The sequence below is a fragment of the Lissotriton vulgaris genome, chromosome 7, assembly GCF_964263255.1.
Source record: "Lissotriton vulgaris chromosome 7, aLisVul1.2, whole genome shotgun sequence".
Lineage (NCBI taxonomy): Eukaryota > Metazoa > Chordata > Amphibia > Caudata > Salamandridae > Lissotriton > Lissotriton vulgaris.
The window spans coordinates 1721698633-1721842811 of NC_141695.1; the positions used below are offsets into that span (position 1 = coordinate 1721698633).

General features: G+C 46.9%; 1 protein-coding gene across 1 annotated transcript; it reads right to left on the reverse strand.

Annotated features, from left to right (window-relative positions):
* Positions 1–1377: 1377 nt before the first annotated feature.
* GNB3 (G protein subunit beta 3) lies at positions 1378–101421 on the reverse strand. Its single transcript, XM_086932927.1, has 10 exons — positions 101270–101421; positions 22966–23099; positions 22596–22634; positions 22093–22199; positions 21393–21456; positions 15666–15828; positions 13213–13279; positions 5570–5771; positions 4413–4629; positions 1378–2881 (listed from the first exon to the last, which is right to left on the reverse strand). Exons 2-10 carry the CDS (start codon positions 23020–23022, stop codon positions 2775–2777), a joined length of 1023 nt encoding a protein of 340 aa, XP_086789053.1. The 5' UTR covers positions 23023–23099; positions 101270–101421; the 3' UTR covers positions 1378–2774.
* Between the last annotated feature and the right edge of the window lie 42758 nt (positions 101422–144179).

Here is a 144179-nt window from a genome sequence, read left to right on the forward strand (position 1 = left end):
GTTTTCGGTGTTTTCATTTGTGGTACCTTATTAAACCTTTAGTTCCATTAGACGTAAGTTGGGTACAATGTAGCACTGGATCTAGTGCTTTTCTCTCCAACACCCCTCCCCCCCTCAGGTTGGTTCCAAATATAGTGCCCTCTGGGGCCAGGTAGAAAGAGTTCCTAGACTGCATTTCCTATATTTGCTCTGTCATGTTATAGCCTTGGTTCATTGCTTTGAACAGGACAGTTTTTGCTAGCCAGGCATCCCTCACTGCAACCAGTCTCCAATTTAGAGGTCAGATTGTTTGTGCTTGGAGAGCCCAGTTCCATTGCACATCAAGGCTTGGCCTGGGTGAATTTTTAATCACGCTGGAGTAATCTGAGCAATTTCGGTAATTTCGCATTACTCTTTTCACATGAAATTTCCAAAAATTACGTGATTGTGGCTGTTTGAGTAATTATGACTAATTAAACACAAAAACAATACCGCAGGAGCGCAAGAAGAATTAATTTAGCGAGCGGCTGCTGCGGTCTGTGTTCTTGCATATAGTGCTGTTTTCTTAGTGCAAAATGCATCCTCGGGCCCTCTGGAATTTTGCTGTAATTTTACATTATGAAGCTACACCCCTAATCAAGTTTCTGGCCTCTCTTCCCCCATAGCGTAGCAATCAATTTCCTACAGTTTGCATTTTGTTATGCCTTCAAGATGCAAGCATTAACGACTAGCCTTCACATTTGGGTGAAAACGTTCTCTTTACTATTCAAGCAGGTACCTTGAGTTATTCCATCATTGTGCTTGGGGCACTACATGAAAAGACGTTGACACAGCCTAATGTGTTCTTGTGTTAGTTTAGTGCATGCATTGTGGCCAGGAGACCCCAGTTTGGGTGCACTTGAGGCCCAACAGTGTGGGGAGCCTGAAATTGCTGATCAGATCATCTCTGACTGATGAGAGGGTGCTGCTGGGGGACTTTGGAAAAAGAGACCATGACCACCTCCCCTCCACACACCCCCCTTGCCCAAAAGAGCAGCGGATGCTGCTGTATTCAATTGTTTAAAATATCCTGATGTTTCCTCCACGCAGAAGACTATTTAATAAAAGCCACCTTAGTTTATTCTCCAGATGCTGTGGAAGTGATGATACTCTTTCCTGCCATGAAAAAGGTTGTGGAGGTTTTACAGTTCTCTCTCCTAGGACAGACTTGTTACATTCTTCCTCCTCTTCCCCTCTCCAAGTGTCCTCTTTCTACTGCAGTGAGAGCCTGGGGGCACTGGAGGTTGAGGGGAGGCTCTAGCCTGCAAGTCCAAGCATGGTGGTCTGAGGAGCCCAACGCCTGCTTGGCATGTCGCGATCGGCCATTTTGCGCTGGGAAGAAATATAAACACTTGACACTTTTTTAAATTTTCTAAATTACATTTATTCATCAGCGACTATAAAACTCTGGCTTATGATACAAAGTTCTTAGTAGCAGGCATCGCCTACAATACGAAGGAAGGAGGTGCACTATGCAGGGATTTATGATTCTATTCATAAGTCAGGTGGGCGGGCGCATAGGAGCTAATGTGGCAACCAGTGTCTCGGGCTGTTTGAGACCTGGGTGGGCTGCGAGGTGCAGGAAGGAGGATTTTAGCAGGTTCTAGGGAAGGTGTGGCAAGGATTAGGTTAACAAATGTCAGTGATGGGTCTATGATGAGTCTATAAGGCTATCATAGGCTCAGCTGCCACCTAGATTTGCAAACTTAGTGGTGGCACAACCATGATCTCACACACAGGATACCCATGCAACAGAGGAATGTCATGGGTCCACTCCTGGCAAGGTGGTAATGTTTATTTCAATACCTTCCACCCTATCCAAAGGATTATGCGTGAACATCTTCAACGGGCAGGAAAAAGCGGATAGATTTATTTTAGTCTGTCTACACACCAGCTTGTTTCCGGGTGATATGTGTGCAGGGGACGTCAAAGGAAGCAGTTGAATAGCCTTGTTTGGTTGGGAAAGATGACCATATTTATTGCCGTCTGTCTACTTTGCTCTTGCCACCTTGATTATGAAGGCAGTGGACTGATTGGGGTGAAGGGACTTTGATTGAAATGATGGGAAACCCTCATTCAGCAGGGCCAAGTGGCCATTTTTATTCCTGCCTGGTGTGCCAGTTCGCCTGTGGTTACTGGGTCACTACAAGATGGAAACAAATTGTAATGCATCCTTGTACAGGGCAAAAATGGTATACCAATAGCTGTGCGTTTCCTGCAGGTGCACCAGCCCACCATTGTACAACAGTCTGCGCCAAGTTTAGACGTAAAAGAGCATCGTCAAACAAGACGGCCATCTTGAATCCAGGAACAAATGCTCTCTACCTTCATCAGTATTAGTCTATAATTGTTTTTCCTGTTCAGACGAACTAGTGTCAACGTTCAAGTGCTTAATTCTATTCTACCATCATATAAGGTCTTGCAAAGCACAAGCCTAGATGAACATTGCAAAATACTTCACCAAAACCGACTATTTGTTCGGAATAGATTGGAGAATGAGAGATTTGCTTTTGGCTGTGTTCATGCCCACCACCCATTAATTTCCAACTATATTTAGAAGAAGAGGGCATCCAGCACAACAGCATCTAAGTGGAGTGTGATTAAAGAAGGGCAAATATCTGAGCCAATTTTATCAGCACCTATGTAAATTATATATAAATATTTATAAGTTAAAATAAGAACATTTGTGTGGTCCGCCGCCACAGCGCTGGGGTTCGTTTTCCTTCTGCAAGATATGCCCTCCTGCCATCTGTTCCTCAGTTCCAGATCTTTAGGAAGCTGTCCCAGGAGCCGGTGGCCGCGGCCATGCCATCGGTGGTGACCCCCAAGCAGCTGACCCTGTTGTCGTGGCCGGAGAGAACACCTGTGAGAAGGAGAGAGAGCTAATCAGTAGGTGGCACTTTTAATGTCACACTGGAGGACAATAGCCCAGCAAAAGGGTTTAAGGGCCTGATTTAGTGTTGTGTGGCATCAGAAAATCATCCAGTTTGTGGAGGAAGTACTAAATTCTCAACTGGACCATTCTGCTATGGTGGGGCATCTGCTATATGAATTCCCTACGGCACGGTTAAGTCTGCCGGCAGTGTCTCCACTCTACGAGATTCAGGAGGTTTCCATATTTATGGGAAGATTTTTGTTTGGAATCAATTGTAGTGTAGTCCTCTACTGCATAGCACATTACATCCTGCAAAGAAACAGTAACCTTGAATGACAACAATACAGGAGCCTTCAGGCACAACACGTTCCCAAGTAGCTGTCAGAGCTGAAGGGAACTTTGGCCCTGGTCCTCAAAAATCCAAGATTTTCCTCAAGGTAGCTTAAGAGTAGCCGAGCCTGCTGCTTCACATCTTACAAGCTCTAGGAATGCTCTAAATTGAATGTGCCCCAATGAAACGACTGCTGAGACCATAGGAGCGACAACCATCACAGCAAGGCCTTCGCCAGAGTCATCCGGCTGTTAGGAGGCAGTAGGTCTCTTCCATTTCACAGGGTGAAGGCACTTGTGGCTCACTCCACCAGCAGCCTGTGGCCCTGGAGGGGGAACATTGTTTACGACGCGGTTTTTACACCGCAGTGCCTTTACCCCACAGTTATTACAACGCAAGTCGTTACTACGACTTGCGCTGGATGGCGCTGTGGGATAAGGAATCTTGCAATTTTATATTCCAACACCTTCCCTACTGTTACGGGGACTGGTGTTGGAATATAAAATTATAAGGTTCCTAAATTCGCGCCCTACAACGCAAGTCGTTGTAACGACTTGCGTTGTAAGACTTGCGTGGTAAAGGCATGCGTTGTTACAACATGCGTTGTAACAACGTACATCCGCTCTGGAGATCAGCAAGGCGGGCACACGGGTCACCACCCGCACCACTACATATCTCTGCGGTCATGCATGACAGCCTTGTTTGGAAGTCCTATTTGACTGTTTAACAATACAGAACATTTTTAGTTGAACTGTTGCTAGTTCTACCACCTACACATTTTAAGGAGCTTCTTTAATACATGTTTGGAGGTGCACTGCATTCATCACATTACATATGTGATGGCTTGTCGCAGATTCTGTAAATCTGTCCTCCTACCTCTCCCACTTCTTTGTCCTCTGTGTAAAAGAACACCTTGGATTGAGGGCAAGGCAGAAGGCTGGCAACAGGTTGTCTTTGGTAAAGACATCTAGTGATGTCAATGATTTCTCTAAGTTTCTTTGCTACCAAAACAAGACTCAACTCCTAGGCTCTCCCCTTCTAAGGGCTCTGAGGTGCCCGCGTAGTACTATGCATCGCTTTATAAACACGCATGATGTGATAAATACAGTTTATTGTAGAGTCTCCCTTTCCTCACTCCTCAACCCCTATCTTGGGTCTGATCGTCGCATGGACTGGGCCATCACTCACCCACGCGCTCGGCCTTCATGGAGTCCCACATGTTGCAGTTGAAGTCATCGTAGCCGGCAAGCAGTAGGCGGCCACTGCGAGAGAACGCCACCGATGTGATCCCACAGATGATGCTCTCATGAGAGTAGACAGTCAGTTCCTGGTCAGCTCGCAGGTCGAAGAGGCGACATGTTGCGTCGTCGGAGCCAGTGCAGATCGCCTCACCGTTGGGGAAGAACTAGCGTGAGAGAGAAAGGAAGTGTGAGTCTTTTGGCACCCTGAGAGTCACTCCCCCCACTTCCATTGCACCAAAGGCTGTCCCTCTCTGTACAGTAAACTAACTTCTTTTGATTCCAGATGAAATAGAAGGCAGCTTAAACTTATTTAGGTACACCCAAAACCATCCTACGGAAAATCTTCATGGATCAAAAGGACCGTACAAAAGACTGGATCTGCCCCTCAACCCCCACACAAGGACAAATCATGGATTTCACCCTCCACCTCACCAACTCTAATGAAATACCTGTGAACATGGGGGTGATGGGGACAGGGTGAAGAGGGGAAGGGATCCAATTTGGATATGTGCTTTTCTTTGCGGACTATGTCTCACAAGTCTAAAAGTACGACTGCGTTTTCTGCTATAAGCACGCTTCACACTTTCGCTATAGAATTTATGGATCACAGATAACATACAATGAATGGCTATCCAGCTGTCTTTGTATACGGACCATTGAGACACCCTAACAAATTTACGTTTGCCGTGGATAGTCGCTCCTTCAGAATTCCTACCTCTAAACCCTCATGGGATGTACAACCATCCTAGTAACATCAATACATCTTCCCAAGATCTATCTCTTCAAAGAGGCCTTTCGCTCTCTCTGTCAGTGGTCATGCTAAGTCCATAACGATGCACCACCCGTATAACTTCTTGTTTAGCAATAATCCTGTGAATTGCTTCCTACATATCAGTCCTGTATCTACTTACATCTATAATGGTCCTCTTGTAGAACTGTTACTGTACCATCTGCCTGTTACACATTTCCCAAGGTGGTCTTACATTTGTGTTGTAACTAAAACTGACCTTTCTATATCCTGACTTAGTTATCTTCCAACACTGGGACTCGCGTTACCCTACATTCATTGCCTGACTATCTTTGGAACTGATGCCTGGTACTTACACAGATGGCGTTAATGTCAGATTCATGCCCAGTGAAGGTCTGGCGGCAGGTGCCCTCACGAATGTCCCATAGCTTGGCGGTGGCATCACAGGCCCCCGACACAAAGATCCGGAAGTCGGGGGACACAGCCAGACTCATACAGTCCCCCATGTGGCCCAAGAAGACCGTCTTCTGCGTGCCAGTCTCAATATCCCAGAGGGCGCTGATGGGGTGGGTGAGAGAAAGAGATGAATGGTTAGTGCGCAATGGGCTCTGTTACCACCCACCCCCTCTTAACCTTCCATCGGTTGATAGCATAGGTGTGAGAATACCTGCCCTTTAATTAAGAACCGGGAGGTATGTCCTATTCTCTCTTGGGGTTGTCCTCTGAATTACTGCCATAGCCCTATTGCCCGGCGGCTGGGTTGTGTAGGGAAACCTCTTCTTCAGCAGGTATCTTCTCATGAGTTGCCTGTAGGGCCACCTTTCCCTGCTAGTATGTGGGTGATCATTATGAGAACCTGAGCATTGCAGAAGGTGCCTTGTTTTCTAAGATACATGTTTGGTGACCTTGGGGGAAGCAAACAAAGTATCTCTTCCTGGAAGGGAGGGTGATGCAAGAGCTGCTTAGATAACGGGTTCTTGTATGAATGGTGGCTGTGATTGGCAGATCACAGATGAAGGTGGGTGTATAAGTAGACAATGTGAGTAGACGAGTTGTTCTAATCTGGTCTCCCAAGGAAGTGAAACTAAACTCACAGGTGCTGCCTATAGTGCAAGCCCACGTGACCTCTGCCTTTCCATTTCTGCCAAAGGTGGCAGAGAACTGCCAGTAACCTTGAATGGAGAGTTGACCCAGTGCTTAGTTTGTACAAAAGTGTTCGGACTCTCGCCAGGAAGACCCTGCAGCTTGCACCTCCAGAGCCATTTTAAGGCATGGGCACAGTGGGCTCTGGCCCAGGGACTTTATGGGGGCCCCCTGATAGAGCCAGCTCTGTTCTGCAGAGAGTCTTGCACATATGACCTTGAATAATTGTTAAACAGACTGTTTTAAATATCGTTTTCCGTTCATGTATTTTGAATGTGAGTGGTGTGTGAGAGTTTATTAAGAAATTTTTCAGAAAAATGTTGTCTTTATGTTGCATGCAACATCCATAAAAAGTTTCTTTTAGATAAATACAGGAGCTCACATATGATAAATGGCAGGCAGTCACAGAGATTATTTGCAGTAATATCAGTGAGCTGCTGCTGTGTTACAATAATGAGAACATGTCTCTATCCCTGAATATTAGATGTAAACACATTTGGTATCTGGACAAGTGTATCCATGCACTGTGACCTGACCAAAGAGGGCATGAAGGAGCAGAAATTGTATCATAAGTTCAAAGCTGTTCCAAACAGGGACCACCACAATTCCTTTGGCCAAGGGCCCCAAAAATCCATAAGATGTCCCTGTGCACCACACATTTCCCCTGCCAGTGCTGCCAATGATAGTAATAACACAACTACTAACCATCAATCTCCTAAAAAATTTGACAATTTTTCAAACAATTCTATGCCCCTAAAGCTGTAAGAATGGCTTGGGCTCAGGTGATAGTAATTTTTAATTTATATTGAATTAATAATTAACTGCTGTTCTGCTCATCTCTAAATTAGCCAAATAGCGCCACCATGTGACAGTCTGTCACAAGCGCAGTGTTGACCATTAAGTGCCGGCATTGAGGAACAGGAACCACCGGCTCAAATTAAGCACTGACCGTGTTAGTTCACGAAATCGAGTTTGACAAGATGGAACAGGACAGAGTAGCCCAAAAAGAACTGGACAACTATATATCCGGTCTTGTTACTACCTTGCGTAGAACGTCTAAATAATGATAAGCTGGGAATAATTTAAAAATTCAAACTGTTTCTATCCAACTGTGAATCGACAACAGGCCAAAAAAAGATATGCCCCAAAGAGGAAAAAGAGCGAATATAGAGGCAAAATAGTTCAACTGCTTTCAAATGAACTGAATGGCATGGTTCGCTGATGGTTTCAGAATTTTGTTTTAGCGAGTCGGGCCATTTAGAGGAGGCTTTTAAAAAAGAAGCAAGATTAGACATTGGATTTCACTGAAAAGAAGAAAAGCAGACTGGTCCTGGAACGATTTGCATAATGCAACTCAGGAAAACAAGGCTAGGCAGTTCTGCTGCATTATTGCCGGGTCTTGTGCTATCAGAGTTAAAGGCTCTTGAACCACCATCCGCAGCAGGAGTAGAGGGTTTTCAATATATGGGCTCCACTTACTGCTTCCAGGGTCTGAACTCCACTTCAGATTGTCCTTTGGTATCTACACCAACAGCAAAGAGACAGCAATGTTCATCAAAGGAGCTATACATTAAGAGGCGATGGGTCATGATGAGATCCCAACAGCGGTGCCTAAAAAGGACCCCGATTAACGGCGTAATCGATAAGCCGTTCTGTTTCAACATGGATAACAGGAGGGAGGGAAGAGGCAACACAGACAAGAGGAGGGACGGTGGAAAGGGCAACGGGATGGGGGAAAGCACTATGATGCTGTATATGTTGTCTGCGACATAGCTCTATTTATTTGGGCGTGTTGGGTCAGGAACAACACAGACAACAGGAGGGAGTGGAGGTGGGAGAGAAGAAGTTAGACAAACAACGGGAGGGTGGAGTGCGGGCGGGAAGAAGCAACATGGGCAACTAGCAGGGTGCGAGGGAAAAAGCTACACAGACAAGGGGTGGAAAGGAAGAGGGAACACGAATATTAAGATGAAAAATAGTACCTCAATCACAGTGAGAGCAGTGGAAGGATGCTAATCAAGAGGAGGGAATCAGTATTTGGTCCATGCTCCACTTGAAAGAAGAGGAAGTGAGACCAGCATGTGCTGGGCAATTGCGACATAGCAAGTAAAAGTTACAATAAAGCTTACGAATGGTAAGCAGTGGGCGGGCTCCTAGCAGAAATCAATACCTCTTGCAAGTGAGAACACATGTGCTGTCGCAGGCGAGACCTACAAAGGGTTTCCAGAAGTTAACACTAAACTATCAACACATGGTACTTTTGATTCAGTGGGGAGATGCTGGCTACATCCATTTAGGAGTATCATCATAGCTATGGCTACTAAGAAAGCCTTAATTAGTGTGAACAGTCTGGATTTAAATCAAATTGCTCAACACTTGATAACATACATGGTGGCGCTGTCCACCCAGTTTTTAAACAGAACATTATCAACGTGAGGACGGTACTTTTTCACGCTATTTTAAAAATTTACTTGTATTTCTTGTGTGTATTTTAAACCTCACCTGCACTTAAAGCGCCTCTCCCACGCGCTAAGCAGACCCCTTGAGGCACTCCTGAGACAGCGGCAACCAGCGCTGAGACAGGAGCAACAACACACCGCCATCGCGGTTCGAAGGCCAGCCACGCCCCCTGCGAGGCCACGCCCACCCGGAAGCATATATAAACGCTGAACGAGCGCACCAAACATTGCATTGAACCCTCTGAGGCGGAAGCCGGAGGACGGTACTTTTTCACGCTATTTTAAAAATTTACTTGTATTTCTTGTGTGTATTTTAAACCTCACCTGCACTTAAAGCGCCTCTCCCACGCGCTAAGCAGACCCCTTGAGGCACTCCTGAGACAGCGGCAACCAGCGCTGAGACAGGAGCAACAACACACCGCCATCGCGGTTCGAAGGCCAGCCACGCCCCCTGCGAGGCCACGCCCCCTACACTACCATAAATGTGCCGCCCCCACCAGCGCAGCGGACGAGCGCAGCGGGAGCGCCGTTTGCGCGCCGAAGGCGCGCCTAAGGCAAGCCCGTCTGCGCCCGTCCGCGCACGCCCGGGCCCAGGGCCAGAACCCCTGCCCGACTCCGTCCACTCAATCATAAGGTACTCCCGCAGAGACCTATTGAGCCTCAGACCCCCCCCTTCGCCCTGTGACTACATCCACAATCTCAAGGGACCCTTCACTGGCTGCTCCTTGTGCAAACCAACGCAGCTCACGCTACCTACCAGACCCAGCAAACCCGCCACCCTTAACTTTGCCTCCCTGAACTGCCGATCACTCCCCAAACACGCCACCCAGATCGCCGACATTATAGAAGACCATGGAATTGATATATTCTTCCTCACGGAAACGTGGCTCGGCCCGCACTCACAATTCGACATGGTCCTAGCAACCCCACAGGGCTATTGTATTCAATCCCTACCCCGTCCGCTAGGTAGAGGAGGCGGGATAGCCATTATCCATCGAGAACACCTTCACTTCAAAACCTACGATGCACAGATTACCGACGCAGAAAGCCTGCACTTTTCCGTCACACTCAACTCAACCACCTCCCTTACAGGACTCCTCATTTACCGCCCCCCTGGCACTCCGGGTCCCTTCACCTGCTCGCTTCTGGACCTAGTCACAACCCAAGCCCACTCCTCCTCAAACTTCATGATAGTTGGAGACTTGAATATCCACCTTGATGACCCGGCCAATTTAGTAGCCCTCGATCTGATTCAAGATCTAGCGGCACTCGATATCCGTCTACTTAACTCCGGAGCCACTCACACCAAGGGCCACCTCTTAGACCCCATACTTACCAACTCGTTCTCAATGTTAGCTAAGGAGGCTTTGCCCCTCCCCTGGACAGACCATTTTCTGGTCTCTTTTCAATTACCTGGATCCTCCACGAAAAACCGGACACTCCCTACCTTCAGCAAGGATAGGACCTGGCCCAGACTCTCTACGGACGAATGGGCTCAGGCCCTGGAAAAAAACATCCCCGCTCAGGCCGAAGACCCAAACACAGCCGACAGAAAATTCAGAGATTGGATTACCGTCTCCTTAGACCTTATACTTCCACTCAGAAATAGGGAAAATAAAAACGGCAAACGTGGCTCAGCACCATGGTACTCCACAGAGCTAAGAACACTGCGCAAAAATTGCAAAAAGGCCGAACGTCTCTGGAGAAAGACCTGGCAACATACCAACAAAGAAGCCTACCAGTCTGCGGTCAAAATTTACAAAGAGGCCATCATATCAGCCAAAGCTTCCTATTACAATACACGTATACAAGAAGCATCCAATTCTGCCCGAGAATCTTTTCTGATCGTCAAAGAGCTGACCAAGGTCCCCACCACCTCCTCCCACAACACACCCAAAGTTGACAGAAGTAATGAGTTAGCAAACTTCTTCAACGAGAAAATTACTCATATCCTGGCCTCCCTTCCTCCCCCCAGCCTTCCCAGACTCACGGAAAGTAGTACTACCTCCGAACCGACTGTAAGCATCGGTCGTCCTTCACTCGGGACTTTTCGACCTGTCACCCCCGCAGAGGTTGAGCGAACCCTAGTTAAAATGAAAAGTGGATCCCCCCTGGACCCAGCTCCGATCAGGTTCCTCAAGACAGTAGCCTCAGTAATTGTTCCTACCATTACGGACCTTATCAACTGTTCGTTCTCCCATGGAATCGTCCCCGACAGCTGGAAGAGTGCTGTGGTTAAAGCACTCTTAAAAAAACCCCAACTGGATCCATCGGACCTGTCCAACTATAGGCCAATATCCCTACTCCCCTGCATCAGTAAAGTCACCGAGAAACTAGTAAACACCCAATTATCCCAGTTCCTTGAAACGAACAAACTGCTCAGGCAATCCCAAACCGGATTTCGCCCAGGCCACGGAACGGACACAGCACTGCTTGCGGTGATTGAAGAGGCAAGGGGCTTACTAGATTCAGGAGGATCAGTGGCAGTGATCCTCCTGGATCTAAGTGCAGCCTTCGATACGGTCAACCACCGTGTCCTTCTGAGCAGACTGGCAAACGCAGGACTTACCGGGACAGCCATCAAATGGATCGAATCCTATCTTACAGGACGCACCTTTCAAGTTTGGGATGACAGCCATCATTCATCCACCCTCCCACTTACTAGCGGCGTTCCCCAGGGCTCCTCCCTAAGCCCCACGCTTTTTAATGTCTATATGGCCCCCCTCGAGGACGTGGTAACACCATTTAACATCAAAATGGTGAGTTACGCCGACGACACCCAACTAGTCGTCTCCCTGTCCCAGCTGACTGACCATCCTGAAAACCTGACTAACTGCCTCACAAACATCCACAACTGGATGAACGAATCATCATTGAAATTGAATGGGACTAAGACGGAGGTAATGTTACTCGGTAAGCAGTGGACAACTATCCCTCCCGCGATATGGCCCGATGTGTTCGGTGAAATTCCCCCCCCCAAATCTGAAATCAAGACACTCTGGGTGTGGCTAGAGCCACAACTTACGATGAAGACCCAGGCAACCAAAACCTCGGGCACATGTTTTGGGCTCATGCGTACGACTCGTAAAATCCTGCCCCTACTCCCCCCCATGTCCAGAAAGCTCCTTATCCAGGGCCTAGTACTGTCCCGTTTAGACTACAGCAATCTGGTTTATTTGGGAGCACCCGAGGCTACCATCACAAAACTCCAGCGGACGCAGAATGCGGCAGCACGCCTGATCACCAACACTCCCTCCAGAACATCCGCCAAGCCAGCTCTTAAAACCCTGCACTGGCTCCCTGTTCGCCAAAGAGTGCACTTTAAAGCTATGTGTACCACTCACAAGCTCTATAACGGCTCAGGCCCAGCGATCCTTAGCAAAATGATTACACCCTATATAGCTTCTAGATCGCTACGATCTCAAAACGAGAATCTAGTCCTCATTCCTAGATTCAAAAAAGTTCGCACAGGAGGCCGTCAATTCTCCGTTCAGGCGGCTAAAGGCTGGAACGCACTCCCTCGCACCCTCAGACTGGAATCCAACTTCCTTGCGTTCCGAAAAAAACTCAAGACCCATCTGTTTCCCAAATAACACCCCTCAGCCAGCTCCCCTCTCATTAGGTTCAAGTTACATAGCGCGGGGATACCCACGGGTCACCAGGCGCTGTAGAAATCGCTAAATAAATAAATAAATAAATTTAACAGTTCAAATATACATTAAAAAAAAAATAACACCACTGCGCCCATGCCCTTAACTCTTCCAGCTTTGGGTGACCTACAATATCCCAAATTGTCTCATTTGTCGGCGCGTGATGGACAGCAGGTGGCATCGGGACTGGCATTTGCCCGAACTCACATGGACACCGGATGGTGAAAGCTGCTGTGGCTTTCTGAGGTATATATTCAGCCCTGGCAGTAACTTATTTATTTATTTTTAAATTAAGCACTTCGGACTGCGTCACCAGGCTACTAATAGAATATTTTATTTGGGAGATACACGCTGGGCTGTTTTCAAATCCAGAATAGAGACTCCTAGATTTCAACTGAAGTGGAAAGTGTCCCCATATTAGGTTTAACACATGGATCAGGCAGTGCGCCCACTATTACAGAATAGTACCAGCCTGCTCACGCAGGAGGCGGTGCCACTTGGGGTTCATTGCAGAGAGAAATGTTACCTATCTAACCAGAAACCCAGCTCCTGGCCTATTCTGCATCCTTACTAGGGAGTATCTGCAGAGTTACTCTACCTGTCACCGTGCTCCTGGTGGTACATACCCACTTACCAACATCCCCCCCCCCACATTGAGTTCAGAGTGCACTGACTGGAGTTACCACACCTGTCCCCAGGGCCCCCCTGGCTGCTGCTGGCATCTTTGCAGTTTCCCAGACTCCTTACCAGGTGGTATCTCCTGAGCTGGTCACTATCTGGTTATCGTCCAAGAATCTGCAACAGGATAAATAACCTGTCGAAGGAGAGAGTCAACAATATTTGCATTAATTTAGCATCTGTTTATTTATTGTTTTTAGTACAGCAAAGTGGCACTCTTCGTTTGATGTTAAAGTTGGTAAAATAGTTCACAGGGTATTCCGCACAGACCTGTTTGTACTCTGCAGTTCAGCTTTTCATCCTTCCGAGCACGATGAAGTGCAGGCCATTGCCTTTGCCCATATGGCCTTCTTTGTTATTTGTTATAATAGCGTTATTTGAAATTTCCACTCTTTGTACCATGTTTACTTTGTACATGTTCTGCTTCATTGAGTCAGCCTTATTAAAGGATACAGTGACGTCACTGAGCACCCAACATAAATGGGTTGCTTGCACCTGTACAGGCAATCTTACATAGCTCACTGCAACTGCAAACAATTCGATTTTTGACAGGTAAATATTCTCTCTAAATCATCGCTTTCTCGGTTTCACAGGTTCCCAAATTTGCAAAAACCCATCTTTAGCATTTGAACAGGCAGAGTCATCCCACTGCTCGCGGAGCAGCGCAAAGGAAAAATTACATTATAATAACAGAACATTGGTATTATTTTATTTTTAGTGGACCTTGGAGGCAGGTTAGAGCAGGGTAGGGCTGGGCTCGCCTCGTCAGTGGGAGAGGAGGAAAGGTTGGTGTACCTTAAATGCGCGTGACAGTTTGGTCTGCTTGTCTCGGACCGGCCATACCTCATGCGCACTCTGCATGTTCTCCACTGGCTGTAATGCACAGCCTGGGTGGAGAACATGCACTGGCTCCCAGTCCCTGTCTGAGCGCTGAACCATGGCGCTCAGACCAATCACGATGCTGCTGTCATGCAGGTGACAGCAGCGTTGTGATTGGCTAGAGGAGTCTGGGAGTGGAAGCCTGGGGGCTTCCAGCAGCCAGGATAACAGTGAGGACAGAGGAAAGGCGGAGGCTGGTGACCGGCCACAAGCAGGTAAGACTTTTTTTTTTATTCCATTTTTCTTAGTGAAAATTAAACTGCTTTACAGCTTTGTATCTTAACATAATACAAAATAATGAAGATGTTTGTATCAGAAACACAAAATCAAACTTAAATGAAGGAATGAAGAGATTGCTTAGAGAAGCTGTTACCTCATGCAGTTATCATTTATGTATGAAACTTAACAGGTTTATGTCAAGCGCACAATTAAAAAGGCGTGTGACTTGTACCTGAGCAAAGTGATTGTTATGTTATTAATAGCGCTCTGAAGCTGTCTCTTGGGTGCTTGAGCACTACATGAAAGCAACAATCCAGTGACTGTTGCCTTAGAGGTGGTTCGAAAGAATTGTTTTGTAAATCACCTCTCCTTCTTTAGACATATAAAGGTTTAAGTGAGCTTACAAATGGCTCATAGCAGAAGGGAAGTTTACTTTGTTAGCTCATTTAAGAGACATACCTTTGGCAGACTATGAGTCAATACATCATGGTTTCCGTAATGTTTTAAAGAGATAACAGCGTGGTGCTTCATCACAGCCTGATGCCAATAGGGTAAATTCTATTTAGGCACATACAGATTAAGGACCTCATTTATGAAAAGTCTTGCATCGCTGCGTGAAAGCAGCGATGCAACACTTCGACTTTTCAGTGTGCCCTCCTTGCAACACGATGGATGCACTGTATTCATTATACGTCGCACTATGTCGCAAGGAATGACAGATACGTCAGGAATCGTGAGGTATCTGTCAGTGCAAAACCCATGAAATGCTGGAGTTGTGTCGTAAGCATGACTCATCTCCAGCAATGCATGGGGAGTCCTATTCCCATTGCACTGTGTCACCCCCTATGCCTGCTGTGAGGCAGGTGTAAGGTTGTGACTCAGTAGCGTCTTAGAAGTGGCGCAGTGAAATCTGATGATGATGCTTTTTCTCGTGGGAATGCCCCCCTGTATACATTATACCTGACACAGGTATAATACACTGCAGAAATTTGCAAAGTAATGCATCTGCTTAGATATGTCACTTTGTAAATATGGCGCAACGTGGAGCATTATTTATGCCGCCACTGTTTAAAAAAAAGTGACGCACCTGCGGTGTAAAAGTGTCGCAAGCCATCATAAATAGGGCCCTAAGTGATTTGCTCAAAAACACACAATTTTTAGTCAAGTGCAGGAGCAGGGTTTAGAACTCAGGTCAGTTCTTGGTCCTCAGGTACCAAATTGGGGGTCTCGGCCGCCAGGCAACACCTATCGATTAGCCTGGCCCTGATTATTGTGAGCCGTCTTAGAATCAGGTTCGATGTGGTTATAGGCAGCAGTCTTAAGTTTGGTGAAGCCATGGACATAGGGGACACCTTGCATTTCATCACACTGGGGTCATGTGGGACTCACCATGCATTCAGCATCACTACCACCAAGGTCCTCACCTGTGTGCGCCGCCAGCTCTCTGCTGACTTTGACGTTGCCCTCTCGCGTCTTGAGGTTGTAGATGGAGCACATGTTGTCTAATCCGCCACACGCGACGAAGTTTCCAGAGGGCGCGTAGGAACAGGTCATGACCCAGGAGGAACGCAGTGGGATGGCGTGCACCTGCAAGCAATATCTACATCAGAGCTATGTTATGAAACCTCTTGATGCGGATGGGGTAGGGTTGCCAAATGTAGGAAGGATGGAGTAGTGTAAGAGACATGCAGATGATATAACAGTGTTCTAAGAATATACAAAAGAGCTCTCTTTAGAGTGGACAGCAAAGAAAGTCTCCCCCTAAAACAGTCTCTCTGGAATATAGTTTAGGTGAGGTCTTTGGTGGATGGTGGGAGAGTGTCTCTCTTACAGATGGAGTGGGTCTCAGGAGTTAAGGAAGGGCTTTCTCTTTAGCTTTGTGCCAGGATTACTGATGGTTTGTGTGGTGAAAGAGCCCTAGCTTTGGGGGATGGCGTAGGATCACTGGATACAGAGGAGGGTGTGGAAGTGATGCTGACGTCATTCGATAATACAGAATAGCGTGGTACTGCAGATGATGAAGGTGTGGATGGTGTAGGGGTACAGTCTGCATGGATGATGTAAGGATGCTCCGTCGTCGCAGGATGGTGTAAGACTGCTCCATATTGTAGATGGTGGAGGCACCCTGGCTGTACAGATAGAGCAAGGGTGCCCTCTACCTCTGGGGGATGGTGTTGCAGCATGGGCATTCTTGAGGGAACAGCATTAGAGCGCACTCCCTGAGGTGTTTTTTTAATTTTGGTGTAAGAGTGCTATAGTTGCCAACCCTATCAGTTTAGGTGATTTAGGTAGTGTAGGTGGTTGGTTGGTTACCGCTTTTTCGGCAGCACTACCACTTACTTATTTGTGCGTGCCATCCTGCTCATTTTCATTAAGCCAGGCCATGCCTTGGCCATTGTGTTTCCCTCAGTAAACAAGCACTTATAATGCAATCGATCTAGCCTTTGGGACCTTATATGTATTTAGCTATGCAGCACATTAGCCTGGGTGCTGAAACATCTACTGTTCTTTAACAAGGAGGTAAAGTGAGCGCCAAACTGTGTAACACACCAGAAATGGGAACACATGGAGAGAAATATTGCCTTTCAGCAGGAAATGGTATAGTCCAAAGCTTTGTTTTTGATATACAATCAGGGCCTTCAGTGGTCATACCACTGAAAATAAAAGATTTGAAAAAAATATTATTGTCTGCGGGTGCTTGTGGAAGACCATTTCTTTAGACTGGAATCTAGAGAATTCTAAAGTGATTCTGGTATTTTACTGACCTCTGCTGGTCGTTTTCTATCAAGAAAGTTAAATAGAGACAGTTGCCAGAAAATTTTTAAAAGAAGAAACTCCCTCAGCAGAAAGCAATTCTGGTATTTTACAGACTTCTGCTTGTCGTTTTCTATCAACACAGTTAAATAGAGGCAGTTGAACAAGCAGAAAGCAATTCTGGTATTTTACTGACCTCTACTGGTTGTTTTCTATCAAGACAGTTAAATAGAGGCAGTTGAGAAGAAAAAAGTCCCTAAGCGGAAGCAGACAAGTCCTAGGGCTGATCTCCAGAGCCTACAAAGTACATATATATATATATATACACGTATTTACTAAAGTATATAAAAGAGGTCTTGAATGCTTGACCTAAAATGGGAAAAAACAAGCAAACTCAAGCACATCCTCAGGCAGTTAGGGGTTAAGCGACCATAAAGTCCTTCCATAGAAGTGAGTCTAAAGAGAAATTAAGAGGGACTAGTTAACTTGCTGGCTTTTCTTTCCTGCACACTTCTAAATATACCAACTTGAAAGAGGAAATGAAAATCAAACGTGCAGGGGACAGCAGGGCCCTGTCTACTTTACTTTTCTTTCAAGCTCCTCTTCAGAGGGCAAGCTGCTCCCATCGGAAGTGACGTGGTGCCTCGGCAGCCGGTGAGGTGCTCACTACTGCTTGCAATGTTCAACACTCCGTCCATCATCCCCTTTGGTTTTGCTTTGCTCGCCTTAAGTTGGCAGGGTATGCCCAGACGTGGGTCCCTTGCTCACTTTGCCACTGGATTCAAGCTTGCCTGGCTGATGACGGCTGATTAGCCAGAAACCAGTCCCAGGATGCTTGTTTCCGGTCCAGGGAAGACATAGCCTTGCAGTTCAGGCTGAACTGTTCCCATGAGGCACAGGGTCAGACTGATTTGCATATGGCCATGTCTGGACTGGGGTGGCAGAGTGAGCTAAAGAATGATGATGGATTAAAGCCAGATCAGTTGACAGGGGGTGAGTGCTTGCAATGTTCAACACTCCGTTCATCATCCCCTTTGGTTTTGCTTTGTTCACCCTAAGCTGGCAGGGTGTACCTAGACGTGGGTCCCTTGCTCACGCTACTAATGTATTCAAGCTAGCCTGGCTGATGACGGTTGATTAGCCAGAAACCGGTCCCAGGATGCTTGTTTACGGTCCAGGGAAGACGTGGCTTGGCAGTTCGGACTCGACTGTTCCCATGAGGCACAGGGTCAGACTGATTTGCATATGGCCATGTCTGGACTGGGGTGGCAGAGTGAGCTAAAGAATGATGATGGATTAAAGCCAGATCAGTTGACAGGGGGTGAGTGCTTGCAATGTTCAACACTCCGTTCATCATCCCCTTTGGTTTTGCTTTGTTCGCCCTAAGCTGGCAGGGTGTACCTAGACGTGGGTCCCTTGCTCACGCTACTAATGTATTCAAGCTAGCCTGGCTGATGACGGTTGATTAGCCAGAAACCGGTCCCAGGATGCTTGTTTACGGTCCAGGGAAGACGTGGCTTGGCAGTTCGGACTCGACTGTTCCCATGAGGCACAGGGTTTGACTGATTCGCATATGGCCATGTCTGAACTGGGGTGGCAAAGTGAGCTAAAGAATGATGATGGATTAAACCCAGATCAGTTGACTGGTGGTGACTGCTTGCAATGTTCATCCCCTTTGGTTTTAATACTGCCGACCGACACCTGATGGATAGAGGAGGGCGGGCCCACGGGTCCTACTGTCCAAATAAATGACTGTCGGGAGGGGGTTATGGAGAATCTTCTCTTAGCACAGTTAGGTTTGTGCTTTAACTGACAGTTTTATGATGCAGATTACTAGTCACACACCAGAGAGTAAGAAGTGTACGCATGTTGCGTGACATCACGCACCCACTGTCAAACCAGCTTTAAATTCTATTGTTTGTGCCAACAATTGTATTTATTTTTGTCCTTTTCCAAGGTACGTTAAAGTATTAATTCTGTGAGTCCAGCTGTTTGCTTCTGGCTCTCTCGTTTCCAGACTCTCTGTTGAAGTCAGAGAGCAGGGTCTTTAATCAGTGCCTAATTTGTAAAAAAAATATCAGTGCCAGGGCTCTCGTGAAGAGGCCACCGCAGCTTGCTCCACACGTTGCCCCTGCCAGCTGCCAATGATAATATATATAGAGTATTAGGGGGTGCACTCCTATTCAGTACCCCTTTCTATTCCTTATTTTATTTTAAGGCGCTGCAACAAGCAGGAGCTGTCAACCTGTGCTATCTGAAATGCCTGGTTATTAGAAGTACTAGAACTTGACTTTGCTGCGCACAATTCACTTGGTGAATACACCACAATATAAACATACAACTTTATCAAATTATAACAGTTTTATTCCTGTTATTGAAAACATTCTTAACTCAAAAATGTCATTGCCATTATGTGGGGGTAACTCTATTTGATGATGTTGTCGTGCTCCCTCTTGTTGATAATGTTGTCGTGCTCGATCTCCTCGTGTTGCTGCTCATGATGGTGTTTATTTTGGTGATTCAGGATGGTAGTGTGTTGTTTGTGTGTGTGGACACTTCAATACCTTGACTCTCATTCACACCCCCTCATATTTCTCCAGGCGCTGAAGAAGGCACAACCCGTGCCGAAATGCATTCACCACCCCTAAGAGAATTGCTTCAATAAAGATGCTTCCTGAACTCCCCCTTGGGCCCCTGCTCTCTTCTTTCTGCAGGGAGTTGTCCTTTCATATTACGCGCGCACGCCAGTATCGCGCTACAGGGGTCCACGCATCTCCAAGTCGGCCTGGGCACTGCTGGCTGCTGCTACGGCGGACTTTTTGCTCATCAGGTTACTGATACTTACCCAGGTCCACCTCCAGGTTTCGGGACGAAGAGACAGCGGTGTTGCAGCCACGGCGCTGCACGTTGGGCGAAGCTGGATTTCCGGACTTGTCCCCGCCATTTGGAATCCCCTTCCCTTGAGGGTTGATGCGGTCCAGGGGGCGCAAGGAGACATTTTCGTTGCTGGCAAACATTGGGACACTATTGTGAGTGGAAGAAGGAAACCCACAAGACCGCACCTACATCCAATTGTCCCCGCAGCACTCACCACGCCACCACACGGCATGCTGGGTCCTGTAGTCCACTTGGCAGGCCTCCAGTTGTCAGGTGAGCTGTATCATCAGCAGCGGGGGCGGAGTTGGATGTTACCCTATCGGTGGGCGGCTGGACACTTCAATACCTTGACTCTCATTCACACCCCCTCATATTTCTCCAGGCGCTGAAGAAGGCACAACCCGTGCCGAAATGCATTCACCACCCCTAAGAGAATTGCTTCAATAAAGATGCTTCCTGAACTCCCCCTTGGGCCCCTGCTCTCTTCTTTCTGCAGGGAGTTGTCCTTTCATATTACGCGCGCACGCCAGTATCGCGCTACAGGGGTCCACGCATCTCCAAGTCGGCCTGGGCACTGCTGGCTGCTGCTACGGCGGACTTTTTGCTCATCAGGTTACTGATACTTACCCAGGTCCACCTCCAGGTTTCGGGACGAAGAGACAGCGGTGTTGCAGCCACGGCGCTGCACGTTGGGCGAAGCTGGATTTCCGGACTTGTCCCCGCCATTTGGAATCCCCTTCCCTTGAGGGTTGATGCGGTCCAGGGGGCGCAAGGAGACATTTTCGTTGCTGGCAAACATTGGGACACTATTGTGAGTGGAAGAAGGAAACCCACAAGACCGCACCTACATCCAATTGTCCCCGCAGCACTCACCACGCCACCACACGGCATGCTGGGTCCTGTAGTCCACTTGGCAGACCTCCAGTTGTCAGGTGAGCTGTATCATCAGCAGCGGGGGCGGAGTTGGATGTTACCCTATCGGTGGGCGGCTGGACACTTCAATACCTTGACTCTCATTCACACCCCCTCATATTTCTCCAGGCGCTGAAGAAGGCACAACCCGTGCCGAAATGCATTTGCCACCCCTAAGAGAATTGCTTCAATAAAGATGCTTCCTGAACTCCCCCTTGGGCCCCTGCTCTCTTCTTTCTGCAGGGAGTTGTCCTTATATATATATATATATATATATATATATATATATATATATATATATATACATATACATATACATATACTTCGTTTTGGGCTCTCTCATTGGTTACAAAGCTACCTTCATCGTGAGGGTTGCATATGGTCTCCCAACCTCCCTATGTCCATTTGGTGTGCTCTCTCTGGTTAATGCTGTTGGTGTTAATTCTCTAATTGATTGTGTTGGTGTAGTATCTCAGAGAGATGTTGTCTTGTTCTTACTGAGTATTTTTGATGAAAAAGAGTGCTTTCTTCGACAGATCGCACTTGAGAGATGGGAGTGGGGATGGTGAAGGAGCTCTGGCAGGGTTTGTAAAAGAACAAAGAAGTACCTTGTTGGTGGAGTAGGTGTCCCACACAATCAGCTTTCCGTCCTGGGAGGCGCTGACGAGTAACCTGGAAGAAAAAAATGTCCATTAGCCTGGTGAGGCTAGCCTAGAACGATTGCCCTATGTCAAGTACAGATTTCCCAAAGCTGGTAAAGAAGCCCCCAGCCTGGTAGAGATGCCCTCATCCAGCTGCAGATAACCCCAGAGCAGAAGAAATTCCCCAATGTAGGCACAGATGTCCTAATTCTGGTAGGGATCCCTCTCCCTCATACAGATCTACCACATAAGCCCATATTCTCTAACAGATTCCCCGAAGGTAGGTGCATATGCCCGTATCCTAGTACAGATGCCCTCAGACTAGCCCAGATGTTCTCAACCTGGTGCAGATGCGGCTAGCCAGGTAGAGAGTGGTTTAGAAACCCCCATAAGGAAAATGTATGTCTCTAGTTTGAAAGAGATTCCATCTCCATCTTGGCACAGAGGACCCTTATCCTGGTATTTGGCCATCACCAAGTGTAGATGACACCATCAAGGTACAGATGCCCTCAAACCGCATGCATGCTTCCAGCCTAAGGTAGATCCCCTCAGCCATGTACATATTCCAACAGCCAAGTATAGATGACCCAGGCAGACTACAGATGCCCACAGGCTGGCACTCGTGCCCCTGACTGATGCAGAACAGATGCCCCCCTCAGGATCTTACTTGGAGTCTGTGGACCAGTGCATGGCATAAATCTTGGCCAAGTGTCCGCGGAGGGTCCGCCGGGTTCTCATCTGTATTCGGCCAATCACCTCCATACCGCTTGTGAGCTGCAGAATGTGGAAAAAGAGAAGTCTCAATAGGTGCAGCGATGGTGGTTGGCAATCCCAAATGGTAGTGGGGCAGAGGCACTAAGGAGGGGGTGGGAGGAACATTCTCAGCGACAGGCACCAGAGGTAAAAGAGAAACTGATTCTGTAGTGGTATGAACTCATAATGAGGCTGGTACTTAGAGTGAGATGCAGAAAATACGCTTAGTAGAGGGTGGGAGAGATTTACAGCAAGTGGATAGAAGATGTCCCTAGAAATAGATGGAGGAGAGAATCTCAAAAAGGGTAGTATAAATGCTCATCCGTAGGCAGTAGGGACTCAGAGGACTTGGGAGAAACACTGTCCGCAGGGTTCAGATTGACACTTTTTGGGTTTCTCCATTACTCATCTGCTTACCTGGGCCAGCGTTGTGTCGGCAACTGCCTTCCGAGCATCCTGCAATCGGTGAGAGAGAACAGTGATCAGAGATTGTTTTGCACATTGAGTTCATCTAACCCTACTTGTGATCCAAGGGCAGCTGAATGTTGGTGGTGGGGTGACAGCATCAGGGAATCTATTAAGGGTTGGGGAAATATCATCCATATCTGATCACAACAAAGAGCTGAGTATCCCAGCCTGTACCTGTGTTGATCTGCACCCAGAAGATGCAGCTGCTAGGTAGACCTAGCAGACCTGTGTCAGCCTCATCATGTGCCTGGACAGCCCACCTCCCAAATCACACCATGGTTCATGCGAGGGACATCAGAGTACGCTCCGGCCAACTCACCGCGATCTGCTTCTTCAGCTGCTCTGCCTCCTGCCGGAGCTGCTCCATCTCACCCATGTTTGCGGCTGGTCACCGGAGAGTCCAGCCACCGTCTGCTGCTTGAGTCACCTGCGGTGGAGTTCACACCGCTGCACCTGAGTGGGCAAGAAAAGGAGAAGTAACAATCTCAGGTCTTAGGTGAAGCACACTGCCACAAAAACGGTGACGTCCTAACTGAGACCCTCCATCGCTCCTCTTAAGAGGGGCTCGGAGTATGATACCATGGCCTATGTTTACCACTGTCCATGGCTACCCCTATTCCCGTCCACCACTGACCTCAAACACGACGGATCAGTCCACAGACCTATCTATACAGCCAAAGACAGTCTTCTTTCTAAGAGACGGCCAATGGTCAACTTTTGAGGGTGGTTGACCAATCTGGATTCACCATCATTATGATCATTTTTCTAGAACGCGGAAATAGACCGTAAAAACTGGCTTATGGTTTCAATAGATTTGCTCATCCTGTGGTCAATTCAGGTGAGTGTCTCCATCCCAATATCGCAAATCTGGGCACGACTATATCACAGGGTAAAATCCCGCCTCATAGGATTGGGATGCTGGACATCCTGAGTGCCCTCCATGGTAGCAACACTCCTTTCTTCTCTTGACCTAGAGTGTATTTCAACGGAAGAACTCCGTAAGTGATGTTTTCTGGTTCGCCCGCACTCCGTACTAGCGTGTATATGCCGATTATCAACATACAGCTAGGATCTGACCCTCCAGGCAGCTCATGATCCCTGACATAGCCTTGAAAGGCACTGACATTTGCAGCTTCATGAAGCTCTTACACACACAACCCTCATTCTGTTGGCAGATCAAACTGCTTTCTGCTGGGGCTTATCACCCTTCTGAAAGTTGGGTAAACCATCAAAGGGGATGCTGAGGCCCTCTGCTGTCATATCGGCAGAGGCTTATCACCCATCTGAAAGTTGGGTACATCATTGAAGGCGATGCTGGGGCCATCGGCTGTCATCAATCTTGTTTTCTTCAAACAAAGTTCCCAACAGGACATCACCACTTTCCCTAATTGTGGGAGCTGACACTTGCTGTGCATGGGTCTAATCAGTCAATCGGATAGCTGCTAGCTAGCAGACCACCCACATGGTCTCTGAATCTGTTCCCTGAGTTTCTCCAAGCCATCTGCCTATCCATTTGCAGCTGTGAAGTCAAATATATATAACTCAAATCTGGGGACACCCCTACCTCCTCCAGGGCTTGGAGTCTCAGTTTATCCACCCCACCATGTGCTTATATGAATTCCACACCAGGTCGAGTTAAAAACCAGGCGGGAAAATTTATGAAAAAAGTGGTGAAGTGCAACAGCAGTAAATCACCTTGCTGTGCTGCACTGCGGCACTGGGAAAGGGCAGGAATGTGTCGTAATTAATGGAGATGGTGCATTCCTGACTTTTCCCTCACAATGTGCTGCCTAGCATCAACGCAGGCACCCGTGCACCAGGGTGTAAGGGTGCCTGCGCTGCATGCAGGTTTGTTTCTGTGCAGGAAGGGGCACCTTCCTGCGCAAATACAATCCTGAGCTGCATTTTCCTTTTTCTATGTGTGCAGAATGCGGAAGTAACGAGGAGAAATAATGATATTTCCCCTCGTTATGCCTCTCCTGAGGAGGCGTATCTTTTTGGCACATTCCCAGATTTACAAGGTCTTGTAAATATGGGGATGCGTACAAACCCATTGGAGTTGTGTGGGAACACCCCCACAACGCCCATGGAATGCCTCCCTAGCGCAGAGTATTGCAACGCAGTCATTTGCGCTGTGCTGCTTTACCCCAGATTTTTGTAGCCAAGCTCTGCGTGACTGCATTAATCTGATGTAGAGGTTTGCATCACGCATGTATCATGTTGCGTGGTGCAAATGTGAGGCAACCCTACATAAATATGCCCCCCTGCCTAAAATAACCATCCAAAGTAAGTGTGGAGTGGGACCATGTTTGCTAGGGCTCTCTTCCCAATCAGCAACAATGGTAAAGTTTTCCAGAATTCTACACTGCTTCGTAGAGCCACAAGCGTGGATATGATATTACTATCAATGGCTTTGTTGTCTGTGTAGTAGATACTCACCTCTAAATATTGAAATGTAATTGGTTCCCCCTTGAGAGCTCAGCTGGATTGGGGTATATATAGGCTTTCCTGTTTTCAGTTACTATTTTAGGTAAATTCTGGTGGGGTTTTTTCAATACCTCAAAAAAACTGCAGCTATCGGTGGTTACACATTTTTTTTCGCCATTAAAAACAACAGAAACAGTGTTTTTCCGGTGTTTATGGAATTTTAATTTAATTTAAATTATTGCTTGCTTGTGTCTAGATAGCATGTGCACCGGGTATATGAGGTCCAAATACATTTTACTGCAACCAGAATGGACTACCAAGTCAATAGCATTCTTCATTAAGTCTGAAGATTGTAAAGATGCTTTCAGCATTCCATCTAGCAAGTGACAAGGATCTCTTACAGGGAAGCACTTCAGCTCAGGTATCGATTTTGACAGACCATCATACAACTTTTTCACATACGTAGCTGAACCACTGCAAATACAAACAATATCACTCCAATCTTTATTGAACTTGGTAGGAATGTTTTCAGCAGCATTCCAAGTGACACTGCGTTCCGTGTTTACCAAACGTCTGGTGTCATGTTTTCACCACTATCTCAGATGCTCGGTGACAACATTCTTTTCACATATACCTGTCACTCCATCTTGCATTGAATGTTTAAAATGTGGGGTGTTTGGCAATTCACTCACAATCAATACTGACTCACTAGAAAAGGATGCTGATGTATCAAAGGGGTTTACCCATTCTCTGTCTGTGGGTATATGTGGTGGTATATATTAGGAAAGATTCTTATGAAACCAGCCATTTTACTTATCAGTGAAATCAAATGTAGCTAAAATATCAAATATGATTTTGATATTTCCAGATTCTCTGCAGTTTATAAAATAACTAAATAAGACCTAAAACATGCTTCTAAACACTGCATCTTTAGACCAAATACCACACAACTAAAAAAAGCAGAAGAAAGAAGAGACAATGTTTTAGTGACATCCCTAAACAACAAAACGCAAGCAGAATAATGTAAGCCCAGCCTTGTATAACAAAGTTACATTGTATTGGCTCCTTCAGGAAGAAATAAAAATGTCTCTTTCACTCACCTTTTCCTTTCTTTGAATGGCACTTAGTTTGTGGTTGCAAAGGTGTTTTTTCAGTGTCTATACGTTTACACCAGTGATGGCTATTTTCCTTTTGGTGGGGTTTTATCAGTTATTATAGGTTTAAACCTAAAACCAGATAGCCTAGGTATAATGGACTCATGGGCTATTGGATGTGATGGGAAAGCACAAGAGTTAACCCCTTTAACTTGTAGGCCCCACAGTCCCCCAAACTCCTGCTTTGCAAGGCCAGGTGTGTCTTCGAGAGGGTGAGGACTGAGCCACATCTATTCACAGCACAAAGCTTGGGGAATTGGGCATCATTTTACTAATTCCAGGACATCATTCTGCATCACAATCAATAGCTTCCCTGCAGTTTGAATACAGTGTTGAATCTGTACTTACCAGCTTAGGTGTTTTCTGCCTTCTATTTATTTGATTTGATTTAATGTTTTTATGAAGTGCTTGTTGCTTCTGGAAGCCACTTCCTAGCGCTTTGGTTAGTGGTAGAGTCAAGTGCAGGACAGTATTGGTTGGTTTTAGACTCCAGTGATGGATGGGGTTCCATCTGTGGTGAGCCTTAGTAAGACCCTCAGTGTTATGTTGACGATCCTTGTTCAAGGGATGCCTTCCACAATCGGGACATGTAGTGGTAGCTGATCCAGTAGTAGGCATTTAATTGATGGAGAGGGTCTTGGAGATTATTGTAACTTTGTACCTAGGTGTTTTGTACATACGTTGCAGCATCTTACTAAGTGTTTGTGGTTATCAGTGGCATAAGGAGGTGTAAAGCAACATTCAGGTGAACACAAACCAGCTAAATACATAAATAAATGAATACCTGCAGCCCTGATGTGACATCTGACTTTACACCAGCCCTTCCCACTGGGCACCTTTAATCAATGATGATCCTGACATGCTTGCTCCCTCTGGCCACAAATTACCATGTAAGCTATCTTATTCTGAAATCTGTGGCCTTGCTCTGGTTACAGGGCCCTTCGTGATATCTAAGGTGGATATAACATTCTTGAGCCGCCGGCCAAGGACCACAAGCCAGCCTATGACTGGTTCAGATTTGCGTTGAAAAGATGTTACTCAAAGGCATGACCCCACTTTTCTACACTTCCTCAGACATGACTATGTCTTGACTGATACAATAATAGGCGTTGGAAGTCTCTAGGTAGACAAAGCAAATATTAACTCATGATTTGGTTCCCCTTACCTAGCTCCAGAAACTGAAGCCCAGTTAGTGTCCCTTATTGGAAAATTGTACTCTTAGCATATGGACTGGTTAATGAAAAGACTGTTCCATCACACTGCAGGTCCCCAACAAACATCATACATAAAACACTGGCCAAGTGTTGTTCCCTAAGACCGTCTGACCCTACTTGGCCCTTCAGGACATTCTTGCTCCAAATCACCTGACATACACTTCCTATTCCACGCTCACTGGTGCATTATGGATGTACCAGTCTCTAAATTTCAGGTGCATTGTTGATGTTACACATTGCTCCCGGAGACATATGTCTCTGATGATATTATATTAAGGAACTTTTGAAGAAAAAAAATCCAGTACCATATTCTTCATTTCTTGTCTCCTGTCTGCCAGTGACTGCCCTCTTATTTTTGTTGCATATACCCGAAGGTATTGGAGCTCTTTTCATGAGCACCGTATTTACATTACACATTCAGGCAGGGTGAGATTTGGGGCCATATGTATGAAGGTACCCATTTGCGAATCTCAAATAGCGATTTTTAAGAAATCGCTATTTGAGATTCGCAAATTGGTATGTATGTAGAAAATCGATTTTTTTTGCGAGTTCTTAAAATTCCATAATTGCGATTAGCAAATTGCGAATCGCAATTATGGAATACTTTCCCATTCATTTCTATGGGCCAGGAGGCCCATAGGAATGAATGGGAAGTTATTCTCAATTTGCGATTCGCAATTTGAGAATCGCAAATTGAGAATAATTTCAAGGGTGCAGGGGTGTCCCAAGGACACCCTGTTGCACCCCTGAAATTACCATGGGTGCACATGTGGTGCACATACATGCCCTGAGGGCATGTTTGTGCTTCACATAGCACTTCAAAAAATGCAAAAAAGTGCATTTTTCAAGGAATTTGCAAATTAGCATCAACTCGAAGTTGGTGGTAATTTGTGATTCCTTAATGTCAATTAGCAATTTTTTTTGCTTCATACATAAGGAATTGCAAAATGTGCGATTCCTTAAATGCAATCGCAAAATAAGGAATCGCAAATTTTGGGATTCTTTATTTTGCACCCAAATTCGTTCATACATACCATTTAGCAAAAATGAGTTTGCAAATGCTGAAATTCTGCATATTTCGGCATTTGCGAACCCATTAGAGCTTCATACATATGGCCCTAAGTGATTTGGCCAGAATCACAGGCTGTGGACACGACCCGAGGCTCGAACCCTGGTCTCCAGCAGCAAAGTCGGCAGTCTAGCAGACGGAACACATCCTTAGAGGTTCTCGACAAATAAGGTTTACCTTTGATTGCCGCAAATGTGTTTGCATTATTCAGCCTTCAAGGCAGGTCAGTGTCACTGTTCTTCCAATGCTCTTGTTCTGTGGTTATTCATCAAGAAGGGTTCCAATAGTGGAACATTGTAAAATTATAACTGTTTTGCTAATAATGCGGGACTTTCTTGGTGCTTCCATGTACCCTGTAGAGATGAATGACTGAGCGGAAGCAGTGCTTAATTTGTAAAAATATAAGTCAGGGGCCTGAACTTAGGAGTTTTTCTTAGCATTATGCTTTTGAAGACTAAGGAAATCAAGATTGCCACCATATGCTTTTTTCTTCACAACCCCACGTTTCCTGACTCCTTATCTTATTCTTTCAGTTTCTGTTTCATCCCTGCTTTCTCTCTTTCTCACTCTTTTTCTATATTTCTGGTCCTCCTTCTATCTGTCTTTTATGCCTTTCTCTCTCTCTTGCTTTGGGTCAAATCTGATGAAGAAAAATGATCCCTCCATTAAATGATTTCCAGTGACCACAACCACCAGCACAAACTGTAAATCACCCATCAACCCAGAGACAGGACATCATGGTACTCAACCCATAAGTGAGTGAACCAATGTTACAGGCGATGACGGAACTAAGAACGGTCAGCTGTGAAGAGCCTAGTTCAGTGTTTCTTGAGTAGCTTCTATTGACAAGAAATAGATCGCAAGGCAGAAGGGAGGGTGTTCAAGTGTTAGGAAGTACGAAGTCGCATCCACCAAGGCACAACCTGGGGAAGCGTTGAACGAGAAGTAGATTGGATGACGAGTGAAGAGCTGTAGTTGGGGTGTAAGCGGCAAACCGAATGCATGTTGAGTACACGCTTGCCTCAATGCTTTAAGTAAGAAAAGATAGAATAACCTTGTTGATACCAGTGGTGAAAGCTGGAATAGAATCAAAGAGGCAGCCTGGATGAGGCCTGAAACCAGTAAGATGGACAGGCAAGATTCATTTTTAGGTCTAGCCTGGGCAGCACATGAGATGCTCTGCGGCATGCTGTATTGGAGTATGGAATAGAAGCCCCACCCACTCTCCGCCCCTATTTGTCATTGGCTTGTGTCATTGTCCTTTGTGAATGCTGGCTTCTGATTCGTTAATAGGCTTGTTAGACCCTCCTTAGTACTGCCTTGTCTTCACTTGTAACCTCTCATGAGGACTGGCCCTTTTACTTCGGTTGTTACACGGTATGTCTTATTTAGTCTGTAAGCACTATTTTCTTTAATGAGTTTCATCTACTGCAGGCACAAGATGCTTTCCTGCAGCATTCAGCGCACCATGCGTGCTTTCACTTTCCAAGCAGCCCAGTACAATGGCGGACGCTTCTTTGAAAAGGTCTCGCATTTACAAGAGTTTGAGCTGTTGACATTATAAATGACAATGCCCTTTATTTTTGTGTTAATTAGCAAAACAGATAAATAAAAGTCATTGGGCCCGATTCACAGAATAAACTTAAGACTAAATCCTAAACTTACTACTATTTGGTATTCACAGAGTGAACTTACTACTTTCGGGATTCACAGAATGAACTTACTACTTTCGGTATTCACAGAATAGATTTAAGACTACTAACTTTACGTCTGCACTCGGGCCGGAGTTTCCGGCCCGGAGGCAGAGTTTTCGGCTTGGGGCGGAGCTTGCAGCTTGGAGGCGGAGCTCCCGGCTCGGAGGTGGGGATTTAGCCATGGCTGAAATATCCACCTCTGGGCCGCAAGCTCCGCCTCCGGGCCGAAAGCTCTGCCCCCAAGCCAGAAGCTCTGCCTCCGGGCCGGAAGCTCCGCCTCCAGGCCGGAAACACCGCCTCTGGGCTGGAATTTCCGGCCCGAGTGCGGACGTAAAGTTAGTAGTCTTAAATCTATTCTGTGAATACCGAAAGTAGTAAGTTCATTCTGTGAATACCGAAAGTAGTAAGTTCACTCTGTGAATCCCGAAAGTAGTAAGTGCATTCTGTGAATACCAAATTGTAGTAAGTTTAGGATTTAGTCTTAAGTTCATTCTGTGAATCGGGCCCATTGTTATTTACAATTCCAATAGCTTAAACTCTCTCAAATGCAAGACCTATTGCATTGCAAATGCTTATTAATATTTCTGACCTGTGCAGAGGGTTTTTGATCGAGACACGAGAAAGAAACGACCTCAGCTGAGCATCCTAGTTGATGGACTTTTGTTTGTGAACCTGCCTTTTGAGACAATTGCTTTCTCTTGTGTGGAGGGTGGAGCAAGGCGCCTAGAATTGTACCCAGGACAGTCACACGGCCAAGACTTGATGTCTCAGTTACCAGATTTAACTGTTTCACCGGCTCTGTGATTTTGACATTTACCCTTGTTAACTCTGTCTCTAAATTCTCACTTGATTGCTGGTGCGATCTACATCCTTTTCAGAAATGATGGCTTGTTTATAAAGGGGCCATAGTGAAGTCCACCCAAGAAGTCCTCTGTGTGCGTCATCTGTAGTGTGTGCACCTGCGCCAGGTGAGGGAAGCGACCAGTGTGGTCTCTGAAGAGCCACACTGGATGGTTTCCTAGCTTTGCCCTCAGAATTCCTGCAATTTCACCAGTCCTGGAAAACTAGAACAATCAATGCCAGTTCTTCGATTAGGTAAATGAGTCCGGTGCCAATATGTTGACCTACTGTACGCGTTTACAAATGTTTGCAGATTATATTTGTTGCCATCATTTCGAAGATTGGACATTCAAGTTCGCTGAGACACTGCTCTGTTTTGTATTCTACTAGGAAGTAGATTTACTAAATTCATAAAGGTCATCCAAGAGGCTATATGGTAAAAAAAATAAAAAATATATATATATATATATATATATACATATATATATATATATATATATATATATATTAATTCAGTTGTGAGTAACACACTTCGCACGAGGCCACAGGAAGACTGTTCAGTAACACTTCTTATTCTGCCATCCAATGCTCCGCTTTCCTGCCATGCCTGCCATGCAGGAAAGCGGAGCATTGGATGGCAGAATTTCATTTCCAACCCACTTGGGAAAAACAACATTTAAATAATGACACGATGTGCAGACCCACTCGGGGAAAATCAGCAAAGCACTACAGCACCCAGAAGGCCCTGTGACAGGGCCACGCCCATGAGGCAGGTGAAAATCATTTTAGTGCGAATGCAGAGAAACTGACATTGATGCCAGAAGAAAATGCGCCTTTGAGAAAGGGAGAGGGAACTCCTGAAACGCGTCAGGCGGAACATTGAAAGGAATTGAGGTGCTGTGAATTCCTTTGTTTGCATGCTGGTAATAAAAGAAGTGTTACTGAACAGTCTTCCTGTGGCCTTGTGCGAAGTGTGTTACTCACAACTGAATTAATATATATATATATATATTAGTTGTATTTAAACTGTATTTTTTATAGACCCCGTGATTATTATTTTTTTGTTTTTTTTTAGCATGTTGAGGTTTTTTGGACGTTTAACTATTGTAGTGTAATGTTCCATTGATATGGTTTTACTTAACTAAATCAATTATAAAATAATGTATTTATTCCTGCAAGGTGGGCATGTTATCTCTTGCCTTTGTTCTTTTCAAGCTGGGTCCCTTGCCAAGTTTTTTTGGCCAACCTGGGTTTTGTTAGTGCTTTGCTTTGTTGCTCACTTTTCTGGCTGCTTCTTTTGATGCTTTTTAGGTCTCGTTGACTAGCAAGCTCATGCACTGTCTCCTGCGAGGCGTATTGTTAGCTTACTGCGCGCTTAGGGTCAGCCCATTGCTTACCACTGGTTGACTTTATTGTCACTCTTATTTGCTTGCTTCTTGTTAGGATGCGTGGGCTTTACTTTCTCTTCTTACATTTTCCCTCCCCTGGAGCATGGATACATTACTGTTTCCTTACACTTCTTGCTTTTACTTTTTTCTTTTAATTTAAGCTCTTTACGAGAGTGCATGTTTTTCCAGCTGCCTCCATAATGTGTCTCTTTCCCTCTCGGTGCTGCTCTCTCTCGTTATCCCCTGACCCACTTTGTAATGTATTTGTCCTAGTGTGCTCCCCTGCTCATGTTGCTTTCTCACCCGTGTGCTTCTATCCCTCCCAGCTGAAAATGTCCTCTCGCCTGCATGGGTTTATCCCCGTCCGCCATGCTCCACATTGTTCTCGTTCTCACCCGTTTGCTCCCCCCCCCACACCCTATGTGTTGCTTCCAGACACCACTGTTGCTTCGGCTCCCGCTGACCCCTGTGCTGACATGATAGGCCTCTGTTTATTTAGCCATGCTGCATAGCATCTCTAAAAATCTTTGACAAAGTCAATAGGTCCCAATTGACTTTGCTAATGCTTGTTGGATATTATCTCAAGTAATTCCAGCACGTGCAGTTCCAATGGCTTCAATTTTGTGCGTAAGAGACCGATGCACACTTCTCAGCATGATAATTCAGTGGAAGAACTGCAGCTCAAGGAAAGGCTAGGAGAAGATCCAGGTAGGCCTCGCCTGCAGCTGTGCCTCGACAGAGCAGCTCCGGCGCGCTCCATCAAAAAACTTCAGGTCACTCGGAACTCTGCAGCACGCCTATTGCTGGGACTGCCTCGGAGACACTCAGGGTCAGCCGCCTTGAAAAAACTCCATTGGCTGCCTATACTGGCCAGGATCCAATTCAAGGCGATGTGCATAGCCCATAAAGCTTTGTGGCACACAGGCCCTGCATTGATCTGCTCCCTAGTCACCCCCTACCACCCCCCAAGAATTCTACGCTCCAGTACCACCTTCCTGGCAGTAACTCGTAAAATTAAACAAGCTAGATGGGGGGCTGTTCGTTCTCATGGAACGCCACCGGCGCCTCCTGTTGGAACTCTATGCCCCTTACCCTACGTAGCGAACCAGACCTACTCAAGTTTCGCAAACTTCTGAAAACCTTCCTCTTCCACTAACTGCACAGTCTGATGGCTGCCTCCACCCACCCGTCCTAAGCGCTACGAGGCCTCAGGGTAGAAGTGCGCTCTATAAAATCCCATTTAATTAATTTCATTTCATTTCATTTCAGAAGGACTGGCTGCTTGTGTTGGATTGGTCTCTGGAGAAAGGCGACTTGGTGACCTCATAGAATTTGTACACAACACAAGAGGATCTCCACAGCCTGATGACCTTACTGTAATCTGGAAAGGAGGAGAACCCCTACATCTCCACCACATTGTGAGTCATCCGCACTCCCTCACCGTACACCATCTCAGTAGAGTTGCGCTGCTGCGAATAAGATGGTTCTGATTTCCTATTTGCCACCAGGAAGGGCCCAGAGGGACTCTACAACTACGTACCGCAGTCCACGGAGGTACGCGATACAGCTGGAAGAGGTTTACAGATACATTTAGACTCCGCCACATAGACTTTCCAAGCTACTCCTCCGTCCTTAAGACCGACTCCGCAGCACGCAATGACAACTCCCGGGACCGCAGCGCTGGCATTCCGCTGCTCTTGATCTCAGACTGGTTATGACTGTGGCCAAATCAGACCGCAGCATCTCAAAGGGTAGGCTTATTGGATGGCGAGGTCATATTGATTGTCGGATGACCCTGAGTTCTTGTTGAAAGGCAGAACATCTTTTGTTTTTGAGAGTCCAGCATCTCTTTGGTTGTCCGAATCCATTTATTGACCATTTGCCCTTGACAGATTTCTTACTGAGACTCCAGAATGTCTTTGCTTGTTGGGCTCAATCTATTCCCTGTTAGAAGACCACTACGTGCTTCCCAGAGTCCAAACTTTCTGTGTTGAGGGTGTGGGCCTCTACTTTCCCTCCTAAATGACATCAGAGCGAAGTTCTAGAACAGTGATACTGAAAGTACGGCCCGGGGGCTGCATGCGACCCTCCTGACCTTTACATGCGACCCTCCTGACCTTTACATGCGACCCTCCTGACCTTTACATGCGACCCGCCTGACCGTTACATGCGACCCTCCTGACCGTTACATGCGACCCTCCTGACCGTTACATGCGACCCTCCTGACCGTTACATGCGACCCTCCTGACCGTTACATGCGACCCTCCTGACCTTTACATGCGACCCTCCTGACCTTTACATGCGACCCCTGGTTGAACAATAGCACTAGGTTTCTGCCTACTTTACAAAGCACTAATATTCATAAAGATATTAAATAAACAGCAAGCATTCATTTACACTCGAACTGAAGTAAAAAAAACGAAGCACAGAAGCCGTTCTGCACTACTTTACTTTAGGGGCTCTTTAATTTTGAAAGGCGTCTTGCAAAAAGCCTGTAAAAATATGAAAAAGTCCCTTCGAAATGAAAAAAGTATATCTCCTTTCCCTGCATAAGCGTTTCACCATAGTACAACAGATTATAAAAGTGCAATGCGAAATTTATTTTTAATTGACAGTTTTCAAACATAAATTTAAAAACATTCATGCCTCCCTTGGCTACAATGCCAATAGCAAAGTGAAATTAAACACTTGCCTAGGATCACACAGTTTGGTCAAGTGCGGAAGCTGGGATTGATCTCAGGTGCAATTCAACCACCAGATTTACATGTGTTGCTTCTCCTAAGCCCATCTAACACCTCCCACGCCCCGACCGCCATGTTGCTCGCAGAAGTGCTGCCATCGGTCACGCCACAGGGGACCCTTTGGCCCCAGAGTAAATGTTTGCGAGTACCCATGTTCTAGAAAGTCTTTCTTTGTTGGGATCATGTCTATCGTCTGGTGGATGACAAGAGGAATATTGCTAAAAGTTCTACCAAATGCTTGTGTTTTTGGGGACTGACTTTTTCCTTATAGATGTTCTTACAAATATTGTAAGTCTTTAGTTGTCCAAGCTGCCTCAGTTTGACTGACCATAGAGTTTTACTAGGAGTCTCTTGTTGCCTGTGGACTGCCCACAGAGGTGAGTGGAGAATCAGAGACTGTTTTGGTCAGTAAAGCTGGGTTGTATGTCACAATATCGATGTTAATAATATCAAACTGCACTTATCTCGACTTGTATCATTGAGGTAAGCACATATGGCAAGAATGGATTTAATATTCTATTTCCACATTTACTTACCTTGATGATATAGAGGGGATCAATATTGTGGGATCAATATATTGCAGGCTGATATTAAACGTTTGCATTCAATACTGTGTCCCCCCACAGCTGATACAAGACCTCTTGCGATAGTCCAAGAGGAGGCCTGTGACCACCCCTGACTCAAGCTTTTTCAGGGAGTGCAAAGGGTTGTTTGGTTTTATGAGCTCTGGTGGCCCCTTTTGGTTTATAATAATGCTCCTGAAAGAGTACAGGAAGAGGCTGGTGGACCCACAGGCCTAAGGTTTCTGAGTGAGTTTAACCAGCCTTTAGGTTTCTGATAGATACATCTGCCAGTGGATTCCTCACCTTGTGAATATCCCCTGCGCAGCAGCCAATCGGAAACTTTTGTAGCTCTCCACGCCGGGGAGGTCATGGACGACGTCACAGAGGGTACGACTCCGCTCGCGACCCCACTGACGTCACTGGATCCATAATAGGGCTTCGTCGGCGTGATGACGTCATTTCCCTTTTTTCCGCGCCGTCGACGCCAACCGTTTCTTGGGACTCTCCGTAGTAACATTGTTATTATAGTTGTTCTTGTCTGTTCTTCTCGTTTCCTTTCGAAGATGTTTGGGAGAAAATCTGGTTTCAAGCCCTGCAGGGAGTGCGGTAAGCAGATGTCCATCACTGACCCGCACGAGGATTTCGTATGGTGCTTGTCTTCCGATCACGACATCGATGGATGTGCGTGTTGCAGCAAGATGACCTCTAAGGCATTGAAGGAAAGGGAAGCAAAGTTATTTATGGCCAAGATGAAGAAGAATAAGAAGGCCAGTAAAAGAAGATCGAGGTCGAGGTTGAGGTCTCGTTCCGAATCCAGATCGGGTTCGAAGTCGGCGTCGGGACATTCAAAGTCGAAGAGACATAAGAGAAAGAAGCACTCTTCGAGGCGTCACTCTGATAAGGATCCGGCGCTGAAGTCATCTTCTCCTCGACGTCACAGAGGTGAGGTTGATCCTTCTCATTCAAATCCGGGCTCGCTAGAGCAGTAAGTGTCTCCTGAAGTCGAAGTCTCTCGATCACCGACGCCGGCTCCTTCGGATTCGGTCCATTCTTCGGATCCGGGTGAAGCCAAGCCAGAGCAAGAATATCTGGAGCAGCCTGAAGAGGTTCCTTTGTCGGCGCCGATGGGCCGACTCCAGGTACACCGGCTTCAGAGGCGGCGGCGGGAAATTATCCTCCTTTCCCGGCTCCAGGTCAAGACCCATCACACTATCTTAACGCTATGTATGGTGTCTTCGCAAGGGCCATGTACCCCTCTGGTGCGCCTCCGGGCCCCACGGGTCCTTTTGCCTACAATTTGGGTGTTCCTCAGGCATATGCCCAGGCTCCGTTTATGCCCTTTCGTCTAGTGACGCCGTCCTGGAATTTTCTGGCGCCGAGGGCTCCGGCGCCGTATCGAGAATCTCCGGCGCCGTACCGAGAATCTCCGGTGCCGTCTGTTCGCCCTCGTTTGGCGCAAGCGGCGCCGTTGGATCCGTGTTCGACATTGGTCCCTGATGCGATGGAGTCGGTTGTGGATCCATTGACTCCAGTCCCGAGGATCCACTCCAGGAGGGAGGCCCAAAGAGCTGTGGAAGAGGCACGCTATCGGCAGGAAATGGAGGAAGGTGAACTTCCTGATTCTGAGGACTATTTTGTGGAATTAAAAGATGCAAGTGGTCTTGATGTTTCCCCTGAGTGGGATTTTTCTCCTAGGTCAGATGCTCCTTCGAAGGAGGTAGCCCCGTATCATACAGTTGTGAGAAAGGCTGCTGAATTATTGGACATTAATCTTCCTTCCACCGAGTTTAAGTCCAATTTATTGACTGAAGTGTTGCATTCTCCGTCCTCTGCGACTGAGCCTTTGTTACCATTTAATGAGGCAATTCTGGAGCCAGTGTTGGAGGTTTGGAAGAAGCCTTTGTCTGCACCTGCAGTCTCCAGGACTGTGGCACGGAGATATAGGGTGGCACCTGAGGATCCAGAATTCTTGTCAGCTCACCCTTCGCCTGAGAGCCTTGTAGTTCAGGCGGCTTGCTCGAAGAGGTCTTCAGGGGCTTTCCCACAAGTTCCAGCTGACAGGGAGTCAAAACGTATTGACCAGTCTGCTAAGAAGGTGTTTTCATCCGCGAGCATGGCACTGAAATCTACAAATGCAACTTGCTTGAATGGAAGGTATATCCATGCCCTGATGGATTCCTCTAAACAGTTGCTCCCAAAACTGTCTGATGAAGACAGGAAGAACTTTCAGGAGGTTTTGGATGATACCCAAGCTGCTGCGCGCCAGGTCATTCAAAGTGGCCTGGATACGGCTGACTAGGTGGCTAGAATTATGGGCTCTGGAGTGGCTACGAGAAGGGGAGCTTGGTTGAAGACTTCAGACTTTTCTCAGGATGTGCAGGCTTCTTTGTTGGACTTACCATTTGATGGTACAGGTCTGTTTGGTAAGAAGGCTGATGCCGCACTTGAAAGATTTAAGGATAGTAAGGCCACGGCGAGATCACTTGGCTTACAGACTCAATCCAGAGGTTCCTTTCGTAGATACAGAGGATTTAGGAAGTCATCCTTTAGCTCGCAAGGGCAGCCTCGTCAGCAGCAGCAGCAACAAAATACGCTGTATAAATCTTATAGAGGAAGAAACAGAGGTCGTCCACGAGGTTGTCAACCCTCCTCCTCCTCTTCCTCTACCTCTCCTCCTATCGCCGCAGCAAAGCAGCCCTAGATTCCCCATTCCCAGTCATGTTGGTCCTGTGAGGGTCGGCTTACCCAATTTCATGCAGGATTGGGAATCGTTCACTACAGACCAATGGGTTCTAAATCTTGTGGCAAGTGGGTATGCTGTTCCCTTCAGGGAATTACCTCCAAATTACCCACCTTGTCAAGGGGCTTGCTCAGAGGAACATCTCCGTCCCCTTCAGGAGGAAGTTCTGACCTTGTTAAAGAAAGGCGCGATAGAGGTGGTTCCAGAGCAGGAAAGGGGTCAGGGATGCTACTCCCGGTATTTCCTGATTCCCAAGAAGGATGGCAGGCTTCGCCCAATCCTGGATCTCAGGATCTTGAATCTTTATCTGAAACAAGAGAAGTTCAAGATGCTGACCCTTGTGCAGGTTCTTCAGGCACTGCTGGAAGAAGACTGGATGGTGTCGCTCGACTTGCAGGATGCGTATTTTCATATCCCGATCCTGGAGTCGCACAGGAAGTATCTCCGTTTCACGGTGGGCGCGCAACATTATCAGTTTGCGGTCCTTCCGTTTGGAATTACTACTGTACCTCAAGTTTTTACCAAGGTGATGGCAGTGGTGGCAGCCCATCTCAGGAGGGCGGGGATTCCTGTATTCCCCTATCTGGACGACTGGCTGATCAAAGCAGAGTCTCCAGGGAAGGTGCTCCATCATCTGCAAGAGACAACTCAGTTGTTGTACAGGTTGGGTTTTTCAATAAATGTACCCAAGTCTCACCTGGTGCCCTCACAGCACAACCTGTTTATAGGGGCGGTACTGGACACTACTGTTTGTCGAGCATTCCCTCCACCTCAAAGGATTCTCGACATTCAGGAAATGATTCCTTTGTTTTACAATGGAGCGGTCGTTCCAGTCCTGAAGGTCCTTCGCCTGCTCGGTCTGTTTGCTTCCTGCATTCTGCTGGTCAACCATGCACGCTGGCACATGAGGGCGCTCCAGTGGTGCCTCCGCAGGCAGTGGTATCAGCACAACGGAGATCTAAGGGAGTCTGTGAGGATCTCCAGAGACACTGCAGCGGATCTATCTTGGTGGAGCGTGGAGGGCACTCTGTCTCAAGGAAAGCCCTTTCATCTGCCTCCATCGGTTGCCACAGTGATAACGGATGCCTCCACTCTAGGGTGGGGTGCTCATCTGGGGGATCTGGAGATCAAGGGTCTTTGGTCTCCAGAGGAAAGGTTGCTTCACATCAACCTTCTGGAATTGAGGGCGATTCGTTTGGCACGCAAGGCCTTCCTCCCTTCCCTTCGCGGTCAGTCGGTTCAGGTCCTTACGGACAACACGACTGCGGTGTGGTATGTCAACAAGCGGGGAGGAGTGGGGTCGCATCTTCTCTGCAGAGAAGCTCTGCGTCTCTAGTCCTGGGTTCAGGACCACCAGATTTGTCTGATGCCAAATCATCTGGCCGGAGTTCTGAACGTTCGCGCAGAGAGTCTCAGTCGGCAGTTCTCAGCCGACCACGAGTGGAGGCTTCACCCAGAGGTTGTTCGTCATGTCTTCTGGACGCGGGGAACTCCTCAGGTGGACCTGTTCGCCACTCACGAGAACGCTCACTGCCTGTCATTCTGCAGTCTCCAGTATCCATCGCAGGGAGCTTTGGGGGACGCGTTTCAGTTGAGTTGGGACTCGAAACTCCTTTACGCGTTTCCTCCCATAACCTTGATTCCTCGGGTTCTGAGGAAGATTCTCCAAGACCGGGCACAAGTTATATTGGTCGCCCCGGATTGGCCAAGAAGGGTGTGGTACACAGATCTTATACACCTCTGCTCATGCCCGCCGCTCCGCCTCCCTCTCAGGGCAGAATTCCTCTCTCAGATGGAGGGGCAGGTTCTACACCCCCACCTCCAGACCTTACACCTTCATGCCTGGAGATTGAACGGGGCAACCTGAATTCTTTTTCTCTCCTGCCTGATGTGGTGGGCGTAATTCTTTCGGCCAGGCGTCTTTCCACCAAGTCAATCTATTCCTACAGGTGGTCCAAATTTGTTTCCTGGTGTGGAGAGAAATCTATTGACCCCTTGAGAGCTCGTAGTTCGAAACCCCCATTCCTGACCATTTATGCTGAGAGAATGGTACTTAGGACCAGGGCTGCTTTTCTGCCTAAGGTGGTAACTCCTTTCCATCTTGGGCAGTCTATTACCCTTCCTACCTTCTATCCTCCCCCTCACCCTTCCAAGGAGGAGGAGCGGCTTCCCTGTCTAGACCCTAAGAGGGTGGTGAGTTTCTACTTCGATAGGACTAAAGACTATTGTGTGTATGACCAACTTTTTGTTGGATTTGCTGGCTGTAAAAAAGGAAAAGCTGTGCACAAGCGCAAGCTGTCGAGATGGATTATCCTGTGTATAAAGATCTGCTCTCGCCCTGGTTGGTAAGGAACCTCCAGAGGGTATAACTGCTCATTCTACTAGAGCAAAGTCTTCAACATCTGCTATGGCTAGAGGTGTGCCTGTAGAGGATATTTGCGACTTGGGCCTCCCTCCACAGTTTTGCGAAGCATTACTGCTTGGATACTGAGGTGAGGATGGACGGCCACTTTGCGCGCTCTGTTTTCCAGGATTTCTTGGTATAGCAGAGTGGACACCCTCCTCCGGAAGTGGGGACTGCTGTGGGACTCTATTCACAAGGTGAGGAATCCACTGGCAGATGTATCTATCAGAAGAACAAGTTACTTACCTCCGGTAACGCTTTTTCTGGTAGATACAGGATTTGCCTGTGGATTCCTCACTGACCCTCCCGCCTCCCCATTGTCCATTCTTCTATACCTGCTAAGTGTATATTTGAAAAAAAAATTAATGGTTGTATTTATATGTTCATGCATCTTGCATTGATTTCACACTAGGTGTGTTGTTCTGAATGCTGTGTACTATGTATACTATTACTGTTCATGTCGGTCCGTCCGTGTGCCTCGGGGGCACGGAAAAAAGGGCGGAACTGATGTCATCACGCCGACGAGGCCCTATTATGGATCCAGTGACGTCAGTGGGGTCGCGAGCGGAGTCGTACCCTCTGTGACGTCGTCCATGACCTCGCCGGCGTGGAGAGCTACAAAAGTTTCCGATTGGCTGCTGCGCAGGGAATATTCACAAGGTGAGGTATTCACAGGCAGATACTGTATCTATCAGAAAAAGCGTTACCGAAGGTAAGTAACTTGTTCTTCAGGCTCACTGGAATGTCACCTGTGGACTGACCATAGAGTTCCCCGAACAGCCCAGAGTGATTGTATGAGCTCCGGCTCACTCCTGTCGTACCTTTGGTTTTAAGATATCTGGCTGACTCATGCTGGGTGACCATAGAGATCCCGGAATAGTCCAGAGTGATTGTATGACCTCTGGTTCATCCCTGCCGTACCTTTGGTTGTAACATATCTGGCTGGCTGATGCTTTTTGACCATAGAGTTCACAGAACAGTCAGTGATTGTATGACTTCTGGTTCATTCCTGCTGTACCTTTTGTTTTAGGATATTGTTGGACTTGGCCCTTTATGCAGGGTCATCCCAGAACTTTTTGCCTTCCTCCTGTATTTTTTCTGACCTGTTGTTGGTCGTTTTATGACTGTGGGCACTTTACCACTGCTGATCAGTGCTAAAGTGCACGTGCTGTCTCTGGTAAACTTGGTAAGATTGGTCTACACTTGTTTGGCATATTTAATTTACCTGTAAGTCCCTTGTACAGTGGTATCCCATATACCCAGGGCCGGTAAATGGTGGGCTCACAGGGCTGCTTGTGCCACCCACCGAAGTAACCTTTCAAATCTGTCTCAGGGCTGCGCGCAGAGTTCACTGCCACAATAACATGGCACATAAAATGGTTGCCATGTCCAAACTCCCCTTTTACTATATATAAGTCACCCCTAAGGTAGGCCGTAGCTAGCCCTATGGGCAGGTTGCTGTGTAGGTAAAAGGTACGACATGTACCTTTACTGTGTGGCATGCCCTGGTAGTGAAGAACAGCCTCTTTGGTTTCTCACTGCTGTGAGGCTGACCTCTCATAGGGATGCATTGTGGATTCCCCGATATGTGCTTCAGTGCTAATTTCAGATCTGAGAGGGGTAGCGTGGCCATGTTTGGTATGTTTGGAATAGTAGTGATAAATCCTGCTTATTAGTGAAAGTGGATTTATAATTTTAGAAATGCCCTTGTTTTTAGAAATGCCCTTGTAGAAGCAGGCATTTCTGTGTGCTTATGAGTGTTTGTGCCCTGCCTGGATGTGTATTGACTGACAGGGGAGATGGGATGTGCATTCACTCTAGACAGTCACAGTCAGACAGTCACAGTTAAGGTGTGACCTGCCTTTCCTGGGTGACTCAGCGCTAGGCTGAATAGGCCTGGTCTGCACTTGGAGTGGTGGGAGGAGTTGCACCAGTTGGGGGGTGTTGTGCACTTCTACAATGTGTATGAAGTGCCCCCAGAACAAAGACTTTGGCACCATAAATACAGGGGCTGTGCCCCTATGAAATAAGAAGACACTGCGTGGACTGTAACCGGAGGACTGCTGTGTGCCAGGAGGAACCACAGTTGGGACTACCTGCTTGTGGGACGAACCTGCTGCCTGCTGGGTGGCTGAAGGGACTGCCACTCTGCCAAGTTACCCTGTGTGCTGGCCTGCCTGGGCCCTGTTATCTGTCCCAGTGTCTTCATGGATGAGGTAGTGCTGCCCTCCCTGTGTGCTAAAAGCTCGTGGAGAACACTTTGGAATTTGCACTTTCAAGTCTGTTGCCCAACGAGTGGGCTCACTTTGTGCTAACCCCTGAGAGGTGCGCTTTTTACCCTGCAGCGTGGGCAGCGGCGCACTCTCCTTGGGGGCTTAAACAACGGGAGGGGGGAGCTGAGCGGAACAAAGTGCTCTCTCTCTCCCTGCCGTATTGCCTGCAATTGTTTATGTGGGCCTGCAGCCGGGGCTCTGCTACGTGGCCATGGGCTGCGAGACAGCACCCAAGCGGCAGGGAATCCCAGCTCGGGACTTCCTGGCTACATCAGAAGAGGACGGGTCCCTGCACCCGAGGAGGAAATGAGGAGCTCTGTCCCGTGGTTGGCAAGGACAGAATTCGCCTCCAGTGTGGTGACGTCGGTAGCCCATTGAGAGCTCCGGGCCCAGAAACGCCCCGGCAGCAGGAGGAGCTGAGCCGCAAAGATTACAGCGTCGGAACTGTTCAACCCCCCGTGGGTCCAGGACAACCAGGAATAGTCCGACTTGCCCGGAGTGCGGGTCAGTCTGTTTACTGCAGGTCACGACTAAGGGGGAACCCGGCAAGGTCTCCTTACCAGCATAGGTCATGTTTTCAGTCAGCAGCTGCCCCTCAGTGCACTCGGGCTGCACCCTACAAGTTCACGACAAAAGTATGGTGATTTATGTATTTACATGTTTTTTCCCAAAGTGCGGCAGTTTGAGGCCCAGGTGTTATAAGTATTGCCTTATTGTGCACTAAATGTTTATGACAAATGTGCTCTATGTACTACAAAGCGAGTTATAGTCTATGGGTGTTATATGCATTCTTAGGACAAGTGCCTAGCGATATATGTGATTGTGATCTAATGTGTTTTATGAATAATACTAAGGATATTTTTATATAACCTCGTGTGGCGTCTCGTTTTGTGGTGTGCCTAGTGTGTCGCTGCTGTGTGAGTCTGTAGTGCAAACGCTTTACACACTGCCTCTGGGATCAGCCTGACTGCTCTGCCAAGCTACCAAGGGGGTGAGCAGGGGTTATCTTCAGTGTGTAACTCCCTTGCGCTGACTAGAGTGGTGGGTTCTGCCTGGCTTAGCGCTTGCCCTAGCCAACCATGAACCCCATTTCTACCAAATATCTGACTGGCTCAGCCTGGGACGACTCCTGGTGGCCTACCAAACTGGGAACAGCACCAACCCCCACCGACCATGCACGCAACCTGGGATTCATCCTCAACTCTTCCCTCTCCATGTCCAAGCAAGTCAATGCCGTCTCCTCCTCCTGCTAAAACACTCTCCGCAGGATCTACAAGTGGATCCCGACTGAAAGCAGAAGAACAGAGACACAGGCCCTCGTCAGCAGCAGACTGGACTACGGCAACACACTCTACACAAGAATGCCAGCCAAGCACCTACGACGACTACAACGCATCCAAAACGCCTCCGCCCGACTGATCGTCAACGCCCCCCGCCGCAGCCACATCACCCCCCATCTGAGAGTTCTACACTGGCTCCCCGTCGACAAGAGGATCACCCTCAAGCTCCTCACCCACGCACACAAAGCACTCCACAACGCCAGACCAGCCTACCTAAACAGCAGTCTCAGCTTCTACACCCCCACCCGCCAGCTCCGCTCCGCCAGCCTCACCCTCGCCGCTGTCCCCCGCATCCAACGAACCACCTCCGGCGGCAGATCCTTCTCCTACCTCGCCGCCAAAACCTGGAACACCCTCCCCACCCACCTGCGACAGACCCAAGACCTACTCGCCTTCAGAAGACTCCTCAAGACCTGGCTCTTCGAGCAGTAGCAGCCCCCTCCCCGAAGCGCCTTGAGACCCATGTAAATGTAAATGTAAATGTAAATGTGCTGGACTTGTAAAGTGCACAGCTGCCCGTAAGCGTCCCGGCGCTTGCTTAGGGAACCCGTCCTGGTATTCCCCTGTGAGAAACCACGGCAGGGTGTCCACAAGGTGAAAGCCAGGCATCCCGCCGCGAGGGGCCGTAGTGGAGATTAAGCAAGCTATTGCCCAGAGTCGCAGAGTGTGACCCCGTGAGTTGAGTAGGCACCAGAGCGAGAATTGTCGAGTCCGTGGAATTTTGAGCCCGAGACCCGCCGAGGCGGGGAATCGAACCCTGGTCCACGGTCGATCTCAGCTTCCGGGTCTGCCGCCTCTAACCACTGAGCCACGCTTCTCCACGGGGGTAAGTAGCGCGCTTTACAAATCCTATGATTGATTGATTGATTGATTGTGTGATCATTGAGTTCCCAGAACAGTCCAGTGATTGTATGACCTCTGGCTTAGTCCCGCTGCACCTTTCATTTTAAGATATCTGGCTGGCTTATGCTGCCTGGTAATCGAGTTCCTAATAAACGTTCTTTGGGTGTGGAGGCTCTGATTGTTGGGACGTTTGAAGCCAATGTTTCTCACCAAGCTACGTCAATGGCTGAATTTATTTTTTTTGTTGAAATTGTTATTAACTATAAGACAGTAAAAACAATAAAATATAGAAATGTGCAATATGATAGCATAAATTACATTGGAAGTAATGCATAAAGTTAAATATATATGAATTCATGAGGATGAAGACTGTATCTTATTTAAATGCAAGTAATACAATAATAAGATGGAAGGAGGATAAAATAATTCAGAGTCGAGGCACATATGGTCGACTGTGCATGGACATCCATGTTGACTGGTAGTATGCTTATTTTTAGTTTGGCAGGAATAAGAAGTGTTGTGATATTTAAACCTTTGATGTTTCAAATGTGAGGTGGGCCCTAACGCGAACAAGGAACATTAAAATTAGGCCCCCTCCTCCATGCATAAGTTGTAAAAAACAGTCATAACTGGGATGCGTTAGCCCACTCAAAATACCGAACCCCGGTGCGACTGTACCTGCTGCACTGATGATAGCTATGCCCTCGATTTAGACTGGAAGAGTGCAGTCGCAGCCGGCATGACTCGCGGGTGGGGGGTTTGTGTCAGTGTTCGCGCGGGGGGAAAGGGATGGTTTAAATAATATAAAAAAAAGAAACTTACCTTCCCGGGTCCCGCGACGTTGCAGCTCCTCGCCGGGTCCAGTTTTTCTGCTCTCCTGCTGACCAGGAAGCAAGCAGCCTCCCTCCCCTCCCCTAAGCCAATCGCAACACTGCAATGGCAGCGTTGTGATTGGTAGGGACAGCGCCCAGCCGGGCGCCTACGGGGAGACCATTTTCTTTAAGTGGGCTGCATGCAGCCTTCATAGAGGACAGGGGAGTGTCCAAAATGATGAAGTGTTGCACTACCCAGGTGTACACAGGTTAATAATGAAGCTCAATCAGTTCCTTTGTAGAAAAAGAAGCTTTATTCAAATAAATCCAAATGCATGAATATAAAACAACAGGCAACGCGTTTCGTTCATAGAAGAACTTCGTCATGGCGAGTATATGTGTCGGGTGAATATCATGCTATTTCGGTAGCTTAAATATGCGCATATTGGCAGAATATATAGGGGGCCTTCTTTTCCCACTCGCTCTCAGCATCCGGTGCCGTTACGACACGATCGCCACCCAGTGATCGTTCCCAGGCCCTTATCATGGTGGCCGGTGTGGTATTTGGAATGACAACTCCAGGAACTATTTAAGCTACCGAAATAGCGTGATATTCACCCGACACATATACTCGCCCTGACGAAGTTCTTCTATGAACAAAACGAGTTGCCTGTTGTTTTATACTCATGCATTTGGATTTATTTGAATAAAGCTTCTTTTTCTACGAAGGAACTGATTGAGCTTCATTATTAACCTGTGAACACCTGGGTAGTGCCACACTCCATCATTTTGGATTTCTGCTTCCCGATTACGGGTTGTGCCCCGCAACGGTGGGCACAGGAGTTGTGGATGCACACCATATAAATACTAATAGCTCAAGATACTTTGGGGAATATCCAGGGGTTGTGCGGCATTTGGAGTCCACCGTTGGCCTTCTGCATTCAGCATAATGAAAGGGGGAGTGCGCATGACTGGTTTGGTCAGTCCCTGAGGGCCAACCAAACGGTCAGGCCTGCAACATTGGGCAAGCCACTCCTCCCCAACCCACCCACCCACCCACCCGCCCGCCCCCAACCAGGCAAACCCTTCTACTTTTTCACAATGTGAGAAGCAGAAACGTAAAAATGGTAGTTTTACCATTTTATGTTTCTGTTTCTCGCACTGCGAGAAAGGAGTGGGGCGACGCTCCTCCGCCCTAATGGAGGAGCCGGCCCTGAGAGAGAATAGTTTACTCCAGTGCGAAAGGCTGTCTCCCGGTTGGTGAGACCTGATGTTTCTGGGCCCACCTTCTGGCAAAGCTCGCGCACCAGCCCCCACCTGTGACCAGGGTTCCCGGCATCCGCGCGCACGCAGGCCTCGTGAACATTTGTTTCCTCATTTGGTTTTTAGGAACCGCCTGCCAGCTGACTTGCTGAGGATTTGTCTACTCAATTTGCATGAGTATTTATTGTCGCCTGTGGACCAGCAGTGCTTTGGGCCTCCACATACTGAGACTGACCTGCCTGCGCATGCGCCCTGCGCCCTGGACACGGTGTCACATCCCAGCAGGAAATAAGGGCCAAGGAATGAATGGGCGCAAAGACCTTCACCATTATTTGCACGTTTTTTTCAACTCCAGTGCGGAAAGGGTGGCCTTTTATCTTTCGATCTCCAAGAAAAGAAGGAAGAGGCAGACATTTTTTCACGAACTGGAAGATTTGCAAACAGGCTTTATTAATTTGCCTAAAATATATTTCTTCCTACAGAGGATTGTCTGAAGTTTGGTCAAAACAGAGGGTGCGACGCGTGGACGTGCAGACAGCATTGCGTGGCCCATAGACCAGAGAATGCCTTTCAAATCTAGAGACATGAAATTGGAAGCACTTAAGCATAAATGGCACTTTTTATGCACATTAAATACCTTGAATTTCTTGTGGCACACTGTTAGCCCCAGCTTTCACTTGGCACCAGAAGGTGATTGGGTTCTAAATATAAAAGCAGGAATATCAAGTAGTCACAATATTGTGACCAGAATACCGTAACACAAAATATCAAAAGGCAAATATGTATTGCTTTTCTATGCATAACTCCATATATATGCACCTCCACTATATGTACATTCTGAAGGCCTCATTTATGAAAAGTGTGGCATCGCTTTGGTAAAACAGTGATGCAACACTTTTCAGAGCTCCCTCCTTGCGACACCATGAATGCTCCGTATTTACTGGACGGCAAAACTTGTCGCAAGGATTGACAGATACATCAGAAATCCTGACATATCTGTCGGTGCAAAAATGGTGCATGGCTGCAGTGTGTCTGAAAATAGACGCAACTCCAGCAATGTGTCATTTCGTATGGGGCAAGCCCCATGTCAAAAGGCCTGAGCCACCCCTTACGCCTGTTTCAAGCAGACGTAAAGATTTTACGCAGTGACAACGTAGAAGTGAAATCTCATAGATTTCACAGCGACAATTCTACAAGCCTTTTCTGCGTCGGACAGCCCACCCTGCATACATTATACCTGTCGCAGGTATAATGTAGCACAGGGATTTACAAAGTGACGTATTTGCCTAGATGCGTCACTTTGCAAACATGGAGCAGTTGCACATTTTTGTTCGCTCATAAATAAAGTCCAAAGTACATAGATGTAGAGTGAAGAATAGTAAATCGACACTTCCCTCGATGCTTAAATCACGATATTGTGAACACTCAATATTTCTGCTTTGATTTTCCAGACTGGAATCCCAAATGACATAACAAAGGCAGGATCAGATAGGTTGCATCAAATCCTAGGGGAGTTTATGCCATTCTCACCTAGCAACGCACCCTTTTCCATATATTAACCAACTTGGAGCTACGTTAAGTAATGCTGCCTTGAATTATGCTTGAGAGAGGGAATGAATATAGACTCTAAATCAGTACTATATTAAGGCTGTCCAGCCTGACAGGGTTATTTTAACCCATTTAGAGCGTCGAACGTTCAGCACCCAGTGCTGAACGTTCGAATAACGGGTGGGGCCGCGTCGCCCAACGGACGTGTGCAGCACTACCAAGGTAGTGCACGCAACGACCGTTGGCCGACGGCAGCGCTTAAGGGGTTAATATTATTTCAATTCAACGCACAAATAAAGTCGGACACAATCCTGCGTCCAACGCAATACATATAACACAAAAACAAAGGCTCAGGCAGTACAAAAGCTTGTATGCTATACAGGAGATAAAACTATCAAAAATGAACAGCGACACCGTTACACATAAAAAGCAAATTGAGTTTTGTTTATGGTGTACAATAAGTCGACGACGTTTCGATCCCGTAAGAACAATACTTGCATCATCATCAGGACATAGTATTACATGCCTGAGAAAGAATTGCCTTGCTGTGTGCACATGGGCAAGCGGTCCAAGGAATAAGCGTTGAAATCCCTTAAACGCGGGTTCGCCGGGAGGGCAGAACCGAGCGTGGTAAAATGCAGTTGTTAACTGTGTGTTCAAGCACACATTAGTAGATAGAAAAATGGCTGGACTGCAATGACTGCAAATCTCAGAAACAAACAAGCCAAGGATCCTTAACATGTTGATTTATTAAGCGTGTGTTTCAACTTTCTTCAACAAATGCTATAGCTTGCGTGTTTCAAAGTATTTTAATTTGCTCTGCCTGTAATCACATACAGCCTGATTCATCATTGGGAGGATTTGCGAGTCTGAAATAGCGAATCATAAGGAATCGCTATGCCAGACTCGCAAAACGGGATTCATGTAGGAATAGCAACATTTTTTGCGATTCCTACATATTCCTTATTTGCGATTAGCAAATTGCTAATCGCAAATAAGGAATAACTCCCCATTCATTCCTATAGGCCTAAAGGCCCATAGGAATGAATGGGGAGTATTCCTTATTTGCGATTAGCAATTAGCTAATCGCAAATAAGATAGCGATTTAAAGGGTGCCAGGGGTGTCCAGAGGACACCCTGTAGCACCCCTTAAATGCTAATTGAAACAGGTGTTGCGCACACACATGTCCAAAGGACATGTGTGTGTGCAACATGCAACCTAGAAAAATGCTTTTAAAAGCATTTTTCTGAGTTTTCGCTATTTACCACGAGGTTTAACCTCTTGGTAAATAGCGGGCCGAAATTGCGAATTCGCAAATTTAAAATGGATGATGAATTGCATTTAAGGAATCTCAAATAGAGATTCCTTAAATGTAATTCCTCTCAAAATAGCGAAATCGCTATTACCGATTTTTGCATTTGGGATGATGAATCCCAAATGCAAAAATAGCGCTCGCAAAGGGCCAGATTCTCAGAATCTGGCCCTTTGCGAGCAGATTTCGGCTTGATGAATCAGGCTGATAGTTTATGACCCAGTTATCAATAATAATACACATGCATTCATATCGCACGTTTCTGCTCGTCTCTGATGCAGTGTGTGATATTGGCAGGATATGGTTTTCCACGTGCAGTCTCGATTGCAAATGAAGACGTATCTGCCTCTGTGCAGTTATAGTAAGGCCAGAGTCTCCATAGGAAGAGCGTTTTTTGTTTTACTGATAACTTTGGCACCATCTGATGAATCTTCACAAAACTTTCAAAACAAAGGTTCATCCATCTCAGCTCCTTCCTAGAAAGTTTGTCAAGTGGGGGGCAAGAAAAAGGGGGGGGTCAAGGCAAGGGGGTCCCATGGAATTTCCCATTGGAATTCTGGGAAGAGATACAGAAAAAAAGGTTGAATAGAATTACACAAAATGTGGCAGAAAGCTAGGTCTTTAATCCTAAAGCGTGCTTTTTCCTGATTTTTGTGTAAACCTGTTCAGTTGTTTTTGAGAATTTAAAGGTCAAGATGTAGTGTTATCTGAATGGTTGTTATTGCAGGAGTACCCCTGAGTGCAAATTAAAAAACAAAAAACTCTCTGATTGGCCGAGTTCTTTTTTTTTTTACCCATCAGCCTGTTTGCTCGCAAGGGACATACACCGATCCCTGGGAGCAAGCTATCTGATTGGCTGCCCATCACTTCAACAGCTATGTTGTGGCCACCATTTCAGGACTCAATGACTCGGTCTTTGTGTCCTGAGTTAAACAAAATAAAACATACAAGAGGGCAGTGTAGGGTCAATAAGAGAGCTGGGTGAATAACATTTTTTTTAAACAGAAATTTACTGCAAAAAACGAAGAAACCAAGGTTAAGTGATAATTTGGCATGATAATAAGATCTTACTTTATGTGGAAAAAAACTGTCAGAAATTCACTATAAGAAATTAAGATTTAAGTGATGTTATAGTTAGGTCTTCAAATAACACATGTATTTTTCAAAAACCAAAAGAAAAACACTGACATTTTTCAATTATAGATTACTGAGCTATTTATAACTTGCACCCCCGCCATGTACTGCTTTTGACCTCACATATTACATTACTTTTGACATGGTGAATGACGTCATTGATAACATCTCAGCTGAGACCTTTGTTTTTTTTGTATTATGTATATGTATGTATGTGTGTGTGCTTGTCTTCCTGTCAGAAAGTGAATAAAGAGCAGTATGATGTGTCCAGCATGTCATACGTGCTTTTTTTTTTTACTTTCAACCATGCTGCACAGCAGCTTTGTTGCTGTGCAACATGGCTAAAAACACTGACAAAGGCAATAACTCGGATAAGTGGTACCTATTAGCTTTGCCAATGCTTGTTTTCACCTATCTCCCTCTTGTGGTTCTTCCCCACAACCCCCACCCTGCACCCCGTTTCTCTGTTTCCCTTCTATTCTTCGAGCTCTGTCCTGTGTGCTTCTCCCTGTTTCCTGTGTTGCTTTCTCTTTCGTGTGCTTCTCTCCCCAAACACTGCCCCACCTGCAGATCAGGTTGCTGTCTCCCTTGTGTTGAAAGCTCTTGGTGTCAGGGCCAGACTGGAATAGAGGGCAGCAGGCAGTTTTCTTGGGAGGCTGGAAGGGCGGGGGCCGGTTTTGCATCAGTGGGGGCTGTTTTGTAAATGTACATGTATTTATATAGCGCAAATCACCGACCCGGTATCTAAGCGCTTGCTTAGGGAACCCGTCCTGGTATTCCCCTGTGAGATAACCCCGGCAGGGTATCCACAAGGTAAAAGCCAGGCATCCCACCGCGAGGGGCCGTTGTGGAGATTAAGCAAGCTATTGCCCAGAGTCGCAGAGTGTGAACCCATGAGTCGAGTAGGCACCGGAGCGAGAATTGTCGATTCCGTGGACATTTTCGGACTCAAGACCCGCCGAGCCGGGAATTGAACCCTGGTCCCGGGCTGACCTCTGCTTCCAGGTCTGCCTCCTCTAACCAGTGAGCCACACTTCTCCAGTGCTGCAATATCGCCCCCCCCCCCCCCCCCCCCAGTACCGAAAGCAGCAGTGCTTTACACTTGCACCCCCCACCCCTGCCCCGAGGCTGGTCCTACAAAATTACCTGGGCTGCTTTGAGTACCCAGGCCAGCCCTGCTAGTTGTCGTGCTTCTAACCCCTACTCCCCTCCACCCCCACCCAAAGCCCCAGCTCGTGCTGCTCTCCCTCGGGTGCTGCTTTAATATTTAGGAAGCAATAGTAAATGGGCAATTAAAAGATCACACAAAATGGAAAATACATCTGTTTGACCACATGTATTGCGTACAAAAAATTAGGCGAAAGATGTCTTCAAAGAGGTGTGGCTCACTGGTTAGGTGGAGTGGTGTGGCTCACTGGTTAGAGGCGGCAGACCTCCGGGACCAGGGTTCAATCCCCAACGTGACAGGGTTGTGGAGCAGGGTCAGCGGACTTGATAATTCTTGCTTCAGTGCCTACTCTAACCTGGGAACACACTTGGTAACTCTGGGTATTAAGCTTGCCTCATCTCTACAACGGCCCCCCACAGACGCCGGGGATGCCTGGTTTCACCCTGGAGATACCCAGTAAGGGACCATCTCACAGGGAAAACCAGGATGGGTTCCCCAGCGGTCTGCAGCGCCAGGACACTCGGTTAGAGTAACAGTGCGCTTTACAAATATCCCACATTTACATTTACAAATAAAATAGTGAGTAGTTTACGTCAATACTAGTAATGGCCAGAAACCACTTTCCTTATGCTCTTACTACCCCTTTGGATAATAGAATGTAAACCGTCAATATTCTTGAAAAAAAGTTGTTAACAAATGTGTTGGTCGGAAAGACATTATTTTGGCTGCAAAAGAGAACTGGGTCAGGGGCAAATCTAGGGTTTTGCCCGGGATCATTTATTTTACGTGGAATTGGAAACGCCGAGATTGGAGGCAGAGTTTCTCGGTTCCACAATCCAAGTCAGCATTCCATACAGCTCCAGGAGCCGGACAGAAGCGCTTTAAAGAAAGAACCTTTGTTCATATTCCCTTGAGGAACTTACATTTTCCTCATTAGCAAATCTTTTTAATAATCACTCTTACGCAGGGCCACTGGAATTATGTGGCAGGGCCCTCCAAGTTATCCTGCTGGGTTGACTAAATTATGCTGCAAGAAAAAGACAATTATGCAGCATAATGCAGCAAATTCTTTGATTGTATTACTTCATTATTTTGTAATGTTTACATATGGAAATACTGTCGGGGCGAATCTTTCACCTCATTAGCACACATTGAACAATCAAATACAGATATAAGCAACTGAAAAATGGCCTTCCACTGCACACAAACATATGTTGCTTCACTTTTAGTAACTTTTGATCCTTTTGAGCTAGAAATTTTTTGTTGGATTCTAGGCCTTTTGCCTTGATTTACTAGCTATTGCCATCTACAATAAAGACTTCCATAGAGACGATTATATTCTGAAGGAGGTGTCATTTGGAGGTGTCATTTGGAGGTGTCATTGTAAGCTCTGTTAGCGTTGTATCTGTATCAGTGTGCCAGCATGTTGTCAACGTAGGCACATTCATGGCCAAGAAGGAGTTCTTGTCAGCTTGGTTTAATTTATGCCAGTATCTAATCAAATCAAATGTTTCTTTATTCGTTTTTTTCCATGTACAAAACCATAAAAGCACATTTAGATAAAAATAATATACATTTTCCAGGTTTAGTTTGATAAAATTCATAAAACTTTTATATTAAAAACCATAGAGAAAGAACAGGCTGGGAAACGGTTTATAATTATACTGTATGTACAGTGTATATATAGAGACATTTTAAGTTTAACACATACATAAAAAGGTTAACACGGGTAGATATTTTATTTATTCATTCATTCTAAGTTGGGTCTATGACGAACAATGCACTTCAAAAATGTAATATTAGTCTTTGCTAGCCATTCCTCATCCAGGAACTGTAGAGACAGCAAGGCTGGTCGACATCTTCTAATACCCATTTGTTTTAATAACGGTGTAAGCCATATCTTTCTGTGTTCGCTATAAAATTTACAGAATAGAATGGTGTGTATAGTTGACTGGTTAGAGATGTCTTCACATGGGCAAGCTGGTAATGTATTTGCCCAATTGTTTCTCGTTGGAAACGCAACCAGTCGATTACATTTTTTTGCATAAACAGAATCAAAAGAAAACGCTCAAAGGTGGTAAACTCATAAGTTAGATAGGGCTGAATGCTAAAGGTTGTTTGTACACCCAAAACATGTTTAGTGGACGGTTTAGTGACCTCTTTGGAAAGACGCAATTCTTCAAGATGGGTAAGACAATGCGCCTCAAAAGCTTTCCTAGATAGCTCCTGAATTGAGGGAGGATCGTGATAGTATTTTTCCAACCCTAGGTCACATAAAAACCTTTTTATATATAATAACCATCCAGATATATGTACGTTCTCCAGGGCAATACAGTCTAAAATGATGGCCTGAGAAAAGGCGGTTTTGTCTGAAGACCAGATTCGATGCCACAGGAGAAGTGGCTGTATTTTCACTATGTCTGCCAAATAGGAAAGACCCAATTCCATGTAACAGGAAAAGGTAGCCATACTCCGAGGTACAGCGAGAAGATACCTCAGAAAAGTATTCTCTACCACTTGTAACACATCCGTACTGACGTGCCCCCACACACCCGCCCCATACAGTGCAACCGTTAAGCATTTAGCTTTGTAAATTTGTACGAGCTCCAAGGGAGGCCTTTTCTTTATTTTTCTAGAGAAATTTACAAGGGCAGTAGTGGTTCTCATAAAGAGGAGTTTTCTCGCCTCAATTGCCAGTTTCCAGGTGAGTTTTTGGTCGACCAAAATTCCAAGATAGGGGTATTTATCAGTGGTCGCTAATTTTTCATTTTTCAGGTAGATGTCCTTTATTTTTCGTTTATTGCCAGACCCTGCTTTCATAACAAAACTTTTTCCGATGTTGATATTTAGGTCCAGCTTAGCCATAAAGAAAGAGTATCTGTTTAGCGCCTTCTGTAGTTCAATGGGAGTACGGGCCAGTATTACCGCGTAGGGTAATACCTGAATCGGGCGGTTGTTTATTATCGGCAGGTCCTGGCACCCCTTGATCATATCCCTCTCCAAACCATTGGTGTAAAGTGTGAGAGTATCTATTCAAAGCTGTGCTTACTGGAAGTGTTTGATCAGTTACATTGAATTCTGGCTGAATTTGGTCTTGGCTAATTGAATTTGGCAGGCTAAATATTCATTTGTAAAGTTTAATTTGGGCCTGATTAAGCTCCTTATTACTTTGATTAGTGGCTCCATTGATGGTCCATCTTGATTTTTAGATAGCTTTAGAAAAGTGTATTTTAGCAATGCTGCTTTGCTTAGATGAGCCTGTATATGATGTATGCATTTACCTATTTATTGAAATTCCACACCTAAATATTTATAAAATGTAGAGGAGATAACCAGATTAAGACCCAATTTCCAAGTGCAGGTAATGCTGCTCCATTTCTAAAAGGTCAACACTTTAGCCTTCTCATCCTTTTTTGACCACACAGTATATATTCAGTTTATTTGAGGTGAGCTGGAGGGCTAGGGAGATTTAATCTAAAATTACTGTGCCACCAGAAAATTTAATTAGACGTATTGGGTGCCAATTCAACTTCGGATGAAATGCTCTTGGATTAATTACAGTCTCCTCTATGTCAGCCCTAAATGGGTTAAATAGAACCGGGCACATCCTTGTTTTGATACTTTGTTTGTGAACATTTTGTTTGTCAAGGACCAGTTGATCCCCATTTTTAATCAGATCCAGTTGGAGTACAGTGATAGTAATACCTTTGTCATTTTATTTGGGATTCCTTACTTAAAGATAAACCACAGGATGGTGCACCCAACCATGAAAAAACCCACAGTACTTTTAGTATGTTAGTTGTCTCCTTTATTGAAATGTTTCATGCCTTTTCATAAAAACAGCCAAGGTTACAGCCAACGCGTTTCGTTTTGCTAAACTGAACTTCATCAGGGCTTAATTTGTATATGAAAAACGAATCTCTCCCTCTATAAATGGTTTCACAAGAAGTCCATTCGGATTTCAAACTTGTTTAATTGGGCACAGAGTAATCTTCTATCAATGCAATCAAATGATATCTTGAAACGATAAAGCATGCATACAGATTTATGCCTTTTTCTATTGTTTTATGACCAGCTACAGACCATTCCTCGTTGTAATAGGTAGTTCCACTCTCTTCCATGAAACAGTTTGGAAGCCGGAAGGCCGATGTTCGAGCACCGAATATTATAGTTCTCCGAATATCAGTAAGGTATAGTATTTAGGGTCCACATCTAAGAGGGATATAAGCCTGTTTGATGGAACTAGTTTATTCACTTTTTCATAAATTTGATACATATGAGATCCTTGCCACAATGCCGGGGCCATGTAGGTGGACTAGCAATTATCAAATATCCTTCCCGTTGACTCCTACCAATGTGATGGAATAATTTTGAAAATGGCTGCCAGCATCCCATCTGGTCCTAGTGCTGCATCCTTTATGCTTTTATTATTGTAAGCAATCGTTCCTGTTGGTTCTAGACTAGCGCCTGTATGAATTCGTGTTTGGATTTCTCATTGCTGTGGTTTCACCAGATGAAGTTGGAGTGGGGGCTGGTGGGGTATCTTTTCTTAATGTTGCCTCTTCTGTTAACATATACGTATTTTACATCGGCCTCCCCTTCCATAGCATTTATATAGCGACTTGCTGAAGTGCTGGTGGTGTTGGGAATTCTATTTAATTTCAAAGCAAGAAATACCTCTGACACCATAGATCACAAAAATTACTTTTTCCACAGTAGTCCCTTTTATTGACTCTGCGCTATTTCACATTTATCTTTTCTTTGTGTTTCTTATTATATATTGGTATCTACATTCATTTCAAAGGCTCTCCTTATTGCAAATCTTATATTGTTGTCAAAACACAAAATATGTTTTTACATCACAAAACATTCAACTATACACAAAACATATATACACTTTACATGCAGCTGATTAAATCATTATGTACATTTACATTTGATTGATTAAGTCAAACCGTTCAAAGAAGCATTAATGTCATCCAATAGGTCCTACTATGTACATTCAAGAGTTCGCTAACTGGGGAGTTAAGTTTTTTTGTCCCTCAGTTTAGAACTATATCTCTAGTCCTAAATAGTGTAGGAGGGGATTACTATATACAATTATGCTCTCTCAAAAAGTCTATTGTTCCTCATATATAACTGTATGTATATGTAGTCAGAGAGCATAAATATCTCCAATCCACTGTTCGTGCCAACGCGTTTCGACCGTCTTTGGTTAGGACAGGGTAAACTTTTGGTGTGCGGTCTTCATCAGGGCTGTTTACTTGGCTGTAGGACATCACCCTTGGTTTTCTTTTTCATGGATTATTTCTGTCTTGCTTCCGGAAGCCGGAAGCAAGACAGAAATAATCCATGATACCGGAGAAGCCAAGCAGAAGATAAAGACAAGATAGCGACCAAAGACAACCCCGGAACCCAAAAGTGGGAGAATCGAATCCACCGCAATGGAAAAAGAAAACCAAGGGTGATGTCCTACAGCCAAGTAAACAGCCCAGATGAAGACCGCACACCAAAAGTTTACCCTGTCCTAACCAAAGACGGTCGAAACGCGTTGGCACGAACAGTGGATTGGAGATATTTATGCTCTCTGACTACATATACATACAGTTATATATGAGGAACAATAGAATTTTTGAGAGAGCATAATTGTATATAGTAATCCCCTCCTACACTATTTAGGACTAGAGATATAGTTCTAAACTGAGGGACAAAAAAACGTAACTCCCCAGTGATGTAAAAACATATTTTGTGTTTTGACAACAATATAAGATTTGCAATAAGGAGAGCCTTTGAAATGAATGTAGATACCAATATATAATAAGAAACACAAAGAAAAGATGAATGTGAAATAGCGCAGAGTCAATAAAAGGGACTACTGTGGAAAAAGTAATTTGTGTGATCTATGGTGTCAGAGGTATTTCTTGCTTTGAAATTATGTTATAGATTCCAGCCTCTGAGTTCCTCAACTGAATCAATCCCCCCATTTACATAAAAAAAAAAGGGAATTCTATTTACTCACCTCCAAAATTCACTTGTGTTTCAAGAAGAACTCGCTTTATGGACCAGCGCACATTGTTTTTCTTTGACAATTCGTTTATCCTCTCAAATCAGGTTTACTACATCAATATCATTGTTGCTTAATTTCGTGCTTCATCTCCTCATTTTTATTTATTTTTGAAGCCGCCTTTATTTTGGTGAGTAATTCCCATTTTTCCTGTCGTCGGTCATACACCATGAGTGAAAGATGGCTGTATTATCAATCGATGACACTGTTACATGGCTGCAGATTGAAACATATTTTCTCTATGATCCTTCTCCAAGCAGTTGCATTAGAGGCATTTTGTTTTTGCCAGTGAGCTGGAAAGATCTGGAGCATTGGTCGTGCCCCATTCTTGCAGTGGTTCTTCCAAATTCCCACATTAGTTTATTTATTTTGCTTTTTTGTGTGGCAACATCTCTCTGTATTTTCTCATGGATGATATCATGAATTCTTCTATGGTAATATTATTATTTGCGGTACTCGATCAATTCCTCAGCGAGTGTGCAATTTTAAATGATGATAACAGGTTTTACTTGCTCAATGAATACGATAGTCTAATCCAACATGGCTACTACGTTTCTTAGCGGAATGTATAAAGCAGGCAGGTTTATCCATTGGCAGGCATCCATTACGAACTCCCATACCCCTAGATTGCACCGAAGGGTATTAAGACCTCCTGTGCCCCTATAGTGCACCAAAGGGTGCCAAGTGGGGGATTCTTTGAGCTCAGGGATTTTCCATATTTCATCCTCCTCCCTTATTGATGACTTGTTTAGGCTGAAAAGCACTAAATTCAAGTTAAGTTATTAGGTTTACAATATATTTTATGGGCTTGTTAAGGATTCCCTGAATCCAGGATGGAGGTATTAGGTTCACTTTAGCAGTTTTGAGAGGTGTAGTAGTTTCTTTGGAAGGTGCAGCTTAAAGTCCAATGTCCAAGGAATCCCTGTATCAGTTTTTCCGGTTTCATATTTGTATTGTTTTTCACAAAGTCGCCAGTCCCCCTGCTCGCCCACCCATTGGCGAAAGCTTTGCTGCTGGGCTGTGGAATGTTTAGTATCAAACTTGGGGTATCAACTTTCCATGTCTCTTGCAGGCACATGATGTCAAAAGTGGAGTTGATGCATCATTTTGGATAGACCCTGAATCTCAGGCTTACAACTCATCTCGATAGGGACAACGCCTGGTTAAATCGTTAGTTTGTATATTTGTCATACACCCATGAGCAGCGACTGCATCCTGTAGGTGGGAGAGGACTTCCGCTTGCTTGGTTTAGACGCAGTTGAAAATAGACATGTACGTGCTACCACTGCAACGAAGAACCGCTGATCATAGAATTATTGTAAAGCTTGGGGCACTAAAATGTTTGCACATATTGCAAAACCTCCCAAAACATTTTTAATGCATCGGTTTGTGTATGCAACTGGGTCCATCCTGATACATTCCACAAGCAGATTTTTAATGTGCCAATCTTGCGACGCCTACTAGACTGTCGTTCCATGTCTTTCCATTTCAGGAGTTATAGGTTATATTTCTGTTGGAGCTAGACATGGCATCTTTTTTCCAAGGTCTAGCCTTGTTGGAAACGTTTTGCATTTGTAGGTTGGAAAGTCGGTTGCCTAGATCGCCCAAGTTAATCAAAATGTTGGTATTTTCATAATTGGGTGATTTAGTGCTTAGTGCTGCTTGGAAAACCCTTATAGTTATTGTTCTATTCTTGAAGTTGCCGCTTGGTGGCTCAACATTCGGCTATTGATGCCTGGATGGATGGTCATGATTCTGGATAAAAATCGTATGGTAACGCTCCAGTTGAGCCTAAAATCCCGTCGGTAAAAGTTTGTTTTTTAGTCATTATATGTTCCAGTTCTTCTTTGTATCTTAAAGTCATTCTTGTAGATTTCTGAAGAAGCTTCATTAGTTACAAATAGATCAAGGAACATATGCTGAGTGGGAAGTGCATCTATTAGAGGATTTTGCACAGTCTTAGATAGTCTTTGGCGTATAATGCGGAGAAGAAATAGCATACATCAAATTCTCTTCTTCCTTTGCATCCAGTTGTGTTTGATCTCCCTCTGCGGTCGGTCTCATCTTGTGTCTCTGGGAAATGTTCCCCTATGTCCATTTGTGTAGTTGTTTTGTGGGTTGTCTCCATTATGTTTGCATTTGTAACCAGAATATGTGAGGAATCATGGGGATTGTAGTTTTTGTTATTTGCCCTGTTTGCGAGTGGGTGGCTTTCGCTTTTGCTCGACATGGTGCTCAAATGTTAGTTTGGTAGGCTGTTCTACCGGGGAAGGTTGCTTTGTTTCGTGCCCGGCATGCTGAATTGACACTTCTGCTCTGATTTAGGATTGACTAACATATTCTTTGTTTATTGGTTTTGGGAAACTAGTGGTGCCTCCCGGGGAGGTAGATGAAATTGGTGCAGCCTTTTTTTCGAATTGGGTTCTACGTTGGACAACATATATTCAGACCTTTCAACACGGTGCACACGATATTGGCTCACAGGAGATAGGGATTATGGGGCAGGCTCTCAAGTGGTTCAAAGCTTTCCTTTCAGGCAGATCCTTCTGAGTTTCTACCCCTCCTTTTCTTTCTAAAGAGTACCCTATTGAGCAGGGTGTGCCCCAGGGGTCAGCTTTGAGCCCTACCCTGTTCAATGTCTACGTCCAACCCCTGGCAGAAGTAGCTAGAAAACACGGTCTCTCACTTGTGACCTACGCCGACGACACCCAGCTGGTGGTGGCCTGGACAACGAAAATGGTCTTAGTGCACGAAATTTCAAACAGACACTTTTTGACATCACCAGCTGGATGACGGCGAACTATCTCCAACTAATCGCTGGTAAAACGGAGGTGTTACTAGTGGGTAAAGAAATAACTGCCTGGGGAACAACTGGTGGCCAGAGACTCTCGGCCAACCCCCTGAGTGCAAAGACCATGTAAGAAACCTGGGAATCTGGGTGGACGCTGCCCTGAACTTTACTCATCATACCAAAAAGGTGGCGGCTACCTGTTTTGGTATTTTACGCAATCTTAGACCGATTTTAAAGTTTTTCGACCACCAAACCCACCAACTAGTGGTGCAGTCAGCAATCCTGTCAAGGCTGGACTACGCCAGCTTCCTCTTGTTAGGGGCAAACATAGCAGAGAAATCCAGACTCCAGCGAGTCCAGAACGCTGCCGCCAGAGCGCTGACCGGTCTTCTGTCCTCACTAAACTCCACTGGCTCCCCGTGGAAAAAAGGATCCACTATAAAACCCTTTGTCTTGCATTTAAAATCCTTAAAACTGCCTCCCCCCCCTGCTATGTCCACTGCTTACATCCTACGTTCCCCGACGCAGGCTGCGATCAGAGGGACAAAACTTGGCAGTAGTGCCCCGTTTCAAATTAGCATGAATGGGCGGTTGTTCATTCAGATATTTTGCTGCAAAACTCTGCACTGAACTTCCTATTCAAATCAGAAAAATTGAGGATCTACTACCCTTCAGGAAAGCCATAAAGACTTACCTCTTCTGTCTATGACAACACAAACACCCCCCACCTGTACATCTTCATGCAGCTAGCGCCAGGACGCCCCTTGGCTGGGGCAGCCGTGCGCGTTACAAATTCATTTAACATTAACATTAACATCACACGGTGACCCGGTGAGGAGCAGATATCCCAAGGCATGTTCTTAATTATTTGAACACCCCTGCATAGAGCAGGTTTCCAGCTAATTGTTTCCAGGCTCTGCTCAGTCAAGGTCCATTGTGAGGTTTCAACCCTATCCAGGACATCGGAGATAACCTCAAAAGATTTTTTGTTGTTGTTGAGTCTGAGTGGGGGGGATTGCGTGAGGAAGTGGTAGGTGGCGAATTTAAAAGTGCCTCGGGCTGTGTTCGGCACAAAAAACCATCCCTTACTCACAGGGTAAAAATGTTCCACAAGTTGGCAGGTGTGTATGTTAAAATTGGTCCATTTGCAATTCCACAAAGGATTTTCTGAGGTTTCCCCCTGTTCTGTCTGTCCTTATATCTTCTGGTGGTGTGTTGCTTCGATGTTACTCAATCTCAGTTTTCTACTTCTGCAGTCATTTGTTCATTATTTGATTGCGGTTGTTATCTCGATTGTTCTTTTTCCACCAGGTCAGTGGTCTGTAAAACAGTTTCCAGTGTCTTTAAGCCCTGAGTGGCCTGTGCGTGGACCTCAGCGGTGACTGTGATTTCATTTATCTGTGTTATATAAGATAAAGTTGCTTTGGTCAGTTCATGGTTGACATTTAGACTGTAAATGCTCAGGCTGGGCTCATACTTGAGATCATCTATTGACCATTGATTGCAAAGTGTTTGGTACGTTTGCGAGCTTGTTGAGTATCGATGAACGTGGACCCACTTTGTTGGCTATTCTGGCCTCCTTCTGTATACAATTGATTAGTGAATTTTATTTTGTCAATCTTCCATCAACTGCAGCAAATGAGCTTGCATCTTGTGCCAGGGAGTTTTAGCTGTTTTTCAAAAATGCATGTTTGGATAAAGCAGATAATATCACATTTGATGCTGCCAACAACATCTCATACCAGCTAATTGATTTGTCTTTATTTTCGTGGGTGGTAGGGTTTCCAAGCATTCCATACACCTCCATTGATTGCAAATACTGGATTCAAGTAAATCCTCATGAGGTCTTTAATATACATTCAAGTTAGGGGCCTGATTAAAAGTCCTTAAGGTAATCAGCGTACTCGGCTCGTTTTGAGGTACTTGTTACCCTTTTATTAGGGACGGTAGAGGTGCTGGCTTGAGAGACACGTTTCTAACCCTTTGATTGGTGATAGAGTATAGATGGATTGCTGTTTTGATTGAGCAGTTATAGCGCCTTTGTTTAGGCACGAGGGTTTGACCCTATATAAGCTATATAAACTGTATTGCTTGAGCATAGGACGTGCAAAACTGTTGCACTGTTTTTTCTTTGTCTTGTTTTCTTTTTCCTTTGTTTTGTACACAATGTCTTATCCCCTCTTTTTACTTTGCCTTCTTTGTCATCTTTGTCAGCAGATCTTCTTTCACCCTCACCAGAAAGCGCCGGAAAGCCAATAGTGGGCCGCTGCATCGGCAAACCCCTGCAGCGGCAGGAAGGAGGCAGTGCTTAATTTGTGAAAAATAAGTGCCTGTCCCATTGCAACTTGCACTACCCATTGCCCCTGCCAATGACAGCACCAACACAACTACAAAGCATTACACTTCTACAAGAGTGACAATTCAGACTATTCCAGGCCCTCAAAGCTGTAAGAGTGGCTTGGACAGCAGGTATTAGCCATTTTTAATGTATATTGAATAAATATGCAACTGCTGCTGCGCTCATCTTTAAATTAGACAGGCAGTGCCACCATGTGGCAGGCGGTCATATGTGCAGGTGTTTATAATTAAGTGCCTGTGCCGAGCACCGGAAACCACAGGCTCAAATTAAGCACTGGGAGGAGACAAAGGATCAGCTACACCACCTGCCGAAATGATGCAGGGCCACTAATCGAAGAGGTGGCTAAGTAGAGTCACAATTGAGAGGAGGAGTGACAATAGGGTATTGGGGTTAGAGTCTTTACTAGGGCTTTCAGTCGGATGAAAAATGTGTGGGGTCGCTAAGAGGGGCGAGGCCTATGCAATTAAAGGTGTGGCTTAAACAGGTAAACTACATTTCTGTGGTTCCCATAGTGTGTCACCTGACTAGTATTTTAATTTCTGTTTTATCTCTCTGTTATTACATCCAGATATATAACACGATGACTGACATGCACCAAAACCAGCCAGGCCTAGGAGTGTTGTCAATGGTTGTTAGCTGTTTAGGATAAATGAGCAATATTGAGAAAGTTTCAATTCTGAAATTGACGGACTGAATTAAACTTTACTGGGGTCATTGTGCCCCGCAGAGAGGCCAAGGATTGGATGGCCACATGTATTCTGAACCCTTTATGACCCACTGATGGGCACTGTGAGAAACTTGCTCTGCCTTCAGCCTCAACTCCAGAGCTCTCAATTGTGACCTGTTATAAGCACCTGGAGGTGACAGAGTTCAAAGTATGCCCTTTGCAGGCATAATATGCAACATGGAATAAAGTACAGAAGCAGTTAACACTCTAAGATGACATAAGATTAAGTAAAGTGTGAAATATAAACAAGAAGTAAATTGCTGAAATGGATTACCTTAGCACTTTTTACATTCATTGTTCAGAAATCGATTATTGTTTATGACATTAAAGTTAAGGGCATGAAATTAGAGCACGATAAAGACCCGCTTCAATGTCTGTTTTTAATTACTACCGGCTCTGAGACTCGGAGGGACCCAGCCCACTTAAAGCCCCGGTCATGACCCAAACAGGAGCGAACAGCAATGATGAAAAGGGACCATCTCGGCCTCCTGCTCAACTCCCCACTATAAGGTGCACCAGCACTGCCCTCTGGCTACACATAGACAAGGCCCTGCACCCCAGCACTGGCCTGCTGAAAGAAGAATCCTTCCACCAGTTGGCTCCCTAAGAGGGTGGTAAAGGGTGCGCAACACAGTGGCAGGACCGGCTTTAGCGCTGGTGGCACCTGGTGGGACAGTCTTTTTTGCCCCCCCCCCCCCCACGATCTCCTCGGAATCCTTCACTACCACCTGGCAAAAGTCCTCTCATCTCCCCCTAGCCCCTCACTCACATACTTTTCGTTTGTTTTAAAGCGCTGGCAAAAGGCTGGCTTTACTAATCCACTCACCTTTCCACATACAATTGCGATGCGTTCTTCGCAGCAGGAATATTAACCCTTTGTGTTTCTGTATGCTGAGTCGAAACTGTCTCTAGACAAAGCTCTGATCTCTGTCTCTAGCAGGAACATTAATCACAAGAGTTATCTTGACATTTTTATTGCTGCCTGAAAGTTGGACACAAGCAGCTCTCCGGCCGGTGCTTCCGAATTGCTATTGCTACACTGTGCGGCCTCCACTGTGGTCAGTGCTCCCCCTCCTGGTCAGGGCTCAGTGCGGCCGCACCGCCCTAAAGCCAGTCAATGTCGGTTCTCTAGGGCACTGGTACTGTGGTGTGGTGGACGTGGACATCCACGCAGGCAATGCAGAGGGCACAAATGCAGCTCGCCGCTTCCGCAGTTGGGGTGGCAGGAGCTAGCTCCGATGAGGCGCTCACCCTCGGTCGGGCTCCATTGAGTGTCCCAAGTCCTGCATGTCTATTTATGAGTTGAGTGAGTGACAGAAGGCCATCCAATGGAATATCCAAGCATAGGAAATACTAGCCTGGATAATATGTCCAGAAATAAAGGTATGCTATCTACTTAATATCTAATAAAACACCAGCATGCCAGCCTGTCGCACGTTTCCAGGATCCCAGGAATGCTGCTGTACAGAATATCTCTGGGAACCAAAGAACGTGAGCCTATAAAACATCAGAAGGACACTCATTAATGGTGGATTGCAGAAAATCACTGTAAACACAGAAATGATAGTCTGTTGATTATCCCAGGAAGTATGGGTGTTGTGGCAATTCCAGGAAACCAAGGAATTGCTGTCTCTGGAATTTTCCAGGAAGCCCAGGAATACTAGCCTAATCTAGGTGGTGTAGGACACTGGATCATTAAATTATGAGAAATAGAAGCCAAGATTTGTATGTGTTTGACTAAGATCCCACTAGGCCAGAATAATCATACCCTTAAAAGATTAATTGTTTTATTAGTGGAGTGACTGGTTTATTCTTAGTAGCTTGGATCAAACAACTATTCTTTCCTTAGAGAAATACATTTGGGAGACGTGCAAGACCCAACCAAAACAACAATAAACAGGTACACGTCCTCCCACCAAATACTCAGATTTTTGGTGAAAGTGGTAATTCTTAAGGTGAATATGACGTGGAAATGTTCTACAAAAGACAAATAGTACGATGAACAGATTAACACTAACATATTGTTTTCTGGATTTAGCAACTCCTCCTCAAATCAAAGGAATTCTATAGAAACAATCTACTCTATGTCAGGACATAGGATGCTAGCCTCTGGAAAAGCTCAGGAAACCCAGGAATGCTGGCCACAGAACCTCAACAGATTTACAACGCATTGTATTGTTTGTCTAGATCTATGATTTACAGTGTATTTGTTTAATCATTTGGAACACTCAGTCACCAGTCACAACTCACTCACTTTATGTATTCTTAGTCCATGTTTTGTTTGTTTTGGACAGCTTGCCTAAGGCATTTTGAATGTAATCTGTTAAAAGGCTGGATACTAAAGATTTACCTTTTCTTCCATTGTGGTCAGTGTCCGTTTTTTTCTGACATATCCTTCATTGGATATATTGTTTCCTTTTATGTATTCAATACGTTTTTTAATGTAATTGTGTCCCCAACAGAACCATTTTGTTGTTTAATTACCCACCCAGGTTCTGAGGGTTACTGAGTTACCCCATTTTTTGTAAATGTACTATAGCAACAGCAGAAGTGTTCAAAGCGTTAATCCACTGTGTATCGAAAGAAACATGGAGACAATAGCCTACAGCTGTCTTAGAAAACACGGGCATGCTAGCATGTAAACATAACATGAAACATTGGAGCGTTAGCATGTAGAATATTTCAGCAAACATAGGAAGGCTAGCATGAAAAATACTCCGAGACACATGTAATTACTAATCTATAGAATGATTCTATATGAACAGTAGTGCTGGACCAAAAAATATCCCAGGAAATGGGATGTTAGACTATTGAAACTACCAGCCTATAGAAAATAAAGAATATCACAGGAAATATTAGGGATGCTAGACTATTGAAACTACCAGCCTATAGAATTTAAATATTATCACAGGAAATAGGAGGGATGCTAGACTATTGAAACTTCCAGCCTGTAGAATATAAAGAATATCACAGGAAATAGGAGGGATGTTAGACTATTGAAACTACAAGCCTGTGGAATATAAAGAATATCACAGGAAATAGTAGGGTTGCTAGACTATTAAAACTACCAGCCTATAGAATTTAAAAAATATCACAGGAAACAAGAGGGATGTTAGACTGTTGAAATTTCTAGCCTATAGAATATAAAGAATATCACAGCAAATATTAAGCTACAGAAAATCCAAAGAAACACATTTTCCTGAGATACTGAATATAGTGGATTTCATATATTTGCTGAGATATATTAGGTTACAATACTAGAGCTTCTCGAGATTTTGTGTGAGAGGCATCCACATGTTTGCATTTTCTATAGGTGAACGGCCATGTGGATCATGGGCCAATCCAAGCTAGTTTTCCTGTGTTTCACGTTATATTCTGCAGGCTACTTTTCTAGTATTTGATGACATGTTATATAGACTAACCTTCCTTGATTTCCTAAGATAGACCTAAGGAACATTAGTTCATTCTGATGGCTGTTCAATTCTTGGCGCAATTTGCACACCATTCTTAGAATCAAACGGAATCAGGGATAACACTCATTCTGCATGTTTTCCCACATTTTAAGGTATTTGATTCGAAAGTTTATGTAGATAAGCAATGGCTCCCTGTTCATATTCTAGTTGCAAGTTTTTTCCATGTTTGCTTTTGTGGTGAGATTATGCTCTTCTTTCCCACTTGAATCCATCAGATTTTTGGTGGCGCTAAATTTTCTGCTGACAGCATGGAAGAGGGAGGGACATTTTGGCTCTTTCCAGGGTTGAGGTGTAGCATTGGCCAGCAGGTAAATCTTTCCTAAAAATAATGCTTTTTGGGTATCCAATCCATACAAAAAAGAGATCTGTCTAGAAATACAAGAAAGGCTAGAGGTGGATACCAAAAGAAACCACTTGCTCTCTACATTAAGCTGACAATATCTGTCAACCAGAAGCGAGACCTATTTGAGGCCTTCTAAGACATCTTAGAAGTAATTTTCCTGAACGGGTGCGGCAAGCTTCACCTGTATGTCCATGATGCAGTCGCCCCAGTGATTCATGTACCCATGTCTTACTTTTATGTAAGACATACTCTACAATCCAGAAAAGGACAATCTGGACCAGCGTCCCACAATCAGGCAATAGGCAGACCAAAGACATGATGTTCTACTCAAGTATAATGATGCAGAAACAGTGGAAAGAACAATCTCCTACCAGGAGGAATCCTGGCTTCTGTAAGCCAAAATGAAGAGGTCACCTTTAGGAATCCATGTACAACAAGGAGAAACCACCCTTGCACATGTATAAGAGGAATAACGTGATTCAAAGTAGACAGCATGGAACTAAGGCAACGGACAGCCTACCCACAGCACATCAAACAAAGCTAGCATCTGCCAATCAAAGAGCAGGTCATGCTGACTTAGCATAATCAGGGACCTATCAAATCCTTACTCATAGGCTTCTACTCCTGTGCCTTGAGGACTAACGCATGAACTTTGCACAGGCCAATCTGACAAGTTTGAGTTGAATTCTGATTTTCTTCTTTCCCCTTTCTTGCATATCCTTCCTCTTGAAAATCCCAAATCCTGCTCGCTTATCCTACCCGTCCCACCTGCTGCACTCCAGGTCAATGCCGCATATGTGAAATGAGTGATGATAAACTTCCCAGTGTGTCTTGCATCACTTGGAATAAGCTTTCCTCTCCCGCAAATATAGAATTCTAGTCCTTTCGAAGCGGTGATATTCTCACTGCGTTAAGGTGTGTTTATAAATGTTTGCGTGCTTGTGCGGGTGTGTGTGTGTGTACCTGTAAGTCTTTGCAGTTTGTTTAAGCTTTAGACTAGACATATTTTTAAAAACCTGTCAAGGATCTTTCCCTCCTTCTATCCCATCACTTTTCCCCTTTTTGCACATGTTAATAGATATGGTTCATGTATTTTGTATTTTGCCACCTAAGTAAAGAAATGCAATACTGTTCAGAATTGGATTGTATCCCCTCATTGGGCTCCAAGATGTTCTTCAAATCAATATTCTTCTGCATAGGACATAGGTCCTAATTACAAGCTTGGCGGTCTTGGAGCGGGCCGCCATGCCAGCACCCGCTCCAAGACCGCCAAACCCGTAGTCTGGACACCCATTGTATTCCGACTGGAATACAGGGTGGTAGGTCCTGTGACGGCGGTCCCACGGTGGTGCCTTTCAAAGGCTCATATCTGAGCCTTAGAAAGGCACCACAATGGGAGCGCCACAACATGTCCCTGCATGGCATGGACCTTTAAGTCCATGCCATGCAGGAACTAGGGGTGCATGCATATGGGGCATAACATGTGCCCGCTTGGATGCATCCCCTGGCCCTGAGGCAACAGTGGGTCCTGTAGGCCTTCTTAGTTTCCTCACTGCTCCCCTTTTCATGGCAGGTTCACTGCCCTGAAAACTGTGGCAGTGAGGCAACTCGTAATATGCCTGGTGGTGCCACAGCGGCACCACCAGCCAGCATATTGTGAGCATCAGACCGCTGCAAGACCACCAGGGATAGCGGATCATTGATGGTGGCACTGGTCCTATGGTAGTCCAACCACCCAGCTTGTAATAGTGGTAGCCGCACTGCCACTGCGGGCTTGGTGGTCCATCGGACTGCCAAACTTGTAACTGGCCCCTAAATGTTTATGCCCAGTTTGTTTCACTCCAGGAACTGCAAATCCCCTCTATATCATCTCGTGAAAAACACCACTCATCGGTGGTACAACTTTGTCATCTCTTCTCATATTACGAGAGCAAGATTAATGAGGCAGCCTCTAAACCGAAGGAAATCTATAAAATTGCAAAATCCCTTCTTAAACTCCCTGAAAAAGTCCACACTCCCCCCAATCCCCAATCCCGTTGTAATGACCCGGCAGATTTCTTTCACACCAAAATACAAACCATATACACTTCCTTCCCCCTTACCCACGCAATAGCCTCAGCATACATCCCTCCTGAGACAAGAATCTCCACTCCGGCAACACTTGCAAACCTTCCCCTACTTGATTCCCTCACACTAAACTCCATTATGCTTCAAGTAAAATCCGGATCTCCCAACGACCCAGCTCCACCACGGTCTCTGCTAACAGTTACCACACACATCCTCCCTACCATCCTAGAACTGCTCAATTCCTCTGCTCAGTAAGATCTTGGAGAAACACGTCAATAATGCTCTGACGGAGTTTCTCGAAACCCACCATCTACTCGATTCCACCCAAACAGGTTTCCGTCCAATACATGGAACCGAGACCGCCCTCATCAATGTCACAGAAGAGGCAAGGAAGATTACGGATCAGGGAGGGATGGCAGCCATCATCCTGCTAGACCTAAGTGCCGCGTTCAACACTGTAAATCACAGGATTTTACTACAGCGGCTGATCAATCTAGGAATCTCATCAACAGCACTCTCATGGGTCGAATCATTCCTGAAGGATCGATCCTTCCAAGTGTTTGAGGGCGACACCGCTTCCACCAATAAACCTCTCGATTGCGGGGTACCGCAGGGATCCTCCTTAAATCCCACACTTTTTAATATATACATGAGCCCCCTCGTGAGATTGTCCGCCCCTTTGGGATAAAGATAGTCACCTATGCGGACAATACTCAGCTAGTGGTGGCTCTCAGCCACTGTCACAACACCCCCAATAGTCTGAAAGACTGTTTGGAGGCAGTAACCTCCTGGATGACATCCTCTTGTCTCAAGCTAAACGGAGACGAAACTGAGCTGATGCTCCTAGGCCACCCCCTCACCCTCAACATCGATCACCTCTGGCCCACTTGACTCGGACCCCCCTCCTGTGCCCAAAGACACCATCAAGAGCCTTGGCTTTTGGTTGGACAAGTCCCTCAATTTCAATTACCAAGCTGCAAAGCTATCAGCCACCTGCTTTGGCCTACTCAGGATCATCCGAAAAATCATGCCCCTTCTCCAATTCAACGCCAGACAGATAATGATCCAAGGTCTAATTCTCTCACACCTGGACTATGGCAACGCCCTCTATTTAGGGGCCCCACAATCCACCCTGAATAAACTACAGGTTATTCAGAATTGTGCCGCTCGCACACTACTCCAGATCCCCCGTCGCACATCAGTTCATTCAGAACTTAGAAAGCTTCATTGGCTCCCGGTTAAAGATAGAATTATATTCAAGGGCCTGTGCATTTCGCACAGAGCATTCTGGAAATCAGGTACCATAATCAATCACACCCTAGTCACACCTTACCAACCAAACAGACAGCTAAGGTCCACCTCCTCTCATCTGCTTACAATTCCCAGAATCAAGAAAGCTAGATGTGGTGGTCGTTCCTTTTCTCACACCACGACTAAACTCTGGAACTCCCTCTCCCCTCACTTGCGTGCAGAACAAACTTGCTATCCTTCAGAAAAAAGCTAAAAACTCAGCTGTTTAAGAACTAGAACAGGCTCCCCATGTTCTCTCACGTGCGTTTTGTCTGCAGCGCTAGGACGCCTCAGGGTAGCTACCGCGCTTTATAAATGTTCTTTTCATTTCATTTCATTCATTTCTATGAGAGGGTTCACTGACAGAATATCGAACAAACATGTATTGTGTGGACAGAATATTGTGTCAAAAATATCGATGACAAGAACATCGAGTAGGTTAGTGCAAATACATAGGTATACATTTACTATTTTTAACTCCAGATCTACGTACCTGGAAGATATATATATCGTCAAAGTACATGTATGTGGAGTTATATATAGTAAAACTTTACTTACCCATAAGACTTGACCTTCACGATATTCTTTGTTTGACACAATATTCTGTGCCACGATATTTGTGTTTTCGATATTTTGTCCGCATACCCTCTATCGACCTTCCTAACTGACTGCTTCCTCAGTATTTCAGGCTTAGGTAATAAAAGAGATCGAAACAAGAAAGAGTTGATGTAAAAGAGAGACTAACAGCCCTGTGCAAAGGCACCTGTGAGGGGAGGGGTCTGCTTACAATAGAAGTGAACATGTTTTTACATTTAGAGGTGCTAGCAGGGAGAGACAGCATCTTTTAGATTTCACTTACTTTCATTTGTTCATCCTTCCCCTTCCAAGCAGGTTCTCAGTAATATGTTCTGCTTGAGAATCTATTAGGGAGGGGATTCGTTTAAAACATACCTGCTTCCATTAGCTGATAACCTGTGTCAGTTTCATTAGAGTCACTTTGATCTGTCCCCTTCTGTTGGTTTTCAGTAGACTCACACACAAGTAACCTAGAATGGACATACCCACCGGAAAGCTCTTGAAACCTCGCCAGCAGTTAATTAAGTTGTTGAGAGCCCTGTCAGGCCTTGATGTGGATGGTACATGTTAAGTATGTAGATTTGTTATGCTTTGACTTGAAGGTTTTTGTAGGTGGAAATAAACTCTTTCACCTCCATGTGCTGCTCATCACAGGACCTGTTTAACCTGAGGGGTCAACAGAGTCATTGACCTGCTAATAAGGTCCTTCAATCAAACCTTTTCTCCTCTTTTTTCAAAGCATACTGTGGTGTAATGCAAGGTGTCTGTGCTCCATGTCTGTGGAGGTTAAATTACAGGGAACCATTTCCTGCTCCTCTCATAGCCCCTACAAAAGAAGACAACATGGACGTCGTTCTCCTTCGGGTGTGCACATACCAGGCAAGTTTCTGAAGAGGAGCGAGAAGACCAGGATGCTGTAAATGATGCTAGGGGAAGAGTTCCATATCTCCATTGGAGAAATTATTTCCTAGTCAATTGTGGGGTAATGGCATCTAAGACACTTTCGAGTTGGTTGGAGTCTTTTGTTTTTATGAACTGGTTGGCCAATGATCCGTCCCGGGTACCTTCTGTAGCTCTGAAGAGCATGTGTTCGTAATAAGCTCTCGCCAGTACCTTTTTCGGGATCTTTGGACAGATGGTTAGTGGATCCAGCCATAGTTCAGGGAGTCCAATTGCCTCTAGCGTTCCCTTGATGTAGATGAGCCATGGAATTCTTTTGGCATTGGGTAACTCTAAAAATTCCTGCAACTCAGCTCTATGTAATAACATATCAGATTTCTTCTATAAAAAAATAGATGATATCTACATAGCTCTACAATCACAGAGGAACTCTCTGAGTTCTGAAGGCACCTCCCGTATCAAACTGCTGGAGGCTTGGAGCAGAGAAACTCCCCTGTCCTTCGAACAGTTTCCTGCTCTTTCTTTGGAGGGACTTAATAGCCTGTTAGACAAAACGAAATCATCTTCCCCATTGGACCCAGTTCCTTTGAAACAACTAAAAAACTGTAGGGAAATCATTCTTCCTCCGATGTTGGAAGTAATGAATGGAGCCTTGGAACAAGGCATTTTTCCATCACCTTGGAAGAAAGCCATTGTAAAGCCGCTGCTGAAAAAGACCACCTTAGACCCAGGAGTGCTGAAGAACTTTAGACCCATTTCTCTTCTGCCGGCCCCTGCCAAGATGTTGGAGACCCACTTGAACTTCCACCTCTCTAACTTCCTCGATGCCTCAGGTTTCTTGGATGGGTCCCAACACGGCTTTAGAAAGCTGCATAGCACGGAGTCTGCCTTGACTATGGTCATGGATAACATCCGCAGGAAAGTTGACTTAGGTCAAACTACCGTGCTGGTGCTGCTGGACCTTACAGCAGCTTTCGACACCCTGTCTCCCCTTACCTTAACATCCAGGTTAAGGGAGGCAGGGGTAGAAGGACCGGCCCTCAGTCTCCTGAGCTCCTTCTTACATCAACGAGAGCAGCGTGTCATGCTAGGTGAGTACCTCTCCCCTGCTAAGTCTTTGCAATGTGGGGTGCCACAGGGGTCGGCATTGAGCCCGACCCTGTTCAATATCTACGTGGCCCCCCTTGCAAGACTAGTAAGATCTCAGGGGATGGAGGTAGTGTCGTATGCCGACGACACGCAGATTATGGTATCCCTGACCCACGCTGTGAATGAAGCCGCGTCAAACTTTAGGGCCTGCATGCAACTAGTTGCAGAGTGGATGATTTCCAACTCCCTAAAGCTGAACGGGGACAAGACAGAGGTCCTGGTCTTTGGCAAAGACCAGGACATGTGGTCCGGTGAATGGTGGCCTCCTTCTCTGGGCATCTGCCCCACACCTACTCAATCTGCCAGGAACCTTGGTGTCATCTTTGACACTCAGCTCTCTATGGAGCTTCAGGTCAACCGAACGGTTGCTACCTGTTGGGGCGTCATCAGGACCCTGAAAAGGATTGTCCATTATCTTTCCCCACAGGCACGGAAACAGGTGGTGATCGCCCTTGTTGGCTCAAGGCTTGATTATTGTAATTCACTCTACGCCGGGGCCAACAAGGGCCTTCTGCAGCGCCTACAGGTCATACAAAATGCGGCAGCACGTTTCGCCCTTGCCCTGCCTTGGCTGTCATCTATGACCTTGGCGAGGAAGAATCTCCATTGGCTCCCCATTCCCGCAAGGATCACGTTCAAGCTTCTTTGTCTAACTTTTAAGGCTTTAAGTGCAGGCTCGGCGGATGCCCTCGGATCACTACTTACCAGATATGTCCCGAATAGATGCCTTCGCTCCAGCGAGCTCAATCAACTGGTAATTCCTCGAGCCAAGAAGGCTAGATGGGGGAGCAAAGCTTTTTCCATTCTGGCACCCCAGATGTGGAATTCACTCCCCCTTGAGATTAAGTCACTCCAATCTCTTGACCTTTTCAGGAAGTCACTGAAAACTTGGCTCTTTATTAAGGCATACCAGTAAGCTCTATTTCTGACTTTTGACAGCTAGCTATTTTTTTTTAGGCGCCTTGACGCCCATTGGGCATAGCTGCGCATTACAAATGCCATTTCATTCATTCATTCATTATAGTTTGAAAGGTCTGGGCTACTCCATAGACGCCGCCAGAATGTCAAAGGCTTAAGACCCAGCTCCTCCGTTATTGGTCGAATGTCCAAGTCCAGTCTGAGCGGGAGTAATGGAGTACTCTGCGGAAGAGCAACAATCTGTCTCAGGAATTTATTCTCAGTTGTTAATAATTTGGATGATGGAATATGACCCCACAACTCACCCCCATATGTAACACCCCCTCGGGCTTGGGCTTTATAAATATGGATAATGGGGCTAAGTGGCCGGTAAGGGGATTTGTTCACCAGTCTCATAGTGCCACCCGCCAACTGTACCAGTTTGATGCTCACTTTCGACTGGTGAGACGACCACGTTAAGTTTTCGTTGAGGGTGATCCCCAAGTATTCAATTATGTGTACCCGTTCCAATCGGACTGTTCCCAACCTAGGTGGTGCACGGTTATGGGGCTTGGGATTGAAAATCATATATTTAGTCTTTTGTGGGTTGATTTCAAGTCCCCGGTCTAAACAGAACTGTAAGAACCCGTCCAGAACACGTTGAATGCCCATAGGGGATTTGGACAGCAGCAGGGTGTCATCTGCAAACATGATTGCAGGCACCCTGCTGCCAGTCAGTTTTGGGGCGTCAGTGTTGGGGATCCTGGTCAGGTGGGCAACTACCCCGTTCACAAAGAGGCAGAACAGGGTCGGTGCGAGCACGCAACCCTGTCTTACCCCTCTGCGAACGGGGAACCTTTTGGTTAGCTTGCCACCTCTGCCACACCTAACACGGGCATAGTTGTTGTGATGCAATCTCATCAGGATAGCCAAGATATCTCCAGGGACATTCAACTCCTCCATAACTTTCCATAGTTTTGCTCTCGGTACCAAATCAAAGGCGGCACGCAAGTCTACAAAGACTGTATACAAGGTACCGCCCTCGATTACAGCTGTTCTCCAGTATAGGAGGTTCAGCCTAAAAATTTGGTCTATTGTGGACACCCCCTGTCTGAATCCCGCCTGATAGGGGGTCAGGACACCCGTCTCCTCTACCCATTCCTGTAACCGGTTCAAAATCAGTCTCCCAAAGAGCTTTTGGGATATGTCAATAAGACTGATTGGACGATAGTTGGCTGGGAGCAGAGGGGACCCCTTTTTGTAAATTGGAACCACCTCTGCACCCAGCCAAGTATCCGGGACCTCCATACCCCCCAGAATAGCATTAAATATCAATGTGAGGTATGGGGCCCATATCCCTGGTTCCTGCTTAAATAGGTCCCCAGGTACCCCATCAAGACCAGGCGCTTTCCCTGCGGACAGCCCAGCTATGGCCACCCTCACCTCTTTGTCTGTGAAACGGTCGCCAGTTGGACCTGGGACTATCATACTGTTTGGAGTGTTGGGAGACCCTTCTTCTGCTGAGTACAGTGCCTGAAAATGACTCTGCCATAAACTAGGAGCTATATTAGGCTCAATTGCTGGGGATAAGTCCTCTGTACCATTGGAGACTAAACGCCAGAATTTGCGCGAGTCTTTGATGGTTAGTGATTTTGAGAGGTTTTCCCAATATTCTTGGTCCCATTCGGCCCTCGCATCCACCAGGAGCTTTCTATAGGATCTTCTCCTGTCTTGAATATCCTCCCTGCTTTTACCTCCCTTGATAGCAAGTAGCAGTTTGGCCTTAGATTCCCTGCAGGTAGCATTATACCAGGTCGTCTTGGCTGAGGGTCCTATTCTTTTCCCAGGCTTTGAAACAAATCTAACTCCAGGGTACTAATTAGATCTACGTGTGTCTGAGCAAGCTTTTCTCTATTGGCTGCACCTTCCACCTCCTTCCCTATCTGAAACGCCTTCTCCAAGAGCGGGATGATCCTTGCGTATAGTTTTGGTATTCTGTCTCCGCTAGTGGCCAATTTCTCCCACCTGACTTTTCTCCGGTTGTTTTCCGTTAGGAGTCCTGACTTGTCTTTGTCCGTGCCAAGCATGTTAGCCTCATTCCCTGGTGTGATGTAAGAAAGTTCCAGGGCATTGTGGTCACTGTCCCTTCTCTCAATGACTTTAAAATCAACTACTTGTGACCACATTGCTAATTTGACAAGGCTGTAATCTAGTCTCGATTCTCTACCGGTTTTATTGTAAGTACAGATACTTGGTGTGTCTGATTTACAACGACCATTTCAGGCCCTTAAACCTTGGTTTAGAGTGAGGGCAGTTATCTGCAAGGCCAGGGGGGTCCAGGCCCTGGGGGGAGGCGCCACCGTCGCAGGAACCAGCCAACGTGAGTCTTCCTCGAGGGAGGGGCAATCACATAGGCCTGATAGTGGTTCATACTGTGAGTTTAAATCACCTCCCACCAGGCATGCAAGTTCCCAGGGAATACCATCAAGGAACACAGAGAGTTGCTCTATAGTACTAGATTCTTTTGACATGGTACCGGCCTTGAGTATGTGTTTACGACCACCAATTTCGAGGAATTTGGCCACTCTAGTAGGATCGCCAGAATATCGTCGGAATCTGTTTCCAAACAGGTAGCCTGGCAGCCTAGGTCCATTGCTACCCATGTCGCGAGTCCTCCCGATGACCTGCCCCTTCCCCCCCACTTAGCGGGTTTAGAAAAGACTGCATATCCCTGGAATAAGAGTTCCTCACGCGCCCAGGTCTCCTGAAAAAGTAAAATATTTTTGGAGCCAATAAAGGAACCCCACTCTGTGGAGTCAATTTTACTGGCTAATCCTGCGACATTCCATGAAATCAGAGTTAAGGGGAGTGGATTGGTAGTAGGTGGGCCTTTGGTGATGGTATTAGCAACACTAGTCTCCGAGGTGTCCATCTGAATTGGGGGTGAATGGGCCGGAGCCGATCTTTGATTTGTATGGATCACGATTGGGTCCTCTAAGATAGGCTCTGGGGCTAGATTTGGTTCCAATACATTTTGTGCCCTTGTGTGTGATATGGGTACTGGGAGCGAACTATTCCCCATCCATTCTGATGCGGGCAATTCACACCCCTCATTATCCGAGTGTCAATCCACCATTTCTAAGCTACTGTATCTATTGTAGGTAGGGAAATGGGCTGGATAATGCATTCTGTAGGGCCCTGGAATTCCTCTAATAAATCCTCCCCCGCCTCCCCTCCTCCTTGTGATAGTTTCCCAGCCTGCCTCCTCCCCATACGGTAGAAAGTGGTCTATAGGTCTTCCCCTGTGATGAAGTGGAGCGCTTCTCTCCCTGCGACAACTTTCCCAGTCGTCCAGCAACTCTTGGTGGTGCCCCCATCTCTGATCCTCCAAGTTGTATAGACTTGATGGATAGAAGAATGAGAGAGGAAGGGGTTGGATGTTGCTGCCCTGGTCGTCAGGGGCCCAGGCACAGATGTAAGCAGCAGTGCCCGGCTCTCTGAAGGTGACCAAAACGCAGTCTCCCCTTAATGATTTTCTAGAATATCCCACCCACGTAGCCCGCCTGACCATAGAAATGTCACTGGTTATTCCTCTCGGGAGCGGTCTATATGTGGATAACCAGCTAATAACCTTGTTCCTGAGTGAGGATGTTGATTCAGATGTCATGGGTTTTAATTCCAGAACCCCTGTCAAGACTAAGGTATAAGGGGCAGAAATGGAGGAAGGTTGACAGGTTTTGGTTTACGGGTGTGGTTGGATTTCTCTCCCATAAGTGTTGAATCGCCCTTGGTGTTAGTCTGGGTAGGAGCAGTGTCTTTAGGCGGGGGGATGGTAATGGGAGTGGCAGTTAGTGTTTGTGGAGTTAATGGAGGGGCGTTGTTTGTATTGAGGTGGTATTGAGGGGGTTGGAGTGTCTTGTTGGGGATGGCTAGTGGGTTGTGGGAGTCAGTGGAGGGTAACTTATTCTTTACAACTGTAGTGGATTAGTTACCCTTTATAGACTTTGGATCGGGGCCCCCTTTCACTACTTTAGCTCCATTAAGATCAAGTTTCTTTGAATCAGCTAGTTGCACAGTGGGTTTTTCGATATTAACTAGCCTTGCTTCGATCTTGATCAATCGAGCTTCAAGGGGGCTCAATAGCGACCTGAGAAGTGTACCAATGTCCTCCAGTGTGATGTCATCGCTGGAGTTATCCACTAGGGTCATATTTGTGGCCGGTGGTGGTACCGTTGTACTATGGATTATGGGGGTAGTTGTTGTACCCTGCTTCTCTAAGTTGATAACTGTAGTGCCTCCCTTCGCCCCTTTTCCCCTTGGTGGTTTAGATTTTGGGGACTTTAGCCTGTTAACTTCTTTAATTTCTTTATTTTGACCCCCCCTCTTTTTTTGTATGGCACCTTCCCTGACCCCCCCTATCTCTATCGGGGCTAGACTCTTTGTCGTTGACTACCACTGTTTTCGGATCGAGTGTTGGGAGAGAAGTTCCTGGCGAGGTATGAGGCAATTGGGAGTTTGGGAGGGCCATTAGACTCATGTCCTCAAATTCACTGGGAGCCTCGATTGTAAAATCGGGGTCATTGGTTGTTGCATTAGGTGATTGATGTGTTACCTGGTCGGTCATCTCGTTAAATATAAGATCGGACCTCCCCTCCGGAGTTCTGGCTTGAGCCATTGGCCCCATTGAAGATCTTCTAACCCAGTCAATTTCCTGGGAAATTCTTCTTTCCAAAACCTCAATTTCCTCAATCAGAAGAGATCCGGCTTTGACGAAATAATTGTCAATGGGGCCCTTTGCGGCTACGGCCGCAGCTAGTGTAGATTTGCTTCTGGTTTCTCTAGTGCTCATTGCTCCGTGGATTGGGAAACCAGATATGGCAATAAAAGGGGGGGGGGCCCGGACCGGACTCTCCCGTACTCGAACAGCCTCAAACGGCCCGCTCTTTGCCCGGTCTTCGCCCCGAGCTCCATCCCGCGCGCGTCCCGCGTCCCGGTGGCGAGTGCGCCTGTAAAGTACGAGGAGGCTGGGGGCGTGGCCGCCGGGGGAAGAGGCACCAGCTGTGTAGAATGGAGGATGCTGGTCCTCGCAGTCCCCCGGTAGGCTCCACGCGCTGTGTTCCCAACAAGGACCTCAACCTGGGCTGTTCTCTACTGGGAGCGAGTGTGCGCTCCGCCGACTGCGGAGCCGCTCACACCAGGTTAAAACAGCCTCAGGGAGCAGATGAGCGGCACCCGCGGAGCGGGTGTCGCGAAAGGCGGCGGAAGAACTAGCAGCCTCAAAGTGCAGGCAGAAGTTTGGTTCAATCCTCGTGGCAGAAGGTGATTTCTTCAGTAAGGCACCCTAGCAGCCGGTGTTCCCAAAGGTAGTTATTGCTGGAGGCTGGGGGCGTGGCCGCCGGGGGAGGAGGCACCAGCTGTGTAGAATGGAGGATGCTGGTCCTCGCAGTCCCCCGGTAGGCTCCACGCGCTGTGTTCCCAACAAGGACCTCAACCTGGGCCGTTCTCTACTGGGAGCGAGTGTGCTCTCCGCCGACTGCGGAGCCGTTCACACCAGGTTAAAACAGCCTCAGGGAGCAGATGAGCGGCACCCGCGGAGCGGGTGTCGCGAAAGGCGGCGGAAGAACTAGCAGCCTCAAAGTGCAGGCAGAAGTTTGGTTCAATCCTCGTGGCAGAAGGTGATTTCTTCAGTAAGGCACCCTAGCAGCCGGTGTTCCCAAAGGTAGTTATTGCTGGAGGCTGGGGGCGTGGCCGCCGGGGGAGGAGGCACCAGCTGTGTAGAATGGAGGATGCTGGTCCTCGCAGTCCCCCGGTAGGCTCCACGCGCTGTGTTCCCAACAAGGACCTCAACCTGGGCCGTTCTCTACTGGGAGCGAGTGTGCTCTCCGCCGACTGCGGAGCCACTCACACCAGGTTAAAACAGCCTCAGGGAGCAGATGAGCGGCACCCGCGGAGCGGGTGTTGCGAAAGGTGGCGGAAGAACTAGCAGCCTCAAAGTGCAGGCAGAAGTTTGGTTCAATCCTCGTGGCAGAAGGTGATTTCTTCAGTAAGGCACCCTAGCAGCCGGTGTTCCCAAAGGTAGTTATTGCTGGAGGCTGGGGGCGTGGCCGCCGGGGGAGGAGGCACCAGCTGTGTAGAATGGAGGATGCTGGTCCTCGCAGTCCCCCGGTAGGCTCCACGCGCTGTGTTCCCAACAAGGACCTCAACCTGGGCCGTTCTCTACTGGGAGCGAGTGTGCTCTCCGCCGACTGCGGAGCCACTCACACCAGGTTAAAACAGCCTCAGGGAGCAGATGAGCGGCACCCGCGGAGCGGGTGTTGCGAAAGGTGGCGGAAGAACTAGCAGCCTCAAAGTGCAGGCAGAAGTTTGGTTCAATCCTCGTGGCAGAAGGTGATTTCTTCAGTAAGGCACCCTAGCAGGCGGTGTTCCCAAAGGTAGTTATTGCTGGAGGCTGGGGGCGTGGCCGCCGGGGGAGGAGGCACCAGCTGTGTAGAATGGAGGATGCTGGTCCTCGCAGTCCCCCGGTAGGCTCCACGCGCTGTGTTCCCAACAAGGACCTCAACCTGGGCCGTTCTCTACTGGGAGCGAGTGTGCTCTCCGCCGACTGCGGAGCCGCTCACACCAGGTTAAAACAGCCTCAGGGAGCAAATGAGCGGCACCCGCGGAGCGGGTGTTGCGAAAGGTGGCGGAAGAACTAGCAGCCTCAAAGTGCAGGCAGAAGTTTGGTTCAATCCTCGTGGCAGAAGGTGATTTCTTCAGTAAGGCACCCTAGCAGCCGGTGTTCCCAAAGGTAGTTATTGCTGGAGGCTGGGGGCGTGGCCGCCGGGGGAGGAGGCACCAGCTGTGTAGAATGGAGGATGCTGGTCCTCGCAGTCCCCCGGTAGGCTCCACGCGCTGTGTTCCCAACAAGGACCTCAACCTGGGCCGTTCTCTACTGGGAGCGAGTGTGCTCTCCGCCGACTGCGGAGCCACTCACACCAGGTTAAAACAGCCTCAGGGAGCAGATGAGCGGCACCCGCGGAGCGGGTGTTGCGAAAGGTGGCGGAAGAACTAGCAGCCTCAAAGTGCAGGCAGAAGTTTGGTTCAATCCTCGTGGCAGAAGGTGATTTCTTCAGTAAGGCACCAGTGCTATCTCCATCCTGCCCAGTTGAATGGACAGCAATACTCACCAAAAATTGCCTACTTTCGTTTTATAGTTTTTTTTTATTTCCCAAAAATGGCAATTGAGACAACTCTTGCCTTATTGCATTAATGGATGCTGCAGGCAGCAGCTTGCTATGTAATAACTGAAATACTTGCAAGACTGGGTCAGTTCAACAATTAACAACCCCTGAATTGGGGAGGTGTCAGAGTAGGGAATTATACTATTCGTAAGATGCAAAACATGGCATTGTGTGCTTTTCATTTGCTGGTGACCATGACCACCAGTTAATGCTGACAATACTAGTTATTGCTTTAATAGAAACAGGCGTCACCATCAATGAGGGAGGCGGACTCATGACAGCCAGGGTTCCATTAGACAAACATAGGTTCCCCCTCTCAGCCTTATGCCTCTTACACGGTGCATTAGAGGATACAGTACACAACCCCTTCGGTGTGGGTTTCCCCCCCCCCCAGACTGGTGCAGACCTCTACACAGTGATCTCACAGCATGACCTGAACTCACTTAAAAATGAATTTTTAGTCCTACAGTCTATTAGATTTACCAGTCATGGTGAGCAGCACCTGGGTGACCTCACTAACCCTTTCTCAGAATCCAACTCTCTAAAATCTTCTCCATTAATTCTAGGTGGTCCCTAGTGATTTGCTCTGGAACAAAGCAACTCTGGAGAGCCCTGATATACAACGTGGTTTGTGGTCGCAAACCTTGCAGTTTGTAAACTTGCAGACTTTGCTCATCCAAAACCCAGAATCGCAATGTACGAAGCATACTTTATAAGTCAGAAATCTCTTCCGACTCGCCACGTACAATATGGCTACTTGCGAACTATGATATTAATGAGATAGAATTATGTGGTTCCTAGTGAACAATTGTTTCATGCTTCAGTGGTCTGGAACCTCCATCACAGTGAAAATGTTGGTTGATTCTCAAAGCAGTCGGATAAAAACAATGTAAAAACACTGGATAACTTGTGAACCGACCAATAGTTCTTCGTGCCACGCTTTTTTAATTATCACATCTTGGTGGCTCTCACAAAAATTTGCCTAGAAATAAAGTCAATCTCTGGTTACTTAGAATTAACTTCTGTCCAGAGCACAAAATGATCTTCTGTGGAACAAAGTAATTCTCAATTTTCTTACAATTTTCACATCTTGTTGAATATACAAAAATGTTGTAGGAAACGAAAAGCTCTTCGTTCCTGACTGCAGCACTTAAGAGGATCTTACGGATATTCTTCTTTGGAACTGAGTACTTAAGTTCATTAGGCATCTCTGTTTGGTGGCCTTCACAATCAATTTCCCAGGGAAATGATTTCCTCTCTAAGTTCATGATGGTCTCGCAGGAGCTCAGTTACGGTCTGTCTGGAACAAAGTAACTGAGATTTAAATTTTCTGTTGAATTTCATAAACCCGCAGTGGGAGCTGAACTGTCTAAATCCCTAATGATCTTCTAGGTGGTCAGCATATACAGTTTTCTTTAAAACAGAGTTACTTTCAAAATTCTTTCTATCACACCCGAGGTAAAACTCAGAAGTAATCTCTAGGACAGGTGTCTCCAACCAGTTGATTGCGAGCTACCGCTGGATCCCAGACAGATTCAAAGTAGCTTACAGCCTTGAGTTAATTTTTAAACAAGCGCAGGGTCACTTCTTTCTTTTAAAGTTAAGGGAAGGCTGTGTTTAGTTTACATTATTATCATCAGGCTGCAGATAGCAGGGCCTGTTGAGCAGTGCTGGAATCAGATTTACTTATTTCTAGAGACAGTGGTCCCTAGACAACACTTAATTAAGTCAGTGAATATAGACCTAATCAGTGCTATAATGTAACGCTGTCCAGCCGGACAGGTATTTAATATTCTATCAGGTAATTATACATAAAATAAGACAGGAACAATTTAAGTGGGACACAAGCCTGCATCCAACTTTAGTGAAGAAGACGTACAACATAAAGCAGAAGGCGCAAGCAAAGCAAATTGTTTGTTTAACCCCTTCGATGCTCATGACGGAACCGTTCCGTCATGAGCATCGGTTGAGCTGTGCTCATGACGGAACCGTTCCGTCATGACCACGCCCGTTTTCGTTAGGGCTCAGCACCGGCGGTAAATCTTACCCGCACGGATGTGGTTAAAACACGTTTTGATAGAACAAACAAATTATGAAAAAGATACCGTTACACAAAAATAATAAAATAAGGATGTGTATAAGGTGTACAAGTTGTCGACTGCGTTTCGATCCTTAGTGAACATACTAGGATCATCTTCAGGACATTTGAAATAGCATGCCTGTGTTCATATGCCTGCAATGACTATGCAGCTGTCGCAATGACTTAAGGGAGGAACATCCTAGGCAGAGTAAGTGGCAAGATAAGGGTGGAGCTGCAAAAGCAGTCTCTGAGGCGAACAGTGGCCCTTCAAAAGATGACCAAGAAATAAGAGTGCTGCAAGGCAAAGGTCAGTAGGGAGCTGAAGTGCACGGTGGTGCTGTGAGAGTTGCCCAAAATAATTGCAGTGCTGTGACAGATGATATAATTAGGCAAATAACATCAGTGGGAGGAATTGATTGTTTGGAGCCTTGTTGGTGGTCTCACAGATGTACCGCAAGGGCCGGAGGGAGATCTGCTGATAATGGAGCAGTCAGAGAACCTGCAATGGCAGTGTTACACGAGGCGCGTGTGCGGATTCATATGCGGGGCAATTACCAAAGCCGTTCTGGTGACAATGAAGCTGCAGTGTTTCACGAGCCGTGTCTGCGGACTTATATGTGGGGTAATAACCAAAGCCGATCTGGTGTCTGGTGTGGTCTGTCACAGCGGGAAACTTCCTGACAATCACAGTCAGATTTAAGACCCAGGGCACAGAGGCGAAGAACTGAAGCAATGAGGTATTTAAATCTTAAATAAAAAATCCTTTTGACTCAATATTGGAGATGATTTTCTGAATGCTTTATATTGGGAGAAAATTTAAATGAAAAGTTAACTTAATGATCAAGGGCCGTATGTATCAAGATCTCGTTTTACGATTCCTAAATAGCGATTTTTTGCGAATCGCTATTTAGAAATCGCAAAACGGTATGTATGTACAAAATCGCTATTTTTTAGCGATTCCTTATCATTCTTTATTTGCAAATTCGCAATTTGCGAAATCGCAAATAAAGAATGATTTTCAATGCATTCCTATGGGCCAGGAGGCCCATAGGAATGATGGTGCAATAATTCTCAAATTGCGAATTCGCAATTTGCTAATCGCAATTTGAGAATTATTACAAGGGTGCAGGGGTGTCTCAAAGACACCCTGATGCACCCCTCAAATCTACATGTGTGTGCATGTGGCACACATACATGCCCTATGGGCATGTATGTGTGTCACATACCACCCTCACGAATGCCAAATAGGGCATTATTATGAGAAATCGCAAATTACCACCAACTACAAGTTGGTGGTAAATCGTGATTCCTTAACACAAATTTGCACTTCAAAAATGTATCATACATATCATTTAAGGAATCGCAAAATTTGCGATTCCTTAAATGCTATGGCAAAATAAGGAATCGCAAATTATTGCGATTCCTTAAATTGCGATTGTATGATACATTGGAAATAATGCAAAAAGGCTGTTTGCGAATCGCAAAGGCCGAAATTCTGCGAATTTCGGCCTTTGCGATTCAAAAACGGCTTCATACATATGGCCCTAACTCCCCATTTTAATGTTCTCTCATTTCAAACTGTTGCGTTTACATGCAGCACTGTGCCATATTTATGACTGACAAATAGTAATTTTTAGGTTTCGGCCTGCGCATGCGCAGTCTCGATTGCGAGATTTAATGTTTCTGAGTACGTTTCACTAGTGAGGTTAAGCCCCGCCCCTCTTTTCCATTGGCTGGTGTCACCGATCATGCTAAACGGTGGCCAGCCATTGGAAAAGAGTTTCCAGTGACGTACTCTTTTCTCTTTTAGAGCCGTCCCTCTTGGACTGGCTTCCTTGACTTACGTGTGTGGTAAAAGGTTTCTTATCATCTTTATGGGGCGAAACAGATGGCCCCATAAAGAAGATAATAAACCTTTTACCACACACGTAAGTCAGGCCAAGCTTGTCCAAGTGGGACGGCTCTAAAACAGAAAACTCGACGTCATGGCGGAGCGCTTGTCCTTTAGAAATGGACGACGGACTACAATAATGTCACTATTGTATCGCCGTGTCTGACAAAAATGAGCACCTCGAACATCTTCGGCAACTGAAATTTTGCAGATCTTTGGGATATTTATCCTCGTGAATAGTCCTACTTGTTTGCTTTTCCCTCAATGATTAAACTATCATCTTGGTGATAATTATATTCATCATTAGGTTTGTTAAAGTTGCCGTGTAAAAGAACATATTGTGTTTATATTTATATTCCTGTCACATAGTATCGTAAAAAAAAACATGATCCGAGAAACTCGTAATTTTCCTTGAAAAGACGGAGTTGTCATCAAATGTACACGGGTAATGTCCAATACAAGATGGTTGTCTTTTCATATTGTCCCATGTCATCTCAATCCTTCCGCCGTGTTTATGTCCAACTGACCCTTCCATTGCTGTAGACACGCACAGATCCGCACCTGAACCCCGCCCCAGGTGAGGGCCAGGCAGGGGATTTACGTCACCCAGAGCTAAACTGGGCTCTGTCTGATCTTTGCCCCGTCACTTCCAGGGGAAGAAGGGTCTCACCCTCCTCACTGCCATCCTTGGGGGATGCACCCCCCCCCCCTTTGGAGCCAGAGAGGGGCTCCTAAGGGCCCTCCCAATGCCCACTGATCACCAGTGTATTTGGTTTCTGTGTGTGCTTGTGTGTGTCTACTGGTACACTGCACTGTGCTGTACCTAAGCCCGTATGCCCACTTAGCACTAGTGTATTTTTGTAATGGTTTGTGTGTGCACTCGTGTGTGTGTGTGTGTATGTGTGTGCGTGTGCACGTGCGTGTGAGTGCGTTTGTGCACGTGTGCATGCGTGTGTGCATGTCTGTTTCAATCCTCCATTCAGCGGCTTGTGCTAAAGCGTTTCACTCCCACAGCTGGCTTTTCAGTGCCTTGTGGTTTTACGGCTCACCCTTGATTTATCATGATGTCATTGAATGCGTTAAATGATCTCACTGCACGATCGTTGCATACCATTCTTTGAGAGTTGTGCGTGCATGCACTGGTGCACTGGTGTAATCTGAGGTCTTCGAATTGCGATGTGTGCTCTGAGGCAGCCAAACAGTGCGCAAATTCATGTGTGTGTCTACTGGTGCATTGCACAGCGCTGCACATAAGCTCGTATGCCCACTGATCACCAGTGTATTTGGTTACTGTGTGTCTACTGGTACACTGCACTGGCTGTACCTAAGCCCGTATGCCCACTTATCACTAGTGTATTTTTGTAATGGTCGTGTGTGCGCTTGTGTGTGCATATGTGTGTGTGTGTGTACACATGTGTGCTTATGAGGGTGGGTGCCCATGTGTGTGTGTGTGTGTGTGTGCACGTGCATGTGAGTGCGTTTGTGCATGTGTGCGTGCATGTGCTTGTGAGGGTGGGTGCCCATGTGTGTTTGTGTGTGCACGTGAGTGCGTTTGTGCACGCGTGCGTGCACGTGTGCATGTCTGTTCTTGTGGGTGTGCCTGAGGGTGTGAGTGCACGTGTGTGTATATGCACATTTGTGTGTGCGCATGTGTGTGCTTGTGCGTGTGTGCTTGTGCATGTGAGAGTATGTGTTTGTGCGCATGTCTGTGCGCATGTGTGTGTGCGCTTGTGTGTCTACTCTGCATGTGTGTGTGTTCTCACTGGTGCACTGCACAGATAGGCACCTGAGCCCTGCCCCAGGTGAGGGCCTGGCAGGGGATTGCTGTCACCCAGAGCTAAACTGAGCTCTGTCTACTCACTACTACACACTCACTACTCTCTACTATTCTCTACTACTCACTCTCTACTACACACTCTCTACTACACACTCTCTACTACTCACTCTCTACTATTCCCTCTACTACACACTCTCTACTACTCACTCTCTACTACTCATTCTCTACTACTCTCTACCACACACTCTACTACACACTCTCTCCTACTCACTCTCTACTACTCACTCTCTACTACACATGCTACACTACACACTCTACACTACACACTCTACACTACACACTCTCTACTACTCACTCTCTACTCTCTACCTGTCTCTCTACCATTCTCTCTACTATTCTCTACCTCTACACCTCTACCCCTCTACTTCTCTACCTCTCTCTACGCACACACACACACACACATATATATATATATATATATATATATATATATATATATATATATATATATATATATATATATATATATATATATATATATATATATATATATATATGCATTTATAGATATGTATATGTGTATATATACATATACATATGTATATATATATGTATATACATCTGCATATCTATATAAATACATACATACATATACATATATGCATACATACGCATGTTATGTACATGAAAGTTTGAAAAACACTAATAAAAGCAAAGCTAAAAAAAACCTAATTACAAACAGAATTGCTTTAACTTAAACGAGGGTGAGATATTACATTTTCAATGCTTGCTTTCAAATGGGAAAAATTTAAAGTGTAGAAAACTTTTTTTCATAAAACATCAAGTATTAATGTCTTTCTCCACTTTTCCGTTAAGCCAAATATCTCTAAATGTTGTATGAAGCATGTTTATTCACTTAAAATCCCTTCCATTTAAGCAAATGTACTTTTTGTAATAAATATGACACCTTATCTAACAGGCCACTGGGAGCAAGATGCTTGGTGTTTGTAAATGTGACACTTGTGAATGGGGACAATTTAAATGATTTGTTTTATGGATTTCATATAAACAAAGTTAACTCTTCAGGTTAATTTTCTCACTACAGTGCCATATTTGTAAGTACGAAATACAGCCATTATTTTAAGTTGGAGAAATTTTACGTGCAGAAATGTTTTCCATATTCTGACCATTTGTGTAGAACATTTTTCTGCATCTTAAATTTCTCCCCTATGTGTTAAACATGTAACAGTGCCACTGGTGAAATTGGTGAAATGTATGTCATGTGCCACAAGTACCTACGACACAGTCTCTTAGTCACCCATACACAACATGTATCCCATTTATACGCACACATGTTCATACATCCCCAAAGACCACATTCTCACTGACACACATGGCAATCCTGCCATGGTGACCCTAGTCAAAGTATTTTGTCCAAAACAAAGTATCTGGCTCTATAGATATCAGGCTTAAAGTCATTGAAGCTGGTTGTGGGGCGTCTGATAACAATGCATGAGTTGTTTGACCTTCAGTAGCTCACAATGATTTTCATTGATCAGAAGTAGCTCTCACTACAGAAAAGGTTGCAGACCCCAGCTCTGTGTTCTCCATTTGTTCTTATAATCTGCTTAGATGAAATTGTCTTTAGTAGCATCTCCCACTCGCGCATTTCATCGCAGTGACCGTACTTGGACTAAAATTCGACTGCACTTTTATGTTAATGGTGAATATCTCTACGCCTTGTAACAAGAAAGCGTTATCTCCTGTGGGAGAAATGTCACCAAATCCGCACACCTTCTCAAAATTTCAAAAATGTTCTTATGAGTCGTTTGAAAGATTTTGTCAATGGTTGATTTTATTTTGTTAGCTTCTCATACTATTGCGTTCATAGTACATACATGTTGACTTTTGTTCAATCACTTTGTTCTGCCCATTGCATTTCGAACTTGTTAGGGTGTTGGTTCCTCCGTTAGTAATAGGAAAGTTGCCAATGATGAAAAGTGAGCAAATTGGTGAGAGCCTGCCAATCACTCCCTGGTCTTGAATAGAAACAATGGTTCCTGTGGTGTAATATCACAAATTCTGATAATGTATGTGCAATCGCAATAGATCGAGTTACGTGGATGCAAAAGGAGATAACCAGTGTAGACGGACAGACGCTGTTCTACAAGTGCGCGTAGCGGCCGCACGCGCCATGATCTCTGATACACATTGGAAAATAGACATGCGGATCCTTCACTTGGCTTGATTCTTTCCACTGGCCAATTAGTCACCACATATCGAAGCCTTTACACTTCGTGCTATTATTTGCAATCCGGAGATCATTTTGGAGTGCACGGATCGTTGTGCATTCACACAATACACAAGCAACTTATCCTCAGTACTACACTCTGTGCCAGTATTCTCCTTGTCAGCCTCCTTCCCCTCACATTGGGTACCCGATAGGGAGCCCCATGTGAAAATATCTTTTCTTCCTCTCATTTCCTGGGTTTCATGCCAAACACGCGCTGTACAACTTAAACCCTCAGATGTCCCTACATCACTAGGTCCTGAAGAGGCCCTATACTGCACACAGGGTCGAAACGCCGTCACGCTGTACAACTGAAACCCTCAGATGCCCTTACATCACTAGGTCCTGAAGAGACTCTTTACTGCACACAGGGTCGAAACGCCGTCACGCTGTACAACTGCAACCCTCAGATGTCCCTACATCACTAGGTCCTGAAGAGACTCTTTACTGCACACAGGGTCGAAACGCCGTCAACAGAAATTAAAGCGAACCATCCACAGCGCTCAATATTTTACACTATTCCTAATTTGTTATGATTGTGTTGGTCAACCTTAGACAAAATTGGAAACCAATTGTATATAACACCAATATGTCACCAATGTTTTAGGTTCCATGTTCACTGCGGACACGATGCACTATTGTCTAATTTTTGTAAGATACTATATACGTTACATTTTCATTTAAAAATAACGATTGTGTTTATCACTTATTCTGGGTTTCATGTTTTGGTTTATACTGAGTATCCAAAAAGGGGGAGGGTTGGACGTGTTATTAACTAGAATTTCTTTAGAAAGAACCCTTCTTTTAGTCAAATAAGCAGGGTTTGGTGTTTTTATTTCACCTTTTTACTTTCACGTTAGTTTTTTGACAAGCAAAAAGACATTGAATTCATGCAACAGGAAAAGGACAGACATGTGCATTCAACAATACATCAAAGAATGAATAAAAAATACTTAACATTTAATGGTTACATGACAAAGAACATTAATAACGACAAATAAACAAAAATGACCAGTCCTTAAGTTGAAAAAAGAAAAAATTTAACGGTGTAGACTAGTTTACAATTTGAAATACTGCCACCTGCTACACACAGCTAGTCGATAATGAGAATACAACAGGCATGGGTGAAAGTAGACTGAGTGTATTGGGCGTGGCGCACAACTTTGAATGCCAAGATTAGGTTGAGTGTAAGTTTGAAGAGGGTAATCAATTTAAGGTGCTCCTACAGGTGACGTAACTGTTCAGGTGCGTCCTAGAGGATTGAGGGGTTGAGTGCGCTACTGGGCTGTAGGCGCATCCCTGTGATGGGCACACTTATGTGGTACTGCGTGTGGAAGACAACGCAGTAAATTCCAACTGTGGTTCAAATAAAGTTCATATAGTTTGAAGTTTCAAGATTTATTTCCATTGGGATGTCTTTCATATTTTCTTCATATGAGTCATCAGACAATCGATTTTAGTAACATCAAAAACTGAAACGGCTCCAATGCATTTCGGACTGGAAGTCCTTTCTCAAGGAGCAGTAAACATCTTCAGTGTTCAAGGAGGTCTTGGTCTGGCGGTTGAGCGGGAATGTAAAGGTCAGGTTCCTAGTTTGAAACTTCAAACTATATGAACTTTATTTGAACCACAGTTGGAATTTACTGCGTTGTCTTCCACACACAGTACCACATAAGTGTGCCCATCACAGGGATGCGCCTACAGCCCAGTAGCGCACTCAACCCCTCAATACAACAGGCATGCCACCTTGTTTGACCACTGTGTCAATCGGTGCAATACTAATTATTTCGTCAGGCTGTGAAGGCGTTTCGGAACCCTATTGTCATTGGAGGGTTCTCATCAGGACCAGGACTCGGTCGAACTCTTTTGTTTCTACTGAAACACAGGGCCTGTCTTTTAAAACACAAGCACACACACTGAGGGTGTGACTAGGTAAATACTAGAACTGTTCTCACCCTTAATATAAAATAGGCGGATCCCATGTACAGAGTAACAAATGTGTGACATGTATCAAGGGCTTTGGCTTTAAGTGTAGTTTTGGGTGGAGGACGCCCTTGTCGTTGTTTACTTTAATGCTCTGTGTTGTATGTAGGATGGACAAAGTGGGGCCTGGCTTTTTGCACTGCCCTGTTATCTGCATCTTCTGGGTGAGTGACTAAAGTGTGCTCTTTGTTACCACCACATATCTCAATGTCTCAGATACTAAATATAGGTTTGTCTCGGCCTTTGTGTTCCAGTAGATCTGGCCTTCTTAAGCCTGCAATTTATTTTGCAAATATACATAGTAATCATTAAACATGTAACAGAAATAAAAACAAAAATGCAGTTGTCTAAAAGTGGTTTGCATTTGTTTGCGAGAAAAATGACCCATCATAAAAATAAAGACAGAAAACCATGAAATGAAAGCAGAAATAAAATGAGGGATTTGCATACCAGCCTATAAACTAAAGTGGACTACTTTCTCGGTGGATGTGCACATGTGCTAGAGAAAAATGCCTTCACTGACAGTCAAGAACACCAATGGCTGAAGTGGGCTGACCCATTGTCCCGGCTGTAATAGGCGGTGGTGGGTGGAATCCAAATGTGAATGAGAATTAAGCGGCCAATGGTAGAAGAGGGCTGACCAAAAGCATCACTGCGCGTATATAGTGGCATGTATTTGTACTATGATTTTTTTGTTTTTTTTAGAAAATGTGAAACTGGCACCACATCTGAAGCTGTCTCTAGGCAAGATCTAAAAAAGTCTAGCAGTACTGACGTGTTCTGATCAGTCAGAATAGGTCCTTAAGTCACATAATGTCCATGCTGAATGCCAAGGCCGCAAAGCCTTGATTCCACCTCATGCCTCTGTAATCCACCATCAGTCACTCCCTGACCTTTGATCTCACTCTTACAATGCCCTGCTTTTCCCTTTGGTACCATTTTTGCGTTTTTCTCTTCCTTCTTTTCCCTTTGTGTGTGTTCCCTCTCTTGCTCTTTATCAAAGTCTGATGAAGAAAACCAGTGCCAGTCCCCAAAAGTAAGTGGCAGCAGCCCCCATCTGCAATCACCGGCTCAAATTAAGCACTGGTGAAATCAAAGGATAGCTTTACTTTTTACATTCAGGCCTGTAAGATCTTTGTAACTTGAAATAAATGATGTCAGATACCTCTGTCCGTAAGACCTTTCTAAATCAAGTAATAGCTATTTTGCCAGTGTCTGGAAGTTCTCTGTGGGTCAGGGTTAAATCTGCTGCCTGAATTTTACAGACAGAAGATAGAAAGTGCTTCATATCTAAAACAGTAATTGCCAGAACCTACGTTTTGCTCAGAAACCTGTGGCCAGTGCTACAAATATCGAGAGTGCCGAATACCAAGGCTGCCTAGTCTTGATTCCATCTATTAACTCTTTGATCCACCACCAGACATTCCCTGCCTCTTTATCCAACTCTTTCAAGTTCCTTTTCAACCCTGCTTTCTCCCTTTGTCACTGTGTGTTTCCCCTCAACCTTCTTTCCCCGTGTGTGTTTTTCTGTCCTTTGATCTCGGTGAAAGTGTGATGAGGCAAAATGATTGTCGGTTCCCAAAATCAAGTGCCGGTTCCCAAAATCAAGTGTTGGAGGGCCCCACCTGCCACCACCGGCTCAAATTAAGCACTGAGGACAGATCCCTGTGCCCGAAGGATAGCTCTGCTGGGAGCAGCTTGAACCTATAAGATCTCTCTAGTTTGAAGAAAAGATTTCCTCTGATATGTTTGAATCTGTGTGATCGACGTAACCTGAGCAGTTAGCCCACTTCTTATATGTGTGACCTTGGGCACATGTGGGCCAGAAGCTCCCCCTGCATGTCACTACAGTGCTGGCCAGTTTTAATACTCCACCCGGATAATGCTCCATGAAACTTGTTTGCTAGGCAGCCTCTGAGGTAAAACTGGAGTGCCTGCCTATGTTGGCAAAAAATGTTTGTGGGAGAACACAGATGTTGAATTCCTCCACGAAATCCAAACTTGATGCTCTTGTGTGCTGTGAAGCTGGTTTTACTCCCATTTTCATGGCTGCACTGTCCATCCCTTCTGAAGCCTGATCGTGTACAACATGTATAACTAAGAGGACCAATGTCTGGACCAGCAAGATATTTGTAACCTGATGGATATGTTTTCTGTAGGACAACTTCGCCTGCAAGATCTTTGAACCCTGGTCAACCTGAAGGATGGCATTGCTCTAAGGTGCTGTGTCTTTAAGATGTATCATAGTCTGAGCGACAACTCTGCTGTAAAACCCAAGCTTGTGAATTCTGTGTGACCTTAGGCACTGCTTTGGTGCTTTGGTGCTGGGGAATGAGTCTGAAAGAACTCAGAAACCTAAAGCAGAGACCTGCTGTGAGAAGCCTGACCTTGCCTGGTCTGGGTACCCAAGGGATGGAATTGCTGTCACTGCCTGAGCCAGTAAGATTGTTGTAACCTGAGGGATAGCTCTGCTGTTGTAAGCCCAAGCCTGTTACGAGTGTTTAACAAGAGAGCTTTCAGTGTTTAATTTGAACCAGTGCTTTCTGGTGCTGGGCACCAGAACTTAATTGTAAACTCCAGTGCTTGTGACTGTCTACCACAAGATGGCGCTGTCTGGTTAATTTAAAGAAAACCACAACAACAGTTAATTATTCATTTAATATACATTTAAAATTACTTTTACCTGCGGCCCGAGCCATTATTATTGCTTTAGGGGCCTTGAACAGTCTGAATTGTTACACCTGTAGGAAAGTGATCGTTAGTAGCTCTGTTTTTACTATCATTGGCAGCATGGCAGGGGCACTGCGTGGTACAAGCCGCAGTGGCCTCCTGGCGAAAGCCCTGGCACTTAATTATTTTTTACAAATTAAGCACTGGGAGCTTTCCTCTCAGATGTCTGGGCCTATAAGACTTTTGTAAGCTGCTACAGGATAACTCTGCTGCTGGAAGCCCAAGTCTGTAAGATGTGTTTAACAAGAGAGCTGAGTTTTGCTCTCATATGTCTGGGCCTATAGGACCTCTGTATGCCACAGGATAGCTCTGCTGTCAGGTGTCAGAGCTCTGCATCCTCAGAGTAACTTTTCTGCTGTTTCCAGAGTCTGTAAGAGATCTGGAGGCCGAGGGACAGGTCAGATGGAGGAGTCTATGAGACCTAAGTTATCTGATGTAGGGATATTCATTCTGAGAGCGTACCCTGCAGGGCTGCCCCGGGCCTACGAAGGGGGCCCTCTTAAGAGGGTGGCCCCCCTTAGGCAGGGATCACCCCTAAAATAACCCACCATGTTGGCATATTTGTTATGCAAATAAACTTGCAGCAATTTTCTCCACAAAGAAGGTGTCTTGTCTGTTTATTTCTCCAGGATATTGCTGTATGGGGGGGATGGGGAGTGTTGCCGTCGATATTGGCACAACGTGTGATCTCTTTTCTCAGAGGGGTGGGATTGCTACTAAGAGCTGGGCCTGTCTGTGCAGTACCAAGGGCTGCTCTTCTGTGAGAGATCTGAGCCCTTAAAATCCCTTCACCCTGAGAGGCAGCTCTGAGCCCTGAGGAAGTAAGTCCCTGATCACTGACGCGTTGCTGCCTGATCCTGAGAGAGATATGCAACAGGTCGATATCTTGTAAATTACTGGAGCCTAGTCCACATAACAATCTGTTTGAGCTGAGATATTGCTTTCCTGTCTGATGGATAAAACACTATATTTTGTGGTAAATGGGTGATACATCTGTTATCCAAAGTTGGAGCTTCTGATATTTGCATTGATAAGTGCTTGATTTTTTTTTTTTAAAGTTTTTTTCAAAATCCCACAGCCAGCACTACAGAATTTCAGGTGTGTTTACTATCAAGACTGCATGGTCTTTATTCCACCTCATACCTCCTTCGCCCACCAACAGATAGTCCCTGCCTAGGTTAACCAGGTTTTGAAAAACAAAAACCGAGACATTTAGCAAACCTAGAAGACAGACTAAACGTTTACATCTGCTGAGGATCACAAAATGCTTAAATGACATCGTACATCAACAAAGAAACAAACACAGCAAAAGAGGTACCAAGAAACTAAATGAAAAGCTACTTTTAAATTCAACGTCATGTGGGTTAATTAAATTGTGTTCTGGGGCTGTGAACTCGTCTTGCCATTGAGAACATAAAAACCTGCCTCCCTCTGTTTTCCGTCCAGCTTCTCTGAAAACTGGGACATGAGCTATATTTGGCTAAATCTGCCCGGACAGCTGGTGAAAAACTGGAACTGGCCCAGAAAATGTGGGACGCCTGGCCAACCTGTCCCTGCCCCTTCCCTCACTCTCCCATGTTATTTTTCTGATGAGAAAAAAATAAAAGTGCTGGTCCTCACAAGTAAGTGCCGGTGGGACCCCACCTGCATCAACTGGCTTAAGTTAAGCACTTGTGTTGACCCCAGCCTAACATTAAAACTAAAACACTCCCACTCACAAGTGCGAACCACAGACCAACAGTAAACAAGACAGTACTATAACTTCTATTACAGACCGCCCAACTTCACAATATACAGGTGTAAAACAATCTGTGTTGTAACAAGTGCCTTGTGTGTCTATGTGCAATTACCAGGACCACTGGAATTATGCGATTGTGTGGTTGCGTGATTTTTGCATTATTGTTGATTTTCCACATTTGCCAAATAACCCATCATCTGCCGCCTAATCTGCAGATTTTAACAACAACAAAAATAGGTTCGAACTGAAACGGTTCAAAAGTTACCAAAAATGCAGTGGTGTGGCGTTGCGCACTACAATGCCCTTTTCAAAGCTGGACTGGTCACTTTTTTGTTGCTTATTGGTATATGTGGGTAAAAAAAAGGTACTAATGAGGTGCAATCACTGCCCAGACAGTGTTACAAAGTTACAAAATGACAAAATGCTGAATTAATACTATTACAAAATGTACTGCATTATGTTGCAGCATTTTCCTTTTCTTGTCTCAGAATTTACTAAACCCTGCCACATAATTTGTCCCTCTTCTGCCGCATAATTCCAGTGGCCCTGGCAATATCAAACTACATACCACCTCGGTGCAACGGTACACTGTCGCTATGCATCACTATAACCACAAGGGTGCCCCCTGCTGTGGCGTACAGGAGTAAAGTTTTGCTGGGCTTACTCAAAACACCCAACAGCATGGGTGTGGCATCTCCTCTGCTTGGGTAACCCTAACGTACCTCTGTGAACCATCTAAGCAGAGTAATGACGTCCATCTCTCACGTCACATGGAATAGGGGAGTTCATTTTTAGCACCACTAATCACTCGCCAGTGCTTAATTTGTTTAAAAAAATAATAATAATAATAAGTCAGTGCCAGAGCTTTCGTCAGGAGGCCACTGCAGCTTGCACCACACATTGCACCCCCCCCCCCCCACCACTGCCAATGATAGTAACAAACCAACTAGTAACCATCACACTCCTACAAATGTGACAATTCAAAATCTTTCAGGCCCCCAAAGCCATAAGAAAGGCGTGGGCGGCAGGTAATCGTCATTTTTAATACATATTGAATTAAGTATTAACTGCTGTTTTTGGTCATCTCTAAATTAGCCAAACAACAGCGCTACCTTGCGGCAGACAAGCACCCGTGTTGACAATTAAGTGCAGCTGCCCAGCACCGGAAGCCACCGCCTCAATTTAAGCACTTCCTCGCAATACCACTCAGGGTCACACCTGTGCCTGGCGCGTGCCACACCTACAAATCCAAGGGAATGTTTGCTTGGGCACTGAGAAGGGGGGTGAAGCACTGATTCAACCCCCAATTGGAGGAGTGTGGCTCAATGGTTAGAGCTGCAGACCCTGATGCAGGGGTCTGCCTGAGACCAGGGTTCAATTCCCGCCTCGGCGGCTCTTGGGCTCAATTTCCTCGGACCTGACAATTCTCGCCTGGTGCCTATTCTAATCATGGGCCCCACTCCGCAACCGGCCCCTACAGCGCTAGGATGTCTGGCTTCACCCTGGGGGTGCCCAGGAGTGGACACTTCACAGGGAAAGCCAGGATGGGTTCCACAGCGGTATGAGTAATAGCGCCAGGCCGCCGCTTGGAGGCAGTGCACTCTACAAATACCTTGACATTTACATTTACATTCATTTCATCAGTCTCCCTCCTCACTATCCTGATGCATAACCTGGCTTTCGTACTGCGCGCACCTGCTGCGGCCTCTAGGCGCTTTGGTGCAGAACTTGTCTGCAGCTATGGGTTTGGGCTAAGTGAGTGAGTGCTCAGTCAGAAGTGAGTTGGCTTTATGAGTAGGTGTTGCGTGTAAGCGGTGTAGGGTTTTCCAAACCTCTGGGGTGTTCTATAAATGTTTGGGTTCTCTCTGTGGGGTGTATGTTGCAGAAGGGGGGTGAGTTGGAGCTTTAGACCCTCCCCCTGAGTTAAGCGTTTAAGCGTAGCTGTCACTTTGGTCTCTCTTTACTGCCTCACCTATGTGTTGGTGGGTGACTTTCTGGAGGGGCGTGTGACGTAGAACCCTAGAGCAGGTCTCTTATCTGGCCTAGTTGCACGTGTCTTACCTGAGACAGCCGGAAGAGGGCGCTGGCCCTCTGCTGCAGACCATGAAGCGCTCCATCGAAGAGGCCTCTCTGCGCTAGGACATTCACTTCTAATAACAGCCCGTCCTCTAAGACACCCCGTGAGGCTTTTGTTCCCCACATGTTTAGGCTGGGCAGGCACCCCATTCATTTCTCTGAGAACCAGAGGGCGGGGAACGGGAGGAAGAGGGGCGCTCTAGACACCGAGAGAGGCGTCTTGAGGAAGAAGGGGTCTCTAAGAACAGCGGGGGGCCGAGGAAGAGCAGAGGCGGCGGGGGGGGGGGGGGGGGGGGGCGTCGGTGACAGAGGGGGCTCGTCAGGAGAGGGAGACAACAAAGACGGGACAAGGGTACCGAGAGACAGTCTTATCAAAAAGAATGAGAGAGTCAGCCAGCAGAGGTGGGGGTCCGGAGGCAGGAGGTGTCTCTGCTGGTTGTCTCTCTCTTTGCTCTTGAGACTGTCTCCCTGAGCCCTTTTCCCGCCCTCAGCCTATCTCTTTCTCTCAGAGACTGACGGGGGGCCAGGACACAGGGAGACAGTTACAAGAACAAAGAGAGAGAACCAGCAGAGAGGGGGTGGAGGGGGGGGGGGGGATTAGGGGGGGGGGGGGGATTCAGTGATAGAGAGGGGGACACGGGGGATGGAAGAGAGAGTGAACCTGAGTGTGGGAGGAGGCCGAAAGACAAACTCAAGAAGAATGCCAAAGAGTGAGGAGAGAGATTGGCACTTCCTGACAGAGAGGGGCTGGAGAGAGAGAGAAAGGCTTTAAGTAGGCCGGGTCTTGCCGGTGCTCAGCTCCGGCAGTTCCAAAAAGCTAGTGCTTAGACGGGTCCCTATCGGGCTCTTCCTTTTTGCCCTCACCCTCAGGGTGAAAAAAACTGTCCAGCGGGGCCACCCTTCACTGCCTCTGATGTAACTTCAAAGAGACTCGGTTTCGTTCTTTCACAGTCTCAACATTTCAGAACCAAAGCATCTTCAATGTTATACACAACAAAGACGAGTTGTTGCTTATTTATCTTATGCAATTAACAACCATTGGCAAAGCCAATAGTCCTGACTTGTAGTAGGTATGATGTCATATATCTGGATGCAATGATAGAAACAGCAAAATCCCAGTCGGGTGGCACACTATGCTATGCACAGACTTTTAGTTTACTTTTTAAGACACACCCTAATTGCATCGGACACGCCCCTTTGGGACCCCCCAGTTTGTTCATCACACTCAAAGCCCTGAGAGAGAGACTGGGGGTGTTGCACAGGGAGAGGGGGACACCTAGGACCCGGTAATAAAAAGGGAATACTCGAATAAGAAAGGGGGTGTGCTCAGGGAGTAAAAAGAGGGGGTTTCTGGACTTAGAGGGAGACCCCCAATACCGACGGGGACCCCGGCAGCCTAGACAGAGAGGGAAGCTCGGGTGGGCGGGGAGGGCGGCGAGGAGGACTTTGGGGCAGAGAGTGACACTTGGGGGGGACACAGGGAGGGACTGCATGGGACAGATATGGAGACAGTGACGTAACACAAATGATGCAGCCCCCCCCCCTTAGAATGTATATAAAACTTTGCAAATAAATAAATAATGAGGTAACCCCTGATTCTGCTAGATCTTACAGACATTCATTGTGGCCTTGGGCAGAATGGGCGCCCCCTAAAGGTTTGGGGCGGGCGGGTGGTCCGCAGGGGTTTGCGTTACAGCCCTGGGGGGCAAAAGTGACAGTCCGGGACCTGGGAGAGGGGAGGCGGGGGGGGGATGTAGAGGTGGGGGCAGGTGGTAAACGGAGGGAGAGGCTTTGGGGCAAGGGTGGAAGGTGCGAGAGCGCGGTGGGGCAGACTCGGGGACAGAAAGGGGCCCTGCACTAGAGCCGCCTTTGACTCTGTCCGGGTGGGCGCGTAACTCAGGCTCCTGCAGCCCCAGCAAAAGTTCCCTTCAATGGCCATTGATATACTTTGACCTCACAAGGATTAAAGGGTGAGACAACCCTTCCCGGTTTGAATCTGTAACTTTAAGGTTACATACTTTACGGCATTGGTCCTATTAACCAGCGGAATTACCTTATTATGTTAAACGGGATTGGCCACATATATCTGCAGCAGGCGAATGAACCAGCGGAACTACCTTATTTTGCTAAACTGCACTGACCGCACATATCTGCATCAGGCGAATTAACTTTGGAACATATTTATTTTGTTTACCACCATTGACGACACATATCTCTGCAGCATGCGAATTAACCTCCTGAGCTAGCTCAGCTTGGAGCATTGCCCCGTCTTACCTGAATTCGAGGAGCCCGACTCTTCCCCGTTTATTCCAGGGGCCTCGTGACAGGCGAGGGGTGCAGGACAGCCCCGGAGAGACGCGCTGGGAGCCACCGGAGAGACACTCTGGGGAGATAATGCCTCCCCGGCCGCAGAGTCCCAAAGAGGATTGGAGTTTACAATGCAAAGCAGGTGGTGGAGGGAGGGGGTGGAGGGAGGGCGGGGGCGCCACAGCATCCTCGGCTCACGTGCGCCACAGACACCCGTGGCATTTGACAGCCAGCGCCAGCGCAGAGGCAAAGGAGTGAGTGCACAGAGGGAATGAAATCCCACGTGTGATCCTGTGATGGAGCTGCTGGTGTGTGAGGGAAGCTTGCATTGCTGCTGCCTGTGAACCTGTGATGGAGCTGCCGGTATGTGAGGGAAGCTTGCATGGCTACTGCCTGTGAACCTGTGATGGAGCTGCTGGTGTGTGAGGGACGCTTGCATGGCTGCTGCCTGTGATTCCATAATGGAGCTGCTGGTGTACGAGGGAAGCTTGCATGGCTGCTGCCTGTGATGGAGCTGCTGGTGTGTGAGGGAAGCTTGCAATGCTGCGCATGTGAACCTGTGATGGAGCTGCTGGTGTGTGAGGGAAGCTTGCAAAGCTGCTGCCTGTGAACCTGTGATGGCGCTGCTGGTGTGTGAGGGAAGCTTGCAATGCTACTGCCAGTGAACCTGTGATGGAGCTGCTGGTGTGTGAGGGAAGCTTGCAATGCTGCGCATGTGAACCTGTGATGGAGCTGCTGGTGTGTGAGGGAAGCTTGCAAAGCTGCTGCCTGTGAACCTGTGATGGCGCTGCTGGTGTGTGAGGGAAGCTTGCAATGCTACTGCCAGTGAACCTGTGATGGAGCTGCTGGTGTGTGAGGGAAGCTTGCAAAGCTGCTGCCTGTGAACCTGTGATGGCGCTGCTGGTGTGTGAGGGAAGCTTGCAATGCTGCTGCCTGTGAACCTGTGATGGAGCTGCTGGTGTGTGAGGGAAGCTTGCAATGCTGCTGCCTGTGAACCCATGATGGAGCTGCTGGTGCGCGAGGGAAGCTTGCTCGGCTGCTGCCTGTGATTCCATAATGGAGCTGCTGGTGTACGAGGGAAGCTTGCATGACTGCTGCCTGTGATGGAGCTGCTGGTGTGTGAGGGAAGCTTGCAATGCTGCGCCTGTGAACCTGTGATGGAGCTGCTGGTGTGTGAGGGAAGCTTGCAAAGCTGCTGCCTGTGAACCTGTGATGGCGCTGCTGGTGTGTGAGGGAAGCTTGCAATGCTACTGCCAGTGAACCTGTGATGGAGCTGCTGGTGTGTGAGGGAAGCTTGCAAAGCTGCTGCCTGTGAACCTGTGATGGCGCTGCTGGTGTGTGAGGGAAGCTTGCAATGCTGCTGCCTGTGAACCTGTGATGGAGCTGCTGGTGTGTGAGGGAAGCTTGCAATGCTGCTGCCTGTGAACCCATGATGGAGCTGCTGGTGCGTGAGGGAAGCTTGCTTGGCTGCTGTGTGTGATCTTGTGATGGAGCTACTGGTGTGTGAGGGAAGCTTGCAAAGCTGCTGCCTGTGAACCTGTGATGGCGCTGCTGGTGTGTGAGGGAAGCTTGCAATGCTGCTGCCAGTGAACCTGTGATGGAGCTGCTGGTGTGTAAGGGAAGCTTGCAATGCTGCGCCTGTGAACCTGTGATGGAGCTGCTGGTGTGTGAGGGAAGCTTGCAAAGCTGCTGCCTGTGAACCTGTGATGGAGCTGCTGGTGTGTGAGGGAAGCTTGCTTGGCTGCTGTGTGTGATCTTGTGATGGAGCTACTGGTGTGTGAGGGAAGCTTGCGTGGCTGCTGCCTGTGAACCTGTGATGGAGCTGCTGGTGTGTGAGGGAAGCTTGCGTGGCTGCTGCCTGTGAACCTGTGATGGAGCTGCTGGTGTGTGAGGGAAGCTTGCGATGCTGCTGCCTGTGAACCTGTGATGGAGCTGCTGGTGTGTGAGGGAAGCTTGCGTGGCTGCTGCCTGTGAACCTGTGATGGAGCTGCTGGTGTGTGAGGGAAGCTTGCTTGGCTGCTGTGTGTGATCTTGTGATGGAGCTACTGGTGTGTGAGGGAAGCTTGCGTGGCTGCTGCCTGTGAACCTGTGATGGAGCTGCTGGTGTGTGAGGGAAGCTTGCGATGCTGCTGCCTGTGAACCTGTGATTGAGCTGCTGGTGTGTGAGGGACGCTTGCGTTGCTGCTGCCTGTGAACCTGTGATGGAGCTGCCGGTGTGTGAGGAAAGCTTGCATGGCTGCTGCCTGTGATGGAGTTGCTGGTGTGTGAGGGAAGCTTGCAATGCTGTAGCCTGTGAACCCGTGATGGAGCTACTGGTGTGTGAGGGAAGCTTGCAAAGCTGCTGCCTGTGAACCCGTGATGGAGCTGCTGATGTGTGAGGGAAGATTGCATGGCTGCTGTGTGTGATCCTGTGATGGAGCTGCTGGTGTGTGAGGGAAGCTTGCATGGCTGCTGTGTGTGATCTTGTGATGGAGCTGCTGGTGTGTGAGGGAAGCTTGCATTGCTGCTGCTTGTGAACCAGTGATGGAGCTGCTGGTGTGTGAGGGAAGCTTGCATGGCTGCTGGTCGTGCACCCATGATGGAGGTGCTGGTGTGTGAGGGAAGCTTGCAATGCTGCAGCCTGTGAACCCGTGATGGAGCTGTTGGTGTATGAGGGAAGCTTGCAGTGCTGCTGCCTGTGATGGAGCTGCTGGTGTGCGAGGGGAGCTTGCTTTGCTGCTTCCCATGATCCCGTGATGGAGCTGCCGGTGTGTGAGGGAAGCTTGCATAGCTGCTGCCTGTGATGGAGTTGCTGGTGTGTGAGGGAAACTTGCAATGCTGCAGCCTGTGAACCTGTGATGGAGCTGCTGGTGTGTGAGGGAAGCTTGCGTTGCTGCTGCCCGTGAATCCGTGATGGAGCTACTGGTGTGTGAGGGAAGCTTGCGTGGCTGCTGCCTGTGAACCCGTGATGGCGCTGCTGGTGTGTGAGGGAAGCTTGCAGGGCTGCTGGTCATGCACCGGTGATGGAGGTGCTGGTGTGTGAGGGAAGCTTGCAATGCTGCAGCCTGTGAACCCATGATGGAGTTGTTGGTGTATGAGGGAAGATTGCATTGCTGCTGCCTGTGATGGAGTTGCTGGTGTGTGAGTGAAGCTTGCGTTGCTGCTGCTTGTGAACCAGTGATGGAGCTGCTGGTGTGTGAGGGAAGCTTGCATGGCTGCTGGTCGTGCAACGGTGATGGAGGTGCTGGTGTGTGAGGGAAGCTTGCAATGCTGCAGCCTGTGGACCCGTGATGGAGTTGTTGGTGTGTGAGGGACGCTTGCGTTGCTGCTGCCTGTGATGGAGTTGCTGGTGTGCGAGGGAAGCTAGCGTTGCTGCTGCCCGTGAACCCGTGATGGAGCTACTGGTGTGTGAGGGAATCTTGCGTGGCTGCTGCCTTCCATGAACCCGTGATTAGCTGCTGGTGTGTGAGGGAAGCTTGCGTGGCTGCTGCCACCCATGAACCTGTGATGAGCTGCTGGGGTGTGAGGGAAGCTTGCATTGCTGCTGCCCGTGAACCCGTGATGGAGCTTCTGGTGTGTGAGGGAAGCTTGCGATGCTGCTACCCGTGAACCCGTGATGGAGATGTTGGTGTGTGAGGGAAGCTTGCAATGCTGACACCTGTGAACCTGTGATGGAGCTGCTGGTGTGTGAGGGATGCTTGCATTGCTGCTGCCCGTAAACCCGTGATGGAGATGTTGGTGTGTGAGAGAAAGCTTACATTGCTGCTGCCTGTGGACCCGTGATGGAGCTGCTGGTGTGTAAAGGATGCTTGCGTTGCTGCTGCCTGTGACCCCTTGATGGAGCTGCTGGTGTGTGAGGGAAGCTTGCGTTGCTGCTGCTCGTGCACCCGTGATGGAGCTGCTGGTGGGTGAGGGAAGCTTGCGATGCTGCTGCCTGTGAACTCGTGATAGAGCTGCTGGTGTGAGGAAAGCTTGCGTTGCTGCTGCCTGTGAATCTGTGATGGAGCTGCTGGTGTATGAGGGAAGCTTGCATTGCTGCTGCCTGTGATGAAGCTGCTGGTGTGTGAGGGAAGGTTGAGTGGCTGCTGCCCGTGCATCCGTGATGGAGCTGCTGGTGTGTGAGGGAAACTTGCATGGCTGCTGCCTGTGATGGAGTTGCTGGTGTGTGAGGGAAGCTTCCAATGCTGCAACCTGTGAACCTGTGATGGAGCTGCTGGTGTGCGATGGAAGCTTGCGTTGCTGCTGCCCGTGAATCCATGATGGAGCTATTGGTTTGTGAGGGAAGCTTGCATGGCTGCTGCTTGTGAACCTGTAATGGAGCTGCTGGTGTGTGAGGGGCGCGTGCAATGCTGCTGCCCGTGCACCCGTGATGAAGCTGCTGGTGTGTGAGGGAAGCATGCGATGCTGCTGCCTGTGAACCCGTGATGGCGCTGCTGGTGTGTGAGGGAAGCTTGCAATGCTGCTGCCCGTGCACCCGTGATGGAGCTGCTGGTGTGTGAGGGAAGCTTGCGATGCTGCTGCCTGTGAACCCGTGATGGAGCTGCTGGTGTGTGAGGGAAGCTTGCAATGCTGCTGCCTGTGAACCCGTGATGGAGCTGCTGGTGTGTGAGGGAAGCTTGCAATGCTGCTGCCTGTGAACCTGTGAAGGAGCTGCTGGTGTGTGAGGGACACTTGCAATGCTGCTCACTGTGAACCAGTGATGGAGCTGCTGTGTGTGAGGGAAGCTTGCGTTGTTGCTGCCCATGAACCCGTGATGGAGCTGCTAGTGTGTGAGGGATGCTTGCATGGCTGCTGCGTTTGAACCCGTTATGGAGCTGCTGGTGTGTGAGAGACACTTGCGTTGCTGCTGCCGGTGAACCTGTGATGGAGTTGCTGGTGTGTGAGGGACGTTTGCATGGCTTCTGCGGGTAAACCCGTGATGGAGCTGCTGGTGTTTGAGGGACGCTTGCATTGCTGCTGGCAGTGAGCCTGTGATGGAGCTGATGGTGTGTGAGGGAAGCTTGCATTCCTTCTGCCTGTGAACCTGTGATGGAGTTGCCGGTGTGTGAGGGAAGCTTGCATGGCTGCTGCCTGTGATGGAGTTGCCGGTGTGTGAGCGAAGCTTGCATGGCTGCTGCCTGGGAACCTGCGAAGGAGCTGCTGGTGTGTGAGGGAAGCTTGCAAAGCTGCTGCCAGTGAACCTGTGCTGGAGCTGCTGGGGTGTGAGGGAAGCTTGCGATGCTGCTGCCAGTGAACCTGTGATGGAGCTGCTGGTGTGTGAGGGATGCGTGCAATGCTGCTGCCCGTGAACCTGTGATTGAGCTGCTGGTGTGTGAGGGAAGCTTGCAATGCTGACACCTGTGAACCTGTGATGGAGCTGCTGGTGTGTGAGGGAAGCTTGCATTGCTGCTGCCTGTGAACCCGTGATGGAGCTGCTGGTGTGTGAGGGAAGCTTGCAAAGCTGCTGCCAGTGAACCTGTGATGGAGCTGCTGGTGTGTGAGGGAAGCTTGCAAAGCTGCTGCCAGTGAACCTGTGCTGGAGCTGCTGGTGTGTGAGGGACGCGTGCAATGCTGCTGCCCGTGCACCCGTGATGAAGCTGCTGGTGTGTGAGGGAAGCATGCGATGCTGCTGCCTGTGAACCCGTGATGGCGCTGCTGATGTGTGAGGGAAGCTTGCAATGCTGCTGCCCGTGCACCCGTGATGGAGCTGCTGGTGTGTGAGGGAAGCTTGCGATGCTGCTGCCAGTGAACCTGTGATGGAGCTGCTGGGGTGTGAGGGAAGCTTGCGATGCTGCTGCCCGTGAACCTGTGATTGAGCTGCTGGTGTGTGAGGGAAGCTTGCAATGCTGACACCTGTGAACCTGTGATGGAGCTGCTGGTGTGTGAGCGAAGCTTGCATTGCTGCTGCCTGTGAACCCGTGATGGAGCTGCTGGTGTGTGAGAGGAGCTTGCATGGCTGCTGCCTGTGAACCTGTGATGGAGCTGCTGGTGTGTGAGGGAAGCTTGCATTGCTGCTGCCTGTGAACCCGTGATGGAGCTGCTGGTGTGTGAGAGGAGCTTGCATGGCTGCTGCCTGTGAACCCGCGATGGAGCTGCTGGTGTGTGAGGGAAGCTTGCATGGCTGCTGCCTGTGAACCTGTGATGGAGCTGCTGGTGTGTGAGGGAAGCTTGCAATGCTGCTGCTTGTGCCGTGCATTGAAAGGGCAAAAAACTGCCAGGCAATGGATGGAATGCTCGAACGAATCCACTGCTCATAGGTTGCTTGTGTTCAGTGCTTGAAATGGAAAAACAGAAGTGCAGGTACTCTGTCCCAGAGTCCCTGCTTGTTTCTGAGAAGTGCTGGCACTCTCCAAGTAAAAAAACTACATCTCTCTTGAGAAGTGCCAGTACACTCCCTCTCAAAATAAAAAAGTGGCGGTTCCGCTTATCGGACAGTATCGGCCCATTTAAAACACTGCTTGTGTTGCAGTTGAGGGAGGACCTGACCTGGCAGATCGGGCTGGACGGTTCCCATGAGGCACAGGGTCAAGACTGATTTGCATATGACCATGTCTGAACTGGGGTGGGGTGGTGAGCAAAAAACAATTGCCAGTAGCTGACAATAATTCAAGCATTCCACCCATTACTTTATTTATTTTGTATTTGACGCCCTGAGTGTGCCAGGTATGCCCAGACATGGGTCCCTGGGCACTCTGTGTCACTGGAATCAAGCACTTCCTGGATGAAGAGCCCTAACTAGGGTGAACCTAGTCCTAGGTTGCTTGTGTTCTGGTTCAGGAGGACCTGGCCTGGCAGTTCAGACCAGGGCCGGACTGGCCATAGCGGGCACCAGGCAGTCCCCCGGTGCGCCGCACGGGTGAGGGCCGATTTTGGGCCCCTGGGGGTTGTTTTTGTCATAGCTGCAAAATGGGCCCTGTACCAAAATCGGCCGAAAACCGGCCCTGTTTTGGTTCCCAGTTCGGCCCTGGTTCAGATTGGACTGTGTCCATGAGGGGCAGGGCTGGCTTTAGGCTTCTGTCACAGCCACCCTTTAACATTGCCCTGCAAGCTTCCATAACCACTCTCTCTCAGAAGCGTTTTGGTGTCAGAGCACTTTCCATCAACACACTACATAGAGACATCATGGTTGGGCCTTCTCTTTAATAATCATAATTGATTTCTATGTAAATGAACCCTTTTTTCAACATTAGGATAATGATAGACAGGGAAAGAAACATAACGCTCTAATCTATACCTTGCAATGTGAGTTCAGCCCTTTGGTGATAGTTAATAGCTCACTGTTCTCTGTTAGGATTATAGCGTATAAACTGCAAGTAACAAAAGGATCTCTCTGACAAAAGCAGTAACCCACTGACCTATTTACAGTGTACGCACTTTGTAATCTGCATGGTGCGCGTACTTGGCAGCAGACATATCAACCCTCTGTGCTACCGTACAAAGAGTCCTTCAACCATCTAATCACTTTATTTCACATTTTAATAAAGAATGCATGAAAGTACAGATAAAAAATAAATATCATTACATATGATACTAGAAACCATAAATAGAAAAATGATTATAATACAAAGCAGCCAATGATCAATTAAGCAAAAAATGTCATATTAAAAACTAAAAAATAGCAGTCAGCATCTAGTTTCTAGGTAAACAATCATTATTAAATTCTATCAGAAATGTACTATAGAGCTTTTCGAGATCTTAAAGTTGCCATTAAAAATGAGGAGACAGCAAAACCCACAAACGCGGTTGCTAATTGATAAAATGTGGAAAGTGTAAGTGCGGAAGAACAAAGACATAAGTTAGTTAAAAGTGGCACAATAAAGTTATTTTTCTCTTGTGTATAAAAAGGACAATGAAAGAGAAAATGCTCAGTAGATTGCATTGCCTTATCTTTACAAGGGTAAGGGGGTAAATCATTTATAGAAAAAGCATTATTCGGGTGGCCCAACATTAACGGAATATAATTTAATCTGAATCTAATCAAGATATGGCAATGCTGCCTATTCTATACAAACACAAGGTAACAGCTAAGATCTAGGGGAGTGTAAGGTAGTCTGTCATAGATCCTAATAGATTGTTTGCCTCTATATCTTTTCCACCTTTCTGCTACTGCTTTCTTTATAAAAATATCTTTTAAATTTGCTTTAGGGAATTTTTGGCATACGGACGGCATGTTATATAAGTATGCAAGTCCCAAGGAGGCAAGGGTTTGACGAGCATATGAAAGCCAGGGGATTTTGTGGGCAAGATCTAGGTTCATAATATCTATTAGGGTCTTCTGATTTAAATCAACCAAGCTTCTTTTCCAGACAGAGAGCCATAGAGTGAGTGAGGCCAATTTGACAGCATCAGTGATAAAAGGCAGACTTAATTCCTTGTGAGCAATAAAATTATTGCCTGCTAAAGGGAGTGAGAGCAATCTTTTAACAAATTCCGGCCCGGAGGCGGAGTTTACGGCACGGAGGCGGAGTTTCGGGCTTAGGGGCGGAGGTTGCGGCCCGGAGGCGGAGCTTTTGGCCCAAAGAGGGAGCTTGCAGCCCAGAGGTGGAGATTTCAGCCATGGCTAAATCCCCACCTCCGAGACGGAAGCTCCGCCTCCAAGCCACAAGTTCCGCCTCCGGGCCGGAAGCTCCGCCTCTGGGTTGCAAGCTCCGCCCCCAAGCCAGAAACTCCACCTCCGGGCCAGAATTTCCGGCCCGAGTGCGGACGTAAAGTTAGTAGTCTTAAATCTATTCTGTGAATCCCGAAAGTAGTAAGTTCACTCTGTGAATCCCGAAAGTAGTAAGTTCACTCTGTGAATCCCAAAAGTAGTAAGTGCATTCTGTGAATACCAAATAGTAGTAAGTTTAGGATTTAGTCTTAAGTTTATTCTGTAAATCGGGCCCCTAGAGTTGCTATCCATATGATACTCCTTATGTGTATTTTATCCAGACTAAGTGATTGTTGGCCTCTATGTATGCACACAGTGATTTTATATATGCCCTATGACTGTTTTGTACTTTAATAAAAATGTTTTTTTTAAAAAAGGGGTGTTTCCAAAATGCGCTATTATCGCAAAGTGCAGAAGCTCATTTTAAATTGTCCCAGGCCTCAAATTTAAGCTGCTTCAACCTAGAAACTCTTGCAGATTTATAAGCATCCCTCAAAGTACGGATAAGGCCTCTATCCCTTGGTATAGTTTTAAGAGCTAACCATAGTTTGCTTGAGGCTGTGACACAGGACTTATCAAACCAACGACGCTGTGGGATGGCTCTTGCCGACAATGGGCGTGTCAGTTGTAACTTCATATTAATTAAAAGATTACTAAAAGCCTCAACTACCTGAGTTTGACCTGCCAAGGGGTCCAAGTAGAAATTAAACCCTCTTGATTTGCTGAGAGAAGATCCGCAAAAAACTTGATATAATCGACTCTGTCCCAATTTAGCGCAAAGCCATTTTTCCAGGCTAAAATAGGTTCGGGGACTCTAGATATTGGTTCATGCCAACATAAGGCACAGGGAAGCATAGCATGATGACTGAGGGCTGTGAATTGTGGCTCTAAGTCTATAAAGCGTATTTCAAGGGTGTCTGTGGGGATAATAAAGTCGTTTGTGGAGGAATACTCTGCTCTAAAGAATGTAGGGAACAGCTGCCCCAGAATTGAATCTAAATCATTAGGAACCTCCAGTTGCCACTTTATCACAATGGTATTTATGACATCACCCTGTAAATCATGCTGAAAATGTATAATAGAATCTTCTCTAAAATCCACTATCCCACATGTTTCTTTAGTGTTTTTTGAACACGCCTTTAAATTAAAGTCTCAGAGCTAGATGAATTTCAAAGGATTAGGATGGGACTCCACTGGATCTTCTAGTAGCTTGTCTAAATGCTTAGGGACCACATTGGGGTTACGGAAAGTATTATTATTATAATTGTTTACCAACAAAAAATCACAGGAGTCATAACCTTTAATTATTAAAATATGAAAATAGGGAGATATATTTATAACATTTTAAATATTGAATACAACTGATTTAGAAATCAGTGTGAGCAAACCCCCTCTAAGTCTCCCCCGTGGTGGGTATTGCTAGTGTTTGAAACAAGCGATGCCCATTAATGGAGACTGATTCAGTCTCCCAGGTTTCTTGTACGCAGATAATGTGAAAGTCAGTAATGGTGGAAAGCCATTCTGCGTTTTCTCGCTTGCTATTGTAGCCTGCTATATTCCAGGACAGTAGTGTGTCAAATAAGAAGTTTGTATCTTAATGAATACCCTGGGACACTGGGTGAGGTAAAACTGTGGGATCATGGCTCTAAATAAAGTGTGGATTCAGTACCCCCTGAAGTGACAAATAATCATCATTTACAGCGCCCCCATTTGTGTTGGGCGTCCCCTGTCTGCAAGTACATACCTGTTCTTAAAAACTCACTTATGGGACTCCTCCTACCCGGTAATCGCACACTATAACCCACACCAATGAATTTACACCTCATTTCTTTTCTTTCCTCTCACTCATACCCTTGCACGGTTTCTTGAGGTCTTAGGCGTCTTTTTCTCAATTATGTACACTTACAATTTTTATTGTGATCCAGCGCCTTGAGACCCTACGGGTATGTAGCGCGCTCTATAAGTGTCACTGATTGATTGATTGATTGATTACAGCCTTGAAAAAGCCCTGGCGCAATTCGCCATAGGGGCGAAACACGTGTCGGCTGTCCACGCTTTTATCCACACTAATAAAGCAACTTTTCTACAAAACAAGGACTCCTTTGATTACATTTAAATAATACAGGATTGAGCCTAAGGACACTACGATGTAATGCCTAACACACTCATCATCCCCTTCAAGCGCCCCCATTTGCCCCTAGCTCCAGTGCCATGTGGGATGACTGATTAGCTGGTAAAAGTCAATCACAGGAATCCAAACCTGAGAGGGGGGCAAACATGTTATAAGAGAGACAATCTTGATGATTTATGTGATTCGACAAAAGAGGTATTATCGCGAACAGGGAGAACCATACTGCTAGTAGGGACCGACCCAGATTGCAGGCGGTCTAGACTCATGAAGAACCGGGGGAGAAGGAGCTAGAGGGCGTACAATTCAGATATCTAATCACCTGTGGAACGTCTCTGGCGCTTGTTTTCGTTGAACTGACATTAGTTTGAGGCGTTGTAGTACCGGGCGTTATTGACGCCCCAGAACCAGGTTTGCCCGCAGTTAAATGACTTCCTGCCCGTGAGTGCAGAGGAAGAGCATTAGAAAGAATTTCTGGGTGTTGTAAAACATCATTAACAAGAGCAGTTTTTTGATTAGAAACAGAACCGTGATTCAGAAGCTCTTGTAATTTCTGTTCGATGGAGTCCAAACGGGACAAAATTGGTTGAAACAAAGGGGATAATAAAGCATAAAGATCCTCTGGGTCCGAGATAAGATCGGGTTGACGGAGTCCAAAACTAAAGTTGACGAGGGATTGACTTCCTTGTCTTTTTAGTTTTAGAGGGGCTGACTCGTTATATGGGCCTTTTTTCCTCTTTCCATTTGCGGCGCTAAAATGGTAGGTTTCGTTATAAGAGAGGTAGTAATTGGTATGGAATTAGCCATAGCTTTTTCTGTGGCATTATCCGTTGAAGGCAACGGCACCTCTGAAAGCGAGCTACCAGCTTCCAGAAGTCCCGGGCCCAATATTCCAGAATTAACATTAGACTCAGGATCAAGAATCGCGCCTCAGAGCCCTCCAGTGAAGCACAGGCAGCAGCACCCAATGAGAGCCTTCGCTCTGCAATGGCAATCTCCATAGAAATGGCATTAGTAGCTTTAGTTAGAAATGAATCCAAGGTGGCTATAGTTACCCCAGGGGTACCCGTAGCTGTAAGCTTCTTTTTCACCATCCCAGCTAAACTTTTGCTGGATAACAGGTGTTAGATGAGTGGCCTCCGGGCGCTGCGGGAGGACGGGGGCCTCAAAATATGCCTTTTGGCACATGGGCAGCGTCTCCTGCGTGTGGTGAGTTTGTGGAAAACGTGTAATATTTTACTTGGCATAAGCTGCAGCCATTTTGACTGTGATATCTATTTAGGTTTCCTTCATAATTCTTTCGTCCTTACACTCTGCCTGTGCTATCTGTTTTAGTTTACTTCCTGACTAAAAGCAATGAACGTGCTGAGAGTTTGTAGCTGCCAGTACACCTGCTATCTGTCAATCATTTAATTTACTATCCAAAACCTTCAGTAGTATCCACGGGGACTGCAGTTGGAATAGTAAATTAAACTATTCACTATCCAGCGCCCCCAACGCAAGTCGTTGTAACGACTTGCGTTGTAAAAGTTGCGTGGTAAAGGCATGCGTTGTAAAAGCATGCGTAGTAACGACATACCTCCCTTCCTGAGCGGCGCCTCATTGCCTACTTGCAACTATTCTCTGACCCTCAAAGCAGGGTCATAGAATAGTTACAATTAGGCAACGAGGTGCCTGTCCCAACAATTAAACCTCAGCAGGAAGCACTTACAGATAAAAAAAAAGCAGGTGCCCGAGTTGAAGCTCAAATTCAGTAACGCATTATAATCAGCCCAAGAATCTAGTGAGCACGGTCGATGCTAGGCAGGTGAGCTTTCTCCCCAGATCTACCGTCTACAATTAGGTGTAATCCGTGATGGGGGTCTAGGCATCCACAAGTTTCTCGAGCGCAATCCCCCTGTACTTCCAGTGACCAGCACTTACTGCTTTCTCCTCATTTGCTGCTCTGATCGGTCTCTGACCCTTTATAAACGGGAGGCATGTGAACTCGGACAGAAGCCCCGCCCGTTTGGCCCCTTCCCACACGCACTAGGCTATGCAACCTCTTCCCTCCCTTTCCCCCTTTGTGATTAACAGCTCACTTGAGGGACCTCGGCGCCTATGGGCGCGGTGGCAAAGTTACAGACACACGTGGTCACTGTAGACAACTCTTCTGGGCCTTTACACAGCTGTAGTGCAGAAAAAGCACAATACATTTATCCAACGAGGTAGCACATACTGCTTTCTCCTCATCTGCTGCGCTGATCGGCCTCTGACCTTTATAAAGAAGAGGCATGTGAACTCGCACAGAAGCCCGGCCCCACACACACTAGGCTATGCAACCTCTTCCCGCCCCTTCCCCCACTGTGATGGACAGCTCACTCGAGGGACCTCGGCGCCTATGGGCACAGTGGCAAAGTTACAGACACACGGGCTCACTGGAGCCAACTCTTCTGGGCCTTTACACAGCTGTAGTGCAGAAAAAGCACGAAACATTTACCCAACGAGGTAGCACTTACTGATTAGCCAGTAGAAAGTACTCCAGTTGAGTATAGTGTGCAATTGCAACAAAATCCTTGATTTCGCACGGAAATCGGCGAATTCGCAGATTTTTTTTGCAAATTCGCGTAAATTTGCGACCCGCGAATTTGCAAAATTCGCCCATACTTAGTGCTTACACTGCACAAAACCTGTATAAATGACATGTGTTCTGTGACTTCAATGCACTGCCTCAGGCAGCACTTGAAAGTGCTGTGTGGACGTGGTCCCACTCATGAGTGATTAATAAACTTGTTATTTGAATTCCAGCTTCAGTGCCAATCTCTATTTTGTTGGTCTATGGACCCCTGCACCGGTGTGCTCATTAAAAGGCACATTGCCACAAGTTGGTCAGCCTGCCGGGATATGTAGTTCCCCACTTCTCCTCCTGGAAAGTGCTTAGTGCAAGTCAAGAGTCAAAACTTCTAGTAAACAAACCTCTGATCTCTCTCTAGGAAGAACGTTAATCATCAGAGCTTTCTTGACATTTATATTGTTGTATGAACATTTCTGGAGGCCAGGATCATGGTAGCAGGTGCTTTAAAAACCATAAAATACTTGCAAACACGAACCCATACCCGAAGTCAGCACCCGGTGGGATCACACCGGTCGCACTGTCCTCGAGTTCTGGACAAAGCTGATTTGCATCTGGCTGGAACCCGACTAAGGTGGCATGGTTGGCAAAAAGCACGTGATTGGCAGTGGCTGAGATTAATTCAAGCATTCGATCCATCACCTTGTTGTTTGTTCATTTAAGGGAGTGTGTGTGAGGGAAGCTTGCACTGCTGATATCAGTGCTTTTCCTCTTTGTGCATGTCATAGGGACCTGGCCTGCGCTGCTACTGGTGCTAGGTGGGTGTGTGTGTGTGTGTGGGTGTGAGGGACATTTGCACTGCTGCTCCTCTTGCTGTCTTTGTACATGTCGTAGGTGCCTGCGGCTGCTTGTGCCAGACCAGTGTGTGTGAGGGACGCTTGCATTGCTGCTACCCATGCCATTTCTCTTTGTGCATATCATAGGAACATGGCCTGTGCTGCTGCTGCTGGTGCTAGATGGGTGTGTGTGAGGGATGCTTGCACTGCTCCTACCCATGCTGTTTTTCTTTCAGCATGTCATGGGAGTCTGACCTGCATTGCTGCTGCCGGACCAGTGTGTGTGAGGGGCGCTTGCACTGCTGCTACCCATGCCATTTCTCTTTGTGCAGGCGTAGGAGTCTGGCCTACTCTGCTGTTGCTGGTGCCAGACCGGTGTGCCTGAGGGACGCTTGCACTGCTGCTACCCTGCTGTCTCTGTGCATGTCATAGTACCAAGCCTGCACAATGGCTGCTGGGCCTGCTATGAGTGCGAGAGGAGCTTCAGAGTAAGTTGTTTGTGACTTCCCTCCTATGAGTGACACTTGGCCTGCTGTGAGTGATGCATGCTCTCCTACCACAGGGGGCATAGAAGAGGACACTAACAACCGTACATCCACCTACAAAAAGCTCCACTAACACAATGGGTACGATGTGCAGGAAAAGGGGGGATGGGTTTTATTTACACATCTTGTGTGAAGCCTAGGATCACTCTGTTCGTCCAGCTCTTCTAGACGACAAAGGCTCACACCCAGAGAAAACAAAAAGAACTTATTGATGGACGGAGTGCTGAACAATGCAGACATTCACCCGAGAACAGAGATTTGAGTTAAATTCATTGGGCCTCATTTATGAGGCTGTGCGTCACTTTTACGCCACCGGTGCGTCACTTTTTGTGACGCACCAGTAGCGTAAAAAATGCGCCCTGTTGCGCCATATTTACAAAGTGAGGCATCTAGGTAGATGCGTCACTTTGTAAACCCCTGTGCCCCATTATACCTGTGCCAGGTATAATGTATGCAAGGGGGGCGTTTTGACGCAAGAAAGGGTCATGGAAGTGACGCAGTGACTGCGCCACTTCTAGGACACAAATGCGTCAATTTCTTATTCCTGCCTCACAGCAGGTGTAAGACTGACACAGGCCCTTTCACATGGGGCTTACCCCATGTGAAAGGACACATTGCTGGGGTTGCGTCACTTTTGTGACACACTCCAGCAATGCGTCACTTTTGCGCCTACAGATACGGCAGAAATACTGACGTATCTGTAACTCCTTGCGCCATGATGCGTCATACTGTAACTATGACGCATCATTGGTGTCGCAAGGAGGGCGCAGTGAAAAGTGACCCTGTTTTCACGCAGCGATGCGTCACTTTTCATAAATGAGGCCCCCTGTTCTTTAGCTCACGTCGCCACCCCAGTTCAGACCCAGCCATACACAAATCAGTCTTGACCCTGCTCCCCATGGGAACTGTCCATCCTCACCTGCCAAGCCAGGTCCTCCCTGGACCGAAAACAGGCATCCAGGGACCGGGGTCAGGGTATGATCCCTCATCAGCCCGGCTAGCTTGAATCCAGTGGCACAGTGAGCATGGTACCTACGTCTGGGCATACCCTCCCAGCTAACAAGAGCAAAAAGAACAGATGATGTATGAAATGCTGAACAATGCAAACAGTCACCCCTATTCACAGATCTGGGTTTTGTTTTTGTTTTTTAACTTTATTTATTAATTTCCACAAAACAAAAGGCAGACAACATAAGACATGTAGGAATATATCGAAAATTAGAAAATTGTCATTGCATAAATACATATCAGAGATTGCAATATACAAGAAATACAATTAGACTTGATAATACATCAATCACTGGAGATTGCAGTCAATGATGGGAAAAGCATTGGGTGGGGGAGGGAATACCCTACACAATAGTGTATGGGCTGGTAGAATATAAAGGGGGTATGGCAGCGGGAGAGGGAGGTATTGAGCTCTGGAGGTCAGACACCAGAGAGAGCATATAAGTCCGGAGGGGTTGACAAATATCTATAGGTCTGGCCATGGGAGGTTGTGGTGTAGCATAAACTTCACTTGTCAGGTCACAGTTTGTCATGCTCTGTAGCCAGGCCTTAGTAGTGGGACATTTTGCGCTGCTCCAATGAAGCGCAGTCTCTCTCTTTGCTAGCAGCAAAGTGATGGCCGTGAATCTACGGATGTTCTTGGGGATGGGTGCTACATGACCCAGGATTGCCATCAGAGGAGAGAGATCTAGGGGCATATTACCTAGAAATAGCGATATTTATCGCTAAGCAGGGTTAGTGGGAATAATGTTATCGCCGCGCTACGACGATTTTTATCGTTGAGATACCTTGCTATGATCAAGGTTTATCTCAGAAACGAAAAAAATCATTCGAAATGTGTGAATATCGCTGGAAATACAGCGATATTCACACATTATCGTGACAATGTTCTTAGCCATGTTATCCACCTCGCATTGGATAACATGGCTAAGAACTGCTCTGGGCAGGTGTTAGCTTTTGGAGATATTCGCGGTTAGCGCGAATATTTCCAAAACTACGCCTTTGTAGGTAATAGGAGATACCGATGTCAGCGACTGTTTTCAGTGGCTAACATCTTGGCACGCCCACTTTGCATGTCATTAGCGATAAATATCGCTGACATGCAAAGCGGGCCCCAAGATGCTCGCTATAGCTTATTAGCTGTCGCTAACTGGGGTTAGCGACAGCTTGGTAATAGGGCAATCAAATTATCACCGCTTTAGCGGGAAAAAGTTCAGCTAAAGCGGCGATAAGGGCCCTTGGTAATATGCCCCCCAGAGTTAGTGAAATCGTGTGTGAGAGGGTGCTAAATACATCAGACCAGAATATGTCGATAGGTGGACAAGCCCCAGCCAAGTGGGGGAAGTCTACCTCAGGGAATTTGCATTTAGGACACAGGAATGACCTGGAGGGGTCAAGTTTGGTGAGGCCAGTTTGGTCGGGTGTGGTGTAAGATCTGTGTAAAAACCAAAAGTGAAGTAGCTTATGATGATGTTTGGGAGATATAAATTTAGTTTGTACACAGCAGTACGACCTGTCACAGTCGGAGAGAGAATGACCCAAATCCTCTTCCCATTGGCGTTGAACGCTACTGTCAGAGGGGGTCTGAGTGCCATGCAGGCGTGGTAGAGTTTGGTTACCAAATGAGATCCATCAGAGTGCATTATTAACAAAGTAAGAGGAGGGAAATACTCTGGGGCGAGAGGGTAAGAGGGGATGAAGGAACGTAATGTCCCATGTAGCCTGCGAAACACAAATCGGCGGATCTGATATCTACGGAATGGGTTAGCACATGTCCGTCCGGAAATATGTCATCGAGTGTGTGGAGGTCATGTCTAGTCAAAGTGCGGTGGACAAGTTTTTCGAGTGTCAGAGGCAGCGATGGGTTTTGCCAGAGAGGATCCTCAAAGGACAATAAAAAATCATAGCCTAGGACCCTACTAAATTTCTGCCAGGCCTAGCATGTAGTAGAAATGGTCTGGATATCTGTAGGGTCTAGCTTGAGACCCTGAAGCAACAGAGCATCTAGGGGCGTTGGATCTGCCAGGTTCCCTTCTGGTTTAGCATAAGGTATATGGTGTCCAGATGGTGCCATTGGTATGCAAACTGGGCCTAGGCCACCAGCAAATACGTTTTAAAATCTGGGACTGCGAAGCCGTCCCGGTCATATGGAAGGATGAGGGTATTCTAAGCAATACGAGGCCTGCGACTGGCCTAGATCGGTTTGAAGAGGAGACTACACAAAGTGGCAAAAAAGGAGTTAGTCAAAGGGATGGGAAGGGAAAAAAATAAAATAAAACAGGGAAGGGAAACCATTTAAATAATGGCAATACGGTCTGCCATAGAGAAAGGAAGCTGAATCCAGTGCTCTATTTGGACCACAAGTCTGTCGACAGCAGGACCATAGTTAAGACAAATCACTTGTTCTTTCAACCTATGCAAAATGACACCCACATTTTGTGTGATATCTGCACACCATGTAAAGGAATATTTGCAGGGGGAGGGATGGTGACATCAGTGAGGGGGACCAGTTCTGACTTTGCCCAATTAATGTGTAGACCAGAAAGGCCGTAAAACGGAACAATTTCCTGGACTAAGGAGGCTAAGTTGACCGAGGGATGCCGAACAAATAATAAAATATCATTAGGATACATATAAATGAGCAGTGAACCATATTTAAAATGGAGGCGATGATGCCAGTGGTTTTCCTGGAGGTGGCGAACCAAAGGGTCCATAGTTATAATGAACAATAGGGGAGAAAGAGGACACCCCTGCCTGGTGCCCCTGGACATGGCGAAGGGCTCAGAAAGCGATCCATTTACCCGTATGCGGGCTGGTTAGCTACAGTGTGACAGCCTACTAAACAAGTGAGAAATTGTAATAAATGCAAAGAAGTCATTGAGCAGTTTAGCCAGGAGTGAGTAGGTCAGTGCTAGCCAATATGTTGAGGTCCTGGGAGGAGCACTCTGGGGTGGTGCAGGATAAATGCGGTCCACTAGGGCCTAATTGTTTGCAAAAAGAGACCACCTTCATTGGGTTATGGAAAAATCAGGCCTTACTGTCTACAACCACCCAGAAGGTTGCTGAATACAACATACCTTACTTGAATCCGCTCTTGCAAAGTTGGACTTTTGCATCATTAAACTTCTTCCTTGCATCCGGGATGGCAAGTGTAAAGTCAGGGAAAATAGAGATCGTGGTGCCCTGATATTGCAATGTGCAATGTATATGGCAAAGCGAAGGATAGTGTTGCTGTCTCTATAATTCAAGAGGTGAGCCACAATGGGGCGAGGTGACTTTCCCAGAGATAAACAGGGACCCGACGATCTGTGGGCCCTTACAACAAACGTAGACGTGAAATGTTGGGAGCCCAACAAATCGGTGAGCAGAGATTCTAACAAATGGCCAGGGTGCCCTATGTTAGTGGATTCCGCAAGGCCACCTATGCGAATGTTGTTCCGGCGCGAGTGCACCTCAGGGTCCTCATTTTCAATAGCCACTGTTTTCAGGAGACACTCCATCATCTCCAATCATCGGGTCAAGGAAGTCACGCCATCCTCAAGGTTGGACATGCACTCCTCAGTTGCATCGAGATTAGTGCAGTGGTGCTTCAGGTGTTCTCCAAATTGATCAAGCTGAGCAGTGAGGGTGTTGAAGCAGGCATCAGTTGCGCAGTAGCCAGCCCGGAGTTCCGCCATAATAGCCGCAGTACCCTCTGGGGGTCAGGGAGTTGAGCCTCACCATGCCCATCCTCTACATCAGAAGGGGGTGTCAGACCTCCCTGTCGATTGGCACGTTCATAGGTAAGTTTGCATTGTTTGGGGTCACCGCGACCCATGGCAAATGAATCCCTGGTGCACCACGAGGGGAATCAGCAGTAGAATTAATAGGCGACTTGCGTAGGGGGAGACAAAGATAGTGGAGAAAAGACCAGTATATTGAAGGCTGTAGGTAGGCCCAACAAAGCACCTCCAAGCCCATAGCTGGGGGCATGGTGCTCCCAAGCCAAAATAAAAGTCGGAGTACTTGCAGCAAAATGAGGCAAAAGCAAGGTAAGTCACTGAAGCACTCCCCAACCAACACAGGAGCAGCAGACGGTAAGAAGGCAGCAGAGCAAAGGTAAGCCAAACCTTGGGGACAGCAGGCCAAGTGTGAGGTGATGAGACTCTCCAGTGTGTTGTGGTAGATTGGAGGGACGACAGCCGGGGAAGGCAAAGATACAAAGAATATAGAGGAGGTTAAAAACTGTAGGGCAGTTTATAAAGCAGCAATCACCAACAGGAAGAAGTAATTAAGGAAAGGGTTGTGGGAGGACCTTCTGATGGCCGGTACAATGAATGACAGCACCTTGCTCTGTAAAGCTATCAATCATCCTTTTTTTAAAGGTCTCAGCCCAGGCCTGAGAGGAACATGTTTCTGCTTCGTACCAGGGGGATTGTTTTGTCTATGAATCTTCTCCTCCGGTTCAGAGTGCAGATTTATTGATGCGATATGGAGAGGTGAGAGATGCAATTGTATTTCTACCACGGAGTAAGGCTCCCGGGGCGAATGGGGTTCCAGGTCACTTTTTAAGTCATGGGTGGACCTCTCAGCATCCCTTCAACCTCTCTACCTTAATGTTACTATCAGTAGCTCACTCCCGGAGTCCTGGTGAAATTTTGTCATTGTACCCATCTAGAAGAAGGGGAATCAGAGTGACCCTTCCTGCACATTAGTCTAATAGAGGTTGCGGTAAAAATTATAGGAAGGGTCATACAGAAAAGAATAACCCATGGGCCAAGGAACAGAACATATTGAATATCCTATATGGGTTTCGCTCTGAGAGGGGCCTGGCAGTTCGGGTTGGACTGTTCCCAGGGGAAGCAGGGTAAAGACTGATTTGCAAATGGCTTGCTCCAAACTGGAATGGCGTGGTGAGCAAAAAAACAATGGATTTAGGCTCAGATCTTTGTACTGGGGGTGAGTGTTTGACATTGGTCATCATTTCATCCATCATTTTTAGTCTGTCCGGTATTAGGTTTAAACCTATAATAATTGATAAAACCCACCATAAGGGAAATAGCCCTCACCTGTGTAAACATATACACACTGAAAAAATACCTGTACAACCACAAACGAAATGCTATTCAAAGAAAGGAAAAGGAGAGTGAAAGGGTCATTTTTTCTTCCTGAAGGGGCTAATACAATGCTTGAGTTTTGTTGTTTAGGGATGTCACAAAAAAATTGTTTCTACTTCCTTTTGCTGTTTCAATTTTGAGGTCTGTGGTCTAAAGATGCAGGGTTTAGAAGAATGTTTTAGGTCTTGTTTCATTATTTTATAAATTGTAGAGAGAATCAGGAAATATAAAAATATATTTGATATTTTGGCTGCATTTGATTCTTTCACTGATACGTAAAATGGCTGGTTTCATAAGAATCTTTCCCAATATGTGGCATCACATTTACCCACAAAGAATGGGTAAAAACCCTTGATGCTTTAGCCCCCATTTTCTAGTGAGTCAGTTTCGATAGTAGATGAATTGCCAACATCTCAGCCTTTAAACATTCAGTGCAAGGTATAGTGACAAGTATATGTGGAAAGAGTGCTTTCACCAAGCATCTGGGATAGTGGTGAAAACATGACACCAGGCTTTTGGAAAACATGGAAGGCAGTGTCACTTGGAATGCTGTTGCAAAAAGGTTCTTTCCAAGTTCAACAAAGATTGGAGTGATATTGTTTATATTTGTAGTAATTCAGCTACGTATAAGAAAAGGTTGTGCGATGACTAACCCAGAGTGAAGCTTGCGGCATGCAGCTACGTGGACTTCCACAGAGCTGGGGGGAAACTCCGAGGTATTCCGCTTGTAGGAGAGTAGGGTCTGCTATCCTATGGTCACCCCAATTTTTGCTTTTTGCTTCACTGGTTTTCGACTTACTGAGGCTGTGGGCCTGCTAATCAGACCCCCAGCCTGCTGTTCTCTCTCTAAATTTATAATACATGTGCTATAGGTACATACCACAATTGGAAATGGACTCCTTGTCAGCCCCTGTACCATGCACTATAGGTGCCCAGGGCATAGGTGCCACCAAGGCCTACCAGGGGCTGAAGCATAGCTTTTGCCACCCCTGGCTGGTTCTTAAATTGACACAACTGGCTGATCACTCAGCTGGGGCAAGTGGGTGTAATCACCCCTTGCTTAGATATAGTATACCTATATCTAAACCTATATCTGGACACATATATAGCCTGTAAGCCACTCCTATGGAAGGCCTCATCAATCCTGGAGGCAGAGTGCGTGGTTTTATGTGAGATGGTGCTCTGGCATGAGCTGAGCCTGTCTGCAGCTGTCGGGAACAACTCCCTAAGCTGATCCGGGATAATGCCATACCATATACTCTTAAGCGCATTATAATCCTCGCGGTTATATAGCAACTTTGGTTTGGCTTTATCAAAACATGTCGTGTAAGGTGTCATACGAATTGGAATACTATCCCCTCGCCAGTTCTGGCGACGGGGATAGCATTCCACCCTTCTAGAGGGAGAAGACATGTTACTTTACTGAAACGCGGTTGATTTAAAATGAGCCTCAGATCCACAAAATGGATGCCCCTGCCACAGACACGGGTCTGACCTCCTGCTGCTGACCGAAACCCGGCAGAGGAGGCCTGGACAAAGAGTTTCCTGTCACAGGGCGGTGTCAAACCACCCCAGACAGGAGATAGTGGATTGGAGTAGGGAGGTTTCAATAGAAACCAGACACTGCCTGGGGAGCACAAGGCTGCCCCTTGCAGGATCCGGCCAAACCGGTTCTGGGGCCTCCAAGCCCCTGTCCCAGCGCGGCCAGGATCAAAGGAGAGGGGTGTAACCACCCCCTTCCTGGGTCCCACCCATAGGAGGGGACCTAGCAGGATGTCCAACCCCCTAGATTCGAATAAGAGGGGGAGCAGTCCCAACGGACCTCAGATCATCCTGAAGAAACATAAGAAACGAAATCTGGACCCTTCGACTTTCTACACGACGTGAGAAGACTGAAGAATCTCCCTTGTGGTCAAGGAGTGACCACCCTGTGCAAACAGGCACCATCCAGCCCTCGACCCTTGCTTTGTTGCAGTTCCCGCCGGAACTCGAGCGACAGAGATCGACGAGATCAAGCTTGCCTGCCTTCTACCTGCCCGATCCACAGTCCCTGCAGAGCTGAGACCCGTGGAGGCGACCGGAAGCGTGGGGCACGCCATCTTGAAAAGGCCACGAGACGCTGACCGTGCGGCCCACGAGTGACCCTCGAAGCTGTACACCGGGGTTTGAGAAGCCCCAGCCCCGAGCTCCACTTGCACCAAAGCTCACCCCTCCACACTCGACGAGTGCTGCGTGGGGCCCTTCTGCTTGTGTGCGCTCGACGCGTTGGCCCGGTCACTTGCCAGCTGGCTTGTGGCCCCTGTGCCGACGAACTTCGAAATACGACTTGCTTTTCTGGTTGCTCCAGATCTGCACCAGCTCCTGTGAAAAGGAGCACCCACTCTGACCCTCCTGGTTCGAGTGATAAGCAATCTCCCGGTTCCGCGTGGATTGCTTTTGCCAAGTGCTGTTTGCTACAATCTTCAAGCCAACGGTGCTGACGGCGAGAGCCTACGTGGGACAGATCGTGACCTGCTCCTGGACGTCGCAGATGCCCCAGAGCCCACGTGACAGCGGAGAGAAGCCTATCGACAACCGCCTGATTGCGCCCGACATTGCCTGGTTCCGTCCTGGTTCCACCCTGGTCACTGCTGAGTGACCCAGACTCTGTCCCCTCTGCTTTCAGGTACTTTTCTACATCGATCCACCCTTGGATCGCACCGGACACTTCTGCTTCACAGCGCCTGCAGCTGCAACAGCTCCAAGCACCCAGAACCTGCGTGACAGAACCCGACGCCACTTCGACCCTGTGCACCCACGGCCTGTGGGTGAGGTAACTTTGCAACGCCGGTGTCTTTACACTGGCACACACCTCTAGGGTCTGTGTCTAAAGTTTTGTGTGCCTAGGTTCAGCGGAAGTATCTTTTTATTCACAGTAACTGACTTTTACGCACCATTGACAGTGCATTGGTGCGCGCTGCACTTTCCGTGCTGCATCCGTCTCCTGTGGGCTACTCCCGACTTCTTCATTGCTTGTCCTGACTGCTCCCAGCGAATCTCTAGGCCCTAGGCCTAACCATTGTTCGTAAAGTGTTACTTATACCACTTTTTTGATATATGGTCTGAGTGGCCCCCCGCCCTCAGCCATAATTGTGCCAACTTTATATGTGTAACAGTGCTTTTGATTTAACGCTTGTGCCCCTTTCCTCATAAAGAGTACTGGGGAGTAATTTAGTAATAAATACATATATTTTTATAATATATACTTGTGTGGTGTCCTTTCATTTGATTACAGGATTGTATGTGGTAAAACAAGCTCGCTTAACACGACCTCTTAAGTTAAGCCTTTAAGGCTGCTTAGTCCATGCTACCACTAGGATAGCTTGTCTACAAGGTTGACTTACAACCTGACATCTTTGGGGTTTGTTTGGACTGATAACCAGTGGTTCCAGAATTGGAAACACTACCTATCAGGCCAACTTCTCACATTGGTGTGCAGCGGTGCGGATTTGAGCTTGCTGTTTGTTTTACCATTGCAATCTTTATCAAATTGAAAGATCACATCAAGTACCTCTAGGTACATATAAATCAAAAGCTTAGCATATTAAGTTCTACTGAACTTAGTAGTTGTAGATTAAAGGGATTAGCACACCCTGACTACAACTCACTAGCAAGGTACAGTAGGAAACCACTTAGTGTAGGTAAGTGCACCACTTACACCTCACTAGCAGTCATGTCTGATACAGAAAGAGCCTCAGGCTCTGCTCCTGTAATAGTTGATCCTATAGGGACAACATCCAGATATGACAACCTTAGCCACAAAGACCTGAGTGCCTTGTGCACAGCCAGGGGGCTAAAAAAGGGCAGAGGCCCTACCATTCCTTCCCTAATAGCTCTCCTAGCAAAGGATGACCTAGATAAGGAGAGTCAGACTCCCTTAGACACAGAGGAAGGGATAAACTCCCCTGAGAATGAGGATCTTCAAGAAGGAGTAGAGGAGGAAGAGGAAGACCCAGAGGAAGGCTCTGATGTAGATGAGCCTGAAGATCAGGATCAGGTGGGAAACCAGGTACAGGTTGCCAGGCTTAACCAGGCCAACTTGGACCTACATGGGAATGGAGGGGGCCAGCACCACTCCAGATCTCATAACCAAATTCTCCCAGGTAATAGAAGGGAGAGATCTCTGTCAAGGGACTCTCACCTTTCTAGTGCCTCAAGAGAATCTCAAAGAGGAATGACTTCCTCCCAGAGAAAAGAGCATAGGGCCAGGATGAGGGCTGTCCAACTCCAAATAGAAAGGGAAGAGGTAGCCTTGGCTCAAGCTAAACTTGCTTTAGCAAGAGAGAAAAAATTGTGTGGCTTAGATGCCACTGGTGGCAGCAAAGTTCCTAAAGAAAAAGACAGGGCCTATGACAATAGAAACCTGACAAAAATTGTGCCCCCCTACAAGGAAGGGGATGATATCCACAAATGGATGACTGCTCTTGAGAGGGCCTGCATGGTACAGCAGGTCCCTGAGGATCAGTGGGCAGCAATTTTATGGTACTCCTTTTCTGAGAAAGGGAGGGACAGGCTCCTCACTGTTAGACCTGAGGATGCCAAAAACTACTCTGTTCTGAAGAGTGCTCTTATTGAAGGGTTTGGCCTAACCACTGAGCAATACAGGTTGTTGTTCAGAGACACCCAAAAAGCACAGACTCAGGACTGGACTGATTTTGTAGATTGTGCCACTAAGGCTCTGGAGGGTTGGCTGCAGGGAAGTAAAGTTTCAGACTATACAGGATTGTACAATCTTATGATGAGAGAACAGATCCTTAATAACTGTCAGAACCAGCTGTTGCATCAATACCTTGTTGACTCTGATTTGACCTCTCCCCAAGAATTGGGAAAGAAGGCAGACAAATGGGTCAGAACAAGGATTAAGCAGAAAAACCAGAACCAAGGTGACCAGAAGAAAACAGACCAGAAGGGTGGGAATCAGAAAGATAAAGAAAAGGACCAGAAGTCTTCAGGCCCCCAAACTAGCAATAAGGAGGGGGGTTCCCAAAATGGAAACAAGAAAAAGAAGAATGATGGCCCAAAGAAACCTTGGTGTAATACCTGCAAATCAGTTTCACACTGGGGCAGTGAATGCACTAAGAAAAATCCAGTCCCCACCACTGCAGCTCCTAAAGCAACTGCACCCCCTAGTACAGTCAGCAGTGGTGGTACACAGCCAAAGGGTTTAGTAGGGTTGACCCTGGGTACTGAGGTGGAATCTGGCCTAGTCAGAATCCCCACACAGGCAGTTCTCCTATATGATGTGGACATATCTTTGCCCACTGCAGTAAGCCCCAGTAACCTGGGCAAATATAGGCAGACTCCCTTAATTAATGAGAAACTGGCTCAGGCCTACAGGGACACTTGTGCCAGTGTCACAATGGTGGCACCTGGCTTTGTGGACCCTGGACAAATTGTACTAGGTGAAAGTTACCTAGTGACCAATGCAAGCAACTCCACTACTTCCCATAGTGTGGCTGTTGTGAACTTCTCCTGGGGAGGGGTAGATGGCCTAAAGAAAGTTGTTGTGAGTGCAGACCTCCCAGTAGACTGTCTGTTAGGCAATGATCTTGAAAGCTCAGTTTGGTCAGAAGTGGAGTACAGGACTCATGCAGAAATGCTAGGGATTTCAGCTCATGTCCTTGCAGTGACAAGGTCTCAGGCTAAGAAGTGCCTTCCTGAACCAGTGGTGGATCTTGAAACAATAGACCAACCACAACCCAAGAGGAGGAGCAATAGGGTTAAGGCTGTGCCTTCCCACTTGCCCCAGGTTGAGGATCAGGTTTCACAGGAAACTGATTCTGCAGTCCAAGAGGAGACTGTCTCTGAGGAGCTTGAACCTGATCAGGTTGAGTTTCTGGGGACAGGGGGACCCTCAAGGGCAGACCTGGGGCAGGCCCAATTAGATTGCCCTTCACTTGAACCCCTCAGACAGCAAGCTGCTGCTGAGGCTGCAGGGAATGCTCAAGGTACCCATAAAGTGTATTGGGATGAAGGACTCCTTTATTCAGAGGCTAGAGACCCCAAGCCTGGCACAACCAGGAGGTTGGTTATACCTTTGAAGTTTAGGGGCTTCCTTCTTACCTTGGCCCATGATATTCCCCTTGCAGGACACTTAGGCCAGAATAAGACTTGGGACAGGCTTGTTCCACACTTTCACTGGCCTCACATGTCAGAAAATGTCAAGGAGTTTTGTCGCTCCTGTGTCACTTGCCAAGCCAGTGGTAAGTCAGGTGGCACAACAAAGGCCCCCCTGATACCACTACCTGTGGTGGGGGTACCCTTTGAAAGAGTTGGAATAGACATTGTGGGTCCCATGGATCCTCCAACAGCATCTGGGCACAGATTTATACTGGTGGTAGTGGATCATGCCACCAGGTATCCAGAGGCAATTCCCCTGAGGACCACCACAGCTCCTGTGGTGGCAAAAGCCCTCATTGCAGTTTTCTCAAGAGTGGGCTTTCCAAAGGAGGTTCTTTCAGACAGAGGTACTAACTTCATGTCTGGATACTTAAAAGCAATGTGGAAAGAGTGTGGAGTAAACTATAAGTTTACCACACCCTACCATCCACAGTGCAATGGGCTTGTGGAAAGGTTCAACAAGACCCTAAAGGGAATGATAAAAGGTTTACCAGAGAAGCTTAGGCGGAAATGGGACATCCTTTTACCCTGCTTGCTCTTTGCTTACAGAGAGGTCCCACAGAAGGGGGTTGGCTACAGCCCTTTTGAACTTTTGTTTGGCCACCCTGTAAGAGGTCCATTGAGTTTGGTGAAGGAAGGATGGGAGTTACCTCTCAAAAAGCCTAAACTAGACATTGTGGACTATGTACTTGGTCTCCGCTCCAGGATGGCTGAATACATGGAGAGAGCATCCAAAAACCTTGAGGCAAGTCAGGAATTACAGAAAGCCTGGCATGACCAAAAGGCTGTTCTGGTTGAGTACCAGCCAGGGCAGAAGGTGTGGGTGTTGGACCCAGTGGGGCCAGCAGCTCTCCAGGACCAATGGACTGGACCCTACCCTATCATTGAAAAGAAGGGAGAAGTCACCTACTTGGTTGACTTTGGCACCCCTAGGAGCCCCCACAGGGTGCTCCATGTCAATCGTTTGAAAGCATTTGTTGACAGGGAGGACATGAGTCTCCTCATGGCCACAGATGGGGAACAGGAGGAAGAGAGTGACCCTCTCCCAGACCTGCTTTCCCAGAACCCTGATGATGGTTCAGTTGATGGAGTAGCCTTGGCAGGCAGCCTCACTGAGCAGCAACAGGTGGACTGCAAACAGGTGTTGCAGGCCCACAGACAATTGTTTTCACTCACACCCAGTCAGACTAACTGGTGCACCCATGAGGTGGATACTGGTGACAATCTGCCTGTGAAGAATAAAATCTACAGGCAACCTGACCATGTCAGGGATTGTATAAAGGCTGAGGTGCAAAAGATGTTGGAGCTTGGAGTGATTGAGCCATCAGAGAGCCCATGGGCTAGCCCAGTGGTCCTTGTGCCAAAACCTCATACCAAAGATGGGAAGAGAGAAATGAGGTTTTGTGTGGACTACAGAGGTCTCAATGCTGTCACTAGGACAGATGCTCATCCCATTCCAAGAGCAGATGAGCTCATTGATAAATTGGCTTCTGCCAAGTTTCTGAGCACATTTGATTTGACAGCTGGCTACTGGCAAATCAGACTAGCTGAAGAGTCAAAAGCCAAAACAGCATTCTCTACCCCTAGTGGGCATTATCAGTTTGTGGTAATGCCCTTTGGTTTGAAGAATGCACCTGCCACTTTCCAAAGGTTGGTGAACCAAGTCCTTGCTGGGTTGGATGACTTTTGCGCAGCATATCTAGATGATATTGCTGTCTTTAGCTCCACCTGGGAGGATCACCTGATCCACCTGAAGAAGGTTCTGGAGGCCCTGCAAAAGGCAGGCCTGACTATCAAGGCTACTAAGTGCCAGATAGGGCAGAGCAAGGTTGTGTACTTGGGCCACCTAGTAGGTGGGGGTCAAGTTCAACCACTGGAGAGCAAGATCCAGACCATACAAGACTGGACTCCTCCAACTACCCAGACACAAGTCAGAGCCTTCTTGGGCCTGACTGGGTATTACAGAAAATTTGTAAAGAACTATGGGTCCATTGTGACACCATTGAATGACTTGACATCCAAGAAGATGCCCAAAAAGGTTCAGTGGACAGTTAGCTGTCAAAAGGCATTTGATGACCTGAAGAAGGCCATGTGCTCTGCACCTATCCTGAAGAGTCCTGACTACTCCAAACAGTTCATTGTACAGACAGATGCTTCTGAGTTGGGGGTGGGAGCTGTGCTTTCACAACTTAATCAAGATGGTCAAGACCAGCCCATTGCTTTTATTAGCAGAAGGCTGACCCCCAGGGAGAAACGTTGGTCAGCTATTGAGAGGGAGGCCTTTGCTGTGGTTTGGGCCCTGAAGAAGTTGAGGCCATACTTGTTTGGTACTCACTTCCTAATTCAGACAGACCATAAGCCCCTCTTGTGGCTAAATCAGATGAAGGGTGAAAATCCCAAACTGCTCAGGTGGTCCATTTCCCTACAGGGGATGGACTTTACAGTGGAGCACCGCCCAGGGACTGACCATGGTAATGCAGATGGTCTCTCCAGGTACTTCCACTTAGAACATGAAGACTTATCTGGTCAAGGTTAAGTTTAATGTCCCTGCGTTTGGGGGGGGGTTATGTAGGAGAGTAGGGTCTGCTATCCTATGGTCACCCCAATTTTTGCTTTTTGCTTCACTGGTTTTCGACTTACTGAGGCTGTGGGCCTGCTAATCAGACCCCCAGCCTGCTGTTCTCTCTCTAAATTTATAATACATGTGCTATAGGTACATACCACAATTGGAAATGGACTCCTTGTCAGCCCCTGTACCATGCACTATAGGTGCCCAGGGCATAGGTGCCACCAAGGCCTACCAGGGGCTGAAGCATAGCTTTTGCCACCCCTGGCTGGTTCTTAAATTGACACAACTGGCTGATCACTCAGCTGGGGCAAGTGGGTGTAATCACCCCTTGCTTAGATATAGTATACCTATATCTAAACCTATATCTGGACACATATATAGCCTGTAAGCCACTCCTATGGAAGGCCTCATCAATCCTGGAGGCAGAGTGCGTGGTTTTATGTGAGATGGTGCTCTGGCATGAGCTGAGCCTGTCTGCAGCTGTCGGGAACAACTCCCTAAGCTGATCCGGGATAATGCCATACCATATACTCTTAAGCGCATTATAATCCTCGCGGTTATATAGCAACTTTGGTTTGGCTTTATCAAAACATGTCGTGTAAGGTGTCATACGAATTGGAATACTATCCCCTCGCCAGTTCTGGCGACGGGGATAGCATTCCACCCTTCTAGAGGGAGAAGACATGTTACTTTACTGAAACGCGGTTGATTTAAAATGAGCCTCAGATCCACAAAATGGATGCCCCTGCCACAGACACGGGTCTGACCTCCTGCTGCTGACCGAAACCCGGCAGAGGAGGCCTGGACAAAGAGTTTCCTGTCACAGGGCGGTGTCAAACCACCCCAGACAGGAGATAGTGGATTGGAGTAGGGAGGTTTCAATAGAAACCAGACACTGCCTGGGGAGCACAAGGCTGCCCCTTGCAGGATCCGGCCAAACCGGTTCTGGGGCCTCCAAGCCCCTGTCCCAGCGCGGCCAGGATCAAAGGAGAGGGGTGTAACCACCCCCTTCCTGGGTCCCACCCATAGGAGGGGACCTAGCAGGATGTCCAACCCCCTAGATTCGAATAAGAGGGGGAGCAGTCCCAACGGACCTCAGATCATCCTGAAGAAACATAAGAAACGAAATCTGGACCCTTCGACTTTCTACACGACGTGAGAAGACTGAAGAATCTCCCTTGTGGTCAAGGAGTGACCACCCTGTGCAAACAGGCACCATCCAGCCCTCGACCCTTGCTTTGTTGCAGTTCCCGCCGGAACTCGAGCGACAGAGATCGACGAGATCAAGCTTGCCTGCCTTCTACCTGCCCGATCCACAGTCCCTGCAGAGCTGAGACCCGTGGAGGCGACCGGAAGCGTGGGGCACGCCATCTTGAAAAGGCCACGAGACGCTGACCGTGCGGCCCACGAGTGACCCTCGAAGCTGTACACCGGGGTTTGAGAAGCCCCAGCCCCGAGCTCCACTTGCACCAAAGCTCACCCCTCCACACTCGACGAGTGCTGCGTGGGGCCCTTCTGCTTGTGTGCGCTCGACGCGTTGGCCCGGTCACTTGCCAGCTGGCTTGTGGCCCCTGTGCCGACGAACTTCGAAATACGACTTGCTTTTCTGGTTGCTCCAGATCTGCACCAGCTCCTGTGAAAAGGAGCACCCACTCTGACCCTCCTGGTTCGAGTGATAAGCAATCTCCCGGTTCCGCGTGGATTGCTTTTGCCAAGTGCTGTTTGCTACAATCTTCAAGCCAACGGTGCTGACGGCGAGAGCCTACGTGGGACAGATCGTGACCTGCTCCTGGACGTCGCAGATGCCCCAGAGCCCACGTGACAGCGGAGAGAAGCCTATCGACAACCGCCTGATTGCGCCCGACATTGCCTGGTTCCGTCCTGGTTCCACCCTGGTCACTGCTGAGTGACCCAGACTCTGTCCCCTCTGCTTTCAGGTACTTTTCTACATCGATCCACCCTTGGATCGCACCGGACACTTCTGCTTCACAGCGCCTGCAGCTGCAACAGCTCCAAGCACCCAGAACCTGCGTGACAGAACCCGACGCCACTTCGACCCTGTGCACCCACGGCCTGTGGGTGAGGTAACTTTGCAACGCCGGTGTCTTTACACTGGCACACACCTCTAGGGTCTGTGTCTAAAGTTTTGTGTGCCTAGGTTCAGCGGAAGTATCTTTTTATTCACAGTAACTGACTTTTACGCACCATTGACAGTGCATTGGTGCGCGCTGCACTTTCCGTGCTGCATCCGTCTCCTGTGGGCTACTCCCGACTTCTTCATTGCTTGTCCTGACTGCTCCCAGCGAATCTCTAGGCCCTAGGCCTAACCATTGTTCGTAAAGTGTTACTTATACCACTTTTTTGATATATGGTCTGAGTGGCCCCCCGCCCTCAGCCATAATTGTGCCAACTTTATATGTGTAACAGTGCTTTTGATTTAACGCTTGTGCCCCTTTCCTCATAAAGAGTACTGGGGAGTAATTTAGTAATAAATACATATATTTTTATAATATATACTTGTGTGGTGTCCTTTCATTTGATTACAGGATTGTATGTGGTAAAACAAGCTCGCTTAACACGACCTCTTAAGTTAAGCCTTTAAGGCTGCTTAGTCCATGCTACCACTAGGATAGCTTGTCTACAAGGTTGACTTACAACCTGACATCTTTGGGGTTTGTTTGGACTGATAACCAGTGGTTCCAGAATTGGAAACACTACCTATCAGGCCAACTTCTCACATTGGTGTGCAGCGGTGCGGATTTGAGCTTGCTGTTTGTTTTACCATTGCAATCTTTATCAAATTGAAAGATCACATCAAGTACCTCTAGGTACATATAAATCAAAAGCTTAGCATATTAAGTTCTACTGAACTTAGTAGTTGTAGATTAAAGGGATTAGCACACCCTGACTACAACTCACTAGCAAGGTACAGTAGGAAACCACTTAGTGTAGGTAAGTGCACCACTTACACCTCACTAGCAGTCATGTCTGATACAGAAAGAGCCTCAGGCTCTGCTCCTGTAATAGTTGATCCTATAGGGACAACATCCAGATATGACAACCTTAGCCACAAAGACCTGAGTGCCTTGTGCACAGCCAGGGGGCTAAAAAAGGGCAGAGGCCCTACCATTCCTTCCCTAATAGCTCTCCTAGCAAAGGATGACCTAGATAAGGAGAGTCAGACTCCCTTAGACACAGAGGAAGGGATAAACTCCCCTGAGAATGAGGATCTTCAAGAAGGAGTAGAGGAGGAAGAGGAAGACCCAGAGGAAGGCTCTGATGTAGATGAGCCTGAAGATCAGGATCAGGTGGGAAACCAGGTACAGGTTGCCAGGCTTAACCAGGCCAACTTGGACCTACATGGGAATGGAGGGGGCCAGCACCACTCCAGATCTCATAACCAAATTCTCCCAGGTAATAGAAGGGAGAGATCTCTGTCAAGGGACTCTCACCTTTCTAGTGCCTCAAGAGAATCTCAAAGAGGAATGACTTCCTCCCAGAGAAAAGAGCATAGGGCCAGGATGAGGGCTGTCCAACTCCAAATAGAAAGGGAAGAGGTAGCCTTGGCTCAAGCTAAACTTGCTTTAGCAAGAGAGAAAAAATTGTGTGGCTTAGATGCCACTGGTGGCAGCAAAGTTCCTAAAGAAAAAGACAGGGCCTATGACAATAGAAACCTGACAAAAATTGTGCCCCCCTACAAGGAAGGGGATGATATCCACAAATGGATGACTGCTCTTGAGAGGGCCTGCATGGTACAGCAGGTCCCTGAGGATCAGTGGGCAGCAATTTTATGGTACTCCTTTTCTGAGAAAGGGAGGGACAGGCTCCTCACTGTTAGACCTGAGGATGCCAAAAACTACTCTGTTCTGAAGAGTGCTCTTATTGAAGGGTTTGGCCTAACCACTGAGCAATACAGGTTGTTGTTCAGAGACACCCAAAAAGCACAGACTCAGGACTGGACTGATTTTGTAGATTGTGCCACTAAGGCTCTGGAGGGTTGGCTGCAGGGAAGTAAAGTTTCAGACTATACAGGATTGTACAATCTTATGATGAGAGAACAGATCCTTAATAACTGTCAGAACCAGCTGTTGCATCAATACCTTGTTGACTCTGATTTGACCTCTCCCCAAGAATTGGGAAAGAAGGCAGACAAATGGGTCAGAACAAGGATTAAGCAGAAAAACCAGAACCAAGGTGACCAGAAGAAAACAGACCAGAAGGGTGGGAATCAGAAAGATAAAGAAAAGGACCAGAAGTCTTCAGGCCCCCAAACTAGCAATAAGGAGGGGGGTTCCCAAAATGGAAACAAGAAAAAGAAGAATGATGGCCCAAAGAAACCTTGGTGTAATACCTGCAAATCAGTTTCACACTGGGGCAGTGAATGCACTAAGAAAAATCCAGTCCCCACCACTGCAGCTCCTAAAGCAACTGCACCCCCTAGTACAGTCAGCAGTGGTGGTACACAGCCAAAGGGTTTAGTAGGGTTGACCCTGGGTACTGAGGTGGAATCTGGCCTAGTCAGAATCCCCACACAGGCAGTTCTCCTATATGATGTGGACATATCTTTGCCCACTGCAGTAAGCCCCAGTAACCTGGGCAAATATAGGCAGACTCCCTTAATTAATGAGAAACTGGCTCAGGCCTACAGGGACACTTGTGCCAGTGTCACAATGGTGGCACCTGGCTTTGTGGACCCTGGACAAATTGTACTAGGTGAAAGTTACCTAGTGACCAATGCAAGCAACTCCACTACTTCCCATAGTGTGGCTGTTGTGAACTTCTCCTGGGGAGGGGTAGATGGCCTAAAGAAAGTTGTTGTGAGTGCAGACCTCCCAGTAGACTGTCTGTTAGGCAATGATCTTGAAAGCTCAGTTTGGTCAGAAGTGGAGTACAGGACTCATGCAGAAATGCTAGGGATTTCAGCTCATGTCCTTGCAGTGACAAGGTCTCAGGCTAAGAAGTGCCTTCCTGAACCAGTGGTGGATCTTGAAACAATAGACCAACCACAACCCAAGAGGAGGAGCAATAGGGTTAAGGCTGTGCCTTCCCACTTGCCCCAGGTTGAGGATCAGGTTTCACAGGAAACTGATTCTGCAGTCCAAGAGGAGACTGTCTCTGAGGAGCTTGAACCTGATCAGGTTGAGTTTCTGGGGACAGGGGGACCCTCAAGGGCAGACCTGGGGCAGGCCCAATTAGATTGCCCTTCACTTGAACCCCTCAGACAGCAAGCTGCTGCTGAGGCTGCAGGGAATGCTCAAGGTACCCATAAAGTGTATTGGGATGAAGGACTCCTTTATTCAGAGGCTAGAGACCCCAAGCCTGGCACAACCAGGAGGTTGGTTATACCTTTGAAGTTTAGGGGCTTCCTTCTTACCTTGGCCCATGATATTCCCCTTGCAGGACACTTAGGCCAGAATAAGACTTGGGACAGGCTTGTTCCACACTTTCACTGGCCTCACATGTCAGAAAATGTCAAGGAGTTTTGTCGCTCCTGTGTCACTTGCCAAGCCAGTGGTAAGTCAGGTGGCACAACAAAGGCCCCCCTGATACCACTACCTGTGGTGGGGGTACCCTTTGAAAGAGTTGGAATAGACATTGTGGGTCCCATGGATCCTCCAACAGCATCTGGGCACAGATTTATACTGGTGGTAGTGGATCATGCCACCAGGTATCCAGAGGCAATTCCCCTGAGGACCACCACAGCTCCTGTGGTGGCAAAAGCCCTCATTGCAGTTTTCTCAAGAGTGGGCTTTCCAAAGGAGGTTCTTTCAGACAGAGGTACTAACTTCATGTCTGGATACTTAAAAGCAATGTGGAAAGAGTGTGGAGTAAACTATAAGTTTACCACACCCTACCATCCACAGTGCAATGGGCTTGTGGAAAGGTTCAACAAGACCCTAAAGGGAATGATAAAAGGTTTACCAGAGAAGCTTAGGCGGAAATGGGACATCCTTTTACCCTGCTTGCTCTTTGCTTACAGAGAGGTCCCACAGAAGGGGGTTGGCTACAGCCCTTTTGAACTTTTGTTTGGCCACCCTGTAAGAGGTCCATTGAGTTTGGTGAAGGAAGGATGGGAGTTACCTCTCAAAAAGCCTAAACTAGACATTGTGGACTATGTACTTGGTCTCCGCTCCAGGATGGCTGAATACATGGAGAGAGCATCCAAAAACCTTGAGGCAAGTCAGGAATTACAGAAAGCCTGGCATGACCAAAAGGCTGTTCTGGTTGAGTACCAGCCAGGGCAGAAGGTGTGGGTGTTGGACCCAGTGGGGCCAGCAGCTCTCCAGGACCAATGGACTGGACCCTACCCTATCATTGAAAAGAAGGGAGAAGTCACCTACTTGGTTGACTTTGGCACCCCTAGGAGCCCCCACAGGGTGCTCCATGTCAATCGTTTGAAAGCATTTGTTGACAGGGAGGACATGAGTCTCCTCATGGCCACAGATGGGGAACAGGAGGAAGAGAGTGACCCTCTCCCAGACCTGCTTTCCCAGAACCCTGATGATGGTTCAGTTGATGGAGTAGCCTTGGCAGGCAGCCTCACTGAGCAGCAACAGGTGGACTGCAAACAGGTGTTGCAGGCCCACAGACAATTGTTTTCACTCACACCCAGTCAGACTAACTGGTGCACCCATGAGGTGGATACTGGTGACAATCTGCCTGTGAAGAATAAAATCTACAGGCAACCTGACCATGTCAGGGATTGTATAAAGGCTGAGGTGCAAAAGATGTTGGAGCTTGGAGTGATTGAGCCATCAGAGAGCCCATGGGCTAGCCCAGTGGTCCTTGTGCCAAAACCTCATACCAAAGATGGGAAGAGAGAAATGAGGTTTTGTGTGGACTACAGAGGTCTCAATGCTGTCACTAGGACAGATGCTCATCCCATTCCAAGAGCAGATGAGCTCATTGATAAATTGGCTTCTGCCAAGTTTCTGAGCACATTTGATTTGACAGCTGGCTACTGGCAAATCAGACTAGCTGAAGAGTCAAAAGCCAAAACAGCATTCTCTACCCCTAGTGGGCATTATCAGTTTGTGGTAATGCCCTTTGGTTTGAAGAATGCACCTGCCACTTTCCAAAGGTTGGTGAACCAAGTCCTTGCTGGGTTGGATGACTTTTGCGCAGCATATCTAGATGATATTGCTGTCTTTAGCTCCACCTGGGAGGATCACCTGATCCACCTGAAGAAGGTTCTGGAGGCCCTGCAAAAGGCAGGCCTGACTATCAAGGCTACTAAGTGCCAGATAGGGCAGAGCAAGGTTGTGTACTTGGGCCACCTAGTAGGTGGGGGTCAAGTTCAACCACTGGAGAGCAAGATCCAGACCATACAAGACTGGACTCCTCCAACTACCCAGACACAAGTCAGAGCCTTCTTGGGCCTGACTGGGTATTACAGAAAATTTGTAAAGAACTATGGGTCCATTGTGACACCATTGAATGACTTGACATCCAAGAAGATGCCCAAAAAGGTTCAGTGGACAGTTAGCTGTCAAAAGGCATTTGATGACCTGAAGAAGGCCATGTGCTCTGCACCTATCCTGAAGAGTCCTGACTACTCCAAACAGTTCATTGTACAGACAGATGCTTCTGAGTTGGGGGTGGGAGCTGTGCTTTCACAACTTAATCAAGATGGTCAAGACCAGCCCATTGCTTTTATTAGCAGAAGGCTGACCCCCAGGGAGAAACGTTGGTCAGCTATTGAGAGGGAGGCCTTTGCTGTGGTTTGGGCCCTGAAGAAGTTGAGGCCATACTTGTTTGGTACTCACTTCCTAATTCAGACAGACCATAAGCCCCTCTTGTGGCTAAATCAGATGAAGGGTGAAAATCCCAAACTGCTCAGGTGGTCCATTTCCCTACAGGGGATGGACTTTACAGTGGAGCACCGCCCAGGGACTGACCATGGTAATGCAGATGGTCTCTCCAGGTACTTCCACTTAGAACATGAAGACTTATCTGGTCAAGGTTAAGTTTAATGTCCCTGCGTTTGGGGGGGGGTTATGTAGGAGAGTAGGGTCTGCTATCCTATGGTCACCCCAATTTTTGCTTTTTGCTTCACTGGTTTTCGACTTACTGAGGCTGTGGGCCTGCTAATCAGACCCCCAGCCTGCTGTTCTCTCTCTAAATTTATAATACATGTGCTATAGGTACATACCACAATTGGAAATGGACTCCTTGTCAGCCCCTGTACCATGCACTATAGGTGCCCAGGGCATAGGTGCCACCAAGGCCTACCAGGGGCTGAAGCATAGCTTTTGCCACCCCTGGCTGGTTCTTAAATTGACACAACTGGCTGATCACTCAGCTGGGGCAAGTGGGTGTAATCACCCCTTGCTTAGATATAGTATACCTATATCTAAACCTATATCTGGACACATATATAGCCTGTAAGCCACTCCTATGGAAGGCCTCATCAATCCTGGAGGCAGAGTGCGTGGTTTTATGTGAGATGGTGCTCTGGCATGAGCTGAGCCTGTCTGCAGCTGTCGGGAACAACTCCCTAAGCTGATCCGGGATAATGCCATACCATATACTCTTAAGCGCATTATAATCCTCGCGGTTATATAGCAACTTTGGTTTGGCTTTATCAAAACATGTCGTGTAAGGTGTCATACGAATTGGAATACTATCCCCTCGCCAGTTCTGGCGACGGGGATAGCATTCCACCCTTCTAGAGGGAGAAGACATGTTACTTTACTGAAACGCGGTTGATTTAAAATGAGCCTCAGATCCACAAAATGGATGCCCCTGCCACAGACACGGGTCTGACCTCCTGCTGCTGACCGAAACCCGGCAGAGGAGGCCTGGACAAAGAGTTTCCTGTCACAGGGCGGTGTCAAACCACCCCAGACAGGAGATAGTGGATTGGAGTAGGGAGGTTTCAATAGAAACCAGACACTGCCTGGGGAGCACAAGGCTGCCCCTTGCAGGATCCGGCCAAACCGGTTCTGGGGCCTCCAAGCCCCTGTCCCAGCGCGGCCAGGATCAAAGGAGAGGGGTGTAACCACCCCCTTCCTGGGTCCCACCCATAGGAGGGGACCTAGCAGGATGTCCAACCCCCTAGATTCGAATAAGAGGGGGAGCAGTCCCAACGGACCTCAGATCATCCTGAAGAAACATAAGAAACGAAATCTGGACCCTTCGACTTTCTACACGACGTGAGAAGACTGAAGAATCTCCCTTGTGGTCAAGGAGTGACCACCCTGTGCAAACAGGCACCATCCAGCCCTCGACCCTTGCTTTGTTGCAGTTCCCGCCGGAACTCGAGCGACAGAGATCGACGAGATCAAGCTTGCCTGCCTTCTACCTGCCCGATCCACAGTCCCTGCAGAGCTGAGACCCGTGGAGGCGACCGGAAGCGTGGGGCACGCCATCTTGAAAAGGCCACGAGACGCTGACCGTGCGGCCCACGAGTGACCCTCGAAGCTGTACACCGGGGTTTGAGAAGCCCCAGCCCCGAGCTCCACTTGCACCAAAGCTCACCCCTCCACACTCGACGAGTGCTGCGTGGGGCCCTTCTGCTTGTGTGCGCTCGACGCGTTGGCCCGGTCACTTGCCAGCTGGCTTGTGGCCCCTGTGCCGACGAACTTCGAAATACGACTTGCTTTTCTGGTTGCTCCAGATCTGCACCAGCTCCTGTGAAAAGGAGCACCCACTCTGACCCTCCTGGTTCGAGTGATAAGCAATCTCCCGGTTCCGCGTGGATTGCTTTTGCCAAGTGCTGTTTGCTACAATCTTCAAGCCAACGGTGCTGACGGCGAGAGCCTACGTGGGACAGATCGTGACCTGCTCCTGGACGTCGCAGATGCCCCAGAGCCCACGTGACAGCGGAGAGAAGCCTATCGACAACCGCCTGATTGCGCCCGACATTGCCTGGTTCCGTCCTGGTTCCACCCTGGTCACTGCTGAGTGACCCAGACTCTGTCCCCTCTGCTTTCAGGTACTTTTCTACATCGATCCACCCTTGGATCGCACCGGACACTTCTGCTTCACAGCGCCTGCAGCTGCAACAGCTCCAAGCACCCAGAACCTGCGTGACAGAACCCGACGCCACTTCGACCCTGTGCACCCACGGCCTGTGGGTGAGGTAACTTTGCAACGCCGGTGTCTTTACACTGGCACACACCTCTAGGGTCTGTGTCTAAAGTTTTGTGTGCCTAGGTTCAGCGGAAGTATCTTTTTATTCACAGTAACTGACTTTTACGCACCATTGACAGTGCATTGGTGCGCGCTGCACTTTCCGTGCTGCATCCGTCTCCTGTGGGCTACTCCCGACTTCTTCATTGCTTGTCCTGACTGCTCCCAGCGAATCTCTAGGCCCTAGGCCTAACCATTGTTCGTAAAGTGTTACTTATACCACTTTTTTGATATATGGTCTGAGTGGCCCCCCGCCCTCAGCCATAATTGTGCCAACTTTATATGTGTAACAGTGCTTTTGATTTAACGCTTGTGCCCCTTTCCTCATAAAGAGTACTGGGGAGTAATTTAGTAATAAATACATATATTTTTATAATATATACTTGTGTGGTGTCCTTTCATTTGATTACAGGATTGTATGTGGTAAAACAAGCTCGCTTAACACGACCTCTTAAGTTAAGCCTTTAAGGCTGCTTAGTCCATGCTACCACTAGGATAGCTTGTCTACAAGGTTGACTTACAACCTGACATCTTTGGGGTTTGTTTGGACTGATAACCAGTGGTTCCAGAATTGGAAACACTACCTATCAGGCCAACTTCTCACACCGCTACACTCCGCCACCCCGCATACATTAAAATACTAGTATAACATATTTGCGTGCGCAGTTCGTGCAAGATGTACTTGAGGAGGAGGAGGGCAGCCCAGGGACACTGCAATAAGGTAAGTTACTTCTATTGTTTTTAAATTATGTTGTACTACTATTTTAATTTATGCGGGGTGGTGGCGGGGCCCAGTTTAGCAGGGGCTGGCTAACACCGCTCTGCAGTCGGGTTTTTTCCCTACTCTATGTTCTCAGCAGAGCACGGAGTAGGGAAATCTCCGCAGACTCTGCTGGCGAAGCGGAGTTCTCCGCCCGTGCCTAGTGATGACCTGTCAAAATCAATACCTGAGCTGAAGGGCTTCCTTGTAAGAAATCCTTGCCACTTGCTATTGGCATGCAGGAACCATCTTTACAATCTTTAGAGTGAATCGAGAATGCTATTGATTTTTCAGTCCATTCTGGTGCACCATTTTGTTTTGCATCAGAACTAAAACGCTACTATTTTTCATGTTGTGCTTTCTGTGGCATCAAAAAAAAGAGTCATACCAAATGTGTCATTTGCTGGTGATTCACAGTCCTAGAGGCTGTGATTGCTATATTATGCATGTGCCAACCATTTATGGAATTTTTGCTGAGTGATGATGCCAAAGGCAAGAAATGTGCTGCTCTTTGGTCGCATATTGATAGTGATGTGAAAAAATGTACACTCTGCTGCATTCTTAGATCTTTACAGGAAAACATAACTGCCATATTGGACATCATCAAAACCTAGAGTTTGAAAACACCATTGTTTGCCAAGTGTTCAGCATAATTGGTGTAGATGTGAAACATCTCCTTGAGAGTAGGCTGGGCGACACCTTTAGTGACTATGGCACTGCAAAATGTTCCATGTTAGAGTGCTTGCCACTTGGTAAGCAAAGCAGTGTTGAAGAGCAATTCAGGAACTTTTATTTTACAATGCATGAGAAATGGCTTGCAATGATGCAAATAAATGTCCCTTCACCAACCATGGCATGTGAAGTCAACGAAAGCTCACTGTGTGTGCAAGTTCTAGATTCCATCCATAAAGGGGAATCTTCTCCGTAGTTTTAAAAGTGCTGCTTCTTTTCTGACCGCTTCAGTCACTCTGAGGACATAAGCGCCCAGTTCAATGCAAATGTTGCAGAACCTGCTCAGAGAATCGCAATCTTCAGGTGCCCCAGTATTGGCAAGGAAAGCTGTCAGTGGCCAGAGTTAGCAAATTGTGTACTGGCTGTTTTGGCGTTGCCCGTCTCAAGTGCCAATGCTGAGAGGGTCTTTTCACAGAAAAATGTTTACACTGGAAGGAAACAGCGAACACACATGAACAAAGGCTCACAAAAGAAGTATTGTATGGTGTACTACAATACGTTTGATGTGCAAAAATGTACTCTGACCTCATATACACTCTACGTACACGGTCTATATACCATGCACTATCAGTGTAGAAAGCAAGCAATAATTAAAGCAAATGTTCCATAAACACCGGAAAAACACTGTTTCTGTTGTTTTTAATAGTGTGAAAATGTGTAACCACTGATAAACACTGTTTTTCAAGGTATTTAAATCACTTGAAAACACTTAAAAAAAAACACCAGAATTTACCAAAAATAGAAACTGAAAACAGGAAAGCCTGATCATTTTCCTATTTTGCATTCACACACAGAGAAAGGTATGATTCATCCTCGGCTCCCTCAGCCTAAGAGGTGAGTGTGAGAAAAGCTTTAACTGTATCTGTCTGTATGCAATGATTGCACTGAGGTTGCCTCCTTTGCATCAACGCTTTCACTGCTGCCGTCTGTGCTACCAAAGTCTGTCTGTGTAAGAAGCAACAGCAATGATGTTTTATGCATTGGCATCTGTTTTGAGGTGCAGAAGGATTCCACAGCTGCTATGCATGCTACCACATCTCACAGTGTGTGAGATGCACTGCTGCAGCCTGTGCTGCACCTGTTTTCTGTGTGTGAAGGAAGCTTGCACTGCTGCAGGCCGGCAGTGTTCAGTGCAGCTGTCCTGCTGTACTCGTTCTGTGTCTGAAGGAAGCTTTCACTGCTGCAGGTCGGTAGTGTTTTGTGCAGCTGTCCTGCTGTACTTGTTCTGTTCGTGAAGGAAGCTTGCACTGCTGCAGGTTGGTAGCGTTCATTGCAGCTGTCCTGCTGTACTTGTTCTGTTCGTGAAGGAAGCTTTCACTGCTGCAGGTTGGTAGCGTTCAGTGCAGCTGTCCTGTTGTACTAGTTCTGTGTGTGAAGGAATCGTGCACTGCTGCAGGTTGGTAGTGTTCAGTGCAGCTGTCCTGCTGCACTTGTTCTGTGTGTGAAGGAAGCTTGCACTGCTGCAGGTTGTAGTGTTCAGTGCGGCTGTCCTGCTGTACTCGTTCTGTGTCTGAAGGAATCTTGCACTGCTGCAGGTCGGCAGCGTTTAGTGCAGCTGTCCTGCTGCACTTGTTCTGTGTGTGAAGGAAGCTTGCACTGCTGCAGGCCGGCAGTGTTCAGTGCAGCTGTCCTGCTGTACTTGTTCTGTGTCTGAAGGAATCTTGCACTGCTGCAGGTCGGCAATGTTTAGTGCAGATGTCTTGCTGTACTTGTTCTGTGTGTGAACAAATCTTGCCTTGTTGTAGGTTGGCAGC

Coding starts and splice junctions, on each gene's coding strand:
- GNB3 (XM_086932927.1), bottom strand. CDS start 23,022: ATGGGTGAGATGGAGCAGCTCCGGCAGGAGGCAGAGCAGCTGAAGAAG. Junction 22,200..22,595: donor CCGACACAACGCTGGCCCAG/GTAAGCAGATGA, acceptor CACATTCTGCAG/CTCACAAGCGGTATGGAGGT. Junction 21,457..22,092: donor CACTGGTCCACAGACTCCAA/GTAAGATCCTGA, acceptor TTTTTCTTCCAG/GTTACTCGTCAGCGCCTCCC.